Source organism: Oreochromis aureus, linkage group 10 (genome assembly GCF_013358895.1).
Source record: "Oreochromis aureus strain Israel breed Guangdong linkage group 10, ZZ_aureus, whole genome shotgun sequence".
NCBI lineage: Eukaryota > Metazoa > Chordata > Actinopteri > Cichliformes > Cichlidae > Oreochromis > Oreochromis aureus.
This window is the reverse complement of record NC_052951.1, coordinates 19,758,352-19,874,978: the sequence shown is the minus strand read 5'-3', so window position 1 is coordinate 19,874,978 and position 116,627 is coordinate 19,758,352. Positions and strand designations below refer to the sequence as shown.

The 116,627-nt window shown below is 39.3% G+C and overlaps 15 protein-coding genes and 2 non-coding genes across 17 annotated transcripts; 12 read left to right on the top strand and 5 right to left on the bottom strand.

Annotated features, from left to right (window-relative positions):
* Positions 1-8,753: 8,753 nt before the first annotated feature.
* Positions 8,754-11,875, top strand: mrps17 (mitochondrial ribosomal protein S17). Its single transcript, XM_031736003.2, has 3 exons — positions 8,754-8,877; positions 9,174-9,316; positions 11,342-11,875. The coding sequence occupies exons 2-3, from the start codon at positions 9,194-9,196 to the stop codon at positions 11,657-11,659; spliced, it is 441 nt and encodes a 146-aa protein (XP_031591863.1). The 5' UTR covers positions 8,754-8,877; positions 9,174-9,193; the 3' UTR covers positions 11,660-11,875.
* A 1,007-nt stretch (positions 11,876-12,882) lies between these two features.
* LOC116317285 (protein NipSnap homolog 2-like) lies at positions 12,883-21,816 on the top strand. The gene is made up of 10 exons (XM_031735999.2): positions 12,883-13,087; positions 14,216-14,343; positions 14,459-14,504; positions 14,623-14,717; positions 16,445-16,515; positions 17,430-17,570; positions 17,694-17,725; positions 18,219-18,313; positions 18,734-18,817; positions 20,484-21,816. Exons 1-10 carry the CDS (start codon positions 12,996-12,998, stop codon positions 20,546-20,548), a joined length of 849 nt encoding a protein of 282 aa, XP_031591859.1. The 5' UTR covers positions 12,883-12,995; the 3' UTR covers positions 20,549-21,816.
* Positions 21,817-22,462: 646 nt separating this feature from the next.
* cct6a (chaperonin containing TCP1, subunit 6A (zeta 1)) lies at positions 22,463-27,965 on the top strand. The gene is made up of 13 exons (XM_031735990.2): positions 22,463-22,692; positions 23,301-23,364; positions 24,000-24,134; positions 24,247-24,420; positions 24,646-24,749; positions 24,836-25,106; positions 25,514-25,596; positions 25,871-25,967; positions 26,079-26,226; positions 26,877-27,010; positions 27,155-27,257; positions 27,417-27,489; positions 27,565-27,965. Exons 1-13 carry the CDS (start codon positions 22,556-22,558, stop codon positions 27,635-27,637), a joined length of 1,596 nt encoding a protein of 531 aa, XP_031591850.1. The 5' UTR covers positions 22,463-22,555; the 3' UTR covers positions 27,638-27,965.
* LOC116317308 lies at positions 25,288-25,423 on the top strand. The gene has a single exon (XR_004199242.2). It is a non-coding gene; the product is annotated as a small nucleolar RNA SNORA22 (small nucleolar RNA).
* Positions 26,632-26,767, top strand: LOC116317309. Its single transcript, XR_004199243.1, has one exon. It is a non-coding gene; the product is annotated as a small nucleolar RNA SNORA22 (small nucleolar RNA).
* Positions 27,966-28,885: 920 nt separating the features above from the next.
* sumf2 (sulfatase modifying factor 2) lies at positions 28,886-34,204 on the top strand. Its single transcript, XM_031736021.2, has 9 exons — positions 28,886-29,092; positions 29,188-29,335; positions 29,412-29,526; positions 29,805-29,849; positions 30,634-30,784; positions 31,046-31,101; positions 33,378-33,462; positions 33,652-33,793; positions 33,874-34,204. Exons 1-9 carry the CDS (start codon positions 29,011-29,013, stop codon positions 33,974-33,976), a joined length of 927 nt encoding a protein of 308 aa, XP_031591881.2. The 5' UTR covers positions 28,886-29,010; the 3' UTR covers positions 33,977-34,204.
* Positions 34,205-39,277: 5,073 nt separating this feature from the next.
* On the top strand, positions 39,278-46,539 carry bicdl2l (bicaudal-D-related protein 2-like). The gene is made up of 7 exons (XM_039617912.1): positions 39,278-39,355; positions 39,500-40,020; positions 40,598-40,717; positions 40,813-40,971; positions 41,946-42,028; positions 42,162-42,282; positions 44,993-46,539. The coding sequence occupies exons 2-7, from the start codon at positions 39,508-39,510 to the stop codon at positions 45,344-45,346; spliced, it is 1,350 nt and encodes a 449-aa protein (XP_039473846.1). The 5' UTR covers positions 39,278-39,355; positions 39,500-39,507; the 3' UTR covers positions 45,347-46,539.
* A 1,966-nt stretch (positions 46,540-48,505) lies between these two features.
* Positions 48,506-56,105, bottom strand: abhd11 (abhydrolase domain containing 11). The gene is made up of 6 exons (XM_031736006.2): positions 55,865-56,105; positions 54,273-54,408; positions 53,741-53,914; positions 53,357-53,527; positions 52,395-52,576; positions 48,506-50,500 (listed from the first exon to the last, which is right to left on the bottom strand). The coding sequence occupies exons 1-6, from the start codon at positions 56,071-56,073 to the stop codon at positions 50,365-50,367; spliced, it is 1,008 nt and encodes a 335-aa protein (XP_031591866.2). The 5' UTR covers positions 56,074-56,105; the 3' UTR covers positions 48,506-50,364.
* Positions 56,106-62,444: 6,339 nt separating this feature from the next.
* On the bottom strand, positions 62,445-64,337 carry LOC116317291 (claudin-3-like). The gene has a single exon (XM_031736004.2). The coding sequence runs from the start codon at positions 64,156-64,158 to the stop codon at positions 63,508-63,510; it is 651 nt and encodes a 216-aa protein (XP_031591864.2). The 5' UTR covers positions 64,159-64,337; the 3' UTR covers positions 62,445-63,507.
* Positions 64,338-66,757: 2,420 nt separating this feature from the next.
* cldn3d (claudin 3d) lies at positions 66,758-68,575 on the bottom strand. Its single transcript, XM_031735998.2, has one exon. It carries the CDS (start codon positions 68,273-68,275, stop codon positions 67,604-67,606), a length of 672 nt encoding a protein of 223 aa, XP_031591858.1. The 5' UTR covers positions 68,276-68,575; the 3' UTR covers positions 66,758-67,603.
* A 13,146-nt stretch (positions 68,576-81,721) lies between these two features.
* Positions 81,722-82,973, top strand: LOC116317295 (claudin-4-like). The gene has a single exon (XM_031736009.2). It carries the CDS (start codon positions 81,973-81,975, stop codon positions 82,618-82,620), a length of 648 nt encoding a protein of 215 aa, XP_031591869.2. The 5' UTR covers positions 81,722-81,972; the 3' UTR covers positions 82,621-82,973.
* Positions 82,974-84,334: 1,361 nt separating this feature from the next.
* LOC116317900 (claudin-4) lies at positions 84,335-85,529 on the top strand. Its single transcript, XM_031736821.2, is given in 2 exon segments — positions 84,335-85,205; positions 85,208-85,529. Coding segments are annotated over 2 exon segments (636 nt in total). The 5' UTR covers positions 84,335-84,742; the 3' UTR covers positions 85,381-85,529.
* A 1,308-nt stretch (positions 85,530-86,837) lies between these two features.
* Positions 86,838-88,214, bottom strand: cldn29 (claudin 29). Its single transcript, XM_031735997.2, has 2 exons — positions 88,056-88,214; positions 86,838-87,736 (listed from the first exon to the last, which is right to left on the bottom strand). The coding sequence occupies exon 2, from the start codon at positions 87,544-87,546 to the stop codon at positions 86,914-86,916; it is 633 nt and encodes a 210-aa protein (XP_031591857.1). The 5' UTR covers positions 87,547-87,736; positions 88,056-88,214; the 3' UTR covers positions 86,838-86,913.
* A 477-nt stretch (positions 88,215-88,691) lies between these two features.
* LOC116317281 (claudin-like protein ZF-A89) lies at positions 88,692-89,544 on the top strand. The gene has a single exon (XM_031735995.2). The coding sequence runs from the start codon at positions 88,769-88,771 to the stop codon at positions 89,399-89,401; it is 633 nt and encodes a 210-aa protein (XP_031591855.2). The 5' UTR covers positions 88,692-88,768; the 3' UTR covers positions 89,402-89,544.
* Positions 89,545-90,089: 545 nt separating this feature from the next.
* Positions 90,090-92,458, top strand: LOC116317280 (claudin-4-like). The gene has a single exon (XM_039617992.1). The coding sequence runs from the start codon at positions 90,392-90,394 to the stop codon at positions 90,956-90,958; it is 567 nt and encodes a 188-aa protein (XP_039473926.1). The 5' UTR covers positions 90,090-90,391; the 3' UTR covers positions 90,959-92,458.
* A 12,001-nt stretch (positions 92,459-104,459) lies between these two features.
* LOC116317273 (claudin-4-like) lies at positions 104,460-105,044 on the top strand. Its single transcript, XM_031735988.2, has one exon. The coding sequence runs from the start codon at positions 104,460-104,462 to the stop codon at positions 105,042-105,044; it is 585 nt and encodes a 194-aa protein (XP_031591848.2).
* Positions 105,045-110,579: 5,535 nt separating this feature from the next.
* LOC116333025 (pyruvate dehydrogenase E1 component subunit alpha, mitochondrial-like) lies at positions 110,580-115,539 on the bottom strand. The gene is made up of 11 exons (XM_039618007.1): positions 115,383-115,539; positions 114,739-114,807; positions 114,492-114,665; positions 114,135-114,261; positions 113,658-113,749; positions 113,424-113,516; positions 113,099-113,254; positions 112,609-112,680; positions 112,466-112,533; positions 111,971-112,079; positions 110,580-111,699 (listed from the first exon to the last, which is right to left on the bottom strand). Exons 1-11 carry the CDS (start codon positions 115,428-115,430, stop codon positions 111,535-111,537), a joined length of 1,173 nt encoding a protein of 390 aa, XP_039473941.1. The 5' UTR covers positions 115,431-115,539; the 3' UTR covers positions 110,580-111,534.
* Positions 115,540-116,627: the final 1,088 nt, after the last annotated feature.

Genomic DNA, 116,627 nt, shown 5'->3' with positions numbered 1-116,627 from the left:
TGGTCTGTCTGTGTAAATGTGCTCCATATTTAATCTATGAGTAATTATTTTCACTGTTATTTGTAGAGTAGACAAATCAGCGGAGACTTAAAGCTGTCATTTTTTGTGTTTTCAGAGATAGAGGTTCATTATCTGTGGAGGTCTCCGCAGACATCGAGCCAGAAACATGACCTCACTGTACTGTGGGAAATGTGCGCGGTGTACTACAGCCATCGCTCTTTAATCCGCTCATGTTTTTCCTCTGTCAGTGTAAAGATAGAAATTCATGAGGCGGTCACTATGAATCCTTCGAACTCTTAAAGGCGCATTCCCGCAAAATTTTAAAAAGTGGGCTGAAACATTTTAATGTTGGTCTTTTTGCGGAGGACAAAACTGATCTGTTTGGACAGCTACAGCAGGTTCCACAGGAACACAAGAGCTCTAAAACTCTATCTGCATCAAACACACACATTAAATAATTAGATTTTAAACACGGTGAAGCATATAGAAGCTGAACCAAATATTTCCCTAAAAACAGAGCTGCAAGAGACTCAAATGCCATATCTGCAGTCCTATGAAAATGCTTTCTTATTTGTTTGTTTGTTGGCATATTTGGAGCACTTACATGTTTCAGCTCATCAAACAAATGTTGACATTTGATGAAGATAATCTGAATGAATATAAAATGCAGTTTTAAAATGATTATTTCATTTATTAAGGGAAAATCACTATCAAACCTACCTGGCCCTTTGTGAAAAAGTTAAATCATGAATTAACTGTGATTAACCAAATTTTTTTAAGATGCAAAAATGGCATTCATGGGAGATTTCAAATGAGAAATCCACTAGTGGCCACAAAGAACTCCAAGACTTCTGGGGGAAAGCCAGGGCAGATGAGACAAAAGTTTAACTTTTGACAGGTTGGAGTCACGTTAAATCTGGAATAAAATTAACACAGCATTTCATGAAAAGAACATCAAGCTAATCTTGTTGTTGAGCAACATCCTCAAGTCCTCAAACTTAATTAGAGCTGCTTTCAGCTGCTCTCTTATTTATAAGAGGCCACCACAACAGGCAGCTGCATGTTCGATTTGGCAGATTTTCTTTTTTTGTTTAAGAAAAAAAAAATTCCCTTCTTGACACGCCTCCAAATGGGCCTTTTTGTGTCTTGTCCTAGAATGGAACCACAAGTGTTTGCTTGCAAATGCATAATCCAAAACTGAACTGAACATCTTTACTATCAACTAACATTGGCTTACAGTACCTTGTGGGAAAAGAGTTAGAGCTAGAGTTATGACTTGTAAATACAAACCATATTGCCAGTATGAGATTTTTATGACTGAGGGGTTTACAATAACATACCTGCTTCACATACTCGGCTATTCTTAGGAGTACGACACAGAGCAGGAACACCTCCTGTGTTTGTGCCACAGGTACTGACAAGGATACTGGCTACATTAAACCTCAGAGCCCTGTTTTCAAATGCAGATAGGTTCAGCTGTCTGACGCTCCATTTAAAGGGAGTATCCCCTTACTACAAGCAATGTACAAGGTCAGGGGGCTGGCAGCAGAGACAGGACGAGGTGATGTCACAAGCTGGAGAATATCTCTAAATCCCCCCTGACTGGAGGTTTAATTTGAAGCACATTAGCCAAACCGATACCATATTGTTACCTATGACCTACTCTAATGTTTAATGTGTGTTTGGAGTACAACATGTGGCACTGAAAATGGCTTGGATGTCCCCAGCGGCAAGGTGACATAGCTCAAGAGCTCAACTCCAATTTTTAAGCATTCAACCACAAAGTCTTTAAAACACGCAATTCACTCATCATACTTGATTTATTTGAAGCAGTTTATTCATCTTCACAATCACTGTTCCATCCATCCATCCATCCATCCATCCATCCATCCATCCATCCATCCATCCATCCATCCATCCATCCATCCATCCATCAGTAATGAATGACATCCGTCACCTGGGTTAGTTTCATCTGGGCCACAGTCTAAACACATGACCCAAAGTTCATTCCCATCAGTCATAGGACAAGAGGTGGGGTAACCCCTGTCCAGGCTGCCAGTCTATCACAGGACTAATACAGAGAAACACCGTCTTTGGACTCTGGGAGGAAGCTGGAGAACCCAGAGAGAATCAATGCAAGCATGGATGGGAGTGATGGGAGCCAAACGGGCCTTTTAAGGCTTTAAAAAAATCACGAAATATGACTGTCTCAGAACATGATGTAGTATAAATAAAGCTACCCAGAAAAAGAAAATAGGAACAATTTGCTCCACCTGATTCAAATTCCAAATCAAAGTCATGCATGCATACGTGTCAGCTGCAACAGCTAAAGTTAATAACTCTGAGCCTATCGTGACAATTCAACATGTGTGGGGAAAACGTGGATCCTGGAAATCATGTGGATGTTAATTTGACACACACTGCTCACCTAAACATTGTTGTTGTAAACCAAACACACATGGCAACAAGACTCCTTGATGGCACCACCCTGCCAAACAACAAAAACTTAACAATGGCTTAGGAATATGACAAAAAGCCCAGATTACTGACCCCCCCTACCCACTCCCCTATCTCACCACGGACAGGCCCTAAGATTCACCTGATGTAGCTGGTGAAGGTCAGATGGACCAAAACTTGCTGTTTAATATAGATATCAGATATATAATATAGATATAAGTGAGACTGTGCTGGAGTTGATTTAACTGTTTTGATAAACAGCCATAATGGTCCGTGGTGTAAATGCAAATCAATTCTCCTTCACAGTTGCTTAAGCAATGTTTTGGAAGCCGAGAGGATCTGAAGTCCCATTTCTTGTTTTGGGGGCACTGAAACTCTCCTATGAATGCACAATAACAGATAAGAAACTGTGGCGTTAGAAACAAATTCTATTAAAATGCTCTTTTTTCCACATGACTGTTTACTGGATGGAAACAAAGAGCAAAAATCCCTTCTAATCATTGGATGTTTTTTTGTTTTTTTGTTACTACTGAATGATTCATGTGTCTCTCCCAGGGGACCCAGAACTTCATGTTGATGTAATAGAATAACGTCTGCCCGGGCACAGACGGAGGCCTGTGCACACCAGCACAAACAGAGCACAGTCACACATTCGCCCGCATGCAAATTCTGAAATAAACAGACACTTTCAATTATTATCATTAGCCGTGACAACACATGCTGTTAGAGGCAGGGGAGTGAGAACAAACAGTTTGTGCTGCTGTGTATGACAGAAGTTGGGTGTGAAGGAAAAGTGAGCGTGTCATGTGTTGTGACAGTGTCAGCCTGTCACAACACATGACAAAATTCTCACCTCTGACTTAGACATATCAAACATCATCATACATCATCATACATGTGAACCAAGTGGTTGTCACACTTTTTAAGAATCCGTTAATACTAAAATCTTACAACATGGAAACTCCATCGATGTGCTTTTTACACAAGACAACCTTTTCATTGTAGTATTTTGTAATGTATTTTAAAGTTAGAAAAATAACTGCTGCAGAAACAGCAATATCATTTTACCCACAATCCAACAATGTTTTTTCATTTCGGTGCTCAGCAAAATTTAGCAACAGGACCAGCTGATCATAACCTGAACTATGGAAAGACTGTGGTGCTGTTGGTGTCCCAGTACCATTTTTATCTGATCATTCAGTCAGAGACAAACGCAGCTGAGTGAAATTTGAGATAAATAATTTCTACAGGTCAGAAATATAAACGCTGCATACTGCATGAAGCCTCAAACTGATGGAGCTGCACAATCGAACCTGAAGCATCAAACCAGACCTGCAAAACATGTTGCTGCTCGTCAGTATCTTAGTTTTTTTCTACATTTGACAGTTTGTGATGATTCTTTTGTGTTTGTGAAAACAGGAGTTGCCCTCAAATTCAGACCACATGGTACCATCTAAATCCATCAGTTCTCTTCTGCTTATACAATTCAGGGTTGCAGGGGTGCAGCTACTATAGGGTGAAAGGCAGACAACCATTCATACTCACACCTATGAGCAATTTAGAATGACCAATTTATCTAACCCCACTAAGTGCATGTCTTTGGACTGTGGGAGGAAGCAGGAGTACCTGGAGAGAACACGGAGAGAACATAAAAACTCCAGACAGAAAGACCCCGGCCAGGATATGCACTTTTGGCATTTAAGAAAGCTGCTAATCTGAGGCCTGCACAGCTTCTGTTTTGTTTGTTTTTTTAACATTGAATGTAGTCAGGTGCATAAAGAGGACATGATATTGGTATTTGAGGTTAAACCAACACTGGGATTGTAAAGCAGACTGCCAGAGACAGACCGTCTCTATCTACTCGTCTCCACTTCAGCTCAGATTTTAGCTGCAAACCTGAAGAGGAACACCTTCATGAACGCCACAGTCAGTTCAGCATGAAAACAAACACATTATCCACCTTTGTGTGACTCACTGCCGCTTTTGCATTGACCACAAATGTTAGCACCGCTAAGCTTTTTCCTGTGTGACATGCCTCACCCTTCCTCATTGCTGCACCTTAAACTTTTGACCTGAAAAAGAGGTGGAATAAACACATTTATCAGTTAAAACAAAAAGTGAAAAATCATCCATTTATGTGCTGCACTGTAGAGACTACCTGTGTTATCAGACTTCACATTATGTGACAATAAATCACAATTTTATAGATATAATTAGCAAGCAGTATGTGGTCTGTGAGATCTTTTCTGTTTAAAGCATTTGGTATTGTAATTTATAGCCATGTTAGTTTCTGACTGGGTAGCCCTTAGTTCAGGTGTATGAAATCCTTCCTTTTGGACCACAATATGCTCAAACTGAATGCCCTGGTATGCAGCAGCAAAAGCTCTACGTAGTTCTTTTAACTCTTCTTGAGTTCTTGTTTGTCTTTACAAGCAAGTTTCACACCATGAAATCCAACAATGAGGAACTGAAGTGTGCAAAAGTCACAGAGTTGATGAGGGATATAGACGAGGCTCAGGGACAGACTATGGTTTAATGCTTTCCACCTCTTTGGTTATTGCCAGTCAGAAAAGACACATTTATAGGACAATCATGCAAGATTGCCTGTTTCAAACTCATCTTCTTAACCCTTTATGTCAGTCATATCTCTGACCTTAACCTTAATGGTTTAAAATACATCATATATATAATTAAAAACTAAACGTAAAGCAGTGTGTCAAGATTTTAGTCTTTGTATGTAAGGATTTTTTTTCGTGTGTGTGGACAATTACTGCTAACTTCAGGGCAACCCTCCCCAGTGACATTATACAAACTAATGCATCGGGTCAATATGTGCAAGTCTAAATCATGTAACTGTTGCCTTCTAGGCCCCGCAGAATAAGAATGGCTCCTTATTTGTTACAAAATCCAGTTTTTTATTTGATTGTTTGTTTGTTTTTTTATAACTACATAGTATTGCTCTGATTTCTGTTTTATAACGTTTAACTCAGACCCCTCAGGTGGGTTAAAGCTTCTGTGAACCAGACTTAAAATAAAGGAGCATTTTTTAACTGATTTAGCGCTAAAGCTTTTTATTAGAACAAGTTAATGAGTCTGTCGGATTTAAAAGCCTTAAAATTTTTAAATTGGTTTTTGTTCTCATTTTAAAAAAAATGTTTTTAGTGTTTTAAAGTAATGTTTTTGAGTTCCTAACCTGACTATATGATTAAGCTTCTTCTTCTTCTTTGTTATTACCAGGGCCCTGCACTGAGGAAAAGTTCTCTTTCAATTTACGAAAAAGTCCACATATATATCCCACCCTGGACTTAAAGGCTGTTTTGAACTTTTTCTAAACTCAAAAAACAACAAAATACACTCTCATAACAACAGATTCTCATTATTTCTGTAGTACACTCACTCAGCTTTAAAACCACCCCATGTCCAGGTCCTAAGGGCTGATCTTAATTCAGTGATAGGCTCATTCAAAGTCATAAACAAACACCCTGACTAAATGGTCTAATCTATTGAAAAATGTTATATCAGGGGACTAATAACTTACTCAGGAGGATGCTTACATTATTCTAGCACGATAATCTGGAAATATAAAACATGCTGATTAAGAGGGTCACCGTGTTATCACAGAAAACATACATGTGCAATCACACGGTGGGTTTGCAATCGGGCCTCTGTCTTATATCACACCAGCAGAGCTTTCACATGATTCAGAGCTGATAAAGCAACCATGTCAGCTCTCATGTATGAAAACACTGACTGCATTTTAACTTAGTTATGTATCTGATTATCTTTAGGTAAATATTTTAATACGGCCATTGATACCGTGTGATTTTCTCTTGTAGCCTCAGCATATGATTCTCACCCAAAAATTGAATAGGGGTTTGAACCGGTTTTTTCAGAAGTGCACCAAAATACACTTCATGTTCTTTTGATTAGTTGTGGTGACACCTTTAATTTGACCTACATGGGTTTAGCCCCATGCAGACATGAGTTCAGCAGGGAAAAGCATGAAAACAGTTGGTATTATTTGAATTGTCTCAGTGTTCTTGTATGAAGCTGACTAAAGTTGGCTAATGCTGTCATTCTGGCAGAGGTAAACCAATGCTGCACTGCCTTAAATGGGAAACAGAGACCCAGACCTGTGCTTTACTACAACATGGCTCTGATTAAGACCAGATTGGTCTGCCTGCGGTTGGTTCTGAGCCGCGGCCAATGCTCAGGGACGAGGCTGCTAACAATGCGGTATGAATGCATGAATGTTAACCCCCACCTCCTCGCTCTTTCAGACGTTATATGTGCTTTACCGGTGATGCAAAAACAATCACATCAGTGCGGCTGGTTAGTGTGTTGGTCATTTTGCAGACCTTTGACAGTCTAGGCCAGGGGGCCATGTACAGCCCACTTTGATCTTATGTGGGCTAGACCAGTGAAACTCCTCTTTCTGTCAGTGTACAGAGATGTAATTGCATATTTCATTAATTACGTTTTAATATAAGAATAAGAAGAGTAGTATGTATATATAATAAATAAATGCAGCTGTAGTTATGGAAAGACATATTTTAGCATGACTCTTCGGGCTTAAATTACAAGAAGTAAATGTGTAAATTACAGAAATCTATAACTTAATTACTTTGGTGCTGTATGAACAGCCATGGGGGAGTTCTTTAACTGTAAGAAAAGCTCTAAAACCTGTGAAAATAAAGTTAAATGTCTAAAATTTGTGTCCTCCTTCGCATTTTCCAAAGCAGTCCAATGGGCCAGATTGGAGTTTTTTCTGGGCTGATTTTGGTCCCCGGGGTCTTATATTTCACACCCCTGTTTCAGGCTAAAGAACTCAATATAAAAAAATATAAATGATTATTCATAAGTGATAATATTCCATTATGAAGATTTTTTATTATTTCAGGACTTCCAGTTGTTTCAATCAAAAGGTCTTTCTTCTGCTGTGTCTTTCTTTACATTACTGTTATAAATTTATTTATTAATGTCTTGCTATCCTTCACTAAGCTGATCCTTGACTGGCAACAACAACAACAACAAAAAAAACTGTGAGGAGCAAAAGTGACTTAGACAGTAATAAAATCACATGTGTCACCTTCACAGTTGTGAAGGAGGAGGGTGTGTCTCAAATGTCAAGCTATGATCTGATCACACAGGATGCATTTTAAAACCAAGTGTAAACACACTCGTGAAGGTGGGAAATATTTGATGTTTCATACTGTTGATCGCCTCCTCCCTTCCTCCTTTCACTTTTCCTCTGCAGCCCAGGTTACTCACTGAATCATCAGCACAGCAACACTAACATCTGTCATGTTGTTGCATTAAAACTATCCATCTCTCCATCCTTTGCCCGACTTCTCATAAAAGTTTCAATTTAAGGGAGGCTGGGGCCTATTTTAGTTGTCCTGTAATAAATGTAAAAATAATTATTTTGTCTTTTTCCTTTAATTTCAAAGTATATTCTTTCTTCAGTAAGAATACACCGCTTCTCTTCTCTTCTCTTTTGCTGCCATCTTGTGGATAAAATTAATATTTTATTCACACTGGAAAAAGGAAACATACAGTTCTGTTCAGAGGTTTGTATACATTCATTATTAGTAATTTGGGGGGGTTATTTTTTTTCTCTGCACTGTTATTTATCTAATCCACGGAGTCAGAATTACATATACAGGATCAACTATATGCATACACCCCCAGTAGTATTTGGTTTTATGTTCCTCAGCAAGTTGAACTTTGACCTGACACTTTTGCTTATAATTGTGGCTGGATATTTGACCATTCTTCTTGGTTAAATGACTGGAGTTCATTTAAATAACTTGTTTCCTGACGCACATCCACAAATTTTCAGTATTGTTGAGACGTTTATTATTAGGCAGCTTTATCCATTCCAAAACCAGTTTTGATGTGTGTTTTAGGTCATTGTCTTGTTGGAACACTTAATTGTAAATGATTTATGAGGTGTTGTTGGTTGTAGGTTATTCATTAAAAGATACAAAAATATATTTAAGTAAACACATTCAGTCCTAGAGAACGTTTAATAAAAGCAATTACACAAAAATAAAGTAATATGAAATTAAAACAGAAAATTGTGACTAATCGTGAAGGACGTAAATACGGAAGCTTGTTTCCGCCGCTGAAAATAATATTTGTTTGTGTTGATTTTCTATGTTGTCCTTAATAACGTTTTACGTTATTTTTTTAATTTCAAGATATTTGGTCAGAAGTTTGAGTCGATAAATCGAGGTTTTGACTTAGTGGCAAAGAATATTCGTTTTCCAGTGTCAGAAACAAGCTTCCATACACATTAGCATACGCTTGTTGTCGGTGTCCCTCGTTACTAGCCGTAGTTTACGTCACGAAACAAGCCGAACTGAACAGCATGGAGGAGCTTGTATGACCTTCTGATGATATTTTCCCGTAGTTGTAGTGAGTTAATTTTGTATTGTCTATTTTCAGTGGTATTTCGTATTCTTGCCGAATTACATCAGTTTATTTTTAGGACCTTTTTTTTTTATAAGAATGTATCTTTAAGTTAATGCTAACATGAGAAGGCTAACCGTGTAGCGGCTATTTTACGTTGACTCAAATTGTTAGTACAGTTGTCGGCTCAGAGGTTTTATCCGGTCAAACTGTAACTGAACGTGTCTTTAGATTGATTAAATTTAAGTTGAGGCTCATCAGTATATAATGACGTCAGGGTTGATAATATTTTGTTTCTGCAGGTTGAGTAAAGCTTTGCAGGATGTCAGTCAAGCACGCATCAGTCCATGCCAAATGGATCATCGGCAGAGTCATCGGGACCAAGATGCACAAAACTGCCAAAGTGAGAGTTACCAGGCTGGTGCTGGACCCTTACCTGCTCAAGGTGAGCCTTTAGGAGATTAAGCAGCTTTTATAAAATAAGAGTCTAAGTGCTTTAACATGGGCCTGTTAAGCTACAGAGTAAATGAAGTACAGAAGGAAACTATTACAGGTTGTTGGAGAGCAGAGTAAAAACAAAAATATTAGAAAAGCCTTTTTAAAGATGGTGTCCACAGCTAAAGGGCCCTGAAGAGAAAAGGCTCAGATACCTTTAGGGAGAGATTATACCCCTATGCAGGTGTTTAGACGGACAGCTTTGCATACCAGATGTGTGTGGGAGTGAGCCAATACTGTTGATGTTATTTTTGAAGGCTGTGGATGTCCGAAAATGGCTTCGCATACCTGTTCTGGTGACGTTATGCAAGTCAGACTCATTGCATGCTGTCAGAGGAAATGAGTAGATCACTGGCATTACTCTTGAGTTGGGACTTAGGAGCAATGCTGAGGATCTGAGGCTTTGCTCTATTGACTCCATGATGTAGTATCTTTTAATTCATTTACGAAAATGTCAGTGTTTTCAACAAAATTGAGTTTTATATGGCAAAACATTCCATTTGTTTCATTATTTTTCATTGCTTTAAACATAGAGGTATTTTAGTTTTTATTTATTTATTTCACAAAGTTCTTTTTTCTCATTTACCAAAATTTGTTGTACATCTCGTTGCACCAGTGCATAATGTTGCTGTAATGCAAGCTTCTAAGGAAATTAGAGATTGGATAGATTAGAAGTAATGCTGAAATGCAGTGTAACTTTCTCAGAGATGATGTTTCAGATATAAATTCATGTTGATTTGACTCAACACAGCGTTTAAAAAAAGATTAAAAGTATATTAAATAAGATATTAAAATGGCAACACTGATAAAAGTTTGACTTAAGTATACCTCTGTAAAATATTTTGATTAAAATGCTGTGGCCATTATGTAAGATTTGTTGTATACAGAGTGTAATTGGTCATGTGACCAGAGTTAAGAGCATGACAGTGCTATTGTGAGTCAGAACTAGCATGGATGCAGAGGAGAGACATAGAGCTCCAAATAACTATTAGTCAGTAACCAAAATTTTACTTGTCAAGATATTGTCACAAAGTGCTTCTAAACAAAAGTGCTTGAACATAAAAACAAGTTTCCCAAAAAACAAGTTTGAAAAGATTATTTTTAGGTGCTTTTTAAGAGAGATCACCAAATCCAAAGATTTCAAACTCAGAAGGAAAGAGTTCCAGAGAGTGCAGGATAGTTTTGCAAAAGCTCCCTCTTCTTTAGTTCTCAGAATTATTTGATACTCTGTACACATCCTGGTCACATGACCTCCTGGGAACGTATAGATGTAAAAGTTCTTTGTTGTACAGTGGAGTTTGTCCATGCAGAGTTCTATAAGTCAAAACCAGAATCTTAAAGTGGACTCCAGAGTTAATGGGGAGCCAGTGCAGCCGGGTTGGCAACAGTGTCACTTAGTCAAAAGCCTCCCAGCGGCACTCTGTACAACCTCTCATCGGTCCCAGGAGGCTTTGCTTAGACAAATGAACAATGAATTAAAGTAATCCAAATACAATAAAATAAAGGCATCAATTGAGGTTCTAGATTGATGATTTAAAATGTTTCAAGAGAACTTGGAGATTTCATGACATTAGACACAATTATGTCCGGGGTACAAACAAGGACTTCTGTTTTTTCTTTTTTGTCATTAAGAAAACTTAGAGCCTTGCAATTTATTCTTTATGTAATCCAAGAGGCACACATGGTGACGGTTATTTGTTTATAATGGACATAATGTTGTTTTTATGCCTTTACATGGACGGTGAGGTCCACTGTCCCATGTTTCAGTGACTTTTCAGCACATTTCTGCTGAAGGCGACTACCTGATAAACCAGAAAGACCAAATCATCTGCAAAAAGCAGAGACGGGAGCCTCGGGCCACAAAAGTGTCAGCTTTCTGCCACTTGGATCCAACTAGGAATTCTGGGCATAAAAGTTCAAGCATTTATGAATTTATATTTAAATAACTCTGATATTGTCTCTTTTTCTCCTGTAGTACTACAACAAAAGGAAGACTTACTTTGCCCATGATGCATTGCAACAGTGCACTGTGGGAGATATTGTCCTCCTCAAGGCTCTGCCTGAGCCCAGAAGCAAACACGTGAAGCATGAACTGTCAGAGGTCGTGTATAAAGTTGGCCGAGTGGTTGACCCCCTAACAGGAAAGAGGGTTGCAGGAACTGAATTTGTGGAGCCCCTAACAGACCTTCCACTTCAGGAGGAGACGACGCTATTAGAGAAACTGCAGGAGCTCAACATCTCTGCTGCCCCCAGTGCAGCCGATTCCCCACTGGCACAAACTCCCACTTCATGACAGAAAACTGTGATTTCATGCAGTAATATCAGCTTACTTGTCTCTCTACAATGCTTGTGTTTCAAGTGTTAATGTGAATTTATGTTTATAAACTGAGAATCTTTGCTGTACATGTATGGGTAAAGAGACTAAATATAACTTCCTCGTTACCTGTTTAGGTTGTGGACACCTTTCAGAGGAATTTGCAAAATAAAACATCGCAAACGAACAATGTCATGCAAGGTACTCGTGTCTGTTATCCAGGTTAGAAATATATTATAATCAAAAGGTGAAGGCCTGGGCTGGATTGTCCAATGGGCATTCTGGGCATGTGCCCAGGGGCCCATGTACAGTTGAGGACCCATCCAAGAGACAAAGAAAGAGGAGGGAGGAAAAAATAAATGCCGTTATGGTATTCAATTAAATCTGACAAAGTAGATATCAGGTGTGTGAATACAAAAATGTACATTTGGCATGGTATTATCATAGAACATGCAAAAGCTTTGGCTGCTTCATTTTCCATTTAATATAAGGTACTTTGGAGCATTAAGTTAAGTTGTAATGACTTTTATTGACCCAACAAGGAAAATTATTATGTTACATCAGCGGGATACAGAAGAAATAATAGTTAATGATAATATTGTAAATAATAATAGTTTACATAAATAATGGTTTAAGTACAATAGGTGCAGCCCTTCAAATTTACCTGTAAAATGGGCCCGCTGGTGGGCCCATGGTCAATAAAGGGTTAGACTGAGATAGTGCACAACTTTTATGTATACAATGGTGATTTAAAAAAACTATAAAAATCAAAATTGTGTTAAAGAAGAATTAAAAGTAAGAGGGAGATTGTTTAAGAGAGTAGTGCAAATTGCATTTATAAATAATATGCACTTTATAATCTGAAAAAAAATTGTATGCAGGGGTGTGTAAAGGGATGATCCGGATGTGGTGAGGGGTGATTCCAGTGAGTGGTGCTCTGTAAGTGAGTCTGGTCTAATTACTGACGGAGCTGTCCTGACTGTTTATTGTTATACAAAGGTGCAGTGAATGAAATTTTTAGGTAAAAACTGTTCACTTTTAAGTAATGGGGATATGCAGATTATAAATACAAGCTCAGCAGGCGGACTGATCAAAGCCCCCAAAACTATGAGAACTTTATATAAATCCAACAACAGCGAACTCTGCGTGTTTTGTATTAAGCTGTGTTAATATCCGTGCTTTAAATCACCCCACAAGTGATTCCGGTACTCTCGGTTCTGACTCGGGGTCACGCTCCCGTGAGTAACGTCAGCTCCTGCGGGAACCGGACTGCGGCTGCAGCCTCCAGCAACCGCCACACGGCTTTCGAGGAAAGATGGCGACCCAAGTCCTTCAAACAGTGGGTAGAGGCCTCAAACAGACGAGAAGCGTGCTTCATGCGAGCAGCCCGGTGAACGTCGCCCTCAGGTTAGACTCTTCTATATACAGTTTATCTGTGCAGGTGCATAAATCTTGCTTAAAAGTCATTAAACTTCTGCTCGTGTAGCCCCAATGACAAAGTGCGGGCTGCTAGGCGGCTAAGCTAACGCTAAAGGGAACGTAAGGACGTTCGCTACGTTTACATCTCTGTGTAACGTAGCTAGCATTAGCCATGTAGCTGTAAACTTGCTAACTTTCTGCTAACATTGATTGTTACCCCCACGATTTTTAAAATAAACAGCGAGGCAACTTGTCCTAACAATCGTCAGAGTCTGATTTATGATGCCATGCGTGCTTTTATAGACTTGGTTTGAAGAAATGATTAAAAATTTACAGCCGAGTCTTAAACTGAATTCAACTTCAAGGTCAAAATGCATTGAATTGCTGCACAGCTGTGCTTGTTTTGGTCACTGGACGATTCAGTTTCCTCGCTGCAGCAGCTGAGCGGCCTAAATTAAGCTGTTATTTCCATTTGAAAGGCAGAGATTTGTATAAAACTGACTACAGTGTGACACTTAACTGTGTTTTAATGTCTTTTTTTTTTGGTGCATTATTTGGAAAATCGGTGGACTGTTTCCTGTCAAGCTCAGCCGCTACACGTGCTGCCTGTTGGCACTTGTAGATCGAGTACGTTACCAGAAAATGTGGGAAGGCTGATTAAAGTCAGTGCAGACTAATCTCAGGGTTTTGTGCTGTCTGTAGACCCTACAGCCTTTTGTGCTGCTGACCTCTGGAATGCATAGGTTGGCTGGGCTAAAAAAAGATTTGCACCTTTTCTTCAGTCGCCATTTACTAGTTTACACCGCTGGCTCTTGCAGTAAAACTGACCTCGTTCACTTTTTACATTGCATATTTCATAACAAGACAGTAACGGTATCATTAAATATAGCCTGTCCACATCTGTGTTTTTGAGACTTGGACTGATAAAGCAGCAGTTAGAGGTTTAACACCAGACTATATATATCAGACGTTCACAGAGAAATACAATACAGAATAGAAGGAAACAGGGTTGGATTATTAGGGGAGCTTTGCTTTTGTTGGTACTTAAATGCTGCATTGTGTAGCCAAAGAAATGTTGATTGTATCCAACTTTTTTTTTTTTTAATCTCACCACAGGAGCCTCTCAAATGTTGGTGATGAAAGCTGGTTCAAATCCCTTTTTGTTAGAAAAGTCATCCCCAGAAAAGATGCTCACTCTCACCTGCTTGCCAAAAAAGAAGACAACAACCTGTACAAAATACAGTGTATGTATTGCTCGCAGTGGGACACAGTTAATGATTACCACAACTGTTAATAAACCCATGAAATCTGTTTGATCATGTTATCTACTCATGTTTTGTGTGTTCTTTTTTGTTGCAGTTCACAATGTCAAGCCTGAGTGCCTTGATGCTTACAATCAACTTTGGTATGAGTCTTTGCTGTGTTAGCTTAATTCAGATGTCACATCAGAGCTCTTTTTTGCAACCAGTACGTCAGATATTTTGCATTTTTACACTTTTTTTCCTTTTTGTCCATGTCTTCAGTGAGGACGTCTTGCCTTCCATTCACACTGACCCTGAATACCCCTGTGAGCTTGTAGGCACCTGGAACACATGGTATGGGGAGCAGGATCAGGCAGGTAAGAACATCCACCATACCCGAGTTATACCAGACTTTGTATTTAAATGTCAGCGAGGTGAATTATTTGAGGCCATTCAATCTGGTTATTCGTCAAAGCTCAACCTCCTCTTTAGAAGAGGAAACATTAGATTGAAATCTCACAAACATATTACTAGAAGGTAAAAATGAGAACAATGTTCATCATGACTATTATTTACCAGGTGCTGCTGTAGTTCTAGCCTTTTGAATGTGCTTCTTGTAGTTGATTCTTCAGAATAAGCAGTTTATGGATATAGACTTGAGATATGTTGTTTTGGGTTTTTTTTTAAATCAATAAATCCAGCATTTTCATGCAATCCTCAGACTCATTTTATAATCAATATTGTTGCTTTAAGCTCTACAAGATGCAAATTATTTGACCTCTTGATCGTGAGCCTCATTGATTAAGGAGAAACTGTACATGTTTACGTTAAATCAAGTTGTACAGCAGGATAGTCTTGCTGAGGTGTGGTGGATTTTTCAAACTATGCTGTTATCTTGGTGTAAAAACAGATCTTACTTAAAGGCACTGTGGTTTTTCTCCTCTCTCAGCTTTTCTATTTCAGTTAATTATAGCTGAGACTGAACTGAACTTTTTCCTGGCTGCTCTCCATTTTGTCCAAGTGGTGACATTTGTCGTTCCCCAGCTGTGGGCCCTCTCTAGTGTTACAGAGCTGTAATGTTGGCAGTGTCAGGAAAGGTTTTCTGAAAGGTTGCATCAGTAAACCTTCAGCATGTGAACACTACAGTATATGGTGCTATGTTTCTAGCTTGTAGCTGTCCCTTTTGGCTCAGTCTGATAGTCATAGTTGTGTTTTGTATTCAGATTTGGAAATTTGGTCTTTGAATTCGGATTTTTTTTTCCTGCTTTGCAGTCTGATGCTAATTCTCGAACTAGCAGATAAAAGGCATTTAGCTTAATGGGAAGATAAACATTAGAATTGTTTCTTTTAATATTTTCCGAGATACTACACGTATTAAATGCACTCAGTGGCCACTTTATTAGGTAGACCTGTTCAGCTGTTCATTAACTCAAATATTTAATCAGCTGATCATATGTCAACAACTCGGTGCACTTAGGCATGCAAACATGGTCAAGAAAGGGGAAGAAATGTGTTTTAAGTGTCATTGAATGTGGCATAGCTGTTGGTGCCACACACAACACACAAACTGTTGATCTACTGGGATTTTCCCACACACCCATCTCTAGGTTTACAAAGACTGGTCAGCAGATTTCAATCCAGTAGAGCACTTTTGGGATGCGGTGGAAAGAGAGTTTCTCATCATAAATGTGCAGCTGACTAGTCTGCAGCAACTATGTGATGCTGTCACAACCCTAACCCTAACCCTGTGTATCTAATAAAGTGACTGGGGGAGTGAATGAACATGGCACTAACATGGCACTAACATACACTATCTTAGTGCCATGTTCATTTTTTTCACTTTATGAAATTAAGAATTTTTCTTTTTTCTAAAATGTAATTGTAGTGGTAAGATGACATGATGTCTTTCACATGTATACACAGAAATGGACTGGAGATTCATGCTGTATAGACTGAATCCCATCATGCTCCACAATCACGGGTGGTTCAGAGGGAGGTCTAACCACAGATGCTATTGTGAAAAACTCTTGCCCAGAAAAAAAAACACAACAAGATCTATTTAAGAGCTACGTTATTTTTGGCTCTTCTGCTCCTTCTATTCTAGTTCACCTGTGGAGATATCGGGGAGGATACCCGGCTCTCACCGAAGTCATGAACAAACTCAGGCAGAATAAGGTAACGGGTGCTCTGATTAGTTAAGCCCACTGGCCGTTGGTGATCTGTAGGCCAATGTTTCCAGCAGTGCACCCATCTAGCTAGACCCACGTGACATTTTCCTTCCATCTTCATCTTTAATGTTTCCAGTAATCTGTAAAGATTATTTACAGAATCATGCTTTGAAGAAGGAAAGTGTTAATGAACAGATGATTCATGCTGCAGGTTTAATCTTCAGAAATGTGTTTTTTTTTCTTAGTTTTTGGAAAACCCTGCAGATAAAATAAAGTAAGTGGCTTGTAAGAATGTGTTCCTCCCACATTGAAGAGCATGAGCTGATATGTCAGATAATTACAAAGTAAATCAACCTGTTTCACATATTTGTGGCACTGCCCCCTGGTGACAGAATACAGCTACCACATGTAAACAAGAGGCTGCGCAAAGGTTTTGTGCAGGAACAGTGCACATCTGTGACAGTCCCTTTACCAAGTGTCCTTTGGCAAACCTCATGACTTTAATTTGCACAATTCCACAAACTTTAATCAGTAAATACATACTACTGTTAATCTGCCCAGACAATTTACTCATCTCGCTCACTTTCTAACAACACTGCATACATTAAGTACCACATGGCAATTTAGAAGTGTATACACTAGATATATAACCATAAATGCCATATATATGTATTCTCTGCATATCTCTATCCTCTTATTATACCTTCTCAGAAAAGGTGATTTATATATATTTTTATTAATCCAGGTAAAAAGGTCTTTTCTTTCACTTAAATTGTCTGAATGCACACTAGCTGACTTTCATTGTCTAGATCCTGATCAGACTTAACAGTCGAACAATATGAATGCAAATATATTTGGCAGTTATTTTAGCTGAGTCAGATTTTCTGAGCGCTGTGCGTCTTTTATTTGTCATTGCTGTAGAAGTTTATGGAGTACAGGAATGAGAGGGGGAAGATGCTGCTGTCTCGTAGGAACCAGCTGCTGCTGGAGTTCAGTTTTTGGAACGAACCCGTCCCTCGTCCAGGACCCAACATCTATGAGCTCCGATCATATCAACTCAGGGTAACTCTCTTTTATGAACTACAAAATTGGTCCTCCTCCCTCTGTAAGTCTGGGTTTTGGGGGGGAGTGTTTTGTTTTTTGCGGTACATGTAAAGAACATGATCTTTACCTTCTTTTTCTCAGCCAGGGACAATGATTGAATGGGGAAATTACTGGTAAGGCACAACTTTCTTTTTCATGTAATATCTGAGCCACAGTTGTGGGGGATAACCATGTGAGCTATAGTTCCCTTTGTAATAATCTTGTAGCTACAATCTAAAAAGTTCCTCACTGCTATTTTGTTGGTTTCACACATTGTTGCAGGTGAATATGAGTCGGTGGTACTTTGTGACCACAAAATTTATGCATGACTCCTGAGCATGACCACATAATAATAATAATAATAATACATCTTTAACTGTCTGGCCTTCATTTAATATATGTTAATATATTTATCTGTTGGATTTAAATTGATTTTGACTATGAAATTTTTATTGTTAATTATATAAAACCAAACATGCAGGAAAGATGATGACAATGCTGATAGTTTAAAACTGAAATTTGATGTACTGACTTGGAATGAGCGGAGTATTGGTGGATGCTGTGGTGTTTTAATTACTGCCACTCTTTTTAGAAGCTGTTTTGTGTAACGTCTTTGGTGCTGTGCAGGGCTCGGGCTATTGAGATTCGCCAGCAGAACCAAGAGGCGGTGGGAGGCTTTTTCTCTCAGATTGGAAGTCTGTACACAGTTCACCACTTATGGGGTAAGACGAGTTTCCAGGATCATTCAAGAAAAATGCTGCAAAGATTATCTAGGTCACCTACAAATCCAAATGTATGTACATATTTTTGGTAACCTACTAAATAGTGTAGTGTTTAACACATGCATTTTAGATGTAAAACAGCGGTCCCTAACCCCCGGGCCACAGACCGGTACCGGTCCGTGAGTAGTTTGGTACCGGGCCGCGTGAGTTTACGCTCAAGTGTGAAATTTGTGGTTTTCAGGGTTTTTATCGTTAACTCGGATTCCCTGGGTCTTTCCCCATGTTGTAGTTGTGTGTCTTATTTTGAAAGAACTATTTACGCATTACCATAGCGACTGGAGAGCATTAAGGGGCAGAGAGGAGGATGTTACTCTCAATGTACAGCTTTTACTCAATGAGTTTGAATGTGTTTCTTTCCAGCTTACAAAGACCTGCAGTCCAGAGAAGACACCAGAAATGCAGCCTGGCAGCGTGACGGCTGGGACGAGGTTGTTTATTACACAGGTAGGTTTCAGTCTGATACTGCTTTAATACAAGTTTTGTTACTGTAAGTGCAGAGTCTTGTTGTTCTGTTGTGGGCATAAAACATTAAAATTAATGTGTTTTATATCTATTATCCATGTTTGTGTCATGTTAATCTTAAATCAGAATATTGATTTCAGACATTTAAGCTCGGATTAACCCAAGCTGCCAACAGTTTATTATAAATTATCGATCAAGAATAGAATAAAAAAAAAAAGACTGTAACCATATTCTCTTCTCAACGCTTCAAATGCTGGAAGTATTGACTTTTTAACACACCTTGGTAGTAATGGATTTTCAGAAACTAAAGGTGTGTTTTAAAAAGATACAATAGGTGCAATCCTACAGAAAAGAAACTTACCTTTTACAAAGTGTCTTTTTTATAATCGCTTTACTGGGAGAAAAGGCATCATGAGGTCAAGGAAAACAGTAAAGCAGACCACATAAGGACATAGGAAAAGAGACTCAGGTTGCACTAAAGTGCCTGCAGTGTGTCAGTAGATGCTGTTGACTTGGCTTTGCAGCATTGAAACTGCTATAATCTAAAAGTGAATTGCAAAAAGCACATCTTTAATACTTCATCCTGTTGTGTCATTACTGTGTTTGCTACAGATCATATAAACAAAGACAACTTTGTGATAAAACAGTTTTTTTATTTAGCTGCTTTCTTCTCACATCATCTCTTCCTGCTGAAGAGTTGATCAGTGTGACAGCTACCTTTTAATAATGTTTTATGTGAATTAATGTTAACCCTAAATGCTGGCAATACTGCAAACTGAATTATGTTAAACGTCATTAATGCCAGTGTATATCCTCAGCTGCATGAGGTATAGAAGCACTGTAACATCTTTCTTTAGTGTTTAGAAAATGCAGCCTCTTAGCTGGCAATGAAGTCTCCCTGTTAGGAAGCTTCCCAATGAAAAACTGACTATTCAGCTACAGCCAAAGTCTACATCAGGGAGCAGGAACAATGGTGTCAGTGAGTTACTTTTGCGTTCATTCACTGGACATTTTAGCCACTAAAACTTGTTATTGCTGTAAAGGTTCTTGGGAAAATGAATTGCCCACCTCTGCTCTAAAGTGACCGGCAGGGTTACTGTGTGTTGGTTGTACATAGAGCTTTGCAGACTTTCACCAGTGGGCTGTGTTACAAATATGTGGAATAAACAACAGCTGCTCTGAGTTATTCTTGTTTGTGTTTTAGTTAATGCTTTTAGCTTTAAGCTCATGCTGTGGAGAAGACTGAAATCATAACATACAGAGCTTCAGTGTCTCTCCCTTTCCTGTTCAAGCCTGCTTTTCATCACCTTTGGGATTCATGCCTTCCTTTTCATTGGAGGACTCCACACAAGCATGTCTGTAGATTACATACTCGTAATTCTTCACTTGTTCATACCTACACAAATGGACACAAATGTGGCACAATAAATTCTACTTCAATGTCTCTCTGATGCCTGAATCTATGAAGGATTGATTTAGCAATAGGAAGTTACAACTTACACCAACTCAGGCCTTAATAAAATAAAATGAATAAAACTAAGAACTCTAGCTATAAATTCATGAAACATTGGCAAATTTAAATGAGATAGAGTTGTGTTCCCTGTTGGAAATTTGTTGTTAAGACTGTTGTTTGTTCTTCATCCCACAGTCCCTCTTATTCAGCACATGGAGTCTAGAATAATGATTCCCATGAAGACTTCGCCCTTGAAGTAACTACTAACACCTGGGGGACCACCAGCCGCCACTGCAACTATTACACTGATCTGTCGAGAGTGTAACCAACCATCAAAGTGTGCACTGCCAGGGAAATCGGCTCAACATCAACACAATCTTGTCTCCTTTCTTTTGGTTTCTTTTCTGTTTGGATGATGAGGTCAAAATGATTGTCACCAAAACTGTACCTGTTACAGCAGTTACTGTGTTACTGACCTATTAATGTGGTGTGTTTATGATTTGGGGGCACACTCCTCTTCCCTTTCTGTCATTTAAAGAGTGTTTGAAATGTCTTGTCTGTCATTTTGTTTCTTTTCTTTTCCTTTCTTTGTTGTTTGTGTGCTGGTCACAGGGCCTGAAAAATATCTTTAAATGTACAAGAAAATTTAATATGATTTTAAAGTCCTGAAACAAAATGACGATCACCAGTGTCTTACAGCAGAAAATGTGAGCTCACGGTAGCTCACTGTCAAAATCACATGGCTTAAAAAAACATATTGAGTGGTCAGTTTCACAGAGATAAACCTGCAGTTTAAAGTTCAGTGTTTTTAAAATGAGCACTAAAGCTAAGTTGCAGGTTTTGGTCTGTGTTTCAGAGCCACAATCTCACTCCAAGTTCCTATTGTCCACTCCTCCTTTGTTGCACAGCTTCGATCCAGCCAACTTGGTGTTTACTCCTTTCAGAATAATTTGACTGGATGAACCAATTCCTGTCAACAATACTGTAATGAACATGCACACAAGTTGCCAGCTCATCGTTTTTAGTCTCACCAGAATCATGAATGCTGAATTTGAATCATTTGCCTTGTTTTTTTTGTTTTTTATTTTAAACTGACCACAACTCCTGATTCTTCAAACTGTGACATATGACACACACGCCTCTTTCAGAGAGAAGACATGTTTTTGAATCCAGCGGAACTAATCTGTATTTACAATACAGCCTGCTGTACACTTACTGACAAGTTTGGCCTTTCCCTATATCAAGTAGATAATGTCTGGGTGATTGTATGCTCTGACTAAGATCAATGTTTTCTTTCTTTCTTTTTTTTTCTTTTTAAATGGGCGGACTGTAGATATACATAGTGGGATTATTGGCCAAACCGTAGATACAGACCCTCCTGAATCTGAATGTGCAGGGTCTTCTATTACCCAGCGGGTGTTGATAAACCTGTGAACAGGAGAGTCGTATCTTGTGTGATAAATTGTAAAATGCAGTGCTTTAATAAGATTAGTTGTACATATTTAATTAAACTTCTGATAAAAATTAAGTCTCCTGTTTGTCATGGGTTGATTTTTGACTGTCAGACCACAATTTTCTGTTTTCTTCAGCATTTAAAAAAATTAAACATGCATATTAATTTTGTATGCTGAAGAAAGCGTCATGCTACTATATAAAATGGTACGGCTTAAAAATAATAGCAATAGTTTAAAAACATGTTTAAAATTTCCGACTGAATCCATCCTCTCCTTATTTTGCAGCATGAGTGCCGAGCATTGACAAGATTTCCCTCACACCATGAAGGCAACATAAGTCACACCCTAAACACCAATGTCTGGAAATACAGCACACACACACACACGGGAGTTATTTTAAATATATAATTTAAATATGTTTCACGCAAAAAGTTGCAACTTATATTCAGGACATTGTTTAGTTTTACTATGATTTGCTTCGGAAAACAATCGGAAAACAAATGATCTTACTTTGTTGCCTTGAAGGTGTTCTAACGTTTCTTCTGGAGAAGCCGAGTCAACCTAACGCGATAATTTCCATGGTTGGGAAAAAATGTAATGACTTTTCTGCACGGATATATCATGGTGTGGACCAGTTGTAATAGCTGTAAAAGCGGAATGTCCCAGCGTCGGCTTGACCCCTAAATGCAGCATGAGAACACGTGTTGGAGCCTTCTGGAAAGCGACTCCCCTTTCGAGAGCGTCCGAGCCCTAGTAGCGTGGACTCCCTACCGGCGAGACTTTTTACTTGTACTTCGCTGGTTGTGCTGCGCTATGGCTGCCGTAAAAGCGCTAAACCCCAAAGCAGAGGTGGCCAGAGCCCAGGCCGCCCTGGCTGTTAACATTAGTGCCGCCCGAGGGCTGCAGGATGTGCTGAGAAGCAACCTGGGACCGAAGGGGACCATGAAAATGTGAGTGCCGCCGGAGCTCTTTGTGCAGCATGCGTGCTATGCTAACTCGCTAACGTTAGCCGTAATTCACCGGTTTAGCATTGCAACAGATAGCGGTGTGTCGCCACCAAAGTTTATGTGTCTGAAAACTGGAAACCACCCACTCTTTATTACAGAGTATCTGTCCAAAACACACTTAAATTCAATTGAGGCCTGCCATCGCTAAACGGTTAGCGGATTTTCCCGGCACTCGTTGCCCTGCCCAGTCATCGTCATGATCCGCTCTGACAGCCACAAAGCTAACGTTAGCATGCTAGTTTCAGCCGGTTAGCAGATCATGCCAGTTCAGGTTAAAGTCGTAGTACTAAGTATAACGTGCCCACAAGCTTAGCCTTAACGCTAACTAAAGATACTGATGAGCGGCTGAATAACTCAGTTACAGGTAGAGATTTGCTTGGGGATTTGTAGATGATATGAGGAAATGGATAAATAAAAGCTAACAGCCATAATCTGAGTTCTTAAGCAGGCAAACCATAATCGGGCGAAAGGTTGCATTATCGCAATAAAAGCCGCTAGTAGGTAGTGTAGGTAACAAATATTAACCCTCTTCTGTCTCTGTGGATCTGCAGGCTGGTGTCCGGTGCAGGAGACATAAAGTTGACCAAAGATGGCAACGTCCTGCTACACGAGATGGTAAGGGACATGATGAGCTGTAAAATGAGGATCTTCTGTCTGTGATCTGTCATATTAGTGCTGTACTGCCTATTCACAGAGAGTGACCACACCCTAAATGTTTGTATATGTCTCTTAAGCCTTTGTTCTCACAATAAAACAAATAACACAATGAGTTAAACAGCAGGGTGTTATCTGACTGAGCTTTAAATATCTGGATAGATGTGCTTTAGGTTTGGACTTAATTTGATTTGTCACAGTGCACATTAATAATTTGATATATTTGTTAACCATTATGACATACCCAAATTGTAAAAAAAAAAAAATTGAACGCAGAAGTCTTTACCAGCTGACCGGGGCACACAGCCTGCTATCCTCCTAATGCCATCCCAAGTACAGATTAATGGGAGGGTATCCGGTGTAAAATCTGTGCCTATTCAACCTGTAGATCTGTCTGTTGAGGGAACCCCTTTGGGAAACAAGGGAGCAGCTGGAAATACCCTTTTTTTTGCCCTTCAAAGCAGACTTAGTACATTGTAATGCAATTGAGGATTCATAATAATTAATAATGAATTAGTAGGGTTTAGCACCGCTGCCCTGAATTACCCATGAATGAGGATTTCCATAACATTTTCCCCAACCTGTTTCCCTTTCAGCAAATTCAGCACCCTACAGCATCGCTGATTGCCAAGGTTGCAACTGCACAGGATGACATCACGGGAGATGGTACCACCTCCAACGTCCTCATCATTGGCGAACTGCTGAAGCAGGCTGACCTTTACATTTCAGAGGTACAAGATAGTTCACAGTGTTTGTTTGTATTTGGGATGTCAGTCTTTCTAGTGAATGAATTGTAGATATCTTTTTTATTAACCACAACTCCCTTTTAATGTCTTGTTGCAGGGCCTTCATCCAAGAATCATTGCAGAGGGCTTTGAGGCAGCGAAAGAGAAATCTTTGGCTGTTCTTGAGGAAGTAAAAGTGACTCGGGAAATGGATAGAGAGACCCTCATTAACGTCGCACGCACCTCTCTCAGGACCAAGGTCCACGCAGAGCTGGCAGACCTGCTCACTGAGGTGAGACATGAGGGAATCGAGCACAAAGCAGTGATAGTTTTCTTAGATGTTTTTACCTTATAGCCAATTAGTTTATTACTTTGATGTTTCAAAGTTGCCACAGACCTAAGGGCTTACTTACTCTTGAACCTTTACGGCAGTCTGTAGCTTCTTGTGAGTGCACTTCTCTATTCTCCAATCTTAGCTGTCACTTATTTAGCTTGTGATCACCTTGTCTGTTTACAGGCTGTAGTAGATGCTGTGCTCGCCATCGCTAAACCCACTGAGCCCATTGACTTGTACATGGTGGAAATCATGGAGATGAAGCACAAGACCGACTGTGATACACAGTAAGTGTAAATACAGAGGTGGAGAGGGGGATAAGACAAGACTGTGCTTAACTGTGGAGTCTAAATGCTGATTTGTTATTTCTTAGGCTGATCAGGGGTCTGGTGTTGGACCACGGCGCCCGGCACCCAGACATGAAGAAGAGGGTGGAGGATGCTTACATACTGACGTGCAACGTCTCTTTGGAGTACGAGAAGACCGAGGTCAACTCTGGCTTCTTCTACAAGAGCGCTAATGAGAGGGAGAAGCTCGTGGCTGCAGAAAGGAAGTTCATCGAGGATCGCGTGCAGAAGATTATCGCCTTGAAAAACAAAGTGTGTCCCAATGGGGACAAGGGCTTTGTTGTCATTAACCAGAAGGTATGCTAGGAAAGGACGGATGTTAACATAGTTCAAAGGCTAAAGTAAAAAAAAAAAAAGAATTCTGTCAAACTCAGTTCAGTGTGGCTTGTACTACTAAAGACACAGGCCTGTAATTTGACTTTGTTTTCATATGAACACTAAGCCTTTTGTCTGAAAATGGCCCAGCCAATCTGGCTACATGCACAGCGAACACCCAAGGATGCTATCATGGCTCCCCCTGGTTTTTGTGTCTGTGCTACAGTAACTCTGATCTGTACCTCTGCATTAGGAGAGTCTCTTCCTCCCCTACATGTATTCAGCGGATCAGGATAATCTTTACATCGCTTACATTTACTGAACTAATTAGTGTAAATTGGAGTCTCAAGCATGTCTTTTTTATTTTGTGTGTCTGTGTGTGTGTGTAGGGTATTGACCCATTCTCCCTGGACGCCCTTGCTAAAGAGGGCATTGTTGGGTTGCGGAGGGCAAAGAGGAGGAACATGGAGAGGTGAGGAAAATATTTTCAGTGTTATAAATGTTGGTGGTGTTCTACAGTTGAGATGAGCAAAACATTACATTACTTCGATAAAAGTTCATAGAAGATTTTTGAATTGTTTGATTTAACATGCTGAAATGAGCTCATGCTTTATGTTGTGAAATCGGCACAGACACACCTGTACAGGTGATACTTGCAGTTCACAGCTGCTTTACACTACCAGCTGCTGTCAGTCAGTCATATAATAAGAAGCTGAATTACACTCAGTGTGTCGTTCCTGTGACAGGCTCACCCTCGCTTGTGGTGGCATCGCCATGAACTCAGTTGATGACCTCACACCTGAATGCTTGGGACATGCTGGCGTGGTTTATGAACACACACTGGTGAGACTTTTTTGGGGGGGGGTCTGTTTTTTACCTTTCAGTCCACAAAAAACTGTGAAATTTAAACTTTTTAAAATTAAAATGATATTAATGCTTCAACCTTGTTTGCAGGGAGAGGAGAAGTACACGTTCATCGAGAAGTGTGGAAACCCTCGCTCAGTTACCCTGCTGGTGAAGGGACCCAACAAACACACCCTCACACAGATCAAAGATGCTGTAAGGGACGGTCTGCGGGCAGTAAAGAACGCTATTGAAGATGGTAAGAGCTGAAGATTTCCTATATGCTCATTTTACTTTTTAAAATCCTTTTACTAAAAATTTATTAACATAATCTTTTGTTGATGATGAATATCTGCAATTTTCTTCCATCTGAGTTAATCCTACTGGATTTTCTGCTTGACCATTAGTATGGCTTATAAAATGCTACCTTTTTAACCAAATTAACACTTTTTTTTTTATGTCTGTGTGCAGACAAATCAGCTTTTTTAGAATTCTTTAAGCAGAAATTCATTCTTGAAACAACACTCTGAAGTCCTTTTAGGCTTTTTCCAAATATTGTGTGGACAAACTTTAGGTCAAAATATCCATTTTTTCTTTATGTTGATAACAAGCTGAAATTGAAGATGGTTAATTTGTCCTTGAAGGAAAACAGAGTTGGTCTCATTTGCACAGCGAACACCCAGGGATGCTAGCGTGGCTCTCCCTGGTCTCCAGTGTCTGTGCTACAGTGATTCTGATCTTATCCTCTGCATTAGGAGAGTTTAGTCTCTCCTACATGTATTCAGCTGATCAGGACAAACTCCACTAATTGTTTTAAATATTAGAGCTGGTTCCCTCCCCGAGTGGGTTAATTTATATGACATATTTGTTTGCTTTCCTAAATATCTCTTTATTTTTCTATGTCTTCAGGTAGTGTAGTCTCCGGTGCAGGTGCCTTTGAGGTTGCTGTGGCAGACGCTCTGGTAAAACACAAACCCAATGTGAAAGGCAGAGCCCAGCTGGGAGTCCAGGCGTTTGCGGATGCTCTCCTAGTCATCCCAAAGGTAAAGAATAGTTCATTTTCTCTATCATTTTTATTAACAGAAACCTTGTTTGTTTCTTGCTGCACTATTATTTGTCACCTTCTTACAATCCATCCTGTATCAAAATGTACTGATGTTTTTAAAATGCCATCTTTCTGTTCTTAGGTTCTGGCCCAGAACTCTGGCTATGACCCACAGGAGACCCTGCTGAAGCTGCAGACAGAGTACAAAGAGTCTGGACAGCTAGTTGGAGTAGACCTCAGCACAGGTGAGAACCACAGCAGCGATCAGTCAATCCTGAAGTGATTGCATTTTAAAGTTTGGAGTCAAACTCTATAATTGTTGTAGCTATGTGAAGTTATTAAATGGCAATAATTTGGCAGAATTTAAAACTTTGTTTTTTTACTTTTAACCTTTTGCTTTGCAGGGGAACCAATGGTGGCAGGAGAAGCAGGCGTGTGGGATAATTACAGTGTCAAGAAACAGCTTCTTCACTCATGGTGAGACGAAGGAATGTTTTAAATTACCCTGATGTATCGCACACGTTGGTCACTAACACAGGTCTCTGTTCACAGCACGGTGATCGCAAGCAACATCTTGTTGGTGGATGAGATCATGCGAGCTGGAATGTCTTCTCTCAAAGGTTAAAGTCACCTAAAGAAGCTGCAGCTGTTATACTCACAGGGATAGTTGTTTACCTAAAGGTTCAGTCAACGTGTTCCCGCTGTAGGCACTCTGAAGCACCCCCAGTCTGATGGACAGCCCGCTGTAAACATCCACGGCATCCATCGCAGCGCCTGTCAGAAATCATTGTCATGCTAGTCATGTTTTTTTTTTGTTTGTTTTCTTATTTTCCATGAATTTGTCAACGCCTCCCTCTAAAATGATTGGTTTATTTATGAGATTTTGTTAAAAGCACTGACCTCTGCCTCTCAGTTTTGTTTCTACCCATTAAAGGTTTTCCTGGCTCCGTAAAGATGTGGTTGTATGTCTTTGAAGAATTAATGAGTCGAACATATAAAAGGGGATATCTGTGTTTTTTCTGTTCTGAGTCCATGAATGCTTTGGAAGCTCATCAGGAAAAATGTGATCTATAATGCACAATGTTGGAGTGGAGCATAAGAAATTAAGCAACTCATCAGCCTCCATCTCCCCTTATCTTTCCCCTTAACATCCTCTTCTGTCACACTGATCCTTTGTGGTCTTCCTCTTGCACTTTTCTACTGCAGTTAAAATAAGCTCTAGTTTCTACAGAATTTTCATAACACACCAAATCAAAACACTAAAAAACTTCTGAACTTCCTGTATTCACCTGCCTGCTGACATCAAAATGAAGGCTTCACCATAAATCCATCCCAGCAAAAGACCCCAATGAATAAAACATTTTTCATCAAAAACATTGGGAAATCCCCCAGTTCTTGTAAAGTAAAACAATCTGATTAAGACATTCTAAATAAAAAGGAAATATGTTTTATAAAGTAGCAGTTCTCAAATTCACATTAAAAACAGTGAATATCAGATATATTAGTGGTTCAGTATAACAGAAGTCTAGTGGACAGTGCAGAGCATTAAAAGTGGCGTAATGTGTACATTGGGTGCTGGGCTGAAATAGCCTATTAGCACCAGAGAGCAGATGTTTCTCTGTTACACAGATGTGCTGCATGGGGAGTAAAAGATAACCTGTAGCTGATAATGAGGAGCTGAATCAGTCAGATAGGGTTGAGTACGATTTATATTACACCAGCGCAGAGCACCGGTGTTTACGTCTTACTCCTAATATTATCCAATGTAAAACTTTTCCTACAATAATGATAATAATAATAATAATATCATTATTATTATTATTATTATAAACCACAAATCTTTGAGAAAGAGGAAGTATCGCGTGAATTTGAAAAAACGGAAGGAACCAATTTTGAGGTGCAACGGTGAAATCTGTCCGATAGAAACGACTAAAAAATGAAATTGAACTTTGAGAAGTTCTCCATTTGAACGTGGTTCAATGTTTAACTTGTATATTTATGTTTAGACGTGATTTCAAACCAGTTTTAGCAAAGACGATGGTATCCTGGATGTTTGCTGTGTTTTTACTGACAGGGGCCGGTAAGAGGACTCTTTCTTTCATTTCTGAATTTAACCCAAAACAAACACATTAACACTTAAATAAATACCCATCAAGGCATGTTTGTTCCCGGCAGTCGCGGAGGAAATGATGAACATCCCGGGAGGAAAGATGTTAATGGGAACGAGTGCACCCGATGGGAGAGACGGAGAGTCTCCCTCCAAGGAGGTCGAGCTGCAGCCTTTTAAAATAGACAGATACCCCGTCACAAACGCCGATTTCAGGTAAATAAGATCCACATTAAGATGAATTAAGGCAGAACTAATGCAGTGAAGTCAATGACTTATTTCTTTGCCACAGAGACTTTGTCAGAGCCCAGAAATACAAAACTGAAGCCGAGACGTTTGGCTGGAGTTTCGTGTTTCAGGACTTTGTGTCAGAAGAGCTGAAGAGCAAAGTCACTCAGAGAATTGAGGTGCCGGGTTATTGATCTCTGATTAATAGATCAGATTACCAGCTAGATAAATGACCTTATTTCACAATTTTAAGCATACATAGTTTCCTCTTTGCAGCCTCTCAGATATGAAGATTTGCTGTTTTTATATGTCTTACATTAGTGCTGTTCATAATAATTAATAAAACCATTTGTAGGCATCATAGCATTTGTAGAGATTCTCCATAATAAAATATATAACGTAGAGCTTCTTACTGTTGTAAACAGCTTCTGACTTATTTCCTCATCTTTTCCATCAGTCTGCTCCGTGGTGGCTGCCTATAGAGCGTGTCTTTTGGAGACAGGTGAGGTGCATATTGTGAGTTTTGTGTATTACGATGTTTTCTCCAGCTTGTGTTTACACTCACTTATTACATTTTATTAGGTAAACCATGCGAGTACTGAGTCGGACCCCTTTTCCTTAAGCACTGCTTAATTCTTTGTGGCACAGATTCAAGAAGGTATTGGAAACCTTCCCTAGATATTTCGGTCCACGTTGACAGGACAGCATCACACAGCTGCTGCAGATTCATCAACTGCACATCCACGATGCAACTCTTCCACTGCGTCCACATCCCAAATGTGCTTTATCATAAATCGACACTTATCAGAGCAGACAGCATTTATCCAATCTTCCATTGTCTAACTTTTGCTTTGGTGAGCCCGATCAAATTGTAGTCTCAGTTTCAGAATTCAGAGATGCTCTTCTTCACACATTTGTTGTAACAAATGGTTGTTAGAATTACTGTTGCCTTCCTGTCAGCATTCTGCTTTGACTTCTGGTATAAACAAGGCATTTTCACACAGAGAGCTGCTGTATATTTTTCTTACACACCATTCTCTCTAAACCCTAAAATGTTTGTGCTGGAAAATCCCAGAACATCAGCAGACTGTGAAATCACCTTTCTTCCTCATTCTAATACTCAGTTCGAACTTCAGCAGGTCGTCTTGATCATGAGCCTCTGACATATGATCGGCCGATTAGATAATTATGTCAATGAGCAGGTGTACCTAACAGAGAATCTAATAAGTGTATACCTCTGGGCACGCCTACTTTTTTGCCACGCACATTGACCTTCCACTGTTTAGCCTTCAGGGCCTGGTTCGGGGATTCGAGATCGTCTGGACTTTCCGGTGGTTCAGGTGAGCTGGAATGACGCCCAGGCCTTCTGCAGCTGGAAAAGCAAGAGACTGCCCACGGAGGAGGAGTGGGAGTGGGCTGCACGTGGGGGGCTGCAAGGTATAACGTTTATTGCTTTTATAATAGAGTTTTTGACTTTCACTTCCAGCTGACTTCATTTAAGTCACACACAGTGATGTTTCTGCTCTTTTGTTATTGTCTCAACAGAGGAACCCAAAACTGCTTTTTTTTGGTAGTGTTTCAGATACAGTCAAGTCTTTGTGAGAAATCAGGAAACTAGTTTGAATAATGGACTTTTTCACAAAACTGAAATATAATTTTATTGTTCATTTAAACTCTTTCCTGACTGTTGTGCTGCAGGTCGGACCTACCCATGGGGAAACAAGTTCCAGGCCAACAGAACCAACCTGTGGCAGGTCAGCATGCTGCAGTCATGGTTAGGTCATCATTAGGTCATGGAAGGCTCTGATTAGGTTTTCACTAATATTTTTCTTTAGCCGCTGACGTGATGTTTTTATAAAAATGCATTAATAAATGGACTACTAAATACACAAATTTAAGGGTAACTGTGATTAAGGTCTCTATCCATCCAATCTAGAAGGTAACTGAATTTAAATCAATTTTATTTGGACCGTATCTGGATCTTATAGTTCTTCTACCCTGCAGAGCTGCAGAGAAAAATAAATCATTTACCCCCCGAGTGGAAGGAAAATCTAAGACTAGAGCCTGACGGATATATTGACAGGGACGATTTTATCAGCCAGTATTATTTGTTAATAAAGTAAATATATATTGTATATCTATGAATACAGAGAAAAAAACCCCTCTGTGTTTATGTAAAACAACATTTTACACTCTCAACTACGTTATACTGAGACACTTTAATTATATTGGGGTTTTTTTTAAATTGAGTGATTCTACTTATTTAGGAGATGTTTATGTTTGTTGTGTTTAACTTCATTTTTATGCGCTATAACAAAGAAATTTCCCACAAAGGGACAATATACGTTATTTGTATCTTGTCTAATTAAACTAGAAACACATGTCTAACAGGATAGAATGAAGTGCAGACATGTCATAACCTCAGGGTTGAAGGTCAGCTTCACTGTGATGGTGCAAAGTTCTGCATAGGTGCTTTTTGTTACTGAGGAACAAAACATGCGACCATATTTTAAATTTGTGTGGATCCAGAGTTGGGGAGATTAATCTTTGATGCTAAGACCAGTGTTGGTCAAGCTACTTGAAAATAGTAATTAGTTACTAATTACTGATTACTTATTTTCAAAAGTAGTTAGTTACTTTATTACTTAGTCAGGTTGTGTATCATGTTTTTAAAAAGTAACTATGTTATAAAGCAATAGACCTTTCAGCCCAATTCTATTATTCTGTCCATCATATAAAATTGAATCAAATGAAAAAGTCGGGCAGCACGGTGGCACGGTGGTTAGCACTGTTGCCGCACAGCAAGAAGGTCCTGAGTTCAATTCCACCATCAGGCCGGGGTCTTTCTGTGTGGAGTTTGCATGTTCTCCCGTGTTTGCGTGGGTTCCCTCCGGTACTCCGGCTTCCTCCCACCGTCCAAAGACATGCAGTTTGGGGATAGGTTAATTGGATAATCCAAATTGCCACTAGGTGTGAATGTGCGAGTGAATGTGAGCGTGAATGGTTGTCTGTCCCTGTGTGTTAGCCCTGCGACAGACTGGCGACCTGTCCAGGGTGTACCCGCCTCTCGCCCTATGACAGCTGGGATAGGCTCCAGCGCCCCCAGCGACCCTGAAAAGGATAAGCACAATGGATGGATGGATGGATGGATGAAAAGTCTCTTTTAAAACTTGTTTTATTAGTTTTAATCTTTTAACTTTATGCACATTGCATCAACCAAAAATTAAATTATATGCAACAGTCTGACTTGAAGAAATTTGTTTAACATTTAAACCTATTTTCTGCATATTCCAGCATATAAAATCAAATCGTTTTTTGTGTTTACACTCACTCTTTCAAATAGATGCAAGTAAAACACAGCAAAAAATAAATAAAATCAAAGATTCAGCAGCACTAAGTCCTATCGCTCTTAAGTCTATTTTCACCTGTTTAGCAGGAGTGGGGACGGTCGAGGTTTGCCCGGTGCCACAGCGGTCATGTCAGCAGGGGGATCCGGGGGTTTCTCTTTCCTGTGGCAGCGTGCTAGGTGCTTGCCCAGATTTGTAGTTTATTTTTTCGCTGTAGAAGGAAGTTTTCTTCCCACACAGAGTGTACAGCGGACGCTAATGTTTTTGTCACTTTTTACTGAATCAAACTCAAAGTAATGTCAGTACTTCCAAGCTTTAAACACTGCATGGTCGTACTCTCTCCCGCAGTCCATTTTATCCATTGTTGATCTGCACACGTCTGTTGCTGCTACGGGCGTCGCACACTCGCACGTCACTGTCATGAGACACTCTCACAAACAAAATCACGGTTTAGTGATGCAGTAACGCAGCCTGCTTATGGGAAAGTAACAGTAATCTAATTACTTTTTTTGCAATAGTAATCTCTTTACTCATTACATGAAAAAAGTAATCAGATTATGTGTTACTGCCCATCTGTGACTAAGACTCAATGAATTCTTCACTTACTGTATTGTGAGTCTGGACAGACATGGATTTAAAGTGTAATATGGTATTGTGGTAATTCTAGCTTTCGTGTATTTTAGGGATCTTTCCCAGATGGAGACACTGCAGAGGATGGATACCACGGCATCTCTCCTGTTACAGCATACCCTCCCCAGAATAGCTATGGTAATCTTGTTTTAACATACATGTTATCGGCATGATGAAAGAGCTGATTGGTAGCTAAGATGTTTAAGAGGAATATTAACTGTGCATTAAGACTTTACATTTGTGTTTTGAGCTTTTGGAAACATTTGATTTTTCTTCTCACATTTTTGTGTTGTGAACATTAACACATAATGCCAATTCTTCCTCCAGGACTGTATGACATGATGGGAAATACATGGGAGTGGACATCCACACGCTTTTCAGCAGCGAGGCCGATGTACGTGCTGCGCGGTGCCTCCTGGATCGACACAGTGGATGGTTCAGCTAATCACAAGGCTCGAATCACAACCAGGTGAGTTTCTGAGGTAAAAAAAAAAAAAAAAAGATTTTGAACTCGATCTTGAATAATGGTTACTACTGTGCGTCCTGCAGGATGGGCAACACTCCCGACTCTGCTTCTGACAACCTTGGATTCAGATGTGCTGCCAGTGATGGACAGAAGGGCAGAAAGAAAAAAGAAAAAGCAGAACTATAGCCTCAGAGGACAGCAGTGTGGATCTGAGCCAGCAGTGAACAGCCATTAATAATAAATGTGATGACTTTAAAGTTTACAACAAGATGGAAACAAAGGACTAAATAAAAATGAGAAAGAAATTCATATTAAACATGAAGTTAACTATATTTCTCCTGTGGAGAAATTCATAAAGAATAAAGGGAAATCTACCATTATGCAACATTTAATAAAAAATAGTTTTTAAAATGATGAAAAAAGAGTTTATTGCTATTTTCCCATAAACTTTTATTTACCTATAACAGTAACATCATACCAGATGCTAAATAATTACACCATGCATTTGCTGCTTCACCTTTAGAGGTCGCCACAGGAGATAATTTGCCTCCATCTCACCCTATCCCTCACATCTCTCTAAATCTATGAATCTCCCGTCTGGTCTTCCTCTTTTCTTCCTACCTGGCACCTCCATCTTCAACATTCTTTGTCCAGTATATCCACTATCCCTCTTCTGTAAATGCCCAAGCCATGTTATCCTTGCCTCTCAAACCTTTGGCTCCCAAGACACTCAACCTGAGCTCTGTACACATTTATAATCTTGTCAATTCTGGACACTTCCAACATCAATCTAAAATTCTTCAACTCTCTCCAAACTTCTTCCTTCTTTCTAGGCTGAACTGTTGAAATTCCTGGTTTTGCAACCTTGCAGCGTGAGTACTGCGAGATCATGTTTCTCCCCCGTTAGCTTCTCTTCAGTGGATCCCTGTGAATTCCTGAATTTATCCCACATTTATTCTCAAAAGACCTCATTGTACTATATAATCCCAGCGGAGCACTGCTGTTTGTGCTCCCTCTGTGCCCCTCTTTTCTCTTTCTCCTCACTGGTCACAGCACATGGCTGCCCATCTCTGAGCTGTTTCTGCTGGAGGTCTCTCCATTGTAGTCTAGTGCTTGCTCATAGTGCTAGTGCTTGATTGTCGTGTTTCTGTCTCTAATATCGTGGGGTCTTTACCTTGTGATATAAAGCTCTGTGAGATGGCTGCTGTTGTGAACTGAATGAGAACGCTTCACAGGCTTAACTAAAGAGACTTGCTTGCCCTCTGAATATATCCAGTGAAAGGAACAAGTGGGGCACTATTTGCCAGCATTGGTAGTCTTCATTCCATGTGGTGGGATGTGTCTTTTGTTGAGCGTTTTATGTGACTGGGTAGTAAATTGGTCCATTTGTTCAGTCTCGGCTTCTCTAATCCTGTCCTTGGCTTTCTGTTTACTTTCCCATAGTGAGGGTCTGACTGATTGGGCTCATTCTGCTAAACAGACCAGAAATATTTAGCAAAACTCCAGTTTGGTTAAATACAGTAACAGTGTAAAGCCAAGACCTCTGGCTTTGTGATGAAGTGTCTTAGCCCTGACCAAAGAATCAGTTTGAGTCCTGGTTATTCTAATAATCTAATGATATAAAATGGACAAACTGTTATCAAACAGCTTGTGCAGATGTTGTTTTAAGCTGCATTTCTTGAGGAGAAGAGCAAAATTAGAGGCACATGTTAGGATGTCTTGTTACCAAATTCTGAATGACTGTGCAGAAAGGTGTTTTTTTTTTAATCTTCCTGGTTAAAAACAGGCTAAATGCCTGTATTAATACCAAAGACCTGGGAGGTCTTTGAGGCATTCAGTTGAGGAAAAACAAATGGTGCTGTACAGTCTGGTATTTGTGCTCCACAAGGCTCCACCCCCTTTATTGAACCTTACCAAAACAGTGAGACTAACTCCAAAATACAAAAACAGAGTTAAATGTGTTTCTTTGCTTACTGACTTGTTTTTCTGATTGGAACATAATTACAGAAGACAAAACGAAACCTGCAACACTGCTGGCATTTTAAAATTGATTCACTGGAAATACAACAGGGACTGCCCTGCAAATGAATGCATATGAATAGCCTCACATTGTCACAGACCACCTCCACAAGTATTGTCTGATGATGCAGCTTCTTGGAATGCGTTATATTGTGAAGCAATTGTGCACAAATATTTCTGGAGCATGGTGAAGTTTTATTGAATATTTTTGCTCTGATATCAGAGCACAAAGTCACGGGATTATTTCATACACATTAAATACATAATATTAAAGAAATTGAATTGAAAAAATCTAAATCTGACATATGTATCGGGGCACAGGAGGACTTCATTAATAAACGTGGTGACAAAACTATCTGTAGCAGCACTGAGAATGAATGTGAAACAAGTATTTCTTTGAGACGTTGCCAAGTTCACTTTGCAGCTTATTATAATTATTATTGAGCTCACAATACCTGATAACTATGTTGACTAATTGAACATTTTAAGCAATAAGTATAACAATGTAATACTAGTGTGAGATTTACATTTGTGAATTGATATATCACAATTTCTTTGGTTTTTGATTGAGATTTTCACTCAAAACCACATTTCACCTCAAGTATTAACACCCAAATGGTAACAACACCTTTAACACCTACTATGTCTGTCTTTTAAAAAAATCTTGTAAATCATAAATATATATTTTTTTATCTTATGTGTTGCCAGACTGTTCAGTTATCACATCAGTTACAAACAGCAGAAAGCATTCAAAACTTAGTAAATAGCTCTAATTTTCTAAAGCTCAATGAGGATAAAACTGAAATCCTTATTATTGGCACCAAATCCAACCTTTTGAAGTTGAACCATTTCTCACTCACTATTGATAACTCCACAGTTTTCCCTTCTCCTCAGGTCAAGAGCCTTGGTGTCATCCTAAACAGTTCACTTTCCCATAAATCTCACATCAATAATCTCACCCGTTCTGCCTATTTCCATCTACGCAACATAAACAGATTACGTCCTTCTCTTTCCACCCAGTCTGCGTCCATTCTTGTCCACAGTCTCGTTACCTCCTGTATTGACTACTGCAATTCTCTCTTGCATGGTCTCCCCCATGAATCCCTCCATAAGCTTCAACTGGTTCAGAACCAGAACCCCCTCCTACCAGCACATCACCCCTTTTCTTCAGGAACTTCACTGGCTCCCAGTAAAATTCCGAATAATATACAAACTTCTTCTGCTCACCTTCAAGGCCATTCATAACCTGGCACCTCCTTACCTTTCTGACCTGTTAAGCACTATCTCTTCTGCCCACTCACTTCGATCTTCTTCTTCTATCCAGCTCGCTGTGCCCTCTTTCCGCCTCAGCACCATGGGAAGCAGAGCTTTTAGCTGCTCTGCTCCCAGGCTGTGGAACTCTTTACCCCCGGACATATGAAACATTGGTTCTCTCCCCCAGTTTAAATCTCAACTCAAAACCCATCTGTTCAAATGTGCATATTCACTGTGAACCCACTGTGTCCATCTTGTGTCTTGAAAGGCACTTTATAAATCAAATTTATTATTATTATTATTATAATTATAATAAGCTGTTCTTAATTCTTTACTCTTTTTGTTTCTGTTTGTGAGAATTAAACCACATAAAGAGTTAATTAGAAAGCTTTAAATGTGCTGAGGTGCTTTTGATCTGGAGATCAAAAATGCTAAGCTAAGATAACCAATCGCTAGCTGCAACAGGCTCATAGACGGGACTATATGCAGATGGCCTTACAGCTTCTACAGGAAGCAAGTGGATAAGTAGCAGCCAGGTGCTGCTTATCAAATTTACTTGATTAACTACCTGTGTGTGTTAGCTTAATGCTACAATCTTCTTAGGAGTAGGTTTCCTAGCAAATTCACCACAAAGTCAGATAATGCAATCCTCCGAGATGATACGCAAAAACAAAGTGCTCTCATCTCAGACTCTACAGGCCTCGGTTAGCATGTTAAATGTTAAGTCTAAGACAGTACAATTAATACAAAAAATACTGAACATACATGGCCTGTTTGGAAGGGTTTCCAACCTTTTCTCTCTAAAAAGAAGATGGGAACATAGCTTAGGTTTGCATTGTTGCATATGAACAAAAGGAAAAATGTCATTTGAACAGACAAGGTGAAACTGGAGATATGTGACGTAATGGACAAACGCAGCACATTAGCAGAAACATCTAGTACAAGCTGTCAAGCACAGTGGAGGAGGGGTGATGTTTTGGGCTTGTTTTGCAGCCACAGGACCTAGTCCTTTATATACCAAAGATTCAAATGTGAGGCCGTCCATCCAACAGCTAAAGCTAGGTTGTATGGTCATGCAACAGGACATTGATCCCAAACACAGCAACAAATCTACACCAGAATGACTGAAAAAGAAAGGAGTCAAAGTGTTGAAGCACCTGATTGAAATGCTGTGCATAACGAAATGCCCACAAACCTCAAAGAACTGAAACAACATTATTAAAAAAGTGAGCCAAAATTCCTCCACATGGTTAGATGTGGTTCTACAGGATTGTAAATAATAGGGTGTATTTAGATTCTAGCGTGACTGAATGCAGTTCTGTGAAAACTTTCTGTATCACTTATATCTGACTAAAACTCTGAGGCATAATTAAAGTTAAAAAATTTCTAACATTTATTCAGATAGGTATGTGCCTCAGTCTGTCATTTTACTGACTTTGATTAGCCACAATAAGGTAGCTGTATACTACAAAAAAAGAAAAAAGGTAATTAAGGCAGATTACAAGATTAATTGTGGCACTGACGGGTAAAAAAGTAGAAGCACCTCATTTAAAAACAGTGAAACAGAGATGTCTGATTCCATATTTAAGAGGATGTATTAAAAAAAAGTGGGCCTATTTATGGTTGAATATTTAATTTAGAGGCGACCTACTTCTTGCTCAAAGGTTAACAACCTTGGCTGAGTGGGAAAACACACAACCAAGAACCACTTCCTTGCTGCATCTCGGTGAATCGCATAACCATGTGAATTGTAATGGAAACAGCTTTTTAAATGCACATAACTGATGATGATCATTTTTTTCCTTCAGTCACTTACTGATTCATCTTTGCACAGGCATGTGGGAGGTTTGTCACAGAAACAGTTTTACCTCAGATATCAGGAATGACTCTAACTGGTGTTTTCCCCAAAGTCTTTCAGTACCAAAAATAAATCAGGGACTTATCAGAAGTGTGATTTTTCACAAGCAAACATTCAAGTCCGCTGATGCTGTTGTGTAATTTATTTTCACCTCTGTTTACTGGCCTACTCCTAGTAGCTATGTTCTATGTATGTGTGACTTTCTTGATAAAAGAAAGTTTAAATAAAGTTTCATGCGTCAGGTTTGAATAACTAGATTGTATCAGAAGCCCTCCTCCCATTTGTCTCCCTGCTGCTGTGGTATGTTTGCACGTCATGTTTTTGTAGCGGCAGAAAAAGGAGGAAGAAAGCCCAGACGGGCCACTTGAAGCCACAGCCTCCGCTGACATCACATCGTGTCATATCATGCCCCAGTGAAGACGCACACAGTTCAGGTAAAACAAGTTTAATGACATTCTATTTGTCATCCTCACTCCACCTTGTTTTATGCACTTCCTCTTGCTTTCCTGTGTTTGTTTTTACCTGGCGCTGTCTGCAGATGGTTTAACTGAGCCCACTTCTGCCTGTGACTTCTACAGAGCCGGCCATGGATTTCAATCAGCCTTTTTCAGTCCTCAATGAGAAGCTGAGACCTCGAGTCACCACCAGCGAGCAGCTCTACTCCTCTCTGACCAGGTTGGAGGGCAGACAGCTGGGCTCGCTCAGGAACAAATATACTTATTACCGAGCAACGGTTTTGCCAAGAGAACCTGAACCAAATGCCACAACAAAGACAGAAGATCCAGAAGAGTCTGTAGACGAGACAGAGAAAGATTACTCTAAAGGAAACACAGGTAAAAACACATGCCTCATTAACGAATTGAATTTGAACGATATCGGCGAAGATGAGCTGGGTGATGAAGAAAGCACCTCACAGTCTGACGAGAAAGACAGCATGGGTGAGGTGGCCTCAGAGGAAGCAAGGGACTCTGAAGAGTTGGGGTCCAATGAAAATACAAACTCTTTCCAGAGGGACTACCTAGATGGGACCCTACCAGACCTGCTAAACAGTGGCAAGCCGCTCAGCAGACGCAGAACACTGGGACACTACTCAGACACGGTAAGGCCAAGAAAGGCTTTTTAATATTCACGTGTTTTAAAACCACAAATATTTTAAAGCACCAGTGCTTGAACTGAGATCCGTTTGAAGAGGCTTGTCAAACATGAAACCTGTAAAACAGGGAGGAGGCTGATTGAACTGTTGCTTAGCAGTGTATCAAAAGGTACAAATACACAAAGGGCACAGAGTCCTGCCATGCAAACATAATGAAGTAGAATAAAAACACATTTGGCGCTCTGCTGTCAGAGTGCAGTAAACCTCAGTTTCCAGTCGCAATGAATGATTTTGGACACATGTTAACAGCACTTATTAGTCCGACATCTCTGATATCTGTGTGTAAGCACATTTCCAGGATTGCATTCATGTGTGAAGATGTGAACGTTATCAAACAGTTTAGTGTTGGATGACCTCTCAACTAGTATGACTGGATTTTTTATCTGTTGTTTCACTCGGGAATGTAGATTATTGTATAAAAAATGTCATGAAGTAGGAGTTTTTGGATGTGGACTTTGATTTACTTTCACAGCAAGAGAAACAAAAAACTTTCTGATGGGTTATTAAATTATGGTGTTTGTAGCTTAAAGAAGTACGGCGAGAAGTGGAGCTGTCCCGCAGACGAAGTATCAAGCTGAAGGCCCAGGTGGACAAACTGCAGGAAAGCAGAGAAGGACAGGGCTGGAGTCAACACAAAGATCGGGTACAGTTTACCACAACACAGTACCAAGGTACACATCCGCAGAGTTCTGGAGGTTTAAAAAAAAAATTATTCCTTTCTGTTGATTTTTATTCCAGGTCACAGAGGAAGTTTTGTCTATTCTGAGGCTGCTGCACCCGCTGACAGAGCCAGAGTCCAGCCAGATCGAGCCGCCCGATGGGGAAAACCGCCTGGACGCCGCTCTGGCCCAGCTGCAGAACGTGGCCCGCAAACTGGCAATCAGCCACACCAAACAGGTAAGAGTAAATAAAGCTCGTCAGTACTTCTATTTCTCTGACGTCTTTGTTTGAGCTGGTTTCAGTGGACACGTTACTCAGATGAGTGTTTTTATGCTTACTAGCAGAGGGTCAAAGGTGACAAATGACTGAAATGGAAATTTTAGTTTCAGTGAGTGAAGTAATTATTTGATCCCTTGCTGAATTTGTAAGTCAAATCAATTTATAACATTTATGGAATGTGTGTGTTTTTGGGATGCTTCTCTGTCTCTCACCATTAAAATGAAACTACTATAAAAATGAGTGATTGCTCATTTCTTTGTAAGTGTGCAAACTAAAAAATTCAGCAAGGGCTCAAATATTTATTTGCCCCATTGTATAACCTTAAACATTAGTGATTACATAGCATTTAGACCACTGGGCACTTTTGGTATTAACATGACTTCAAAAGAATCATTAATGTTTTTGGCAGGGCATTTTGCTTTTTTTGTTTTGGTAAAATGGGCAAAAGTGTGTAAATTATAAAGTAAAGGCAAATTTTACACATTTGTAAAATAAAAACATTATTTTTATTGTTTGGTAAACCATCATCCTAACACAAGTAATTTTTCTTTGGCTCTGGCTAACACCAGAAAAATCCTCTAAGCATTAGCCTCGAGGCTTGTACACAGATACTAACGCTCACGCTGAGGGCATCTCTGTCTCCTCCTGATGAAACATCGTCATTGTTTGCCTCAAAAAACCACATCATTAATTCCTCCACCCATATGCTAAGCTCAGGTATGCAGCCGAGCAAGTTTACAAGTAACACCATCAGCAAGTCTTTCTGGAGTTTGCTTTGTGAGATGTTTACAGAAACTCTCAAGGTGTGGAACTAAGGTAGAGGCCAGATTTCAGCTGATAAGAGAGACTAAAGTCAGTGAGATTAAATGTGGAAAATGTTAGGTAATGGAAAGAAAGATAACGCTGCCATGTGTGCCTGTTTGTCCATCCAGGAGTCCAAACCTGGAGGAAAGGTGGCAGAAGACAGTGCAATTCTCCAGCAGGCGCTGCGGGACAGAGATGAGGCCATAGAAAAGTGAGCACATACACAGTCACACTCCTCTAAAGAGCAAAATAATTGAAATGTAAGAGGGGGAAAAAAAGAGGGAAGCTGACTGTACTGCATCTATTTTTGTGGAGTGTGTCATTCTTTCTGTTCCTCTGTGCAGGAAAAAGGCGATGGAGGCCGAGCTCCTGCGGAGTAAGACGGAGATGATGACGCTGAACAACCACCTGCTGGAAGCTGCACAGAAACGTCTGGAACTGTCGCTGGAGCTCGAGGCCTGGAAGGTAAACCTGAGATGAGTTTAATGTTTAACAGAGACAACACAAGGGTGTGCTTCTCTGGGCAAACACTCAACTGAGATCTATAATCTGAGCACACTGGGCCTTACTGAAGAAAAGAGAGCTGGTGGGAAGGTGTAAACATAAGACTCTCAAAGGAGTGGGGGAAAGTAGGACACACGCACGCACACATACTTTTGCAACCTGGTTTTGTGTTTAGCCAATAAAAACACACAACAGACTGCAATTAAAATTCTCTTGTATTAAATTCAGCACGCCATCACGTGCAGGCGTTAATGCCAGCTGCTGTTCTGGCACTGTTTTGGCTTCTGGCCCACATCTTCATCTTCCGAGCACCTGACTGTTTGCAGCGTTAAACTGAAACTACACGGCATGCTCTTTAACACTGAGAGCAGCAGCATCTGTTTCAGGTGTACCTGAAACCTCAAGTCATTTCACTTAAACTGCATGAAAGATGGAAGAATTATGTTTGCATAGTTTAGAAGAAAAAGTGTGGTTTTAATGCATCACACATCTGTGAGTAATTGAAACAAAACATCAAAACCTTACTGTCACTGTCAGTGTTCATCTCCGATGCATCTCAGGATAGGATGTGAATCTCATTTATGTGTTTCTGGCTTTTTGTAAAGTATCAAAAGCCTACCCATTCATTATATCTTAGATTTCTTTGTGTTTAGACCTTCATTAGCGCCATTTTCCTAGAATTTCTTCATTTTTTTGCTTTTATTTGTGTATTTTTAGTGATCCTTTTATCTATATGTCTTTATGCAGTCTGCTAAGTCACACAGTGGGACTCCACTGTTTATTTTGGGTTAATCATACAGAAAATGTTTCATGTTACAACCTTTTTACAAGATAAAGATGAACGTGGAATCAACGCTGGTATAAAATCACTGTCATCCCTTAAAGCCTTTACGCACTGAACAAGCTGTTAAAAACAACAACACACACACCGAACACGCTGCAATTTTGTGAAACTTTGTCCTCAAAAGATGCACTTTGAAAAAACAGAGGTCAACATCAGGCAATGTGGAGCTAATCTTGATGTTTCTAAACAAGAAAAGGAAGAATTGTCGTGCTTTCGTACATATTTCAGGATGTCAGTGTGGCAGTTTGAGCTTTGTTGGCAGAGTTGGGATCAAATAATTTCAGGGAGCTCATTTGCTTGGAGCAGTCTAGCTGTGTGTCTGAGGTCAAATATTCTATATAATCTATATTCCTTATTGGTGCGCGTTTTGAGGTGCACTCGTAGCCAAATCCAATGGTCTGATTGGTCAGATCTGTTTCATCCCTGTGGGAAAAACAATTGGAAAATTTAAGTTTATGACAAAAATAAATAAATGCCACAAAACTGTCGGTGTGAATGGCTGCTTTGAGAGAAGTGTCCAAAAAATATTTTTACACACAAACTTTGCACATTCGCTGTGTAAGGAGAGATTATTGGGAAGAACTCAACATGATGTTTGGTGATTAGACTTTGATGACCCCTCATAACAGAGTATAGTTGTATCTGTGTTTAAAAAAAATGAAATAAAGTTTGAATGATAGAATGACACGAGCAGCTTGGAGAAAGATAAATGATTGGACTAGAGCGATGATGTCAGCATTGAGTTTTACAGCGTGGGAAAGAGGAAGTATTGTAAAGCGTAGACTTGTAGCCAAAAACCCAGGAAAGCAGGCAGACGAGTGATTATAGACCTGTCTTATTGAACTTACGCATCACAGTAGAAGACATTTCTGCTAATTGTTATCCCTCAAGTGACTCATGACTTAACTTGTTACACCTGAAATCCTACTTGGAGTCGCCCTTGAAGCTCTGAGGTGTTTCTGTCATAGTTCAGGCCTGCTTATGGAAGAAAATGACTGGGTTTGCATTAGAAGTTAGTGAGGGCGGTCTCTGCTTATGCAGCCACCCTTATATAACCCCCAAAATATTCAAATGGTCCTCAAATCACATCTTTATTGATATATCTATATATATATATATATATATAATACAATATTCAGATTGGTCTAATAGTCATTATGGATAAGGTAAGGTCAAGGAGCAACCATCAGCTTTAGTGATGGTTGCTCAGAACAGGACTTCCTTGGAGGAATCTAAAAAGCAATAACAGCAACTCTGGGGGTGATCCAGGGGTGGATAAAGGCCAAATTTAATATAGGTATGTTTTTTGCTTTATTAGACAGGTTCACAGTACGCATGCATTATGTGTGAGCACTTATTAGTGGGGTAATTGTGATATAAAAACATGAAAAGCCCTGAATCTGTCTCTATGGCCTTCCCTTAATACATTTCTGTACAGCCTCTTATTCAGTCAGTATACATGCATCACTCTGAAGCAGCAGTAAAGGCATGTGTAACACAGATGTCACCCTCTAATGTCATAAAACTGGGTCAATCTGCATATTTTCTCACTTTTTTCCTACCTTTGCTTAGAGACCAGTCTGTAGATGTGCTTGAATGATTCTAATATGACCACAGCTGTGAATGTCAGAGTGAATGGTTAACTGCCTCTATGTGTTAGCACTGTGTCACACTGGCGACTTGTCCAGTGTCTACTTTGCCTGCCACTCTTATAACAGCTGGGATAGGCTCCAGTCTCTCCATGATCCTTATATGGGTACGCAGAAGAAAATGGATGGATGTGCTGTAAAGATGTGCTGACACTGTTTTTTCCTTGACTTACCTTAGGAGGACTTTCAGCTGATCCTCCAACAGCAGGTGAAGAGTCAGCAGCAGGCAGAGCAGAACCAGAAGAAGCCCTCTCGCATGGGCCTCCTGAGGAGGACAAACAGAGCACCCATGCAGCGGCCGACCAACTTCCCTGTGGCTGGAGCCGCCACCCCCGCAAACAGCTCAAACCAAAACCCCACCTCCAAGTCTGCAGCATCTGCTGCTCCGGCTCCCAAAACGCCCCCTACCATTGGCAGAAGTAGCAACTGGAGGGACAAGCTCAGGATGGGCAAGAGCAGTCGTCAAGGAGACCAGGATTTAGCGAGAGGAACGGAAGAAGACGATGGCTTTCAGGTCGTATCGCTCGACTGAAGTAGTGATGACTTCGAATGACTTCAAACACTCGTTCTGCTGCAAAACTCTGACGTGTAGCTCTTTAGAGTTCCTCCACAGTGAAAAACACGCTGCTTCTCGTTGCCGTTTGAGCCTCACTGCACCGTTTGAAACTAAAAGACTGTTTTCACATTGATCTCCTCCTCTGCTCTTACTTACAGTCTTAGTTTTTGGACAGGATGATGTGACAGCTTGTCAGGAAGGCAGCCATGCAGCCATAAACAGCTGAAACAAGTGTGATGCAAAAACGCTCCAGAGAACTGGGTCTGGATTGAATAAAGGGACATCTCTGTTACACTTCTGCAAAGAACAATAATACACATTCTATTGCATATTGCAAATTCTGTTTGAAGGAGTTTTTATAAAGTCACTGAACTTTTTCTGTGCAAGAACCATCATGTATTTTTTAATTATCTCAACATACCTGGAGGAGATGTTTCGATATTCTTGGGAAACATATTTTGGATCTTGAATCTAGTGTAATTTATGTATGAAACATAATATGAAGATATGTACTTATTAAATACTGTTAATCTTATTCAGTTTAACAAATGCTGTTGTTGTAAATTAATTAAAATCCTATTCAGTTCTTATGCTCTTTAAAAAGCACTCTTGGTGTCCACCTTCAGTTTATTTTAAGTCCCTTTAAATAATAAACTTTATATGTGGGTTTTGCTTCAAGGCCTGAAAAGTGAATTAGTGTTTTGAACAGCAAGGGTCCACTCCTCTAGATTTTGAATAAAAAGGCTGTGACTGTAAAAATCTGAGGGACAATTAAATCTCAGCTACCTTTAATATTTCCTGATATTTTTTTGGCAGGGGTGGTGGGGGATGGGGTGCTCTGTCACTACTTTTAAGTCTTACCAAGGCAACATGATGGTGATTTGGTAAATTATGGTCTCCTAAACTTAGAATTAATCCATTAGAAATGCACAGAAACAGGCGCCTGTTTGTGGAAGCTGCCATGTTGAATACAGTATCCGAATGGACATCCCACCTAATATATGTGTCATATATGCAGTATGCCAAAAGCAGAGGAAAAAAGAACTCGTAGCCATTTGCGGATGCAAATTTTAATTCATGCCTGCACCTTCAAGATATAAAACTTAATATCTATTCTTTATCTTTATCTTTCTGAGAAGGGGAACCTTTCACCAAAGAAATAAAACATCTTAATAAAATGTCATCCTCTTCCTCCTCCTTACTGCAAGCCTCAGCTCCTGTACTGAAGTCAGGGCTCTAACACATGAGTGTTAAAAAAGTAAGCAGCAATTACCGCATAGCATTTCCTTAACATTTTACCTTTTTATCATTGTCATCAGACAGTGAGCTTCTCTGACTCATAACGGACTCCTTTCATAAAGTTTTACAGCCTCTTATAGAGTAAGTGGACGTGGACAAACCGAGGCAAACAGCAGACTGACAGCCTACACTCACTACAGACGAACAACACTCAGAGTTGTTTGTCCTACAACGGCCACTGGAGTCAGGATTTTGTGCTTGAACTGGGAGAGGTAAGAGAACAAAACTGTGCAAGCTACTGAGATTTAATGGTCAGATTTTACACACTGTACCTTTAAGGAAAAACCTACATGATCTGTGATGTAGGTTTAAGTAATTGCCTTCCTTGTTAAGTTATGAATTAACTGTGCTTAACCACATTTTTTGGAAAGCTGAGTTCAGGTTTACTAGCCACACCCGGGCCTGTTTACTGTCAGACCTGGTGAGTCAAGAAATCACTTAAAGGTCACAAAACAATCCAGAACATGTAAAGAACTGCAGGACTCAAATGCTTCAGTTGAGGTCAGCATTCACGAGTCAGCATTAACCCCCAAAAAGTTGATTCTGTTCATCTGGACGTAGAGGAACAGAATCAGGTTTTTGGGGATTTACTTACCTGGTTGATTGAGATTGCATCAAGACGAGTCAGCATTAAGAAAGAGTATGGGCAAAAACTGCATCCATGACCAAAAAGAACACAAAGGCTTATCTCACATTTTCCAAGAAGCATCTCAACTTTTTTGGAAAATATTCAGTGGACTGATGAGACAAAGGCTGAACTTTGTGGAAGGTCTGAGTTCCGTTACATATGACATAAAACCAAGACATCAAGACAAAAATAACACCACACCAACAATCAGATGTGATGGTGGTAGTGTGGTATTGCTGCCTTAGGACCACAACAATTTGCTGTAATTGATGGAAATGAACTTTCATCCACATTCATCCTCCAGCGTCACTGTGTTTGGTGTTATGCAAACATAGTTGTGTCACTCAGCAAGTCCACCTTTGAATGGCTCAAAAATCATTGTAAAATGAAAGTTTTGAATTGATTAACCCTGGGCAAACGTCACTGAGATGTTTAGTGTCACTGTCTTTATTTAAAACCTGATTTGGCTGAATGAAAACAATTCTGCAAATAAGATTAGCCAACCCTTTTTCATATTTTGAAAAATCTCTCATCCACCATCCTCCATTTTATTTTTTACTCTTACTTCCATGTTGGTTAAAAATTGTTGGATTAACCAGCTAGCCCAACTTCAAATAAATATTGCTGAAAAAATTTATGTTGGAAGTGATAGAAATGTACTTTTCAGAAATCTCTCACTCAGAACATGCTATGTCATGTTTAGGTAGAAACTAGCGAGCTAACTTCTCAACTCTCACTAAATAAATTCTATTTTCATGGATGCCTGGACTTAAAACTTAATTCTTACATCTAGTAAAGCAGCAACGCTGATCATTTTATTAAAAATGAAAGAATTTAGACAGTTTTTAACTCTCAGTGATGCCGCAGTGTTCATTTGACTTTGGGACCTGAAGCAGACGGAGATTTGGACCCAGATTACTCTGCACCTTATGGTGCGGAAAATACGGTAAGTGTGACAAGAACTGGGAAGGGGACAAATACTGTTTCACAGAGCTGTATGAACATGTACTGCCCCTTGATTTCTCAGTGAAGTTATTATCAAGTTGCAAAACACCAAGACAACAACAGTGAACTGGCTCAGCTTTGAGGCTCGACACAAACCTTTGAGCGACATCCATCATTTACAGTCTATACTTCTGTTCATTGTCAGCATGTTTGCTTTCTGCAATAAGAAAAAGAAAGAAAAAGGGCCAACTGTTTTTTTCCTGGTCATTTTATTGTATAATATATTTTCAACAATATATATTCCACATATATATGCATCTTCCACACATTTAAAATTTATATACATCTATGTCATTATCTAGAATGAATGCCATCATAATGGCAACATATTCAACAAACAGGGATGTATATAGCACAGTAAAGTCACACCTGATGATGAGAGAGAGAAGGCATGCTCAAAGTGAAACTCTATACAATCCTGAACAGATGGTTACAGTCTTCAAACAACTCGTAATGTTACTGAATAACTTGACAATATTTTTTTATACTGTTGCTGATGGAGAGCTCTGCTTTGTCATCCACTCATTCCACTGCAACAGTCCAGAAGCTTTAACAAGATCTGCATTTAAGTGGAAGTGCTAACCAACTATTAATATTGTGCAACAAGACAAAATCTGTCTTGTGGGTTAAAAGAGGAAGAAAGGGTGAGTCTCTACTAGCTGGAGCTTCACAAAAAAATCAACTAACTACTTAAGAAGAGTTTCACTCAACTTAATTCTGACCATTTAAACCTTTTTAGATGCCCGTAATGACAATGAAAGAACATAAAACACTGACTCTGGTAAACATCTAAGTGCTTGAACTTTTCTTGTGAGAAAATTCACACAGAACTGGCAACCCAGCTGCCAATCTAAACTCTACTAGATTATTATTGAAGAATAAAAGTTGTTTTTTCTTAATAAAGTTTTACAGAAATGTAAAAGGAGCTCTGGATAAAAGAGGCACGTATACAAATTAACAACACCCTGCTTATTCACACAATGGCAGTTTCACTACTATTACGATCACATAACAAGGTACAGTTGTACCTCATTGCAGCATATATTTGTGAGATACCCATACGCGCCTTATTTGTAGAGATAAATGAGATACAGACTGGTAAAACATTGTTTCATCAAAACACTATTTGGACTGACCACACACAAAGACACGACGACGTTACTGAGGCTTATCCCCAGACAGACAAAACAATAGCATAAGTGTGTAATAAGTAGTATATCCAGTTGTAACCTGAGACACTCAGGAAACAGTGCGATAATACTGTATGTGTGGTTTCTGCTCACCTTTCATAGATGCATGAGTTGGCCTAAAAAAACAGCCATCGCTCTCCGTGACCTTGAGTTTTGCAAAATGCAACTGACCTGTAAATCCTCGTGTCCGACACACAGCAGATACACAAACGAAGAGACGCGTTCTGCACCAAAAGCTGAATATATCACTATTATCAACAGTAAAATAAATTCCTGTGACAAACCAACTGACCACATAAATCCTGTACCACGTCCTCTGCGCCAAGCTCGAACTTCCTGATACATTTTTTGCTTAACACATTCATCACTTCTAAGATTTACAGTATTTGTTTCATTGCAGTGCTGTCACGACTTTCTACACTTCAGCGGTCCCAGACTGTCCTTCGCCTAAAGCCACTGGAAACAAATGAAGCACTGTGCAAATGAGAATTTCTTTGGATTAGTATACCGCCTCCAAAAACTGCCCCATTATGTTAAACTGGAGATTCTTTTGTTTCTATTATCTAAAAATCAACAAAAAAAACAAACACACATCTAGAAACCAGCCAATCTAATAACACTACATGTCTGGCAGAGAGGCTAAACAAAATAAAAGTTCACCTACAGTACATTACACTAAGTGCTATATTGTCAAAAGGTATTATCTGACTGTTGTATAAGGGTGAGTTTGGTCCAGTGTTGGCAAATACAAGCATCGTTAATAGTTACACTTGCTCCTGCTGAAGCTGCTGATTCGGCACCCTCAGTTTTTGACGAGCGGACGCTCACGGTGTCGAGCATAAAAAAAGTTCAGAGGCGTACGCTGCAGGCAGCTAGGATTGAAGGAAGGAGATGATGGAGCTGATGAAATCTAAGGGTTTGTCTGCGTGAATCCAGTGGCTGGCATCTGGGATGTACTGGATATCTGCATTGGGGAACAGCCTCTGGATTTCTGGGTAATCGTCGGAGCTGGATCAGGAATGAACATGAGGAGGAGGAGGAAGAGGAGGGTGTTATAAGGAAGAGAGGCGGTGGTAAAAGTCATGAATATGCAACTGAAAAAGTGCTAAAGGAATATAAATGAAACCTGTTAATCACTGGTATTCGGGTTCGTGTTTTGGGGTTATATATTGTTAAATGGTATGTTTATTGTATACATGAAATCGTTTTATTTCATGTATATTTACATATATAATACATATATAAATATATATAAGAATTTATATGAGTCACAATGGATTTCTAAGTCCTGCTCGTAGAGGGTAGACCTCTCTTTGGTTTTAGAAATATTATAATTCATCATGGCATAGACTCAACAAGTGCTTGAAACTTTAAGTACAGTACAGTGAACTCATTGTCATGTTCAAGAAACCTGTGTCAGATAATCTGAGCTTTGTGACATGATGCATTACCCTGCTGGAAGCAGCCATCAGAACATGGATACATTGTGGTTATAAAAGGATGAACGTGGACAGCAACAATACTCTGGTGGGCTGTGACATGTGCAAGAAATAATCCCCCACACCATTACACCACCGGCAACCAGGGAGAATGGATCCATGCTTTCATGTTGTTACGCCAAATTCTGAACCTACCATCCGAATGTCAGACCAGGCAACGTTTTTTCAAATCATCTGTTGCCCAATTTTGGTGAGCCTGTGTGAATTACAGCCTATCCGCTATAAAGTTTGATATGTTAAACAATACGAGATGTTCTTCTGCATAACTTAGTTGTAAAAACTGGTTGTTTGACTTACTGTTGCCTTACTATCAGCTCAAAGCAGTCTAGCCATTCTCCTCTGTATATAAAAGGACAGTCTTAATATATTTAGATAGTTTTTGGTGTGATGTGCTTACTTCTAAGCTAAAGTCTTTCTGCTGCTCGCTTCACACAGCAGATGGATCCACATTTAGATTTTTTTTTCATTCTGGATGCCTTTCCTGAAGCAAACCCTGTCAGGGATAATCATGTGTTATTTTATTTGTCTAAAATCCATTACTGTGCCTTCTTCTGTCTGAATAATTACGACAACATTTTGCATTCCAGTTGTTTAAACCTGAGTTCATTACTGTTTTCTTGAGCCACACATGTGCTCACAGCCAGTGGCTTTCAAGTTCACTTACCTGTTACAGATTATGCATGTTAGCTAGTATAGCCAAAGTCCATTTAATACTAAGTCTCATCACTCTGCAGTCACTATCAGGCACTTACTTTGAAGTAATATCTGGATTAGTTTAATTATTTAAATTTAAATTTAACGGTCAGCCGCACATTAAAACCTGCATTTACAACATTAGAATTAATAGTTAAACTGGATAAAAAAAACAAACAAATAAAAAATTATAAAAGCTCTCTTCTCTCTGGAAGTTGTATTTCTGCAAACGTCTTTGCTGTTGCAGAAAGTTCAACGTCTCTTATGTCTCATGTACAGCTTAAGGCTAAAGGAGATATAATAAACAGAAACACTCAACAGGAGCAGAAGAAAAGAAAAAAACATTCTGTTATTCAGTCTGTGGACTCTTGTTGTGATCATTGAGAGATTAATCCAGCATATAATAGATGTCGCATTACCTTTACACACAGTGCAAAACTGTTAAAGTTTAGGTATTTACGATAAGCTCAAGGTAACCTGTATCATTTTTAATTGGATTGTTTACATTTTTGTAATCAGAGAAACTGACTAAATGGTCAGTCCAAGCATCCCAGAATGATTTCGTGTCCACTTGCATTTGTTTTGTTAAATATTTTCCTATTTTCATAAATATACAAAATCTAAATACTTTAGCTTTAAATGTTATAACGTGAACCTTTTTCAGGAAATATTTTACCTGTTCAAAAAAGTTCACAATCTGTGTTTTATACCTGATATAAGCAGAGCTAGCTCCACCCAAAAACAGAGTAGGTCCCTCATAGCCGGTGTCAAAGTTGGGGAAACTCATGATGTCATCAAGGTGCGCTGAGATGGCCTCCAAGTTGACTCTCCAGGCGTAGTGTCCGTTCTGCTCCACCAGGTTAGTGAGAAGGAACTGACGCACTGAATGTTCCTGCGGAAGGAAACAGCAGTTTATTGAATAACGAGCTTAACTGTTAACTGCATAAACACCGTTTTTGCGAAGGGGCTGGTATGTAGTGAATCTACATAGATTTATTGAAATATATTAATATTTTACAGATGTAAATTATTAGTTTATAGTTTTATGGAAAACAGCTTTCCTCTTTTACTTTACTCACATTCCTCACTAACATCCTTCTCGGATGTGACAGGGAACTTTTCTTAAGAAGAAAAGCTCTTAAAAACCTTCTGGAGGCTTCTTGCTCAACATTAACACAAACAAAGAACTAGGCCTGCCTCTGTGACTAGAACACAGTATACTCGTCTTATGTCATCATAATCAATGCCATTATTGTGTCTCTCCAAGACTCTAAAATGGTAAGTGGCTTTGTTATGGAACAATGCTGACCTCAAGTGGTCCAGCAGATCAGCTATTACAGATTTAATATCCATACAAAAACCCTTAACAAAACAGATAAATGACACTTCTGACAAACTAACAATTGTTTTTGGGGAAAAGGTTGGTTTTATTGGTTTATTTATTTAAAATACTGAGTGGTATCATATCAAAAAGCACTCACAATGAAGATAATAACCTACAACTAGTCTAGGTGGGAAAAACAAGCAAAACATTTAGTAAATGAAATAAAATAATAACACAGACTTAGAAAAAAAACATCTCTGAATACTAACATAATAATAGAAATGCAATACCATTTAATAACAACAATATAAGAAATTAAATTATAGAAGTGTAATGGATGATCCTGACCTTCACTAAACTGCGCAGTTGATCCTCAGCCATCCGCCTTGCAGTGGAACGAGGGATGTCTGTGGAGATCGTCATCTCCTGCATTGCTTGGATGTAATACCGGAAGTTGGTCCGTGTGCTGCTTTGAGCAGGACTGATGTCAACGACCACCAGCCTCTCCACTAAAGCAGGCTACAGAGACAGACAGACTGAGGTAAACAAGCAGGACAATGGAAGTAAAAAATGCCACTGTGGGAAAACCAGTAAGAAAATGGAAATTGCTAGGACAGGAGGATTATTAAGTTCATAGTTCATAGGAATGTACAGTGAAAAAGGTCAGGTGACATCCAGCGAGGGAATTGTACAATCATGATAAATTCATGGTGACATTTTGTGACCGCTGACCTGCGTCAGAGCGGTCGTCATGGCCGTTTTCCCACCCATGCTGTGGCCGATCAGGATGCACTTGTCGATATGGAGCTGGGCGAGGAGGTGTTTCAAATCATTCGCCATCGCCTCGTAGGTCAGCACGGGGTTGTGAGGGCTGTTGCCGTGGTTACGGGCATCTACTGTCAGCACCTAACTGGACAAAGGACAGTTAGGACACTTGGACTGGAGAAGAGGAGGCGAGAGAGCGGACACGCAGAATCAGCTCTTATGTCAGCTGTGTCTGTCTTGGGCCCAGCACGAACAAAGAATGTGTTGTGAACACGAGTTTCATCAAGGAAACACATGAGAGATTATCTGTGAGGGCAATTTCGCAACAGCACAGACTGCTGAGAAGTTGTATCAAATTACACACAACACACTGTCCACTGTACGTTCCCACACCTGCTTTTGTATGAAGACTATTAACAGGGTGCTTAAAGTGAACACATAAGTGGGAATGTTTTTGATGTCAAAACTGACAGGTCTGTTGTCTTCATCACTGCATTACCTTTCTGCCTGTGCGCTGCACCAAGGACTTTGCTATTGAGTGGAAGTTAGATTTACTGCCAAAGAGGCCGTGCAGAAACACCAGGGGAGTGCTCTCTCCCTTCCCATCGAAGACGTCGTAGGTCAAGTTGACAGGACTGAGGAGGGTGGGAAAGAAAAAAAACATTCATGTTTATTAGAAAAAACTCTATGGTTCCAGCTGTGCTAAGAATTGTGTTACTACTTAGACAGGAACTGCAATAAATCCAACAAATAAAACTCTTATTCAACTTTTAGGGAGTAGAAATGCTTAAAGTCACTTACAGGGCATTTTTCTTCTCTAATATTAAATCCCATTCAAACTGCCCTGTTAAAATAATTTATTTGATGGGAATTATTTTCCTGTCACCTACCTACTGGTACGACACAGGCAACCACACACATGTACAAATAAATTTAATACATTTACTCTTACATGCAAACATAGGATATCAATGTTAAACGTGCTCTTATTTATTTGACTGTGACTTTAAACTGTTGTCATTACAATGTTAATAAGGGGAAGATGACTAATTACGTGACAACATGTACGAAGAGTTAATAGATTAAAACACTGACAGAAAATTGTGAGAAAAATAATACATTCAGGTTTTAATTGGACAATGAGACAAGGTGTTTGTGAGTTATTCCATCACTGACTCATCCTGTGATTGTTTGCTTGATTATTAATTTATTCAGTCTATAAAACATGAAAACGACACACTTTAAAGCCCCGCAGTGCCAGGCGACAGCTTTAATACATTTATTTCGTTAAACAGGAAGTCATCGTCCAGAGATAATCCATTCACAACGAGATAAATCAAAGATAGGCACTAAACATTTTAAGTCGACGAGCTGGAAACAGCAAATATTTGTCATGCTTGCTAGGAAAATATCACACAGTTAAAGCTAATTAAGCTGAGGTTTTCAATGTGTTTTTTATTTATTTTTATATCGAAAATATATCTGAAATGGAAATTTACTATATCTGCAGGCAGCTGCCTGTTTACCGGGCACACCTTGCTTAAATAATAATAAACCTCTTAGTATCTCTCAATATTCATATAATATTAAAGTAATTAAGGTAAAATCATTTGTATGTATGTAAATAAGTAACAAAACAAAGGTAAGATTAAGGGCTTATTACAACGATGTTAGCATTTATTTTAATCAGGCTTAGCATGACTGCTAAACTGCTGGCAATTCAGAAGGTATGTAGCATATAATAATCTAACTAGATAACAGCAAAGACTGTTTTATTTATCCCAACAATGTAAAATATAAAATAATAAAAGCTCAGATCTAAAATCCTGTTTGTGGTTGTGATGATAGTTGAGCTGCCCGTTATCCATGCAGCTAACATCTGAATGTCATTTACGTAAAACTGTGAAAGTAACGTTTAAAGACAAAAATTATATGACATGGCCAGACATTCCTTTGGTTATATAACTGTTTTAAACAGTTTTTAATTTTTATTTTATAGCAGAAACACCGGGCTGTCATATCTACCCAGAACCATGTCACAGACGTGACAGGCAGAGGGCATCTGTTAGCCGGGAAAGCTAGCACGGATACCTGGATGAGCTGGCTGACCGGACCGCGGGAGCCACCCCGCAAACATCCTGCTGTCCGGGGAATAAACGACACAGAGGCCGGCCGCTCAGCAGTCCTCTCTGAAGCAAGCGACACAAAGCACTCATGGCAGCATATGCTCCGTTACCAGGTAGTCGAAAAACAGCATGTGCGTCTCCACACGGCCACAGTGACAGCTGATGAGCGGGCATGCACAGAGCGGCCGGAGGTTGAAACTACAGGGAGAGGGCCTGGCTGTGCTGTGCGTAATGACGTAGGACGTAGCGGTTCTTTCCCCTGAAATTAGACTATCAGGCTATAAGCATGAGAAGCGCTATTTAGTTACTTTTCACATTCTACCATGTACAGTATTTTCGGGGGGTCTGTTTTGACCCAGGTCGAAAAGTAGGTACATATATGTATAGCTATAGGTGACTGTATGTATATACAATGCTTAACAAATTTACTAAACCATCTGAAAACCAAAAATTATATTGTTATTTATCAGGCAAATAAACTGATTTCACATTTTTTTTTTACCCAAATTTCAGCCAACTGAACCTCTGACTTCTGAGAAGTCAGAAAATAATCAAGTGTCCTAAAATATTTTTTCAAGTTCAGGAATCCGATAAAATAATCTAAATAAAAGAATAATGGGCTTTACTTTTTTTCCCAGATTTTTTTTGTAAAACAGTACGTTGGAAAGTTTCTGGAACAAACATTATATTTCAGAATTAAATGGAAAATCCATCCATCCATCCATCCATCCTTTTCCGCTTGTCTGGGGCCAGGTCGCGGGGGCAGCAGCCTAATGCTGGGCTTACACTGTGCGATTTTTGGCCCATTTTGAGCCGATTTTTGAGTCGTGCGACCGTTTTGGTGATCGGCCCGAGTTTGGCCTTCATCGTGCGTCGTGCATCGTGTAGTATACATGGGGTAACGAGAAGCGATTAACACCTCACGACCAGCTCCCGATCATCAATCGCTTGGTCGGGAGGGTGTCACCGCAGCCGCTCACACTGCGCACGCGCAAACACATAAACCTCGGTGAAAAAGACGAGTAGCACAGCAGTGCAGCGTGTGATCTGGACACAAGCGATGGAGGCACTTGTAGAACTTTGGAAAGCTCATCCGAGCCTTTTCGATGTGCCCTCACAAAATTATCACGACCACAACAACCGTGAAAATAGTTGGATTTACATTGCTGCTCAATCACAGCTGCCTGATCAATGTTTTTCATTAGCAATTTAGCAAAGTTGATGGTGGTGGTATGCGTGTCAGTGTGAGTGAAAGACAGAGAGGGAGAGCGAGTGACAGATTTTCTGTTATAACCTTCATTTTATGGACGCACAGTGTGAGCACTCAGGTCGCATCAGAGCATCGGGCCGTATAGTGTGAGACCCTGCATCGTGACCGATGAACTTCTAACCCCTGCGAGTCAATCGTACAGTTTGAGCAGAAGCTGAATAACGCGACTGAAAAAATCGCACAGTGTATGCCCAGCATAAGCAGAGAAGCCCAGACCTCCCTCTCCCCAGCCATCTCCTTTATCTCCTCTGGGACATGCCGGGAACACCTCACCCACGAGGCGCCAGGGGGCATCCTTGTCAGATGCCCAAACCACCTCAACCGGATCCTTTCGATATAGAGGAGCAGCATCTCTACTCTGAGCCCTTTCCGGATGGCTAAGCTTCTCATCCTATCTCTAAGGGAGATGCCAGCCCATTTCTGCCACTTGTATCCGCAGTCTCGTTCTTTCAGTCACTCTCCACAGCTCATGACCATAGGAGAGGGTAAGGACGTAGATCGACTGGTAAATTGAGAGCTTCGCTTTTACACTCAACTCTCTCTTCACCACAACAGGTTGACCAGAAATAAAATTGAAAAAACATTAAATTACAGAAAAGCAAACCACTAATGCAACAATCGACACACATATACACAAATTGCGTCGTTAAGCCACTAGGTGACGCCAGAGTTCATACTTTGGGCTACAGTAGCTCATCGCCAACTTAATGATTTTCTTGAAGAATTCCTTAAAATCCAATCTGTGAGTGCAAATCCTTTAGTAACTCAACAAGTCATTGTTGAGTTACATTGTCTTAGGAGGAACATTTACTGAAGACAAGTAAATCTGTAGAGATCAAAGAGGTGACTTTCTTGTTTGTGGACATGTCTCTCACCAGACTGCTCCATCATCATGTGTGACTTTATATTGTTGTGATAGTCAATGAAATGCATCGTAAGGATGTTTTCACCAGAGCCAAAAAAGCAGTTTGTGGGTTTTTTAGTTCTGAAAGTTATTGGATCTTTGGTTTGGGTCTTTGATTTGTGTCATATTGTCTTTGTCGTGTCCTGCTTTCTCAATCTGGTTTAGTTTTTCATTAGTGAAGTTAGGTTTTGTCTTTATGCGTCTACATCATGTTCAGGAACCCAAAAACAAACCACGAGAGCTCTTGGAGCCTGGCTGCATCTATAAACATTGATTGCTATGGGAGCTGTGTCTTGTGGGATAAAGCATGCCGCCAGCTGTCGCCGTAGTGATGGTGTGAGAGCGAGGCCCTGGGAGAGCATGTGGTGCACCCTGAGGGAGAGAAGAAAAGGGAAGTGGCAGACGTGCATCTTTTCACCATTGTCATGACACTGTGTTTTCACACAGAAAAAATGGAAAACAACCAAACTTAGGGTAATAATTAGTAAATGAATAGTTAAAGCATTTTCCTTTATTCTCAACTTCTTTCTTCATAGTTCCTGCACATAAACACATAAAGGTTATATAACTAGTGACATTTCTTTGTTCTACTTTTTCAGCTGTCACAGAAACGATGAAATGGCAACATTCAGTCTTGTGATGGAAGTAAATGTAAGAGTGCTTCCCTACTTTGATAACCAAATGAATGATTTTAATCTCTGGCAAGCATGTCACTTCACTTCCCACATGGCACAATGTGTTTTGTATTTTTCGATCCCGGAGCAGAAAACCTAAAGAACTAATGTTCTAAAGAGTTATTAGTTAAAACAATAGTTCTCTTAATGCTTAAATTGTGATATTATATTCGGCAAGTGTTTTATTGACAAAAAGGTAATAAAATAGAAATAGTTGAAACATTTGAAACATGGTTTGAAACATTTTTAGGAAGACTTTTTAGCTGGTTTCCATAAGCTGAATTTCATCAAATGCATCAGTGAGGTGTGCTGTCCAGGTCACAGAGCAACCTTTAAAATGTTTAAAATTGCAGGATGGGGCTTTAGCGCAGGGAAACAAGCCTGCTAAGAATTTCTGTGACACGTTGCTGATGTGAAGCAACCTATAATGTCTTTTATATCTCTCGGCTGGCCTGAACTTAATGTTACACTGGGGAGAACGCTTCTCTGCTTAGGCTGCTGCCCCAAATCTGTCAGGAACCCAAATGCAGGACACAAAACAGATAGGAGTTGACTCAAAAGCTGTTGAAGCAGTCCAAGAAATTCAAAGTCCAAAAAGTAAAAGGCAAACTGACTCGTGAGCAAACAAAGAACATAAAGTGCAGGTTTACAAAAACTGAGGCAAGGTGGACGACAGCACATACAAGATGAGATCATAAGAGGGCAGTGCAGTGAACTATCTGGCCTGTAAGAAAATGGATAGGTGGACATACTAAGAGCTATTTCGAAGAATCGGGAACAGGTTTGTATTGAGAAACTGGAGAAACTATGAACAAGAAATATGAAAAGACAAGTGAGCACAAAAATAAGAGAGGAAGCGGTTGACTAAAAGCAGAGACAAATGCATGTAAACTTGACATAGATAAGATACAAGGTGTAAGGGTATGAAAACAAGACAAGAGATTACAAAAAATCAACACTAACAAAAAGCCATGAAATAAGTTGCTATTTTAGTCTTTTACTACAATGATTCACAGGATGCATGACAAATATAAAAGGTTTATTAACTCCCAAAGTCATAAAAGTTAAAATCCAGATAAGGGAACTATCTTGATGGCTTTGGAGAGGAAAGGAACGGTAATATATAACATCCGGACAATCACTCATTGCTGTCAACATCTAGGATCAAAGTCTCCCTCATTCGAGCAGCAAAACATTCAATAGACAGCAAAAGCTCAACTAGAACATTTGGTAAGGGTGGGGACTTGGGTCAAGATCTTGGCTTCATCTCTGGGACACAATTATATATGCAGATTATACTTGATCTGCTTCATGCAACTTTACATTCCATCTAATAAGAGGTTAAAGAACCTGAGCCTTTTTTTTTCAGAGATTTTGTTTGAGTTCCCAGTTGGACCTTATGATTATTGTTCTGTTTGTAAGAAATTGACTACCTGTCAGTTTCATGTGTCTCTGCTGTAAAGGGAACCTGACATTCAATTATGTAAGCAGTGATATTAGGTGACGGAAAAAACAATGGCACATCCTCTTTGTATTTGTTGTCACAATATCGAATGACTCCATCTTCTCTCTCTTCTCTTTTTTTGCCCTGTCATACTTCTCTATTTCTTATTTGTCATTTTTTTATACATTAAACCTTTAGAGTATATAAAATAGGTTTAGGTATTATCTTAAAAAACAAAACAAACCTACACGTGAAAAACAACAACTTTCAATCCACTTGTTTTTAAAGCTTTCTTTATGTGTGGAAATAGATGGATAAATAGATAAATAGATTGAATAGAAAAAAGTGTGAAGGCCTGGATTTAGCATCATAGGGTATGTGGGATTTTTTGATGCCTGAAGTCACCATATGTGTATGCAAGGATGGTCATAAGGCATCAGCCAGCACAGCGCCCTATGATATCTCTGAGTGAAAAAAGACTGAATGAGAAGTGGAAGCTGTGGACTGCTTTCCACAGAAAAAGACTGAATGAGAATTGGGCGTTAAGCCTTTGTAATCGGAAGCTGTGGACTGCTTTCCACAGACACTAACACCTGCCAATATGTGCTAGTTAACATACAAACAATAGCATGATTTCATTCACCAAAATTAGAAAAAGAAACTATGAATGGGGTGTTACTTAAATTATTTACAGAATCCATATATAAATCACATAAGCCGCATTATAGTCCACAGATTGCATTTAAAACGGTCTAAAAAGTGACAACCTGTCAGATTCAATTTAGCGATTAGATCTAACAAAATTGAAGCGCAGCAGACCTCTGTTCTTACAAAGTTGTGTCAGAGGTAGGAGTGGTTTGAGAACAGTTCTGCATTGTTGAATTTTGAGCGCCAACATGGGGTTTTGTGCCATGTAGATAGACGAAGAGGGCAAACATCCAGACCACAAATATTGTTGAAATTTAAGCCCTAATATAGAGCAAATGAAAGAGATTTCACATGATTAGCATGCACTAATTCTGATGAGATGCTTCTACTTGCCTAATAAATGACATTCTTACATTGATTGTTATCAGATAATTAGTGAAACATCTTTGGAAAAAAAAACGACAATTCTCTGACATAAGGGATTGTAGTCTGTGCAATGCAGTCAATAAGATACACTGACATTCATTGCCGAGCTGAAAATATAAGGTAAACTGGTTTTAATCACAGATGTTTTCTTTTTAAGCCTGGATTTTGATAATGAAATTAAAATGGAGCTGTTTTATTATCTTGTTTTATAGAGAAAAAAAAGATTACCACTTATTAGGAGAATTGTTGCAGATATTTTTTCTCCTCTTTTCTCCTTCTTCTTTTTTCTTCTGAAAAATCCAGTTATTGACCCACCCCATATCCTTTAAGATTAATGGACCAGTATAAAGAACACATGTGTGTGGCTTGTGAGTAAAAACTGGAGAACTGTTAACTGTTAAAGTACGTTTGTTCCTTTTATTTCAGATACAGAAAGTGTAAAAACTATGAAACATTTACTGACGCTGAACGAAAGAAAAACAATATGTGAAATTAAAATGCAAAGAAACGCTGGAATTGCACTGATTGCACTGACACATTCAGTAAATAACTTTATTTTGTGTATTCTTTGAAGCTACACAGAGTGAACAGCCACTGCTAATTACAGTGTTCTACTTTAAATAAAAAGACAGTTTAAAAGTTAAAACCAGGCTTAGCGCCAATATCCTACTGTGTAAAGGTCACAGGCCAGGTGCCTGTGTTTTATTCTCTCTTTCTGTTCCTCCCTGAACCCTGCCACACCCAAGTGTTACAAAGGTCTCCCAATAAACCAAAAGAGAGATCCAACACAGCTGCTGGCTAAACAAAGTAACCGAACGGAAACCAAACCTGATCTTCAGCCATCGTTTGCTTTGGTGGCACATGCTTTGTAATCTGTCCCCTATATATATGTGTGTATATGTATATATATATCTATATATATATCTATATATAGATATATATTCTAAAATAAAGGAGTCAAGGTTTTCCCAAGCTAGCTTTAGCAAAACAACATCGAATTTCCAGAATTGTCCTGGGAACATATTATTATTATTTTGTTAATTTTCAACACATTTGAATTTACAATGGCAATATAGAACAGCAAATTAAGCATATACACATATTTGAACAATTCCACTCACTTAATTTACAAAATATGACCCCCCACCCCCACCCCCCAATTCCACCCTTACACAGAAACTGCACAGAAACCAACCAACCAAGCAAATAAACAACAACACCAACCAGTATCTGTGAAATACAAACACATATGTACTTTGCAAACTGCTGTGGTGTTACAAACATAAATATATTTTAAAGGGGACCTTTGGTTACATACTTTTTAAAAGGGTCTAAACATGGGATTCTTGGAGCATCACGCACACATATATATACACTAAAGAGGTCCTTGGTTATATGCTTGACAAAAAAGGGACCAAACATGGATTATAATCTATTCAAAAATTTAAAAAAAATCATTGAGAAAAATTTGTGACTAACGCACATAATCAACTTCCAGAAACTAAAAAAATAAAAGAAAGGAGCATAGTTTAGAACATATTTGAATATTTGAACATTTTGAAATACATTTTAAACAGATGAATATACAGACATTTGAAAAAAAGTTATCCTCACATGAAAAACTCTTTTCTATTTGCACACACAGTGAAACTGTGAAAAGGAAGACCAAGTTTCACCTGGGGCAATATTGGATCTATCTGTAGTTTCAGTCTCAGCAGAAACTCTCTTAAGCAAATATTACAGGTCATGCAAAACACACGCACACACGAACACATTGAACAATCACACCAACCAAATGCATGTAAAATGAGAGCTGACTCTTCCTGGTCATTGTCAGCGAAATGACAGATCACATTTTAACAGCAGGTTTCAGTGAAACACAACACCACGCAACCAGCCAAGAGCTAACAAGAGGACGACACACAGGTGTTTTCAAATTCACATAATGCCAAGAGTTTAGTAGAAATATTTTCCCAGTTAAAAATCTTAAAAGAATAAATTTATTTGTTTAAGCTCCCATGTTCAAGCTCTGAAAAATCTAAGTCTATTTTTTTAAGCGAGACAAAAGGATGTGAATAAACATATCAGCTAAAAGCAAAGAAAAAGATTAATATTTGTACTGCATCTTCATCTCGGAGTCTTTCAGTCGGATTCACGCTGTGGTTTCAGGTAACAATGAGTAACACGCATACAGACAAAAACACACACAAAAACAATTTTCCTTTCATCCTTCAGCATTCATTCAGACGTAGTCTTTCTTGTCGTATCCTGTACCTGCACTAATGCTGCGTGGAGCCGAGTACCCCATCCTGGGTGGCAGATATTTCTTTTCTTTCGGTGGGCAGCTAGTGCACAACATCGCCCCTCCGATCAGGAACAGTGCAGCTGCAGCCCAGCCTATGTAGAGTGACGCCCCTAGCTCCATCTTCTGAGAAGAGAGCAGAGTAGGGTTGTAAAAATCAGTAATGATAACTTGGGCAGTCCAAGAAACAGGGATGAGAACCAAGAGGCCACTGAGGATGAAGAAGACTCCAGCGATGATCATCACTTTGGCTTTGCTTCCTTCCTCTTCAATGCAGTTGGTGCACTTGGCACCGACTACGGAGATCATGACACCCAGCACTCCGAGTATAATGGCAACAACCATCATTGCTCTGGACGCCTGCAGATCCGGGGACAAGGCCAACAACGAGTCGTAGACCTTGCACTGCATTTGACCTGTACTCTGGGTGACACAGTTCATCCACAAACCCTCCTGGATGATCTGAGCAGTGACAATGTTAGCTCCAACAAATGCACTCACCTTCCACATTGGTAGGGCACATGATAATATGGCTATAAGAAAACCAATGACTCCAAAGGCAATGCCCACGATCTCCATACCCATCGACATGTTCGCACTCGTGTGTGGTGACAGAACGAAATGTAAAAAGCAAGTCCACAGTGTCCAACAAACGGAGTCCCTCAGGTGAGTCTTTGGTGAAAAGGATTCTGCTTTACTGTCAGGTGCTTGTTGAAGTGTGAGCAGCTGTATGAGGGTGTGGCGTAGCTTTAGGATGCTGCTACAGAAACAAGATATCTTTATACCTCAAGAGAACAAGGAGGAGTCCTCTGGTGTTGATGTCACCGAGAGGCTGTCTTCACATACACACAGAACAAATACACACATGTGAACATACAGTGGAGGAGGGGAGCTTGAAGCAGAGCAAGAGAGCAGTGATGTGATGGAGGCAAGGTGTGGCCGTGGTTTGTGGGGGATGGGCAAAGGTAGTTCTCTCTTAAATTCCAAGAACTATGTAAAACATTTCACCTGTTTTCTCCCAGGAACTGATTCCACCATCATGTGGGTGGACTCACACATCCCTTCATACACATCACTACCAAGCAGTTATCTGCACAGTCTTTTACACAAACACATCACACTTCATACATCAAGTTACTTTTGCAAAATGCTCAGTCTTTTGTACAAACCACTGTCGTTGTTGCACTTTTCTATAGCACTGTCTTGTGTCTGTATCGTTCTGTTCTGTCTGGTGTTACACTGCCTTTGCTTTTTTTTATGTTTTGTTGCAGTTTTTGCACACTTGCACTCAATCTACTCCTGTGTTGATTGTCTGTTATATGTTATATGTAGCACCGTGGTCGTGGAGGAACGTCGTCTCGTTTCACTGTGTATTGTACGGCTGCACATGGTTGGACTGACAATAAAGCCACTTGACTTGACTTGATGTGGGTGATTAAACTGTGATTGTACAAAGTAAACATGAAAAAGACACCAAAATGAGGCACTTGACCTTCTAATTCCCTGCATATGAATGAATGAAAAAAAAAGAGCATAAAAAAGTTACTGGCTAACTGTAAATGCTACTTTGCATTAAGCGATTAACATTAAGGAGCAAAAAAAAAAATCCTTTGACCTCAGGCTACTTCAAAAGCTTTGTTGTGAATCAGAAACTTAACCATGGTGAAAAATAACCCTCAGGTAATTATTTTGTTACTCCCTGGTTTCATTCATTCAGACTTTTAACGACAGTCAGGATTTAGGGTCTGGAAAACAATCCCAGAGCTTTTCTGAGAACCGGAATAACTGCATCAAGAACAAATATGAAGAGAGAGAAAACATAACAGTGCTGTTGTCTGACACCCTAAGCATACAGAGAGAGCGTGACCTTCTCAGTATCGGTTAGACTCTGACCAATCATTTCCCTGAAACACACACGTGTCCACCAAAGAAAAAGTGAGCCACAAAACTGAGTTTTTTACATAATCAAAATACTACATTTCTCCCTATCACTTAATTATAATAATTCAGCAAACAATTTATAGAATGAGTTCTGAAAAAGTATTATTTAAAAAACAAAAGAAGATAATGAAATGAACCCCCCTATGATTGAAATTTTAGCGGACCCCAAACTTTTGAGTGGAACTATGTGCTGTAATGTGATCTATATGGGTTTTAATGCATGTTAGGAAAGTAGACTCATTAAATTCTTTTAAGAATTTTAAAATCTTTGGTAATTCACATAATAATTTATCCTGGTTATGGAAACTAAAACTTTTCTTTCAAATGCACAGCTCAAGATAACAAGCTCAGTGACTTAACGTTTCTGCTGTACACACAACTGCATGTCAACAATATGCTGTCATAAACCAAAATAGGGCTCAAACATATAAAAACAAGACTGAAAAACATAAGGGAGCCTGTTTGCAGTTTCATCATGAACATCGGGATCAGATGTTTATGTATTACATCATCTCTTCATGAATGACAACTGCTATTATAACAGCTAACACCTGTGTTACCAAAAACAAATGCATGAGCATAAGCAGAACTGCGGCTGTTTCCCCCCCCCAGTAATTTAAGATAAAGATCTCCACCAAACAAATAGAAGAATACATGCCGATGGTGTTTCTATTACTGCATTACACCTTAGATGAGCCACATTTACTCTCCTCACACGTTTGCAGATTCAGATTAACGTTGGTATTTTCTTTAATACTTATTTAATGGGAATAGATTTCTTTATCTATGGCCTTTATGTCTCATTAACAAGGAGTTTCAGTAGTTCCAATAAAAGCATTTCCTGGATGTTGAAAGTTTACTCAGTGCGCTGATGAGCAGAGTCAGTCATGTGCTGTAATGGCGCAGCACAGGGTGGCTGCTCACATGCTAAAGGTCAGGATAATTTGACTATTCAAACCAGGAAAAAGTTGGTATCTGTGAAGGCACTGAATCAGACAGCAAACAGAAGGGACATTTTCCCAAATGACATCAGATTTCATGCGTGAGTTTCAGAAGAAACTCTGATGAATGTGTAATGAACTTGGTACATTTATTTATGTGACCTGTTGTGCTTTACTTAAAAAATGTTGTTAAAATGTTGTCCAGTGGATTACGTATTACTCTTGGTTTCTTCTTCTTTCTACAGAATTTAGAAACCTGTTTACATGCACTCTTGTAGACCATTAATCAATCAATGTTAAACCAGTAGTTACTTGTAATTACTTTATTAACCTAAAGTATTTTAATCAAGTCAGATTCCAAAATAAAACATTTGTATTTATGGAGTCAAGTGCATTATAAAAGTTGTCAGATAATATTAAGATTTTTTGTCAAACACACAAAGGTGAATACATAGAAATGAAGGACATTAAGTAAAGTACAATACATGAAAGTTTGTAAAGTTTAAAAACAGTAGGAATACAGAAACATCAAATGATAAAATATGGAAGAATGAACAAATAAAATTACTTACATATCATTCTAATAAATCATACATTTGAGACCCTTTTGACCTTCGTTTGAAGCCGAGGGTGAGCTCCACTTTGCTCAGCTGCTGTTTCACATCTGTGACTCAGCCTGTCTGTTTTGTAAGAATGTCAAAAAAATCATCACATGAAACTTATTCCAGTTACAGTGTCTGTCTGCTTTGAATCTATGATAGTTTGTATATACAAAGTCATTAGCACATTGATCATTAGAATAACGACTGTCCACAACAGACACTAATGTTATTAATGTTATATTGTGAATAAATATATATAATATTTTTTTCTCTGCAAATGTTTCTTCACTGTGCTGTGACAAAGAATCACATCCTTTGCCATAACTGATCATGATCACAATTTCAATCTGCTCAGTTAGACTAAATATAGAGAATATGTAAACATTGTCCTAAAGAAACTGCAAATTCAGTGTCAAGACTATATAGACATTCCTGTCATCCTAAATATTGATAGAATTCCGTACACCATAACATTTGTATCTGTTTAACTAGATTTTTATAAAAATAGCATACAATCCCCTCCAATCCTCTTTAGTTTTTGTCCTTTTCCACTCACACATAGTCCCTTCTAGTATAGGAGCTTTGAGCTCCTGACATCGGAGCGGCTGAGTATGCTGCACGACTCTGGGGCTGTATGTTATACTTCAGTGGTTTGTCTTCCTTTGGAGGGCAACTGCAGCAGAGGATAGCTCCCCCAGTCACCAGCAGGGCTGAGGCAGCCCATCCCACATACAGTGATGCCCCGATCTCCATCTTCTGCCCAGCAGGGACGATTGGACTGTAGAACTCAGCTACGATGGTGTTTGCTGACCAGGAAACAGGCACTAGTTGAGCCAGACCTGCTATGATGAACGCCACTCCAGAAGAGATCATCACCTTGGCTTTAACCCCATCCTCCTCGATACAGTTGGTGCACTTGGCTCCCACCATGGCAATGAGGAGAGCAATCAACCCCACTAGGATGGCAACAACTGTGAGTGCCCTGGCAGCCTGGAGGTCCTGAGGTAAAGCCAGCATCGAGTCGTAGATTTTACATTGCATCTGGCCCGTGCTCTGGACCACACAACTCATCCACAGACCCTCCCAGTACACCTGAGCAGTTACAATGTTGGCGCCAATAAAGGCCGAGACCCTCCACATTGGAAGGGCACAGCTGGTCACAGTGAGAGCCCACCCCAACACTGCCAGGGTGATGCCGGCCAGCTCAAGTCCAAAAGATGCCATGGTGCAACCACGCAGTCCTTTTTTATATTTTCTCTCCCTTTGTTTCAAGACAAGATAAAGTTTTTTCTCCCTTCTTATTTTCTTAAGTTCCTTTTCCTTGTGTTTGCTTCAGTGACTATCTCAAGCCTTTGTTATTTGGTCCTTTAATTTCCTCTTTTCTGCACCTCTCTCCAAAAGGTACGCCCTTTTCTGAAGCTGTAGTCACTGTAGCTCCTGCTGAATCCACTCAGTGTACTTTCTCCAGGGACTTTCTGCACCATGTATTTGTCCGTTCTTGAGCAGCCGTTGACCCTTATCAGTGTACCTTTTTATTCTAAACTGGTCAGACCCACCTAGGGGATGACATCACTCGTCAAACTAAGCCAATCAGGTGAGTCCTGCGCATTGGCCTCGTTTATCGCCTGGGTGTGTTGGCACTCGTTTGTGTGCTTTTTCAAATGAAGAGTGTTTTCATGGTTTAACCTTTTGCCCCTGGTAGCTCTAGGTGTGCCTGTTTTATTGCTGTTAATAGATAATGAGTGGCCAGGACAGACCTTGTTATGCAGTTGATAAGTGACCACACAGGACCGCATGCTTTCTAAAAGATTTGTATGTAAGCGTTAGCATACATAAAGTGTGTGTGTACACAGAGTGGGAGAGACAGAGGAATAAAAAGAATCTGCACAGATTATTATATTTGACTTGATGTTATTTTTTTTTCCATTTCCAGTTTTCTGTGTCACATTTTTATAGCCGCAACTGACACACATTTTTACAGTTTTAATACCAGTAATGTGTACCACAGTAGTTCCCGCAGGGTTAGAAATTCATAACTAGTTTCGCAGTAAAACTGAGTTAATGTCAAACTAGAAGTGGAAAGAATACACTATATGGCTGTGTTACGATGCCTTGTGTGAACCTAATAGGTTGCTGTAAATTCTACTACTGAATGCTAGTCAGTTTCTACCAACAAGTAAAAATAGTACTATACATAGAAAAAAATTGTCCGGCTGTAATTACATTCACAGTAATTAAAGTTACAGAAATTTTTTTTAAAGGACACAATTTATACAGTGCCAAATCACAACATCAATCGCCCCAAGGCACTTTATTGTGTATGGGAGCCAATGAAGGGAAGCCAATATAGGAGAAATATGCTCTCTCTTTCTAGTCCCTGACAGTACTCTTGCTGCAGCATTTTGGATTAACTGAAGGCTTACAGTAGTTATTGTAAATTTAATTAATGGTTATTTACTGTAATCTAATTTGCAGTAATTTTTTTTACTGCATTTGTATGTACAGTATTTGCAGCATATATTCATTTATAGTATTTTAATTTTCTATTTTATTTTACTGTATTTTAAATTATTGCACTGTTAATGTGTTTATTTTGTAATGTTGCAGGATTAACATAGTTTGTCAAAACTGTCAAGACAGTTGAGCACTGTTAATCACATCTAACCCCCATCCCCTCAAAAAATTAGTCGTGAATGCCTTTAAAAAATGAATTTTAATTGTTGAAAGCACAAATTACAAGTGTGTATATACTTTAACCATTATGGTTAAAACTAAAAGGCAACAAAAATGCCAAACCAGAAGTGGCAAAAACGCAATGTGTTAAATTCATGAGGTACACTTGAATTGATATTGTATTTGAAGAGAGGAAAAAAAGCAGTGGTACAAAATAAGCTAAAAATCTATCTGGCCCATCTGACATGCAACTGGTATGTTTGATGCTGGAGTGTTTGGTCTGATTTTAATCGGGTGGTTGCTAGATAACATGACATGTAATCCAAGTTTTGTGGCTATAGGTTTGAATATTGTGCATAATAGAATAGAATAGAATTCAACTTTATTGTCATTGCACATGTCACAGGTACAGGGCAACGAAATGCAGTTTGCATCCATCCAGAAGTGCTTTCAGTGATATAGATATATTACAATATATATTAGCAATAATATAGATATGTAAAAAGAGTATTACAGAAATGGGTCTATTATGGTATGTTATAATGTACAGCGGTATGAAGTATGTTGTGAATATTCTATAACTATAGGTATGTACAGGCTGTAGTGAGTACAAGCTATGTACAGGATATGAACAGGATATAAATATGAAAAACTATACAGAATATGAAATAAATAACTTTACAGAAATCTGAGTTATACAGCTATACAGAAATGGGAACTATGTCAAGTTGTAAACAGTTGTAGGGTTAAAAATTATTGTATGTACAGAATGATTATTTACACAGAGCTATACAGTAGTGCAGTTAAGATAAGTGAGGGTGTGGATAATTTCTACAGAGGCTGTATAAAGTGCTAGTGGTTGTGAGTGGTGGTTCAGTCCATGTTATTATTGTGTGTTTGAGGGTACAATTTGTCCATTGTGGGTGTGTGTGTGTTCAGTCCATGTGTTAACGTGGGTCAGATGTCAGGAGGCAGAGTTCAGGAGTCTGACAGCTGTGGGGAAGAAGCTGTTCCGGTACCTGGTGGTCTTAGTCCGGAGGCTCCTGTAGCGCCTCCCAGAGGGCAGGAGGGTGAAGAGTCCATGTGATGGGTGACTGGGGTCTCTGATGATTTTCCCAGCCCTTTTCAGACACCGCTTCCTGTAGATGTCTTTATGGCAGGAAGTGGTGCTCCGGCGAATAATACTAATGGGCAGTTTTCACGACCCTCTGCAACGCCTTCCGGTCCGAGGCAGAGCAGTTCCCGGTACCAGACTGTTATACAGTTGGTCAGGATGCTCTCGATGGTGCAACGATAAAGTTCACCAGGATGTCTGAGGACAGGTGGTTCTTTCTCAGAGTCCTCAAGAAGAAGAGGCGCTGGTGAGCCTTCTTGACCAGCTTGGAGCAGTTGGTGCGTCCAGGTGAGATCCTCGGAGATGTGGACTCCCAGGAACTTGAAGCTGCTCACACGCTCCACAGCCATCCCCTTAATGTGGATGGGTGGATGTGGTCAAAATTCCTCCTGTAGTCCACGATGAGCTCCTTGGTCTTCTCGGTGTTAAGCAGCAGGTTGTTTGTGTCGCACCACTCAGCCAGACGATCCACCTCCTTCCTGTAGGCGGCCTCATCGTTGTCACTGATGAGGCCAATCACCTGTCACTGTCATCTGCAAACTTAATGATGGTGTTGGAACCATCAGCAGGTCTGCAGTCGTGGGTGAAGAGGGAGTAGAGGAAAGGGCTCATCACACAGCCTTGTGGTACAATTAGATGAAAAATTCATTGTGATGGTAGATGAGCAGTGGTTATCCAGCCGGACATGTTGGGGGCGGTTGGTCAGGAAGTCCAGTAACCATTTGCAGATGAGGAACTGATGCCCAGGTCTGTCAGTTTCCTGATGAGTTGTGAGGGTGGATTGTATTGAACGCTGAACTGAAGTCTATAAACAGCATTCTGGCGTAGGTGTTGTTGTTGTCCAGGTGTGAGAGGACAGAGTGCAGGTGCGATGGAGACTGCATCCTCTGTGCTCCTGTTCTGGCGGTATGCGAATTGGTGGGGGTCCAGGGTGGGGGAGACAGGATTTGAAGTGTGCTAGGACCAACTGCTCTAAGCACTTAGTGATGATGGGGTGAGTGCTACTGGGCGGTAGTCATTGAGGCAAGATGGGTTGGAGTTTTTGGATATCGGGACGATGGAGGTGGATTTGAAGCAGGCCGGTACCACAGCGTGGGCCAAGGTGTGGTTGGAGCATAAAGCCACAAACGGATCATTTTAGCTCCTTGGTATGTGGTTGCTAGGCAACGTGGTGATGTCCTAATATCTATAATATATATAGATAAAAACCTTCAGGGGCTGAAGATATATCTGTGTGCCAGTTTTGCTTGCTGACCTGATTTTGTAAAAAGAGGTCATGAGCAAACATAGGCTTATATCTATAGCTTATATCTGTCTTAATATCTACAGTTATCTCATCATTATCTAAGCTAAAGTGAAAAATTGATGATGTATAAACAAAGTTTGCTGTACTTATACAAATCATTCTGAGGGGAACATGAATATCTGGACCACATTCATCATAATCCATCCAATAACTAGCAAATCAAAGTCACCATATTGAAAGACAGCAGATAAAGTTCTAACATAAACCGTCTTTACTGTATTTCAGGTACAGTTAATTTACTGAGTCCTAAGTAAACTTGTTATTCACTGGGCTTGGACACACAAACCTAGGTAAATGAATAAAGTCATCTTCAGATAGAAGTGATTTGTTAAAGCAGATAGACACTGCAGCACAGAAAAATCTTTAACTTACATCAGCTCTGATCAGAGAGCTAATAATTAGCAGAATTATGAGGAACTCTTTTTCTTAATGTGTTACCTTTAACAAGTTTTTCACAGTAACATCACACGTAACACAAGTAACAGTGGCGTCATGCAGAAAAATAATTTTAGATATACAGTTCACATGTAAGCACAGTGTCTCTCTTTTTATTCGGGTTAGCATACTACACTATAGTATGCTGTGCTTTTAAGCGGAGTGAGGCAGACAGACTAAGGTAAATTACTTCTGAGTCGTGCGTAACGTGAAATAAGGAGTTCTCTAATCTTTGATGACCCAGAAAAACTACATAATGAGGAAGAAGACTTCTTTACAACAAGACCTAATGGACTCTTAATAAAAGTCACTGACCCGTGTCTCGATACCTTTGTCAAACTGATATCCCCATTGCAAGTATAATAATCTGCGGCGGAGTGGCGCAGTCAAAGTCCGGGCTTAAATCAGATTGAGATGCTTTGACATGACCTTTAATGCCATTCATGCTTGAAAACCCTTCAATGTGGCTAAATTAAAACAATTACGCACAGAAGAGTGAGAAAAAATTCCTGCATGGCGATGCGAAAGATTCACTTTCAGTCAGCACAGATGCTTAATTGTAGTTCTTACTCCCAAGGGTGGCAAAGCTAATTATTTATTTTAGAAGGAAAATTCTGTTTTCACACAGGGCAAGGAAGGTTTAGTTAGCTTTCACCCCTTAATAAATGACATCACCATTTAAAAACTGTATTTTGTATTTACACAGGCTATCTTTGCCTAATATTAAAATGTGTTTGACGATTCGAAACATTTAAGTGTGACAAAACGTACTTGTTGCAAAACATGAAAATAAGGACTTATACAATCACCCCCCAAAAGTACAGAGCAGTAAAGTATTGTGACGAGACCTACTGTATTCTTAGTATCAGTCACTGAGTCTGTATTTCTATGAAAGTGTCTCAATACTTTTGTCTACCTGATCACACTTTGTCTTGCATACGTGTACACTTTATCAAATGGTAATATTTGTCAAACACTCCCGGTCAAAAAAGGGTAACCCAGAAACCACGATAAGATAAAGCCTAATAAAAGGCAATTATTAAGATAATATTGTATTTGGGAAGGAAACAATACAGTGAACCAACAACTCAAATCTGATTGTCAATTGTATGTCTTTATTAGCGTGTTTAAACAAGAAATATATGATAGTGCAGTTATTATTCTTGCTTCCTTCCTTTCTTTTCTTTTGCTCCAAATCTATCCTTTGTGTACACAAGGCACTAGGCAAATCTTTGGCATCACTGTAGCTGCTAATAATGGATGATAGTAGTCGGACCTGACATTAAGCAAACTTGCCTGAACAATCCACCAAACTAGAGACCATCTGCAGCTTCTGGAGCATCAGCTGGCTTTAAAATTAATTTGTGCAGGTTAATGAATGCATCTTACTCACTTTTGCTGCTTTCTCACTGATACCATTATAATCAAAATACTCAAACATTTGTAGTGGCTACTGCTATAGTCTCTACAACTTGGACTTGCTGTGGCAATTTTAGACAGATCCCAGCTGAAGGATAAGAGAAATGAATATATTTCAATAATATATCTCATGTTGTCATTTTTATACTTACCTTCATTATCTGGGCTACTGTCAGTAATGTTTTAGCATTAGCTAAAATACACAACCATCAACAGTGAAGAGTCAAAAGAAGCAAATGATTAGGAACACTGGACAATGATTGCTGGCATTAGATCAAGGAAGGAGTGAAAAAAAAAGGTTCATTATTGATCATAGGACCAGTATCTCATTTGCTTTATGGTGAGACCTTTGTTTTATTTTGAGTATCATATCTGACCTTGAACTGAAAGATAATATCAGCTTTATTATTAGTACGAACAACTTGTAACTTACAAGAAACTGAGTAAAACACTCAGTTTTCAAGAAACTTAAAGAATTCCAGGCGCTTTTCTTTCCAAGTTTCTTAGACAGCACTGTAAGCTGATTCATCCAAACTTTGGGGGTGATCTGGTGACTTTGCCATATTTATGTTGTTTCATCAGTCAGTGAAAATGCTATCTCAGTAAACCTTGATTGATCACTAGAGATGTGTTAGTTGGAAAGATACAAAATTTCTACCCCACTAAATATGATCCATGATAGTCACTTATGTGATATGTCAGGTGGTATTGATTTCAGGAAACAGTAATGCAATGTTATAAAGCAAAACTGTGTAACTAGGAATGTTCTTCCTCAGGGTGGTTAGCCATTTAGGTATAAGCAGCGTATGTCATGGTCCTGCAGCCCTGGGCAGTATGTGACTTACTCTGAATATTCTTGCATCACAAGTTTTCTTTGGGTTTGGCAGACATAAAGTAAGTTGCATAAAAGGAGAGTTGATGTTGTCAGGGTCCTGGGTCGGTGATCCAATGTTTTGTGTTTTATTAATTAATGCTTTCATTATTATTTATAATTTCTAGTCTCTTGGTTTCTGTGCATTCCCTGTGGTTCCACGTTTAGTTACTCTTGTCTCCATGTCTCAGAGTCTAGTCTCGTCTCTCTTTTCATGCCCCCAGTCTCAGTGTTAAACTCGCGTGTCTTGTCCTCATCTACTTCCTGTTTTATTTTGATAGTCCATGTCCCGTGTTCGGTATACTGAGTTTTGCTTCCCCTTTGTCTCATTATGTGTGCTTATTCCCAGGTGTGCTCTCCTCCTGTGTCTCATTCCCTCATCATCATTCTGTGTACTTAAGCCCTGCATCTTCCCTTGTTTGTTGCTGGTTCGTCTGTTTCATCCTCTGCATTTTCTGTCTTCCAGGTTCCATTGTCCTTGTCTCTAATTTTTATGTTTAATGTTCAGGCTCTTGTCTCAGGTTCTTCGTTTGTTCATACTTGTTTCTAGTTTTTTCGAATGTAAGTTTTTGTTCTTTTTTCTCCCGTTGCCTTTTGCTTTTTTGCAGCCCAAAATAAAGGCTTGCTTTTTGTTAAACATTCACCAGCATCTCTGTGTCTGCATGTGGGTCCTTATCACCTCATCTCCTCTCAACATCGTCTGCCTCGACAGACATTACAGCATACTTCTAATTTAATCACACATTCAAACCATTTGGTGAATAATGATCAGTCAGTGACCATCTGGTAACCCCTTGAGGCTAATAAAATAATAATAATAGTATAGTATATATTTTTTGGTGTAGTAGAAGGAGGGGTACATACAATTTTTTCTTTGACATTTAGCTTCATTTACTCTAATTCATTGAGAATTATCTTGCGAGTGCACTAAGCAGTATCACTAAAGTCAGTTACGGCACATTAGAATTAATTATAAAAATGAATTTGTTTTTTGAACATAGAAGCATCTAAATGTCTTAGTAAAGATATTAGTTAATATATGAAGCTTTAAATACACATGGAGTAGTTTTAGATAATAAATCCATGGTTATGCCTTACAAAGGATTACACGACCTACCGAGGCCTCAAATACCTTGTTCCTTGTAAGTATAATTAATGAAAGTTTCTCATCCAGAGTCAGTTGTATCTGTGATTCAGTTATGATGATGGCCTTTTTCTTAAAAAAACAAAGCAAAAGAAAAACCACATATAAAACCAAACAGCAGATTTATTACCTTAAAATTATAAATCTAATTTTGGTGTGACAATAATGTTTTTACATCCTTCTCTGCTAACTTGTTTCTGTTGAATAAATTGTAAATACTAGTAATACCCCGGCTTGTGCCTTTGTGGGAAATAGAGAGATCATATCAATACTGTACCTGCGTTGTATTACTAATTAAACTCAGTACAGTACAACTTCAAGTGCTATGTATTCAACAGGATAAGAGATGCAAAACAAAAACTAGAAGCATGAATGCTGACTCAAGTGTTTTGATCAGCCAGTTATGCAACCCAGTTCCTGGAACTGCCTGTTGAGAATCATTCACCAAGAAACAACAGGAAGACTATGACTAATGAAAAGTTTAGATATTATTTTGCCATAAAATGGTCTCAGAGAGCTGGATCTCAATTGAAAATAATTTGAATATGTTATTGAGAATGGTCTATGATTATTAATAGTGATATTTTTGAATATAATTTTCACTGAAGCAGATTTACATTGTGCGGATAATTTCAATGGATTGTTTTGTCAGTTGATGAATTAGTTTCAGTTTACAGAGGGATTACCCATACTTCATCATATCTAAAAGGGGGTGTAAACAGGGATTTCAAGTGTAAACAGCAACCGTATCATTTGGTTAACTACCAGAGGAAATCCAGATAGTATATCTATATGAGTATCAAACCACTGCCAACACAAGGAGCATAGTAATCCGAATACAGAAAACATGAGAAGCACTTTTTCCTCTTTCACCTACAGTAACACTTAAAATGTTAGTCAGTTTTCAAATAATAGATAAAAACTTTATATTTAACATATTTAACTGAGTATTTTTCTCTTTCCTGATTACAGATTGAACTGTCTGCTGCTCTACTTCATATAAAACATTAAAAAGCTTTTATCATATTAAGATATTGAACACAACCTCTCACTGAGATCCAGTACTCTGCAAAAGTCTAATGCCATTTCTTCATCCACTCTTTTTGCTTGCAAGCAGCCAGATTTCTTTCAATGCTTTAAAATGGTCTTGATCAAAAGTTCTCTGGACTTTCCCAAGGTCTTTCTCAAGTTTTTCTTTGGACAGTGTTTGCTTTTTCACTCATTTTCAACAACAAAAACATTTCAGTAATGTTTTTTTTTGTTTGAAAAGCCACTTTATATCGACAAATGAGTCATTCAAGGATAAAAACAGGCCCCTAACTCAAATAAGAACCAAATGTACATCTAAAAGATTTACATCCCCAAAGACCTATTAACTGGAAATTTGGCTTATGTTAGCATGAGCAAATGAGAAAATTGGACAAGTGGTTAACAAAAAAAGAAGTGACAGTATCTGAAAGTCATTTCTTCAATCATGAAAGCAGAAAAATGTCAGAATTTGATCAATCACGCAGTACTACTTGGAAAGCGTCTGATTGACACCAGCTTCATTTTTAAGCACAACAGTGATTCCAAACACACTATTAGCCATGTTTTGGCCTCTCCAGAGCTTGAATGGGAAGAAAAGTCTGCCAACATTGAGAGCTTTGAATGTCTTTCATGAAGCCCGGAAAATTATTCTTGAAGACTACCTAAAGAAATTAAAAGAAACTTTTCCCAAGAGAGTTCAGGCTGTGCTAAAGAATGAAGGTGGACATTCTAAATAGTGACTTTCAAGCTAGTTAGAACTGTACAAACACGGTTTTTGCTTCATTTATTTTATTTTTACTGTTTGTATGTTTAGGAGATTTAAAACATTTCTTTTTTCATTTATACTGATTTTTCAAGTTTCCAGCAAACTGCCAATCCTATTTCATTTCAAACAGTCCAGTGCACAGAGAGATGGTGATTTCCACAGGCAGCCTTTGTTGTCTGTTCTTCTGTTCTAGAAGCAGAATGTTGGTTACAAAGCCATAAATGCTTTAAAGGAGGGTGGAGCCTTTCATTTAATGGGTGCTTAGAGAGTTATGGTCACAGACGAAATGGAATTAAAGGATGTTTGAGCACAGGTGATAGCACGCTTTCACAATCTTCCAGACATATATCTCTTAATACATGTACTGCATCGCAAAAAAGGTTAAAGTTGATTTCATTTTCTGTAAATGCAAAGTTTAAAATTAATAGGCTGCTTCTCCTAACTGCAACCTCAGATTCTGGTTACGCAGAAAAAGAGTTCACATCACCAACTGCATACATGCGTGCGCACATGCCATACATGCACAAGCACAAAAATAGACACTGCTGTCACCTCTTGGGCACAATGGGGAATGACAGATAAAAGGGGAATAGCAGACAAAACAGAGTTTATCGTTCTCCTTTGATTTCGATCCTTTGATTTGCTGCAATAGCTGCAAAATCCAGACATGCCAAATATGTTGTACATCACCTCACTGACTACTCTTTGATGCCTTCATCCCCTCACCCTAAATGAACTTCATACACAACAAAAGCTCTTTTCTTGTAACCTTCAGCAAACAAAAAGCTCTTGTATGTTCACATTTACAATTGGCCTTCAGTCTGAGTTTCAGAACACTCACAGAGCTTCTCTCACCTCCAACCTCAGCCTTCGGTTTGCACGCCTTCTTAATATTTTTCCCACTTCATAAATCACATATTTATTTGAAAACCAGTTTGGACGCTGTGTAAAATGCAAATAAAAACAGACTGAAATGATTTGTAAATCTCATAAACCCCCAAATCACAATAGAACATAAAAAACATATCAGTTGTTTAAGGAAATGCACTATTTTAGGAAAAATGTTTGCTGATTTTGAAGCAACATATCTCACTTTGTAGCATTGCCTCTTCTTTTAACAGCAGTGTGTAAACATCTGAAAATAAGGTAAGCACCTACTGAACTTTTTGGGAGAGCACAGTATTCGCATCTTTGCCTGATGTAGGACTAACCGCTCATTCATTCTGGGTCTTCTTTTAAGTTTGTGATGCTCCACATATTTACTGGTAAAAAGTCTGGACTGCAGGCAAGTCAGTTCAAAACTCTTCTACTATGAAACCAGTTTGCTGTAATAGATCCAATATGTGTTTTAGAATTGTCTTTGATAAATATGCAAGGCCTTTTCTGAAAAAGATGCCACCTGAAAGCTACTATATCCAAAGGCACTGCCATACCATCAGAGATGCTGGCTTTTGAACTGAGAGCTGTTGACAAGCTGGATGACCCTCTTTTCCTTTTGACATGTTTCCATGTTCTATAGAGAATAAAATAGGAATTTGGGAGATTTGCAAATCACATTATCTGTTTTACTGACATTTTAGAAAGTGTCCAAACATGTTCAGAAATAAGTCAACCTCAACATCGAAGTTTACCGGAAGCCCACACACACGGACCAGTACCTCCTCTTTGACTCCCATCACCCTCTGGAACACAAACTTGGAGTAATCAGGACCCTACACCACCGGGCAGAACATGTTCCCTCTAAGCCTGAAGGAAAAAAGAAGGAACACACACATGTAAAGGAAGCACTCAAAACATGCGGTTATCCTAATTGGGCGTTCATAAAGTCAGCAAAGAGGCACAGAAAAGAAGATCAGACACCAGCGAGGGAGGATAAGAAAGACAGATGCAACAACATTGTCATCCCCTATGTAGCCGGTGTATCAGAGAAACTCAGGAGAGTTTTCTCCAAGCACGACATCCCAGTGTACTTCAGACCCAGCAACACACTCAGACAGAAACCGGTTCACCCGAAAGACAAAACTCCAAAACACAAACTTAACAATGTGGTGTATGCTGTACAGTGTAGCGAGGAATGCCCAGACCTCTACATTGGAGATACCAAACAGCCACTTCACAAGCGCATGGCACAACACAGAAGAGCCACCTCCACAGGACAAGACTCAGCAGTCCACCTGCATCTTAAGGATAAAGGTCACTCTTTCGAGGATGCCAATGTTCACATTTTGGACAGAGAGGACAGATGGTTTGAAAGAGGAGTGAAAGAGGCCATCTATGTCCACTGTGAGCGACCATCTTTGAACAGAGGCGGTGGTTTACGACACCAACTGTCTGCCATCTATAATCCAGTTTTGAGATCCCTCCCCAGACGCCTTAACGCCCACTCACATCCTGGGCCATCTGACCTCAGGAATTCGCATGATAAGGTGGGGCCAGGTTTCACAATGAGCTCACCTGGCTGATTGTGACCCACACCCATTTTCACACCTTGGCTCATGTGATTAGAGGATCATCAGGGGGTCCTTTTGTCCCTCTTGGGGGGATACTCCCACTAGGTTTAAATCTGGGACTCTCCACCATTTGACTTTAGAACTGAAGAAGCTTCTCGGATGAGAGGTGAAACGTCTTCAAGCAACTTAAAGAAGTCCAGACGCTTTTCTTTGCAAGCTCCTTAGACTACAATGACCTGGATGACTGAGAACCGACACAGACAATCTCACAATTTGCAAAGCAAACAGAGTGGAAGAGTGACATCCGGAGCTGGTTCATCTCCTGTTTTTCTTCATGCTGACTGTAAGTGACACACTACGTGCACTTCTTTGAAAAACAAAACACACACACCAGTAATTCATGAATTTGGTGAAGAGTAAGTGCTTATAAGATTTACACTACTACGCTTACATGTTATTTCTGCTACTTTTTCATTCGACTTCAAACAGAAATGTAGAGCAAACAGTTAGGTGTACTTTGTTCTTTTGATTTCAATTTATGATTTAATTATTTTACTGTTCTTTATTTACTTAAATCTGAACCTTTGTATTTTACACTGGATGCAGTTATCTAATAAAATAGGTCAGGGATTCCCGAAGCGTGGGCTGGAGCCCCACTAGTGGGCTGCGAAGGTACTGCAGGTGGGCCATAGTAGTAAGAGAAATTCTGTTTAAATTTACTCACAAGTATGTACAGGTACATATTTATATAAATATATTCTTTTATAAAAAAAGCAAATTAAAACTGGTAATAGGAGGTGGGCAGTTTGTGATATTACTTGTTACTCCGACTTGCATATGACTGGATAGTATTGGCATGTTATAGAAAACAGTTTGTGTTATTTATGATTTCTTAAAAATAAATTATACGGAAATATATCACTCTCTCTTTGGGACTTTGGGAAAAGCAGATGAAGATAATTTCCTGTCAAAGATTATTAATACTCATATCAGATTAAAACTGATCATTATTGTTTTTAGGGGCATAGTCAAAGCCTAATCAAGCACATGATTGTACTCTTAACTTCATTTTTAATATCGAAATCAATCAAAGTATTCAAATTAACTTTAAGTGAAAGAATAATATTCCCCTCAGTCCTGAGCTGTGTCCATCCCCCTCAACCTCCTGACATGCTGTAAAGTGAAAGATACAGTTCCTCCAGAGAGTCTTTTGCAAGGCCATTTATGTGCATTCACTTGAGAGAGAACTCCAGCGGGATGCCATCCATTATCAGCGCAGGTGTACCACAACAAAAACGCTGAGCACATGACCATTTTTGGTTAGTCGGAAGTTTTGGTCAGAGGTGTTGTCATTTCAGACTGACTGAGTCACCAGACATTCAGGACATCACTCCACCCACCTGCTCACCTGTTCAGGTGAAACTTTATATTTAGGGAGTGGACCTGAAAAGCAGGTGCTGATGACGGTTTGCTGTTTCTCCATTGCCCCTCCTCCATCAGGCATTTGTACCTGCTCCACTCTAAATCCTCACCCATTCAGCAAACTCGTCTGACCGGCAGAAAACTCGACTTCATCGCAAGGAAGAAACAAATATTCAACAGCCTGTATCACTCCACAGTGAGAACTGCGATACCCACTCAGAGCTTTATCAGCAACCTCTGAAAAGAGAAAGGACTTTAATTTGAAGCAGCTTGAAGAACAAATCTTACCAAAATGGTGTCTGCTGGCTTCCAAATGCTGGGTGCAGCCCTGGGGATCATTGGCTGGATTGGAGTCATCATTGTGTGCGCGCTTCCCATGTGGAGGGTCACTGCTTTTATTGGCAGCAACATTGTCACCTCACAGATCATCTGGGAAGGTATCTGGATGAGCTGTGTGGTCCAGAGCACAGGCCAGATGCAATGCAAGGTCTACGACTCCATGCTCGCCCTCACCGGAGACCTCCAGGGTGCCCGGGCCCTGACTATCATTTCCATTGTGGCAGGCGTCATGGCTATTCTGCTTGCTGTAGCTGGAGGAAGATGCACCAAATGTGTGGAGGATGAAAACCAAAAAGATAAAGTGGCTGTCGCAGCTGGGGTTGTGTTCATCATCGCTGCAGTCCTCTGCCTTGTCCCTGTCTGCTGGACAGCTCACACTATCATCCAGGAGTTCTACAGCCCTCTTCTGAATGCGGCCCAGAAGAGAGAGATGGGTGCCTCGCTGTATATCGGATGGGGTGCTTCTGCTTTGATGCTTATCGGAGGGGGATTACTCTGTGCCAGCTGCCCCAGAAAAGAAAAAGTACCCTACAATGCAAGGTACACAGCTGCCACTAGGTCTGATGCCTCAGCACCAACATCTGGGAAAGGCTACGTCTGAAATATTTACTGGGACAGATGCACCAGAGTTTATGGGTTGTGTGTGTTGGTAATTCAGGTTACTTGATGAAACGTGACTCCTCATGAGAGTGTTGGAGTGTTTTGAGATGATGTTAACACCAAGAAAGGAACCACACCCAAGTCTACATAGTCAACAGCTGTGTGTGTGTGTTTGTGTCAAAAGTACTGTTGTGTAATTACTAACAAGTCTAGTATATCCATATGCTTATGTATCTTTTTAAAATGTTCACTTTTGCGCCTGTTCTTGTAGATTGTTTTTCAGAACTATGTATACAAAATTCTTAATGCACCACTTCTACTGTAAATAAATATTTTCACTGTTTACAAATCTGAGAATATTTGTTACTGTTTTTTTTTCCACTCAATGTTTGTGTTCAACAGGATTCTTTCTGTGGTCACCCATAATCACATTTAAAGGAAATTCTAACATTAAAAACAATGTATTCAGAGTATTCATACTGTATTTATTGTGCATTTGGCACATTTTTAATGTATATTAATTGCAACATACATGTTCATTATGTACCACTGCATAATCAAAACTAGGATGTTTAAAAAACAAACGTCACAGTATGTGAGAAGCAACCATTCTCTGACTTTCTGGTTGAACAGGTTTGGGTGTGGCAAGAATAACACTGGCTGGAAACCGGCCTGTCTGGTTAAACTGTGAACCTACAGACAGAGATATTTGGACTTTGAATGTAGTCACAGGACCAAGTTTTATTTGTTAGGGGAGTAAATATTTAAAAAGAAACAAAGTCTTGTAGTAAGCAAACATTTCTGGAGTGTAAAACAATCCACTGTATGTAAATGGACTAGTTCTTATATAGCACTTTTCGACTCTATCTGAACACTCAAAGCACTTTATAAAACTAATTCATTCAATCCAATCATGATTTGTAAGTGCTTACTATATAACATTCATAGACATTCACACTCCGACGGACGTATTGTGCCCAAGGATATTTGGCATACAGACTGGAGGAGCCTGGAATTGAACCAGTAGCTGACCTGCTCTACCACCTGAGCTACAGTCAGCCCTTAATTTACATCTGTGAAGGTCTGTGAAGGTTTTCAGTCATCCAGGTCATCACAGTCAAAGGGGCTTGGAAAGAAAAGCGTCTGGACTTCTTTAAGTTGCTTGAAGACATAGAAGAGCCACCTCCACGGGACAAGACTCGGCTGTCCATCTGCATCTAAAGGACAAAGGTCACTCCTTAGAGGATGCCAATGTTCACATTTTAGACAGAGAAAACAGATGGTTTGAAAGAGGAGTGAAAGAAGCCATCTATGTCCACTGTGAGCGACCATCTTTGAACAGAGGCGGTGGTTTACGACACCAACTGTCTGCCATCTATAATCCACTTTTGAGATCCCTTCCCAGATGCCTTAACGCCCTCTTACATCCTGGGCCATCTGACCTCAGGAAATCACATGATAAGATGTGGCCAGGTTTCACAATGAGCTCACCCGAAACCTTGGCTGATTGTGACCTACACCCGCTTTCCCTCCTTGGCTCATGTGATTAGGTAGAGGATCATTAGGGGGTCCATTGTCCCTCTTGGGGGGATACTCCCACAGGGCTTAAATCTGGGACTCTCCACCATTTGACCCCAGATCTGAAGAAGCTTCTCGTACGAGTGTACCAGTTTGTTTTTGCTCAGAGACTGACCTTACCTTTGTGTGCATGCACATTTGTAGGTGTGTGTGTGTATGTGTGAGAGAGAGAGTGTGCGTGTTTGTGTGAGGACACCTGAGGATCTGATAGCACTGTTGTTCCCACTGTTGAAGTCTTGAACGACTGAATAAAGCTTGTTTGTGTGGGGACAATGAAGGAAGCTAGAGAATAAGGGCTGTGGATATCAGGTCTCCAGTTTCCCCCTTTGTCTGAGGACACAGAAACTCCACCCTGAAACACAGCAGCAAGCAGCTATCTTCTCACAGTTAGACCCAGGAACATTAGACCGGAGCAAATCCATCATCAGGCAGGTGTATCTGCAGCACATACAAGACTGGAGTGTGGTTAAATTTTCTGTGAAGCCAACTTTTTCTTTTTCTTATTTCTTGAATTTTGTGTAGAAATCTGTTGCAGCAGCATTTTCATGGCTTCTCAGGGCCTCCAGATCTTGGGTGTTTTACTGGCCTTCTTTGGTTGGCTGGGCGCCATCATCACCTGCAGTTTGCCCATGTGGAGAGTCACCGCTTTCGTGGGGGCGAATATCGTCACTGCCCAGGTGATCTGGGAAGGCTTGTGGATGAGCTGCGTGGTCCAGAGCACGGGGCAAATGCAGTGTAAGATGTACGACTCCATGCTGGCTCTGCCTCCGGACCTGCAGGCTGCCAGGGCCATGGTGATCATCTCTGTGATTGTTGGGATATTCGGCATCCTCATGGCTGTGATCGGAGGAAAATGCACCAACTGCATGGAGGATGACGTGGCCAAAGCTAAAACCTGCATTGTGGCTGGAGTGATATTCATAATAACTGCCTTGCTGATCTTGATTCCTGTGTCATGGTCAGCTCATGCAGTAATCAGCGACTTTTATAACCCCCTATTGGTTGAGGCTCAAAGAAGGAGCTTGGATCTTCACTTTACATAGGCTGGTGCTCTGCTGCTGTCCTGCTGCTGGGAGGTGGTCTTCTCTGCAGCAGCTGTCCCCCAAAAGATGGTGGCAGACCCTACATACCTGCCAAATTCACACCTGTAAGAAGTGTATCTTCAAATGTTGACTATGTTTAAGTGTCTCAGCTACAATGCTAATAAAAAGGCACAACAGTATACTCGAACAATTCTCAAGGCTGAAGGCAGTAAAAAAAACAGATCACATTTTACTACATTTAATAGGTTTCATACATGTCTTGATCATATCTTGATTCTTTTTTTTAGTATATTTTAGGTTACTGAATGCATGTCAATGCTATTTTTAGATGAAATGTGTATTTTTCACAAATAAATGTTTTGCATGAATACCACCAAGTTTGTCATATATATCTTGTAAGTTGCATGTGAAGAGAAACTGACTTGATTGTATGCAGAATTTTTTAAAGCTCCCACTAATAATGGATAATGAGCCTTCAATTGCCAGGAAATTTGAACCTTTTGAACCTTTTGAAGTGGGAGTGTTTATTTGAACCTTACTGAACCTTGTGACAAATGAAAAAAAACCCCAACTTGCATATAATGTCTAAGTTGTATTGTTCACAGTTTAGCTCAAAAACATGAGTGACTTAGGATTTGACAAAAACCCCACTGATGCTGTAGAGGTCTGAAAAACTTGTGCATCAAATGTGACACAGTTGGTGTTACAGGGTTTAAGTACCAAAAAGATAAAGCTTTGTTCATGCAGCTCCTCCTCCTTTCCTGGAACTGAAGAGTACAGACACATTGTAACCCAAACTGGAACTATAAGCTACTTCTTAGTAACCTCTAATGACAAAGCGTTCAAGAATTCAAGGGAGTAGACTCCTAGGAAATTGGCCGTGTACTGGCCTTGTTCAAAGACAGGAATTTACAGTTTCTGTCTTCAGTAAAATGGACAGTCTGTTGTTCAGATTCGTGTTACTAAGGGAACCTTTTTCACCTCTAAAGAATGGATATTCACACTTTGCCCAGTAAGAGGACATCTGCCAAGTCTTGGAAAGACGATATATCCTAAACCACCTTAATGGGTTTTTTTGTTCACTGATTTTCAGTTGAAACCGGTGAGGACAACACAAATACAACATCACTGTGATTTATAAACACTGTTCCTGGACCAGTTTTGGCCTCTTGGGAGATAGCAAGAGGATAAAGTAAAAGTAGTAGTACCACAAATTTAAAAACAGCCCCCCCCAAAAAAGATTTGAGTGTATACACCACTTTGCCAAAGTAAAAGCAATGCAGAATTTATCTTAACTTTAATATTTTGGGGAAATTAAATATTATCACGAGTTGTGTTTTAAAACCAAGTCTGAATTGTAAAAACAACTACCAGAGTGGTTGGTCTGCTGATGGTGGTGGAGGTGGGGAATCAGATCCCAAAACATCTTACTAAATTAAGCAGAATAACTACAATTAAAAAGTTACATGTGGCAATAAACAGTTTATTGGTTAAAATCACTTAAAGAACTTTAAAGTAGGAGTTAGAAAAAAAAAAAAAAAACAGCACACCAATCCTGCAGTAATCTAACATCACACACACTTTGACATCTCATACACTGTGATAAGAAACAGGTTTGTACTCTTTGTAAAAGAGGTCACGCTCATCCACTTCTCATGTAATGCAATGTAATCTTAGACAAATTCCTTTCCGGGTGTTGTTGATTTAGGTGGGGAGTACTTTGGGCCACTGTAGCGGTCGTCTCCTGATGGGCACTGACAACAGAGAAGTGAACCACCAATCAGTAGTAACCCTGCCGCGCCCCAGCCCACGTACAAACAGGCACCCAGCTCTCTCCTCTGAGCATCTGGAACCATGGGGTTGTAAAAGTCCTTTATGATGGTATTAGCAGGCAGTGATACAGTCACAAGACACAGAGCCCCACTCAGGATGAAGAAAAAGCCAGCAGAGATGGCAACTCTGGCTTTTGCCATTTTGTCCCCAACACAGGTGGTGCATTTACCTCCAACCACAGAAAGCAGCAGGCCAAACAAAGAAAACAGGATGGAGATGACGATCATGGCTCGAGCTGCCTGGAGGTCTGGAGGCAGGGCCAACAGGGAATCGTAGACCTTGCACTGCATCTGGCCGGTGCTTTGCACCACACAGCTCATCCAGAGTCCTTCCCAGATGGTTTGAGCCACAACAATGTTATTTCCAATGAAAGCAGATACCTTCCACAAGGGCAGCATGCAGATCAGTATGTTTCCAATCCATCCAAGCACAGCCAGCCCAACACCCAGAATCTGCAACCCTAAAGAAGCCATAACAGCTTTTTCCTCCCCTTTTTTTAGACAAGTCAGTTCTTTGCAGGGTTTCCAAATAAAAGTCCACTCTCAGCAGAAGTTTTATATGACCTACAAATCCCCCCAGAATACAGCCCTCCTCTGGGTGGGCTCTGGCTCCATTGCATCAATCACGCTCCCTTTGAGGTTTTCTTGACAACAAAGAGGCCCACTTGTCCCCAAACAGAGCCCAGAGAAAGAAAAGAAGCTTTAACAGTGCAAATCAAGGGGGGATTTTTTTTTTAAATTAATTTTAAATCTATGGAATGATGCACAAACCCAACCACACCATGTTGGGTTTAATAAAAAAAAATTTCAAATGTCTGAGCAGCGACTCTAAAGCAGGGTAAACATTTTTATTGCCTCTGGAGGAAGAAAGTAAGAAACCGCACAAGCATAAAAAAGTAGTAAGTTTGATTTGGTTAAAAATATATATATATTTTTTAACCAAATCAAACGTACTGAACACAGAAACTATTTAAACCCATTACCTGATAAGATAGGCTCATTAAAATAGAATCCAACCATACCAAGGAGGATCACAGGTTGAGAAACAACCAACGTGGTGTATGTCTAATTTAATACTGGTTGTTTCTTTTGTTTTTTTCCCAAACCAATGCCTCGCACCTAATTACCACAGGTGGACTCACTCAGCTTGATTGCTGCACTGGTAAAAGAAAATGAAATCAGGTGTAAAACCAAAAGCAAACATTATGATCTCATAATGTTACATGAGATACTAAAGTCAATATTAAAATACAATCTTTAAAATCACTCTTCTTCTCATTGTTATGTTCTTGGCAAAACTGCTACTTTAGTCTGAGTGAATTCATAGCCTCACAAAAAACACCCACAAAAAATAATGAAAAAGACATTAATTTAGGTGGAATAGTTTTATTCTAAACATTCTTTTCATTTCAGTTTTCACAGCACTTTTGCAAACATTCATCCATTTTCTTATTGGCTTATCATAAGAAAATGGGTCCGAGGGGATCTGGAACATATGCCAGCTATCACTGGGCAGGAGGTCAGTCCTAATGACCGCAGGTGTTTTCACTTTGAACACTTCTGAATAACCAATCAGGAGAAACCATGAGCCTCCCATGTGGATATAAAAGCTGCAGTTGAGGCCTGGAGTCATGTGTCTTGTTGTGTTTCCAGTTGATTCTTCCTCACAGCTCCTTGTTGCACCAGAAGTGACATTATGGCATCTGCAGGACTTCAGATCTTGGGCATCTTTTTGGCAGTGATTGGCTTTTTTGGAGACATAATTACCTGTGCTCTGCCGTTGTGGAAGGTGTCTGCTTTCATTGGAAACAACATCGTGACAGCACAGGTTTTCTGGGAGGGCCTCTGGATGAACTGTGTGATGCAGAGCACTGGCCAGATGCAGTGCAAGGTCTACGATTCCATGCTCGCTCTTCCTCAAGACCTGCAGGCAGCCCGTGCTCTGGTTGTGATCTCCATCTTGCTCAGCCTAATGGGACTCCTGCTTGCCATCGCAGGCGGAAAGTGCACCAACTGCATTGAAGAGGAGACTGCCAAGAGTAAGGTGGCCATTGCTGCGGGTGTGGTGTTCATTGTTGGTGGCATCCTGTGCCTCATCCCTGTATCCTGGTCTGCTAATGAGGTCATCAGGAACTTCTACAACCCTATTATGTCTGACGGACAGAGGAGAGAGCTTGGAGCATCGCTGTTCATTGGCTGGGCTTCATCTGGACTTCTGATCATCGGAGGTGCACTCCTTTGTTGTCAGTGCAAGCAGCCTAAGGATGGTGGATACTCTGTCAAATACTCCGCTCCACGCTCTGCAACAGGTGGTGGAGCATATGTTTAAATGTCTGCAAGAGGTTGGAATGGCTGTAGACTGTCACCCTCAAGAGAAATGGACTAGGCTCTTTATTTTTTAATTATTTTTTTTAAATTGACTACATATTTAGGTGTTTTTACTTTGCTTTTGATTTAATAAAACTCTTTTCATTAACTTGACTATGGTGGCCTTCTTGTTTAAGACAAATGTTCTCAAATGGTTTGGTCCAGAATGTTAATTGTTACCCCTCTAGTTCTCTACTCCTTATAGGCTTTTGGCATTTTTAAACTTTACTCTAGTGGAGGGTTTCAATGAGTAAAAGCTAAAAGGCTGCTTTTGTAGAAAGCACTTTCTAGCAAACATGGTAGACTTTAAACTCCAGCTCACAACTAAAACGCAAACTCTGGGGAATTTAGAGAACGCAGCTAACTGCATGCAAATTGTCTTGCAGAGTGCAACAAATGTAGATGTATCTGTCTGTCAATTTTGCTTGCTGACTTGATTTTTTTGTAAAAAGAGGTCATGAGCTAACATAGGCTTTGTTTCTTTAGTAAGATTAAAACATTTAAGTGCCAAGGAATAAATATTCATAAAAATGCATCAGTAATTTGATACTGGTGTAGTTTTCATGCATTCTGGTAATGTGAAAGTACTTTAAAATACAAGAAGTATACCTCATGAAATCTGTAGTCTTTATTGCTGGTTTAAATGAGCAATCTGGTTATTCTTTGGAGTGACAAAGCAAGTTTTTATACACGATTGCTTCTGTTAACGGCCTTCTCCTGCTAGTTTTTCAGGTCACGCAGGAATCAAGACAAACAGGAAACATACCACAGAACAGAGTCCCCTCCCTGTTGCCTTTCCCATACCTGAGGAGCAAAACAAAGCAAAACCCAACCAGCAGCATTTACAGACAACTGAAAGCTGGAAGTAAAAATGATCTTAAACTCAACTGGAGGTTGATTTTGATGTTGTTTTTTTTTTTAACTTTAAATACAGACTTTATTTTCTGAAAACATGAAGACTCAGATCGTTGGTGTGTGTTTGGCAATCCTCGGTTTTCTTGGCACCATCCTCATCTGTGCGCTGCCCATGTGGAAGGTGTCGGCATTTATACAGTCAAACATCATCACTGCTCAGGTGTTTTGGGAAGGCTTATGGATGAACTGTGTGTTCCAGAGCACGGGTCAGTCCCAATGCAAAAACTATGACTCGGTTTTGGCTTTACCACAAGAGCTGCAAGCCTCCAGGGCTCTGATCTGCGTGTCTATTGCTGTCAGTGTGGTGGCCATCGGGCTCACAGTGGTTGGAGCTCGATGCACTTCTTTCTTTGATTATGACCAATTGACCAAATCCAATGCCGGCATTGCAGGAGGTGTGGTGTTTATTATAGCAGGGATCGTGTGTATTATTCCTGTCAGCTGGTCAGCTTACAGCATCATCACAGGGTTTTATAATCCTGTGGCCACAACAGGAAGTCAAGGAGAGCTGGGAGCTTCTATATATTTGGGATGGATATCTGGAGCACTCCTCGTCATTGGAGGAATTACTTTGTGCACCACCTACAGATGCTGTAGTGGATGAGAGAACATGCTGTAGAACATCCGATACATGCTGCAGTTAACAGTTCACAAGACAATGTGTTCATTCTCAAAGACTTTTTTGTTTTGGGCTTTGAACTTCTATTTTCATCATTTTTGTCACCCTGTAATTGCACTATATTGAAATTTTACAACAAATCATAATGAAATGTGACACATTAAAATAGTAAATTGTATGTATAATTATGTATTTTAATTATTTTTAAAGAGCTACAAGGAAAATGAAGTTTGTTTGAGCTACTCTTGGATTGTATGTATGTTGCATATGATAATACAAAATGTTTACTGAAAAAATGTCCGGTATGCTGTGTAGAGCACATCCATCCATCCATTCGCTTATGCAAACTCCACACAGAAAGACCCCGGTCTGATGGTGGAATTGAACTCAGGACCTTCTTGCTGTGCAGCAACAGTGCTAACCACTGTGCCACCATGCTGCCTGTGTAGAGCACATGTTTTAAAAATTTAAATGAATAGTATTTGTTTAAGGCTCATAATCTTACGCAATATTTGTATTACTGCATGTGTCAAAAAGTCTTTTTGCAATAAGAAAATTATACTTTCAGTGAATTTCAGTGATAGTTTTAGTGGAAGTTAGACAAAATGAAGTAAACCAATCAGCTACAGAAAAATAAGCTATTACCGTTTATTAAAAAATTAGGTAAAAATAGGTATGAATTCAGTGGTAGACTTTGTAACATTTTTTAACTATGTGTTGTCCATTGTTTGTGCATGTTGTACTCTGTAAATGGAAAAAAAAACCTTTGTGTATTTGTATCTTAACAAAAATAAAAAATTCACTGTATATTTGTACTTTGGATGACAATTTATTTATTTTTTTGTCTTTTTATTGCTATTTTGTAAAACTCCTAATTGCACTTAGGACTGTTCGATATGACGATATATATCGGATAACGATATGAAAACATCTATAGTTTCATATTATCATTTGCTATCATTTGTTTCGTGGTGTCGCAAAATAAACTGTTTAAGGGCAATATGTTTTTCATCGTTTTGATGGTCTCTGTAGTGGCTACATTAACTTCTTAAAGCTCTCTTTTTTTCTTATATTTAAAATAACCACACTACAGACAGATAAGTGACTGTTTTTATGCATTGGTTTGTTAGCAACAACAATGGTTGCTAACCCAGCGTGTAGCTCCGCCGTCCGCTTATTTATTTTCCACATGAACCTTTCACAATAAAGCTGAAGATCCTGTTGAGATTTTTCAAAATAAACTGAAATGATGACAAAATGCATTATTCTCAAACATCAAATTCCAGAATATGAAGATGAAACATTCACCGTACCAATTCTTCTTTTATGTTGCTCTATGTAATAGATATACTGGTGCAGTTTCGTTGTTGAAACTAGAATGTATCCCATGATGTTCATGCTTAAAGCTAGTTGGCCTGAAACTTGGAAAATATTGATGATATGAATATGAATAAAACGTTTTTGCTTTGGCTTCAGTTAAACATACTGTAATAAGGTGTCTGATCTGATTTTTATTTCCAATGACCCCCTGCTTGATGGTTAGCCAGTTAAATTGCAATAGTAAATGGTCTCATTTTGTATGTACACAATATTTACATGCACCACCCACAGATGCTAAACAAGAAGAGAAATCAGTACTGGATATCCACCAAATACAAAACAGTGCTGTAGTTGTCAGAGTACAATAATGTGTTCACTGATAGAATTCAGTTGTATCGGACATTGATTGAAGCGCTACATTAATTATGTATTATTATCTTGAACTTCACATCATATGAAAAATGTGGCAAATAGAGCTGTAAAGTAAATGGCTTTAACATCTAGACCACAAATCATCAGTTCTGCAATAATATTGTCATGATGCAAGTGTATCTGGTATTATTCTGCTTGAATCCTGTGGTTTACTGTGTCCGCCCATGTGGGTGGAGCTCTGGGTCCTCACCTATTTCTCTCACCTGTAATCCATCAACAGCACTCAGCAGCTGACTCTTAAGGCCAGCGCCGTCCTGTCAGTTTGTCAACTACCTCACAGCCTTCTTGCTGCTTGCAGGAGTGTTTTGTTGTTCCTTGCTTTGCATGTACCCTCATTTTCTTTTGTTGCTAGTTCTTCTGCCTCTTATTAACCTCACCTACGTTTAATCTCATAAACAGTGGCTGCACCTGGTAAGAATCTCCAAACCTGCTTGCAAACCCCTTCTTGGAAATGCCACTACTCACGGGACTCGCCTTTTCGTCACTCCTGGATTCTCGGAATCACCAGGTTGAAACCTCACCTTTTACCAGTGTTGGGCAAGTTACTTTGAAAAAGAAATTAATTAGAGTTACTAGTTACTTTTTTGAAGAAGTAACTGAGTTAGTAACCTAGTTACAAGATTTTAAAAGTAATTAATTACTTGAAAAGTAACTATTGCGTTACTTTAAGAAAAATGTTTAACCCTCTGGGGTCCAGGGTATAATTGACCATTTTTGAGTACTTTTGATTTGACCTCTACATATTCCCTGTAAAAACTATTTACTTTGCCTTGTTTGGTATCATTCTTTTCAGCACAACCTCACGTGTCTGAATTTACAGTTATGTTTTAATTTTGACATACTGTATTAACAAAATGTACTTTTTTTTGTCTGAATTTAGATCAAATCTGAGTAGAAAAATCTATATTTTTTTACTGTAACTACCACAAACATGCTTATTGAATCATATTTCATAACTTTAAATGCAAATATAAATTGTCAATTTTAAGATTGTATGCATAAGTTTTGCAAACAACAACGTTATTTGCAGCCATTTACCTTTTGCCCTTTTAAATAAACAAAAAAACAATCTCAAACTGTTTACAGTACAATCAGGTGTTCTGCATTCAATAAGATGCCACACAAATTATTCGATGACATCAGTCATCTGCAACACAGTTCTGCACCTAACCACCTCTGCTTCAGTGCCTCGACGTCTGAGACCCTTGCTACATCCCCTCATTGTCTTTTGTACGTATTTCCTGTGCACAATAAAACCTGGTTAAATATGAACTTGTTTTGTCCATTTAGTCTGCTTCAGACTGAAGGCTTCTGGCTTTTGATAATTATTTTTCTACAATGTTTTATATTTACTAATGTGTTTTGGCAGTCATTGTCTAATTTAACTACACATGTTGTCCAAACGTGTGCTCCTGTTGTGTAAAGAGAAAAAAAAAACACAATTTATTTGAAAGCGCCTTTCAGAACACTCAAGGACACTGTACACAGCAGAATAATAAAGAGCAACATAAAAGCAAGCATAAGACATAAAACAAATTTAAAATGGCAGAGTGGAGAGGTTATGTGGGATAACCATTGTATTTTAACAAGCCAACAATTATACCTTATATTCCTACTTCTTTCATGCATTTTGTCTTCCATGAAATGCATTTCAAATGTTTTTTATTTAGCAAACTAAAAGGAAAATAGCAGTTTGTCTCTAAGGCCCAACACTCAACATAAACAATTTACATTTACAGACAGGTTTAAAGCTCCCCATCCTGGGACAACATTTAAATATCTTGAGCTCATTGTTTTAACCTTGAAAGCTAAAGCCAGCAGCTTTCTCTCTACTTACACAGCACAGTCAGCTTGCTTCTTTTTGGTACTGTGCAGGTAGACTACAAATATTTAAAATATATTAGCAGATTATTATTGCATGACATGAGAAATACACTAAGGATTAATATTTACAAATTCCAATGTAAGCTGGATTGAAGTGCCTGCCTGAAGCTGGGACATCTGGGATATTTTTTTTAAACTAAAGCGGGCCTTTTTCTAAATAAACGTAACAGCTCATCACCCCTCTACTAAAAAACAAAGATTAAACAATTAAAGGCATTGACTCATGTCATCTCAACATTTAAAATGCTTATGAAATGCTTATTGCCACTCCAATTATGAAAACACAGTCATTTGAAATACCTCAACATAAGGCACCAATAGAATATGTAATAATGTAACTAAAAAATTAACAGCAACTAAACAAAGCTTGAAAAGATGACAAATAAATAGCACACAACAACATGAAGCACAATGCAAAATACATTAAAAACAGTGCAGTGCAACAAGATGTAGTCATGTGAGAGTTCACTCTGAGTTAGTGGGTCTATATTTTACTTAAAGAAACAGTCAAATAGAGAAAGAACAAAGAATAAAATCAGCATCTAAGCAAGGAACCTTTTCACGTAATCCATCAAACTGATTAATATAACAATGGACATAAAAGGGATACTGTTATTTATGTTTTACCATTCAATAAATCTAAACAAGTTTACCATTGTAACCAAGCTTTAATTTTATTCCCATTGTACGTCACCATGTTTTCCTTCACTACTGTTAACTGCACATTTTTCTCCCTGTGTCTGTGTGGGTTATCTCCAGGTACTCCAGCTGTCTCCACTCCCCCCATTTAATTTTAATGTCCTTGCATTTAAAAATTATTATGAGTCACTAAATTTTCAACCAGTTTACAGGTACTTTAGTGTGAACATAATCCCCATATGGGTGTGGTTAGTTTGATGGGTAATCTACAAATGTTGACCCCAAACTTTTCTAAACACAGTCAGTTTATTTCGACATGAGTTACCCAATCTGCCATCTTGCAACCCTGTTCAATTTATTGCATGGTCGCAAACTAAGAAATAATATTCAATATTCAGCTGTGGGTAAGGTACTAACTGGGCAGGCACAGCTTGTTAGAATCAGAAAAAACAATTAATTTAGGTCACAAATGTATGGCACATGTAAGCATCCAGTGGCAGTTTTACAGAGAAAGTCATGATAATCTGATGTAGAACTGTAAGCAGTGCAACAATATTTTGATGTTCTGTAGCATTCTTGTCTTAACCTGTATTAGGCTTACATCTTTTTAAGGGATAAAGGTATTAGCTGATTTCAGTGAAGTATTTGTGAAGGTCCACCACTAAAAACAATCATGTGTTACAGTCCAGGTCATACAGTTGAAACCATGTGTGCTGTCAATGATATTTAAAATTATAACCATTTAATTCGTTTAATATTTCATTGTTTTCACTTTATTAATATTGTAAATACATTAATCAGAAAAAGAGCAAACAGCAATGTGATACTATCAAATAAACTCAAGAGATCAAAATGAAAAATGGACTGCTATTAAAAATTCCCATGCCTGAGATCCATCCAAGGCTCGATTATTTTCAGGATAGGTTCCAAAGTCACTATCATCATACCTCGGTTCTCTCTTTGAACACCATTGTGCAGGCTATGAAACACATAAGCCACAGTAAGTTGAAAGAGATGAAAAAGGTTTTGTTGCAACTGGTATTGTTTGACTCCTTTTCATTGGAACAAAATTCACTGAGCAGATTAGGTGGCTTGGTGATCCATATAGTTTTTCCACCTCTTCATCTAGCATTTCAAATATAAAGCAACACAGCTAACGGTTACCTGATCCAGTCTTAACTTTGCAAGTTAAGAGAAATGGAGATTGGGAGAAACAAGGCCTCCCTTTTTCAACACGATTAGTACTTCTGCCATGATATTTTTGATCAACTGAAAGTTTTTAAAAGAGCTTTATACTAAAGAATGAAAATAGTCATGCCTTGAATTAACAAAAGCATGAACTAGTTTCTAGCATCGCTCAGTAATCAGATGAAAGAAATCAGTGCTACATATTTGTTTTAACATGTGGACTGGAGGACGTATCCTGGTCAAAAATGACTCCAAGATCACAGTGTAATAATAGGCAATAACTAATATTCATCTGCATATAAAATACAGAAAGCTACATGAGGATCATCCTTCCACATAGGACACTGAGTTCTTTTCAATTACACTTTATTTCTATAGCAACAAATCAAAACAACTGTTGCATCAAGGTCCTTTAAATTGTTGATTTGAAGACATTCAATACAACCATTAAAATGAAAATAAGCACCAGGAACAAACTCACACAGCACAAAACACAGGAGACAGAAAAAAGGAACAAAAAGGCAGACGTCAATATTTAATAACAGAAAGGAAACAAAAAGAAATAAGCATAACCACAGAAACACATGTAAAACAGACACCATGGCAAATATTTAAACAATTATTTAAACACTAAACATTAGAAGAGCAAGAGGCATCACAGACTTTGTGAATGCAACACAAATAGGGTTTCACATAAAAGAGTAAGACTTCACCTAAAGCAGTCATCTGAGATCCAACATGCTCATTACAGGTCATAGGCTCCCACCTAGTGGCATCAACTGAATATGACATGCATATGCTGCTGGTGCAGCAAATAACACTGATTAACAAATAATCAACTGAACACAAAATATATCTTAATATTATTCACGAGCCATTTTGAATTTCTAAAGAATTCATCAAAAAGTAAACAGCTTGAATTTGTCTTTTGCCTGCTCCAAAATAAAAACACTCAAAGTACAGTAACTCATGGTAAATTGTGTTTTTTTGTTTTTGTTTGTTTTTTTAACAACACTTTTCTACTCTATCTGAGCACCCTTTACTATGCTTAAGTGCTTTCTAGCTATGATTCAAACTCTGACGGATGGGTCAGCGATCAAATTGGGGCTAGTGTCTTGCCCAAGGATATCTGGAGCTGCTAGGAACTGAACCACCAACCTCCCAGTTAGTAGATAACCTGGTGCCACCTGAGCTACAGCCATGTGGTAGAGCTATTCTTTTGCTACTGTGTATCACATTAATAACAATTCACCAAGTCACTAATCTCAGGGCACTTCATAATGTGAAGACTTTAAAACATTAAAGAGAAAGCACTTGGCACGTGCTCGGAAAAAGCTTTAGAAAAAGTTATTATCAGGATGTGCCAAATGAAGCCCTAGAAGTGTGTTTGGAGAAGACCTGAACCCCATCTTGCTCCCAATTGCAGGTGAACACCTTGTTATGGAACTACCATGCAAGGTGGTGCATGAGTGTTTGTTTGAATGGGTGAATAAGAAAGTCAATATAAAGTGCTTTTTAGAACCTAGTTATGGGTACAAAAAAAGAATAATTCTTCATAAAAATCAACCATAAAAAAATCAGCTGGTTCTGACCACCGCCTTTTTTTCTGCCTGTCTTTCTTTTATTGGGAAGCGGTAAAACAATGTTAACATATTTATTAAAGCCATACAAAATATTAAAACCTTGAAATTATAGGGTGATTGTTTAAATGTATATATGCTTCATATGTTTTTTGGGGCAAAACTTGCACCATGACACAGATTACAAACATGGGTACCTTGGATGACATCTGTTTTGTGATAATTCACTGGAGGAAACTTCAAAAGGTACAGCTTGGATAAACTTTCAATGGTCATATGAAATAACTGATTGGTCAAAACAAGTTATAAGATCTAATTTTTTAAATTCTAACATCAGGTTTGTCATGATTCCATGAGTCTTTTTCTATTAGTTTTTTTTATACACTCACAAACGTAGCTTGCACCTGTTAAATGGAGAAACAACATAGATGTGCCCATGAATTTCTGAGCAAGAAAATTGTCATAGAAATTCGTATTATAAATTTCATGAAGATTAAATTTTAGTTGGCATATTGTCTGAAGTTACTCTCTACATAATTTTCTGCCAATTGTTTATCCAAATGATTAATCTGCTTTTCCAAAGTCTGTTTTTTTTTTGTTTTTTGTTTTTTTTAAACTTTCTTTCACCTTCTTGGAACTATATCCCAGACATTTGCCTCTAATGAAGGCTTTAGGGCGTTCCATACAGTAGCCAATCTCTCTGTGGTCCCAATATTTACATCCAAGAGAAAGTTAATATCATCCTTTAATATTGCCACGAATTGTTCATCCCGTAGAAGACTTGGGTTTAGTCTCCACCTGCCCCGATTATGTTTCTCAACTTGTAAGTCTATATTTAATTCTACTGGGGCATGATCTGATATTACAATTATACCTATTTCACAGTTCACAACCAAATCAACAATCAGATCAATTCGAATAACTTTTATGAGAATGTAAAAAATGATCATATTCGCAGGATTATTTAACCCGCGATAGGTGAGACAGCCACCTTTATTTATTTATTTTTAAAAATAATTATATATGTTTTAAGGCTGTAAAAACCCCCACTACACACTTTATACACGTTTCTCAGACAGGCATGAACATTTTCACACTTTTCTCACAGTTCAAACCTTCGTAAAAAAATAAGTCCAGTATTATAGAATGAAACCAAAGGCACCCGCAGATGCCTTTGACGGTGCAAAACATTTTGTCGACATTGTTGTGTTTGTTGGGGAGAAATTTGACAAGCTGAACGCATCTGTACTGTACAGGAGGCAGGGACCACTGTATTCCCTTTCCGAAGGATGCACAAGTCTCCAGATGTTGACCAGCCCAGTTTTCTCTTTAAAGATGACTGCTGCAGATTTATTTTTTGAACTAGGGCCTAGACTTGCACCACTCCTATCCATATACTCAAACGGAACCTGATAAAAAATCTCCTCCCAGCACAATCTGGCCATCTAATCCTATTGTCTTAAATACCTGAGTCTACTGTACAATATATCGAAGCATCTTGGTGCAAGTGTAACCACAACATTGACTGTTCCCTCACTGTAAACACCTTCTCGGAACAATATAAACTCAACAAAGAAAGAAGAAAAAAAGACACCCCCCCTTCCAAAAAAAAAAAAAAAATTCAAAAAACAAAACAAAACATGGCAGTGTAAAAGCCTTCCAGGCCGTGAAGTCTTATCTGGTCCGTGTGGGTTCAAAAAACAGTCCCCCCGCTCTTTCCATTGTTTCGATCCTGGTGACACCATAATGACCCCTGCCTTGTGTAATTTCTCCACTTCACCACTCGTGCATCTCACTCTGATGGTCCCACACCATCTACCGTATTGCCTCCAACTTCCATATTCTCGCCATTCACCATCTTCTCAATGTTCTCACAAATTAAGTTTTGCTGCAGCAAGAGTGCTGACAGGAACTGTAAAGAGAGAATATTTTCCTGTATTGGCTTCCATGTGAATCCAGAATTTGCGGGTGCTCCTCAATGTGGTTTTAAATAATGTTGCCATCTTAATTTCATCATAGGGTGGAACATTTTGCACTTCGCCTAGCACTGCAGGCTTACTTGTTGTCCTATCCTCAAAAAAAGCAATAATCTGCAGTCCTACCATAGTATCCCAGGCCTCTTTAGTGGAACCAGCTTCCAGCTTTTTCTCGGGAGACTGTATATCTCTACTTTTAAATCTAACCAATATCCTTTTGGAGGTTGGATTTGTTAGGGCTCCCAGGTGCTACTAATGACTTCTATGACATTGTTTGATCTCTTCTTCACTTCCAGTCAGTCCCAAACCATCTGAGAGTATCTTCTGTACATAATCAGACAGATCACGCTGAGCCTCTCTGTTGTTGTGAATCCGACCAGTCTAATGTTCTTTCATTGAACTTGAATTCTGACAAGTCATCAATCTGGGCACAGAGTTGCTCAACTTTAATAATTTTATTTATTGGCACCTTCAGCACAAATGGTCACCCACATTAGTCCAACACATCTGAGATGTGAAATTTCAAAAAAAATATATTAGCCTCATTTGCAAGTCAGGACAGAATTTTCGCAGTTCTGTAGTGTCACTTTTAATCAACATCACATCAGAGAGCAACCCCGAGCATCATGCACACAAATGGGAGAATCTCAAAAAACAAGCCCTCTGATACCGAGACTTTTCTAACCTTCTTCTTGGTTAGCAACTCTGGGAGAGTTAGCTTCTATGAATAAACAACAGTTGGCAGGAAGGGAACACGACTGCACAGTTTGTTTTTTTGACTGGATGCCATATTTCATCCCAAATTTACTTACAGATCTTGAGACAGAACTTTGAAACAAAGTTCAGAAAGAGAAAGAAACACAGGCCAAGACCGACTACAAAGGACGTTTCAGAGTTTAATGATCACAGAAACCCGGCTAGGGTTCAGAGCTCCTGTTCATGTTTGTCTAAGGGACACTCATTCCTGGCTGTTTCTCACCATGTTTTCACTAGCACATATGTTGACAGTTCATGCAGATTATAACTGAGCTATTGTTTTACTTTTGTAATTCATTATTGTCAGGATGTCCTAAAAATGTCTGCACTGAAAAGCCTTCAGTTAATCCAAATGCTGCAACAAGAGTACATATAGGAACTAGAAAGAAACTCAACATATTTCTTCTGAAAGTGCTTCCTAATACAAATCCAGAATTTAATTTAAAGGACTGTTCCTTGTTTTTGGTCTTAAATAATCAGGCCCCATCTTAATGTCTGATTTTAGCATATGATATACCCCATTAGAGCACCGGACGTTTTAGTGTAGCCCATCTGCCAGCTTACTTGTTGTTCCTAGAGCATTGAAAAGGTGAATGGGAGGCAGAGCCTATTTTCAACAACTTCTCCCAAACCAGCTCCAAGTTTGAATCACAGACAACACACTATTGGATACTGATTCTCAGTCATCCAGGTCATTAGGTCAACATTTGCAAAGAAAAAGGTTGATTATTTTGAGAATAAAGGTGACATTTCGAGATTAACGTGGTAAATGTACTTCAAGCAAAAAGAAGTCTAACGCTGTGGAGATTAAACTTTTGTCTCAAGACAAACTTTTATGATTTGGTTCAAATTGATCTTTTGCTAAAACATACAGTTAGGGCTGGACCAGGTGACCCTGAATCCTGTTGTCTAAGGAGAAATGCTCATAGGTGATTGTTGGGTTTTTTCTGTAATACATTATTAACTGGTCTACCTTACAATATAAAGCACCCTGAGCCGACTGTTGTTGTGATTTGGCGCTGTATAAATAAAATTTCATTGAACTGAATTCTGACAAGGGACAAAGGGAAACTGAGACAATAATAATAATAATAGTAATAATAAATTTTATTTATTGGCACCTTTAAAGACACTCATGGTCACCTCACATTAGTACAACAAAAAAAATAATATAAAATTAAATAAATATATATTCACAGTAGCAAGTCAGGAAAGTGTAAGCAGCTGGGGGACACAGCAAGAACAAATTAGACATAGTGGGAGAGAGGCAGCAAAACTGAACATAATGCACACAAAATGGGAGACTATCAAAAAGAAACGGGAAGCACTGACACCGAGACTGAGACTAAGATGGTAGAAGGTAAGCAGACTCACAAGGAGACACATACATATGAATAAACTAAGTACAAGGGAAATGACACAGAAGGAAGGGAACACAGAGACTGGAGAAACTTAACTAAAGCGGATGCACTGGCAAAAAAACATGGGAAGTACAGACAACAGAGACAGAACTTTGAAACAAAGACAGAAAGAGAAAGAAACACAGAGCCAAGACCGACTACAAAACAAAGGACGTGGAGTAGAGGAGAGGCATGATCACAGAAACCCGAAAACTAGATCTGAGCTTATCTCTCATTCATACAGGGAGTGCAGAATTATTAGACAAAATGTATTTTGATAAATAATTTTAGTGGTTCAACAACCTGATGTCAATGAACCAAAAATGGCGGTGGAAGTATGAAAGCTGAATGTTTTGAAGTAGTTTTAGTTTGTTTTAGTTTTAGCTATTTTAGGGATCTTTGCTGGGTGTCTTCAGGTGACTATTAATGTGCAAATTATTAGGCAACTTAACAAAAAACAAATATATTTCCACTTTCAATTCATTTATTTTACCAGTGAAACCAATATAACATCTCCACATTCACAAATATACATTTCTGACATTCAAAAACAAATCAGCGACCAATATAGCCACCTTTCTTTGCAAGGACACTCAAAAGCCTGCCATCCATGGATTCTGTCAGTGTTTTGATCTGTTCACCATCAACATTGCGTGCAGCAGCAACCACAGCCTCCCAGACACTGTTCAGAGAGGTCCACTGTTTCCTCCTTGTAAATCTCACATTTGATGATGGACCACAGGTTCTCAATGGGGTTCAGATCAGGTGAACAAGGTTTTCATGTCGTTAGTTTTTTATCTTCTTTTATCGTTAACTTGCCAGGTTTTCCTGGGAGTACTTTTCACGCGTGTGATGGAATAATTGTTCTTTTTGAAAATCATGTTTTAGTTTTATTTTGTTGGATGCAGACTTCTTCCTGTACCACTCCGTGAAAATATTGTGTCTTCCAGAAACTGGCAGTAGGACTGGGAGTTGAGCTTGACTCCATCCTCAACCATCAAAAAGTGCCCCAAAAACTCATCTTTGATGATACCAGCCCAAAGGCATTAGTACTCCAAATCCACCTTGCTGGCGTTAAATGCAGTTTTCCACTGGAGCTCTCTCACCACGCCCTTTACCAATCCAGCCACGGGCCCATCCATCTGGCCCATCAGATCACTCTCATTTCATCAGTCCATAAAACCTTAGAAAAATCAGTCTTGAGATATTTCTTGGCCCAGTCTTGGTGATTCTAATGTGTGTTTTGTCCAGTGGTGGTCATCTTTCAGCCTTTCTTACCAAAGGCCATGTCTCTGAGTGCCTGACACAATGTGCTTTTGGGCACTCAGTGATGTTTAAGCTCTGAAATATAGTGAACTGGTAATAGCAAGTGGCATCTAAGTTTAAAAACAACATTTAACTTTTCTCAGTTCATGGGCAGTTTTTTCACCGATGGTTTTTGCAGCTCTCAGACCATCATGATCCTCCTTTTGAAAGAGATGGACAGAGATTGTTTGATGATCACAGCTTCAGTTAGCTTTGTTTTTGAGACTGCTGCATCCCTCTGCAAGATATCTCATTTTTTGAACAAACAAACAAACAAACAGCCAAAGGTAATCTCATTCAAAGTTGCCTAATAATAATCAGAACAGGTAATGATAAAGGTGTTGAAATGTTAAAGAGAGCATCCACCCCTTATGATTACATAGATGCATATCACCTAATATGCTTCATTGGTAAGTCAGGCTTTCTTCCACAACAGCTTTACATTAACAACTGCATGATTAAATTAATGATTAGTATTAAATTATCAATTGCCTAATAATTCTGCACTCCTATATTATTATCTATTTCGGTGATATTGAAGGAGTTTAGATTCTGTAATCTATGGTGAAGTCACAAAGTTTTCAATAAATAAAGAATCAATAATGTAACTATGATTGAAACATATCAGTGGCATTTTTTTTTAAATGTTGATTACTTGATAAGATTCTGTTTACTTAATTAATGTCTAATACTTATTTTTCAAAAAGGTACAAATATACAGGATTATCTGTGTGACTTTGTTTGTCCTTATATGTGAATTTTTATGCATCTCCGAGACACTGGGTTTCCTTTAGAAATCAATTTCAGCTCAGAGAACACATTAGACAATCTGTCATCACCTTTAACGACATGATTAGTGAGTGAGGAAGCTACAGTCAAGTTATTCTCTGATCATAACAACCACCTAAAAACCACTTCCTCCTCAGCTCTTTTCTCACAGGTAAATTACAGTAACTCTCAAGAACACGCTAGTTTTCCTCTTTGAAGAGATCAAGAAAGCTTCATAATGAAGGATGGTGAAAGACAGCTTCTGGGTTTGGTTTTAGCTATTATCGGTTTCTTGGGGAGCTTCATCAGCTGTGCTCTCCCTACATGGATTTTCACTAGCTGGAATACTGCAAAGGGTTTGTGGAAGTCCTGTGTGTTTGACTACTACCGGACAACACAGATGCAGTGCAAAACTTATGATTCTCTGCACGATTTACCACTGGACTTTCAGGCTGCCAGAGTGCTCATCGTCATCGCCATCATTGTCGGGATCTTTGGGATCATGGTTGGTGTTGTTGGGGGCAACTGTACCACCTTGATGTCGAATAAAAGGAAAAACAGCAAAGAGGCTATAGCTTCTGGAATTGTCTTCATCACTGCAGGATGCTTTGTGTTTATGCCAGTCTGCAAGGTCACCATCAACATCACTATGACCTGCATGTTGTCAAACTCTGTGTCGATGGGGGCCTCACTTTACATTGGCTGGGCTGCTTCCGGGCTGCTATTACTGGGAGGAGGCCTCCTCTGCTGCTCATGTTACTGCAGGAAAAAGATTGACCTTAAGGTTGAGTACCCCAAACCTTGCCTCTGTGTAATACCGTAGAATAAACAATAACAATAAAGTGTGAAAAGTGATTAAAATCGTCAGAAATGTTTTCACCACGAGTTTGTAAGTCATTTTTATATTTTTTCATCAAAATACATTGTAGGAAAATGTGTGCAGTATTAGGATTTTCGCATGTGGATATATAATTTGTTGTTACACCATAAGTTGCACACGTTTTTTGTTTTATGTATACATGCATGTGTCTAATTTAACTGCCGTAAAACCTACTGTGGTTTTAGGCCTTCACTGAATCAGCATTAATATTTTCATTCACTGCTTGTTTTTTTGGGGGGGGGTGTGAGATCACTTTTTAAAACAAATTCTCATTTGGTGGCTTTTTGAAAAGCAAACTCCATTTTAAAAGGACTAATGATTTAGTGTGTGGCATTAGGAACAAAATATGAGGAATAGTAATGTGCCCTTAATAGTCCTCCGTATGAGACAGAGGGGATATTATTTTTGGTAATTGTTGTGGGGATGGAGAGGAACAGCAACAACAACAAGCCAAAGGACTGTAGAGCACCAGACCAGCTGGTTGGAGCTGGTTTGGTGGACGCACCTAGGACTTGGAGTGGGAGTAATTGAGAGTTCCAGTGTAGCTTGTTCTAAAGTGAAAACTCACCACTAATGCAAGGACTATTAAGGTGCGTGGAAAGGCTTTCTAAGAAGGATGCTTTGCATTGAATACCTACATGTAAACCAACGTTAAAGTTTTAAGAACATCCATGTCCTTGTTGTAATTAAATCAAAAAAATTGACATCCGATAATTTTTTTTATTTTGTCTGTAACTGCTGATTCACATTTATTTTACTGTGCTTTAGTTGTTACCATAATACTGTATTGCCACACTCCTCCGAGGCACCCACCTGGCCATGGGGGCCAGCACAACAATTTCACAATGTGCTATCAATAAAATGCTAATATCTGTGGATTTGATTTTTTATATTCTGACATATAAAGTAACAGATTTCTTACTAATGAGATTAAAAAAATATTAGTTAATCAGATTTTGGGTTCCCACAAATGTCTTTATTTGAAGGTAACGGTGTATATATTGTGTTTAATACTGTAGCTTTTTACCTGTACTACTTCTTGTGTCATAATCAGGAATCATTGAGATCATTTAGAAAGTGGGAAACGTATACCTGACCTAGCAGATTTTGAGAAAAAGCATAAAGTGTAAGTAACAGAGATGTGTTTGATGTGTGATGTGATATCATTTTTTTACATTTATTTTGTGGCTTGGTGATTTCACCATCAGTAGCATTTACTGTATGTGATTTTAGGCAATGTGAGCAAGTGATGGAGCCACAGTCAACTTTTCTTACTAATATAAAAACCACATAAGAAGTAATTACTGCTCACCTGTCCATCACTTATAAACAACTTGAACTATGATAAAATATGGTCTTACTTATAGAAGTAGTCCTTCCATTAAAGTAGGCCACTAAAGAAACTAATAAATAAGGATTTAACAATGTAACATGCATCTACTGGAAAACTTGATGCAGCAGGCTCACCATTAGTGCAACCTGTCTTAAGAGATTCAGGTAGATTAAAAAAACAAAACAAAAACAACCACTGACTTGAGCATAGTATGAAATAATGTGTTTTCACTATAAGAAGAATGGATCCATTGATAGCTTTACTAATCTGAAAGTTATCTGTATTTTTAGTTTTATAGTTTGCCATTCGTATTTAGATGGGCTGATGCATGGCCAATTCTCTGATGCATAACCGTTTTTAGCTGTTCTGATGCTAGCATGATTAAAGCTAGCCAAGCAGCAGTAAATATGTGAAGCAAGGCAGAAAGATATACTCATAAAATGAACAGAATGTTATAAGAATATAACACCATATGTAACAAAAATATGTTGACATCAAATGGTGTGTTATCTGAAATCTATATGAAACATTGACACATCTATTGTTTTTCCTCATTTTTTAAATTTATAATTTTTTTTTTTTTTTTGGCCTTAAGAGCTGATGTTGAAGCCAATTAGGTGAAAAGTCGAAGCAGTGAGCTTCGCTTCTTTTTTTTTTTTTCTCTGGTACGGTCTTAATTTCAGTTTAGAGTTCAGCCAGCTGGGTAGCAATAATTTTCTGTCTGTCTTCAATTTGTTCTAAAGAGTCTTCTTTCAGCTCTCGGTCAAGAGCCTTTACCTTCAAATCATCAAGGGCTTTGTTGGAGCAGAGCTGGGATTTAAGGTCCCTGATTTCTGTGTTGAGTGTCTCTTGATCCTACCTATGTTTTACTGACTTCTCTTTCAGTTGATTTTGAGCTTCTAGGAGCTGTTGCTGCAGCATTTCTATCTGTTCTTGTTGATTCTTGCACTGGACCTCAAATTCAACCTCCTTAGAAGATTTCAGGCTTACAGAGTCCATGTGTGAAGCCTCTGTGGTTTGAGTGGCAGACTCCGCTCTGTTGCAGGGTGGCTGATTTGTTGCTGCAGGGAAAGGATCACATCATCCAGTTTGGTAATATGAAGCAACCTTGTTACCAACTTCCAGTTTCCAATAAAGCTGGCGCTGATGATAGTGGGATGCTTGCAGTTGCTGTCTGAGAGCAGAAATCTTGTCCAATGGATTATACCGGCCTTTGCCCTCATGAAGTCTAAATTTGAAATTGGGCTGATGTTGCCAAGTCCCTCCATTAGGCCTAGGGTTTTGTCCGCTGGGGTTATTCACATTTCCCTGTGTCTCCATATTCATGTCCTCCTTTGCTTCTGAAATAGTGAAGGATTCAGGGTTTCCTCTTACAGAAGTTGCTTGAGTGTTTTCTTGCATTTCTTCATTTTTAGGGCTTGTTCCTCAGCCATGCTGTTTTGAGCATCAAGAAGAGCCCGAGTATATGCCCGAGTAACTGGTCTTCAGGCACTCTTTTCTTTTTTTACACTTTTTTTCTTGGGTCTGATGACCATTTCCATTTGTGCTTCTGCCATTGTAGATTCTTCAGCGTTTGCATCTGCGTTTCTCTGCGTCTGCCTTATCTTAGTTTTAACAACCAGGTTGTCTTTACGCTAAAAGCACTAAACAGTAAAAGCTACTCTACCAGAATTGCAGTAAAAAATAAAACAAAAGCAAAACATATGTTTTAATAAACGGTTGTTAAAATAAACCTAACCGAAGTAGAAGATGACTGTTTAGCGGGAAAGTATTAGACAATCAAGAGATTCTCACTCATAATAAATTCTTTCATAATGTAAACTAGGACATGTAGAAAACTTTCATATTTTGGAAAAGATATTTTCCAAAATATTTACTGTACTTATTATTTTATTTTATTCTAATTTTTGCTTCATAACTTTTGCACTGTCCACTTCCTGCTGTGACAAAACAAATTTCCCACGTGTGGGACTAATAAAGGTTATCTTATCTTATCTTATATTTATTAACATTATCCAGTGACCAGCATATTTTTCTGAGTGTTACTGAATGACTGTAGACAGTGGGATCTTGGTGGATGCCTAGGGGACAGAATGTCATCTATGTTTATTGTTAAATCTAATTTCATTGCTGAAACTATGAAACAACAGGCTGTAGAGGGAGACTTTAATACAGGTTGACTAATTCGTACTATCATACCAATGTAGAAAAATCTGTATAGATTTAGCATAATATATTAAACGTTCATTTGAATAATCCAAGTATGCAAACTAAATATCACAGGAGAGCTTATGAGACCCCAAACACTGACACTGACTAGTTCAGAGATGCAGGATTAGCAGAGGTGAACCCAGAAGACAGCTGGCAACTGCAGCCATGTATGTCAGCACCCACCTGTGTGGAAAGAGCAGCCTTTCCATACCTGATTCTGCATAACTGTAAGCACTGAAGCAAACTGCCAATTGGATACTTCCGGTCACGTCTCTGGTTTAGGAATCTTTCTAAGCAAAATGGACTTTTGGAATTCACACTGGAATTGATAAGACAAGTCATCAGAAATTACCCAACACCAAATGGGATTAACTAACCCTACCAAACTGTCAAATAAAAATGCAAAATAAAACATGAACTCAAACATGAAACCCTGTTCACTCTCACTGTGTCCTGTGGGTGAAAAAAAAAAAATCCAAAATTCAGCCAACAAGATTTTGACTTAGGTCAAACTGATCTAAATACATATGTGATCCACTTTTCCCATTTATTATCTCTTGCTTTTGACGGAGGCGGTCGCATCTTCTTCCTTTCCCTTCCTGCTTGGCTCTCATGTTCATGTCTAGTTTCGTGTAACTTTCTAAAACTCACTGAGTCTCTCAGTCTTGTTCTCTAAAACCTAAAGAATTATGGATTTGATCAACTGGTCCCTTACTGCAATTGACACACTCTTTTCGACAAGAAGCCCGGGTTCGAAGAGCCCAGCTGCCCTGCAGGGACGTTTCCTGTCGGATACACAATGGATGGGTGGAGGAATTGATGCGTTGTGTGCCTGGGAGGACTGTCGATTGAGGACATAGAAGATTTATACCTATTAAGAGTCATGATAACAGGGTTCCTGCTGATCGGAACTGGCTGGGCTCTGGCTTATCGAAGATTGAAGAAAGTGGTTAAGGCTGTTCAAAACCCCACAAGGCTGGCTGTTATGATCGAAGCGATGGGAAGGGCCATGAGTACTCAGACTGTGCTCATTGAACGCAATATGGATAAGATCTTGGAGAAGCTCACAGCTCTTCAATGAGAAATTGATAGACCTGGTGAACAGTGACGGACATTAGACCAACTGTAAAAAAAAATGCAGTTTCCCCAAATGTTGATTCTGTTCATCTGGACGTAGCGTTTTCAGTGGGAGAAACGTTTCATCACTCATCCAAGTGACTTCTTCAGTCATAACAATGCTGTTTGTTTCCTTTCTCACAACCATTACCTTCATCTGTGGCTACCCCACGGTGACAGCTGGCTGGAACAATAATTCTTCTGTGTTTTGACTCTCTGCTCACATCCTTCCAGGCCACCTGCGTCGGCTGTAGGACTGTTGACTTCCGCTTAACTCGGCCAAAGGACACTCTACACTGGCTCACTCTCACCACATACGTGACAAGCAACAGGGGTGAGTGTTTCTATGGTGTTAAAGTGTGAAGATTCATGTGCTTTTGTGCTGAGAAGTTTGTTTTCTGTTCTCATACTGATCCCCTACCAAGAGCTCAGTTTTTCCCCCCTCCTCCACTCCCCTATTGTGTTGTACATTTCATTGTTTTGCTTCAAAGCTACCTGTTCTGCCCCATCCCCAGTGGGACTTGTGTAATGTATGGTTGGAAGGGGTCCAATTTTGCTGCAGGCAACTGCAAGTGACAAATAAAGGCTCATTCATAATCATGATCATCATCAAGGTAATTAGGCCTGAGGAGAATCCACTACCAGAAGGTGACACTAGACATTGAGAACAGCTGCAAGCACCTGGGAGTCCCACAGGCAAAAGGAAAACATGAAGTGGCTGCTAGGAAAGCTGCAACCTGGAGGGTGTTCACCATACAACCACATCTACATTATAGTTTAGGTGAGTGGAGTGGGACTAAAGCTGAAGCACTGGTGTGTTAATGCTACAAAAATTAGAGACCTCTTTAGAAAGGGATCAAGTAAGTAGGGTAGTACTTGAGTGCCCCTTAGAGAAGGCTACATTGGATCCATTCGGGTAATATTTGCCCATGTTGTAATATTTTAAAGCCATTTTCCTCCTTTTAGTTTTGTAAGTGTTGAGACTAGACATTCTTAGACCATTGTGTCCTTTGTCAGAGCTGCAACCATGATCTTAAGACATGAGCCTTTTTAATTTAAATATTGAAGCCTAAAAGTTAAATTTTGTAGGGTTTAAAATTGTATAAAGCCAGTGACAGAGGCATGTTAAGTTACCTCCAACAATACCCCCCCAAAAAAAGCTACAGCTTCAAACTAGTCACCCAATGTTAGGTTTCACATTCCTAGTTCACCCACACTTGGTTTAAGCCAAGCCTGAAATGAATCCACTCTGAAAGGGCCTCAGGATTTGGAGTACTATGCAAACACATCTGCTCAACTTGAAGCAGCTTAAACTTCAGACCAGACAGTTGTGTGTCAAGAACATTTTGACCAGTTACCATTTGAAGAGAAGAGCACTTTCTCAAGTTGACTTCTTTAAGTATATAGAGCACAAAGCCATGTTAAGGTGATACATCCTGTGACACACCAAACATTTACAGCACCTCAAAAATTACCAGATTACACAGCAAATAATCTAGTCAGAGATTTAAGGAATAAATGTGGCTCAAGTCTTGTGAAAAGATGAAGTCAACCAGAAACCGATCACTAAACATTTCTAGCCAAGGTAAATATGGTGAAGAGCATAAATGTAGGTATAAATTGTACACTGGCAGCACTGATAAGATTAACACTTCCTGAAGTCTTGAAATTGCTACAGTGTAGTAAAGTGAATCTGATCTTGTCTTGGCTCTGGTGAGAGGCATAAGTTTAAAGTACATGGTGTGCATTGAGGACAGGCGGTTGTCAAGAACTTCAGCTAATAGACTTCAGCTTGGTCCATGGGTTTGTGCCGCGCACCTCAAAAGGTGGCTCATTGTAGAAGATGTGGTTGCACAATTCTTCCAGTGGGGGCTCCGGGTCTGTGGTGGCAAACTGAGCTGCATCCTCGATCTCCTTCCTCACTTCCACATCAATTCCCTACAGAAATGACAGACAAGGCATCTTCCAGTGTATGAGGCAATTGTGCTCCAAGACCTGTGATGAAACCTGGAGGATCTCATTTTAAATATGGTTGCAGCTCTCCCTTTACCCTCACATCTAAAGCATGCCATTAATATTAGTTCAAGTGTGATCACAAATGTTAGTATGCTTAGCTAGTCAAGCTTCTATTGCTTGCTGCAAAGAAAAGGTCTAAACTGTCAGAAGTGTTGCTCATAAATTTGATTTCTACATCTCAAGCATTTCCTACCTTGAGTTCCTCCACACTAGCCATGTTTTGGCTGAGCATGTGGTCCTTTAGCATGGAGATGGGGTCACTCTTACTGCGCACTTCCCGGATCTCCTCACGTGTGCGGTAGCTAGAGGGGGAGAGGGTGCAGGAGAGTTGTAGGGATGCACAATGGTTGCCAACAAGTGTTCTTTGAGCATTTAAAAGCATTTTAGACGCTCCAAGTGAAAAATCAGTGCCTTGAAATTTTGTGATCCATTTCTATGCAGATTAGAATAAAACTGATACTTAACACTTCAAGTTATTTTGAAGCACCAAGTCTGTCAAATGGAGAAATCTGACAGAAGATACAGAATTTCAGTTTATCCCTAGGCAGAACTAGCCACCACAGAGGGCATACATGAGACCAAGGAGCAGAGGTAAGAGCCACAGGCATGGCAAAGGACATTTGTAAGATTAAACTAGGAGAACTTAAGTTGCTGCAACTTAAACTGGCTTAATTAGCCATTTGTTTACCTAAGTCCAGGATCGCTCATGCTGTGTCCATGATAGCGGTATGTCTGGAGTTCCATCAGAATAGGACCCTGAGCAAAGGACAAAGAGTTTCAGAGAGCCAAGTTGCATTTCCTACACATGACAAATAAAAATTTTAAACATACCTTCCCAGAGCGACAGTGATCAGCAGCAAACCTGGTTGCTTCCCGGACACAAAGAACATCCATTCCATCCACCTGTGCACAGTTACTGAGTTTTAATCTCATCTTACAAAAGACTGACAAGGTCCATATGCAAGTTTATGGTTGCACCAGACACATTTGAAATTTGTCAGCTCTACAACGAGTCAGAATAGGTGTACTTGTCTGTATTGCAGTCTGATAGTGAACTTCAGAATTCTGCAGGACTTTAACATTAGACTACCTGAACATTTGAGGCTGCCATTTATCTCACTTCCATCTAGTGTGCATTGTGTTTGAGACAGAACGAGTTCAGGCATGCATTTGTAATTGTGACTGAAACCCGGATTGAATAACGGGTGTTCCAATTAAAGAGTGCCAGACATCAGGCTTTGCAAAATTAGAGCAGCTGTCATTTTGAGCTGCACTATTCTACAAGTAATGAGAGATGTGCCCAAGCATGCCAGACCCCTACCCTCAGACCAGGAATGAACTCTCCTCTCTTGTAGTAATCTGTGCTGGCTGCAGCTCGTTCCACTGAGGTGCCCATGCCATACCGGTTGTTCTCACAGACAAAGATAACAGGCAGCTTCCAGAGAGCAGCCATGTTGTATGTTTCAAAGATCTGGCCCTGTGGAATATACACAAGGCTTTTAAAGGTTGTCCTGCAAAGTCGTCAAGTTCAAGACTTTCTGGAGTTTAGTCAGGTTGTGCATTTAGCACAAATTTAACAGATACTGGCCGTGTAGAGCCAAGTGTTGCTCTTCAACCCATTTACGTATAAAATAAAAACTACATACCTGGTTGGCAGCACCATCACCATAGAGACAGACACACAGCTCATTGTTGCCCAGGTACTTGCAGGCAAGTGCTACACCAGCACCCAAAGGAACCTAGACAAGTCCCACATTGTGTGAACATCAGTGTTAAAGTCTAAATGCACAGCCAGTGTCAGTTCCAAACCAATGACATCTGACATACTTAAACCATGGAAAGCCAAAAGACCAGTAACAAGACACCTAGATGACATTTACCTGAGCACCAATAATTCCATTTCCACCATAGAAGTTTTTGCAGTACATGTGCATAGAGCCTCCCTTGCCCTTTGCAATACCACCTCTTCTGCCTGTGCATGGAAAACATTTGTTCATCTCAGAGTACACTTATTGATATTTGTTCCTAGATTCAGTGATGCCAAACACATTTCCTGGAGCCTTAATCTCAGGGAATAAACCACCAAGGTCAAGCAGGGCAAGCCACAAGTGTGCCACCTTCATCGAATTAGGGAGACATTGCTATTGTCATCATCTTGTAACTGTAGTAGTCCATGTACTGGGCTCTTTAGGATATTCTTTAAGTTTCTTAACCTCAATAGCTTGACTTTTGGGAAAGATTAAAAACCTGTCAAGTTACTCTAGCAGGAACTGAACACTTACACCTGCCACTTTCAGTGGCATAGTCAAAATGAGTCCCATGTTCACTGATCTTTAGCGTCTTCACCAACAACCCACCAGTGAGCTCAGCCATGATCTCCTTGACAGTCCCTCCCCGGGTGTAAGTGTAGCCATGGGCACGATATGCTGTGATCAGGTGGTCTGACAAGTTAATTGAGGCTTCAAGACCAACAGCACAGGCTTCCTATAATGAGAAAACAGCTTCACATGTCTGGACCTAAAGGGAGATTTATTGCAAAGAGTAGCCAATAAATTTCACAGGGCAATGCTTAGAGACTTCTGCCCCAAATTCTGTGTTAAAGTACAGATTTCACATCAGATAGCAGTTCAAAGCCAGTTCAACATACTCAGCAGATATTCAGAAGAATTACACCACCAGCCCTGAGTTTCATTGTAGATCAGGACAAAACCAACCTGCCCATCATACAAGTGACAGAACCCTCTAATCATCTTCTGTTTGTACAGCTGATCTGCCTTCAGCTCCATACGTCTCATGATCTGTATTGTGCGGTAGTACTGCAGACCCTCATCACGAGTCAGAACCACCTGAGTGGCAGGGCCCTCATCCAGCTTGAAGAGGTCACATTTCTGGAGAAGCAGACACCCATGAGTCAAAGTGCCAAGTGTCAGTCTGTGTTCAAGACCTCAATGTCAATCTTACCTTTATTTCAAAGGTAGCCTGGGTCGTGAAATCAGTGAATGTGCGTGCTGACATAATCAGTGCAGCCCCCTGTTAAAAACCAATACACTTAGTCTTTAAAAGCAATGCATGTCATGTTCTGAGACAACTACAGAGATCATGAAGCGTCCAAGACATTTTTTCTCAAGTGCTGTTCCCCATTAATCATCAGCCACTCAATGCTTCCACTGGACTCATCCAAAACACTAGTGGTTCCTTCCCCAACAATAATAATAATAATAATCCTTCATAGAACCTGGTTTATAGTTAAAATACACATCTTTCCATAACAAAATGGAAATGTTTCTGCTGTGTGGGATCATTTTGATCTTTAACTACTTTGTTTCAGTGAAATGTGACTTGCAGTGTAAATTATTTATTTCATTTTATGCAGGATAAATGTCGCAGTCTCAGTGTTACAGAGCATTACAGAGCCAAACATGAAAAAGCAGACTGTCACAGTTTCCAGTTAGTCTCAAGCCATCATCTAAAATAAGTTAGAAGTTCTTATCAAGCACAAAGAAAAATATTTCAGAGCTAAAGTTTTAAAGTTTAAAAATAAATAAGATAAAAACTATTCAATGCTTTTAACTCAGGTCACAATAATAAAACAATTCAGTACTTACATTCCTCTGGGCACTCACTCGAAACACACTTGCAATAGTGGCCAACATTTGCACTAACCCAAGACACAACTGTCCTTCTGGCTTAGGGGCCTTTTCCCTGTCTTAAATATTTGCAGCTAAAAACACAGCTGACTGCAATCCCTCTGATGTGCATAGCACAGAGTGAAGTGAAAGCACTGGAGGTAATCAGGGTAAAGTGACTGCACCTGCAGGAAGGAGTGGAGTTGAGCAACAGTTTACTGATTAAAGGACTGGATGTTGTTGATTTTAAAAGAATATGTAGACATACTATTGATGATCATGAGGAGCCTGATACTCTCAGGTGATCTGTGTGCCCTGATAGCTGGGCTGTGTTTTATTGAGTAAAGGGTGTTAAATTAGTGTGTAGATTATTGTCCATCACCCTTTTTGGCCCACTCTGGTTGTCACTTGGATATTTCATACTGTGTTGTATACTTTTTAAACAAGGGAAATTGCTTCATGAGCTTAGTAGGATCCTGGAAATCAATTTTTGAAAAAAATAAATAAATAAAGGATCTGTCTAACTTGGGAGCTGCTGCCATACTGATGTTTTCCCCAACCACAGTCTCAGGCCTTGATCTGTTTCTGTTCCATCCTACATGTCTTTGAAGAAATATTCTCAGTTCAACTGAGGATGTGGTCCCTGTCAGTTAAAATGGTAGTTTAAATGCCATTTTAGGTATGACCTATAAGTTTCTGCAGTATGTTTATCCACTTTGTAAAGGCATTTGTATAAATTTGTGTTACTGAATCAATCACAACCATTAGTTTAGTTATCTGCAAATAAAACATTTCACCTATTAGCATAACAGTGCTATATAATTCTTAGATGCTGTTAAACTTTGATGATCGCTATTGGTGTGTCCTTGGTCCTCCAGGTACATGCCAGCGTTTTCTGAAATCTGGTGAGTGAGATCAGACTGCAGAGATCCTGATCCTGTAAAAAAAATTAGGAGAAAAACATCACTGTACACTTTCATGAAATGAATTAAAGTTTATATAAGGGAGAAAAAAGGTTAAATTAGAGCAGAGCTCTGGGGAGCAAAACAATACAACATCATCTGTTTTTATTAAATGTGACCTTCAGCCATTAAATTGTGATGGAGATGGCAATATCACCTAGCCAGGTGTGTGACCTGGGAATCTACTGAGCAGGCGACCGGTTTATAGCTTGAAACTCGCACACACGGTCACTGAATGCACTAAATGATCTCAGTCTCACAG

Coding starts and splice junctions, on each gene's coding strand:
- mrps17 (XM_031736003.2), top strand. CDS start 9,194: ATGTCAGTCAAGCACGCATCAGTCCATGCCAAATGGATCATCGGCAGA. Junction 9,317..11,341: donor TGGACCCTTACCTGCTCAAG/GTGAGCCTTTAG, acceptor TTTCTCCTGTAG/TACTACAACAAAAGGAAGAC.
- LOC116317285 (XM_031735999.2), top strand. CDS start 12,996: ATGGCGACCCAAGTCCTTCAAACAGTGGGTAGAGGCCTCAAACAGACG. Junction 14,344..14,458: donor CAACCTGTACAAAATACAGT/GTATGTATTGCT, acceptor TTTTTGTTGCAG/TTCACAATGTCAAGCCTGAG. Junction 17,571..17,693: donor TCCGATCATATCAACTCAGG/GTAACTCTCTTT, acceptor TCTTTTTCTCAG/CCAGGGACAATGATTGAATG.
- cct6a (XM_031735990.2), top strand. CDS start 22,556: ATGGCTGCCGTAAAAGCGCTAAACCCCAAAGCAGAGGTGGCCAGAGCC. Junction 23,365..23,999: donor ACGTCCTGCTACACGAGATG/GTAAGGGACATG, acceptor TTTCCCTTTCAG/CAAATTCAGCACCCTACAGC. Junction 27,258..27,416: donor TGGAGTAGACCTCAGCACAG/GTGAGAACCACA, acceptor TTTGCTTTGCAG/GGGAACCAATGGTGGCAGGA.
- sumf2 (XM_031736021.2), top strand. CDS start 29,011: ATGTTTAGACGTGATTTCAAACCAGTTTTAGCAAAGACGATGGTATCC. Junction 29,527..29,804: donor AAGTCACTCAGAGAATTGAG/GTGCCGGGTTAT, acceptor CTTTTCCATCAG/TCTGCTCCGTGGTGGCTGCC. Junction 31,102..33,377: donor ACAGAACCAACCTGTGGCAG/GTCAGCATGCTG, acceptor CGTGTATTTTAG/GGATCTTTCCCAGATGGAGA.
- bicdl2l (XM_039617912.1), top strand. CDS start 39,508: ATGGATTTCAATCAGCCTTTTTCAGTCCTCAATGAGAAGCTGAGACCT. Junction 40,718..40,812: donor GGAGTCAACACAAAGATCGG/GTACAGTTTACC, acceptor TTTTTATTCCAG/GTCACAGAGGAAGTTTTGTC. Junction 42,283..44,992: donor TGGAGCTCGAGGCCTGGAAG/GTAAACCTGAGA, acceptor GACTTACCTTAG/GAGGACTTTCAGCTGATCCT.
- abhd11 (XM_031736006.2), bottom strand. CDS start 56,073: ATGCCCGCTCATCAGCTGTCACTGTGGCCGTGTGGAGACGCACATGCT. Junction 53,915..54,272: donor TGCAGCGCACAGGCAGAAAG/GTAATGCAGTGA, acceptor TTGTCCAGTTAG/GTGCTGACAGTAGATGCCCG. Junction 52,577..53,356: donor AACTGCGCAGTTTAGTGAAG/GTCAGGATCATC, acceptor TTCCTTCCGCAG/GAACATTCAGTGCGTCAGTT.
- LOC116317291 (XM_031736004.2), bottom strand. CDS start 64,158: ATGTCGATGGGTATGGAGATCGTGGGCATTGCCTTTGGAGTCATTGGT.
- cldn3d (XM_031735998.2), bottom strand. CDS start 68,275: ATGGCATCTTTTGGACTTGAGCTGGCCGGCATCACCCTGGCAGTGTTG.
- LOC116317295 (XM_031736009.2), top strand. CDS start 81,973: ATGGTGTCTGCTGGCTTCCAAATGCTGGGTGCAGCCCTGGGGATCATT.
- cldn29 (XM_031735997.2), bottom strand. CDS start 87,546: ATGGCTTCTTTAGGGTTGCAGATTCTGGGTGTTGGGCTGGCTGTGCTT.
- LOC116317281 (XM_031735995.2), top strand. CDS start 88,769: ATGGCATCTGCAGGACTTCAGATCTTGGGCATCTTTTTGGCAGTGATT.
- LOC116317280 (XM_039617992.1), top strand. CDS start 90,392: ATGAAGACTCAGATCGTTGGTGTGTGTTTGGCAATCCTCGGTTTTCTT.
- LOC116317273 (XM_031735988.2), top strand. CDS start 104,460: ATGAAGGATGGTGAAAGACAGCTTCTGGGTTTGGTTTTAGCTATTATC.
- LOC116333025 (XM_039618007.1), bottom strand. CDS start 115,430: ATGTTGGCCACTATTGCAAGTGTGTTTCGAGTGAGTGCCCAGAGGAAT. Junction 114,808..115,382: donor GAGTGAGTGCCCAGAGGAAT/GTAAGTACTGAA, acceptor GGTTTTTAACAG/GGGGCTGCACTGATTATGTC. Junction 113,750..114,134: donor GATCATGGCTGAGCTCACTG/GTGGGTTGTTGG, acceptor TTCCATGCACAG/GCAGAAGAGGTGGTATTGCA.